The 144179-nt window shown below is 39.6% G+C and overlaps 4 protein-coding genes and 1 long non-coding RNA gene across 11 annotated transcripts in view; 4 read left to right on the plus strand and 1 right to left on the minus strand.

The window, feature by feature from the left end:
* cyp27c1 (cytochrome P450, family 27, subfamily C, polypeptide 1) overlaps window positions 1-5108 on the plus strand; it is an 8612-nt gene extending 3504 nt beyond the window's left edge. The window contains exons 5-9 of the mRNA XM_003445726.5: window positions 1-144; window positions 2286-2452; window positions 2567-2645; window positions 2870-3073; window positions 4040-5108. The exon at window positions 1-144 is cut by the window's left edge and continues 20 nt beyond it. Of these exons, the coding sequence (XP_003445774.2) occupies window positions 1-144; window positions 2286-2452; window positions 2567-2645; window positions 2870-3073; window positions 4040-4177 (732 nt within the window). The 3' untranslated portion in view covers window positions 4178-5108. The remainder of the gene's footprint in view (window positions 145-2285; window positions 2453-2566; window positions 2646-2869; window positions 3074-4039) is intronic.
* Window positions 5109-6955: 1847 nt separating this feature from the next.
* Window positions 6956-16946, plus strand: rbm26 (RNA binding motif protein 26). 3 transcript variants are annotated; one of them, XM_005466853.4, is made up of 22 exons: window positions 6956-7457; window positions 8384-8502; window positions 8615-8733; window positions 8862-8953; window positions 9058-9323; window positions 9643-9921; window positions 10037-10279; window positions 10531-10671; window positions 10782-10922; window positions 11075-11186; window positions 11300-11456; window positions 12238-12420; window positions 12913-13014; window positions 13135-13203; window positions 13286-13390; window positions 13477-13551; window positions 13737-13904; window positions 14192-14296; window positions 14456-14659; window positions 15025-15111; window positions 15268-15381; window positions 16156-16946. In XM_005466853.4, the coding sequence occupies exons 1-22, from the start codon at window positions 7399-7401 to the stop codon at window positions 16243-16245; spliced, it is 3030 nt and encodes a 1009-aa protein (XP_005466910.1). In that variant the 5' UTR covers window positions 6956-7398; the 3' UTR covers window positions 16246-16946. The 3 variants fall into 3 exon arrangements, with proteins under 3 accessions (XP_005466910.1, XP_005466912.1, XP_005466911.1); XM_005466855.4 differs by having other exon boundaries at window positions 12916-13014; XM_005466854.4 differs by having other exon boundaries at window positions 11078-11186.
* An 8546-nt stretch (window positions 16947-25492) lies between these two features.
* Window positions 25493-62964, minus strand: LOC102076516 (uncharacterized). 5 transcript variants are annotated; one of them, XR_003219027.1, is made up of 5 exons: window positions 62842-62964; window positions 56239-56394; window positions 55356-55560; window positions 41774-41890; window positions 25493-35466 (listed from the first exon to the last, which is right to left on the minus strand). It is a non-coding gene; the product is annotated as an uncharacterized LOC102076516 (long non-coding RNA). The 5 variants fall into 5 exon arrangements; XR_003219022.1 differs by having other exon boundaries at window positions 55356-55649; XR_003219015.1 differs by having other exon boundaries at window positions 56226-56394.
* On the plus strand, window positions 62734-70041 carry obi1 (ORC ubiquitin ligase 1). The gene is made up of 6 exons (XM_003445724.5): window positions 62734-63048; window positions 63208-63343; window positions 65618-65709; window positions 65889-66110; window positions 66850-66938; window positions 67962-70041. Exons 1-6 carry the CDS (start codon window positions 62977-62979, stop codon window positions 69295-69297), a joined length of 1947 nt encoding a protein of 648 aa, XP_003445772.2. The 5' UTR covers window positions 62734-62976; the 3' UTR covers window positions 69298-70041.
* Window positions 70042-70611: 570 nt separating this feature from the next.
* Window positions 70612-73835, plus strand: pou4f1 (POU class 4 homeobox 1). Its single transcript, XM_003445723.5, has 2 exons — window positions 70612-71079; window positions 71542-73835. Exons 1-2 carry the CDS (start codon window positions 70957-70959, stop codon window positions 72526-72528), a joined length of 1110 nt encoding a protein of 369 aa, XP_003445771.1. The 5' UTR covers window positions 70612-70956; the 3' UTR covers window positions 72529-73835.
* The last annotated feature ends 70344 nt before the right edge of the window (window positions 73836-144179 follow it).

A 144179-nucleotide genomic window follows, 5' to 3' on the forward strand; every position in this document is an offset into this window, starting at 1 on the left:
AGGTTCTCGGAGATCAAGGCCCAGCTGGAGCGGGGAGAGGAGGTGAAGGGAGGACTGCTCACACACATGCTCGTTACCAGGGAGATGAGCGTCGAGGAGATCTACGCTAACGTAACAGAGATGCTGCTGGCTGGGGTCGACACGGTGCGTGTGTGTCTGTGTTGTGATGAACACTGTGCAGAGAAGGGTTCGATGTATACGAAGATGCAGTGAGTGTGGCTTCAGGATGAGGCGGAGGGGTTGGGAGTTGTACGTGTGTGTGTGTGTGTGTGTGTGTGTTTGCATGTGTGTGTGAGTGTCAGAGTCAGTGTTGAGTTTCAAAGGTTGGGTTTCTGGCGCCGTGTCCATGCCTGTGAAGCTGTGCCAGCGTCAGGTCAGAGTAGTGTATCGGGGGGTTACACAGTTTCCCACTGACAAACTCGTTCTCACTCAGATTTAGTTTCTTGTCATTTGTCTGTGTCTGTTCAGTCAGCACAGGGGGTCTTTTGTCTTTTTCTTTTTTTTATAACTAAGGCAGACATCTGTGTTGTGTGTTCATGTTTCAACATTAGAACTTGTTGTATGCACTTGCAAATAATTAAGGCTGTGGGTTTAATGTCATCCATGGACCACTGTGGGGGGGTAACATTAATCTTTTATTGGCAGGCTAAAGAATACAGAAGTTGGGACACAGGAAGGAGGGATTTTCCACTGATTTTCCACCTCGCTGTAGTAGTGTTGGTGTACATGCATTTGCAACTGTATACGCGCCTCGTGCACATGTTCCTAGTTATTGCCTAATTTGTTTGGGGTCCTGTCATATTAATAAGAATAACGGGGTAGAGTGTTTTGTGTGGAACTTGGGGCCACGGGATAAAAGGGTGTGTGTGTGTTTTGGTGAACTTGTTGAATCAGGCATGTCCTGGTAGGGGGTGCACTAAGCTGAGCCATTACCTGACCCCATGGTGCATTTTGCCTTTAGTTGGTACACACAAGAGCTGTCAAGTCACATTAGCCACAGCCAGAGTTATAGCACAGAGTGGGCAGAGGTGAGACCAGGGGGGAGAATAAGGGGCTGGGTGGAAGTAAGGGGGGAGGATGGGGTGGATGGCATAATACTGAGGAAGACAAGGGAGCAGGGTGTGAGATGGATGTTGGAAAATAAGGGGAAGATGGAGGGAATGGATGGGGGAGAGGCCTCAGCCTTTTGAAAACTTTGCTTGGAGGAGCCTTTGTCATATGATTCCTCTCAGGCTGCAGCTGAGGAGTTGCCAGTGTCTGTGCCAGCTGGGGCTGATTAAGAGCATGTTGGTTGCATGGAAAGAGGGAGGGGAGAATGCAAGAGCAGTGGAAAGGAACAACAACAAAAAAGAATGGCAGGGTATATAAGGAGGGTATATTAGTTGGTCCACAGGGAGACACTAACCTTAGATTGGCCTTTAGAGTCATGACAAAACCAGGGCTGAGCACAGAAATGCACTGGGGGTGGATGGAGACGGAGTGGGCTGGATCAACAAGGAAGACCCTCATTAAACAAATGAGAAGATGTAAATTTAGGAAAAGTGACACATGACATTTTCATATCATTTGGTCAACTGCCCAGCTCACTAAAATAAAATGTCAGTAGATACAAGTCGGAAACAGGAAGTAGGGCCAAGTGATCAGATAACTCATGAGTAATTAGAGTGATTTGGCAATAAAGGATGACCTGGAGGAAAAAAAATTGCTAAAGTGAAAATGCAAGAAGTCTGGAAAGCGTTAGCAGAAGGAGCCCATTGTGATGTGAGATGAACAGAAGGATTGGCCAAGAACACAATGGAAATGTTAAAAATAGTGCAAGGCTAAACTTGTTTGGATTGGATTTCTGTTTGTGCAATCTGGTAATAATCTCAGTCACATTTTCATTTTTCTTGCTGCAATTGTTTGAAACGCCTTACTATAATGCCAATTGAGGTCATTTAATCAAGGTACAGTGGGATAAGAATGGATCAGATGGGTGAGTGGTGTAAGACACGGGAGAAAATTGTTGGGAGTGCAGCTGGTGGAGGGATCTTGAGCATTTGCCCAGCATTTGGAATTGGGCCGCTTCTCCCTCCGATTCCCTTGCTGCTTCTCTGCACTTACGCAACATTATAGAAACTCTTATATCAGCTTGCACTGCAGTCAACTCTGCTGCAGAGCATCAAGGAAAGAAACAATATAGCCAAAAATACAAAAACCCAAAATAAAAACACTAGTACAATATTCATGAAATGCTCAATGTGTAAGCATATTTTAAAAATTAAATTTACCTTTTTCCGTTCTAGACATCCTTTACCCTGTCATGGGCCTGTTACCTGTTAGCACGACACCCTCACGTACAGCAGCAAATCCATACAGAAATTAAAAAGACTCTGGAACCTGGAGCAGTCGCCACAGCCGAGGATGTCTCTAACCTGCCGCTCATCAGAGGGCTGGTCAAAGAGACTCTCAGGTCAGTATGTATTATGTTTATCCTAGATTAAGACTTTGAAAAGATTGCTATAATACCAATGTACACCAGTCTTTGTGTGAATAACAGTCTTTGTATGTCCCACCCTGTCATCAGGCTGTTTCCAGTTCTTCCAGGCAATGGACGGATTACCCAGGATGACTTGGTAGTTGGTGGATATTTCATCCCCAAAGGAGTAAGTGTGATGGTCACATTTCCACAGCTCACATGGGCACAAGAAAGTGTGACAATAAGAATTGGCTAAAACATTATAGTCAAACCAGATGTAACATGATACCCCATTACTCAGGCATTTCTCTGTTCCTCCCTCATGTATGGACCCATGTACAATAGCCCAGCTGTTTTCATTACACAACCAACATTCTTCCCCTTTCTCTCTCTCTCTCTCTTTTTTAATAGACTCAGTTGGCCCTGTGCCACTACTCCACATCTCTGGAAGAAGAGAACTTTTCTGAGCCTTTAGACTTTCAACCAGATCGCTGGATACGAAAAGATACCACAGATCGTGTCGACAACTTTGGCTCCATTCCCTTTGGCTATGGCATCAGGAGCTGCATTGGGAGGAGAATTGCAGAGTTGGAGATGCATTTAGCGCTCATAAGGGTAAGAGATTACTCTGCTTGTGGTGCTACACTTTCATTTAAAAAATGTCCAGGGTCCTCAAAAAGGTTTTAAAAAGTCTGGGATACAAAAAGATTTCAAAGACTATTTGTCGGGCCTTAATGCTTGCTTTTAATTTTTTTGAGTGGGAAAAGATGTGTACTGCAACCTATAACAAAACACAGATCCCATAACCACTAATGCAACCTCAACACCTTACCTGAGCACACTTAGCTAGCATGTCGCATGTGAGCTTGTGTATTGTCTTCTGTAATAATAAAAAAATATATTTTTGTAAAATAATGTTAATTTAATTGGTAAGTACAATATGGATGGATATGGAAAAACACTACATTAAATGCTTGGTTACGCTTGTTGAAAGTAATAAATATGTTGCACATTTTATTTATTTATTTTAGTTTTTTTGCTTTTAAAGCCATGGAAATATCTTAAATGCCATTTTATATATTTATTTAAACCTACAGAAACCCAGCTGTCTTTAGCATTTCTCTCTTGCTCTCAGGCTTGTGCTGTGACAACAGCACAGGGGGAAATGAAACCAAACTGCCAATATTTAATGTATCATACTGTTGCTCCATATTGTATTTTCCAAGTGTCTTGAGACAGTCTGAACACAAACAGTAATTTCTGATGCAAAATCAGAATAATGCAAAGCTTTGTCAAGACACTTGTGGAAAATTTGAATCATCATTGAGCACAAAAAAATGCAATATCATTTAGTCTGGCCTCCGCTTCCTCAGAACTACTGAGGAGTTTGTCGAAAGATGATTCATCCTTCACTTCTCTATATCACACACGTCATATTCCCTGTTTTTTTTTTAATTTATTTTTTAAAATGATTATCCTCTTATTTTCATGGTTCTACATAAAAGTGTACTCATGGATAATGTGACTAATAAAATAAGCTAACTTTGATGTCTGTTTTTTGTCTTTTTGCTTGCTGTGCAGCTCATGCAGAAGTTCCACATCTGCCTTTCTCCTCTCACTGCCGACGTCAAAGCCAAAACCCACGGCCTGCTTTGCCCTGGTGCCCCCATCCACCTGCAGTTCATCGACCGGGAAGTGGACGCACTCTCTTCTCCATGAGGTCCGCTGTACTGTTGGAAGTTTTTAAACACTTTGCTTTTAGACACACTCTCCACTCCTATATTTTATATTCTGAGCTGAGACTGAGGTTTTACTCAGGAATGAAATGTGTTCATTAGTGACTAGGACACAAATCCAAACAAATATGAACTGTAAGAATAACATTTAGACTTAGTGAAAATCCACATTTTATTGCTTTTTTAATTGTTACTACTTTCATGATTCAGTTAAATATGGAAAAATTTAAACTTAAATTAAATCTCTATAAAAATCTCTACATATTCTGACTCGAGCCTCTTACACTATTGTGCATGTATGCATGTGATGTGGGTACGAATATTAATGCATGTAGACATTCTGTTTCCTCTGAGTTTGAGCTAGGGCAGCTGTGAATGTACTGAAAATGAGCTTAGCTGTTTATAACAAGCTTTACTCAAAGATTGTTATATGAACCAAATTTTGTTAATTTTTTTTCCTTTAAACTAGCGTCCTTTTTTTTGCTTTCCTTTCTAGTGAATAAGTGCATTCATTTACCGAAAAGGCATTACATGACTTTAATCTGTGTACTGTATATCTCTGAAGTACAGACAAGAAATGGTTTAAAATACATTACGTTTTTTTAAAACATGGCAACTAGTTGAACCACTCATGAGCTACAAGCAATGAATGAAAGTACGCATTTTCCATTAATCAATCCACTGCATATGTTTTTTCAGTGTTTGGATCAAAGAATGTGGTTAGAATTTTTGGTTTGTTTGCTATTTGTGAGAAAGTACTCACTAGCATATGTTTTATTGTTGGTATTTGTTGTTTTTGCTTGTTTTAGAGATGGAAAAAGGTATGTTACAGTACAGTTTGTTGGAAAGGAGAGAGGCAAGTTGTTTGCGTGCGTCAGCGTGAAGAATCTCACTGGTTGGCAATGAAGAAAAAACACTTTAATTTTTATCTGCTTTTTTGCCTCTGTATTTTTGTTTGTTTTGTAGTTCCAGTGAAACTGGGAAACAATAAAATGATTTATTACAATAAACCGTGTTGTTGTTTTGGGCAATATTTTAATATACAAACACTTCAGGGTTTCATCTTTTATTTTATAGAAACAAAACAAGAAATGATTAAATGGAGCTTTTTCACTGCAGTTTTTAAAGAACATGTAAAAGCTGCTAGTTCGCATTGAATGACTGATATGACTAATAACTATGACTCTATATACTACAGCCATGTATTCATGTTTGCACACATTTAGTGTTTTACAATTTTTTTAGGCCACCACCCAACCAAACAGCTGCCCTAAATTAAAAGTACTGACCAAAATCATTTGTTTCTGTGACATCCACTAGTATTTGCAAGCTTTTTTTAATCAAAGTCTTTAATCAAATTACTATTGCATGCATGCATTTTAAAACTGACTGTTATAAAAAAAGTGGAAAACAGATTAGAATATCAGATTATTTGTTTACTTGCATTCTATCTCCATGTGAAAATCAGGTTTTCAAGTTGAATGTGGTGTAAATGGGTAATATAGTTATATAATGTAATTCCAGCGAAATAAACCTGAATCATTTCCGTCACACATGTAAACTGGCACAGCTTAGACTATAAAGCATGTTATTGAATCATTTAAGATTATTTCTTATAAATCTTTCAGCTGAGGTTTGCAGGTTTGTGAAACAGGCCCTGGCATGAGCTAGTAGATTTAGAAATACTGATTTTGAATAACAGATTAAAATGAATGCTTTGATTGAAATCTAGAATTTCTTATTGTTAGTATGACCTGGAAACAAAACATGTTAATCTTGAACAAGTAAGCAAGGTTTTTGATCCTGATTAATGTTTACCTCTTTGAATTGAACTGAAAATAAACTAATCAGCTTCCTGTCAATCTACCACTCAGCTCCATTAAACAACTTATTTGTGTCACGAGGGACAATTTGCTAAATATGTAGCACAGTATGTATGTCTTGGCTCTGATGCCTGTATACTGTGTGTTCCTGTCCATCTAAGATCTGGAAGATAACTTAGATCGGCGTATATTTACTGATGTGGATCAATTTCTATATGGCATCAAAGATGAAAAGCACAAAATCAGACGTGATGTCTTGCACAAGGCTAAACGCCATATGTCTTGGCCGTGGTTGTGCGACACAGGGAGCAATGTGGTGTGTCTCGATGCTCGGGGAAGGAGGGCATTCCGGTCCACCATTTTTATCCAAATTTCTCCCCTTGTTAGCAACTGTGTCACAGCCATCTTATAGCCAGTCTCCTCATTTTCAAACTGTCAGACTCTAATTAGAAAGTTTTAGCCTTCCTGTACTGAAGGGATAAATGTGTGTGGATATTGTAGCGGACAGGTGTAGGTGCTTGTAGTCTAACAATGTTGGGACCTTGTGTGGAAAAAGCAGGAGCAGAAGGACGAAGCGCAAACACACCCCCATCACTCCACACATAGTAGAGCATGGAGGAGGAGAAGAGAGTGAAGGGACACAGCACCTACCCACGAATCTAGTGGACCACATGTCCACTAGATATAGGGACCACTTAGAATATGCAGGGGGGGTGCAGAGTGAAGTAAGTGGAAATTTGTTATTGTCTATGTTCTAAAAATGAACCACAGGCAAGGAATCTGAGCTTGGAATAATAATACATTTCTTTCTTTTGGGAGACACTGAAAACAAAACACAAACGAGCAGAAATGTCGCACTTTTTACATCGATAACGCGGCAGTGATGGACACTGCTTTCAGAGTTGCACTCTCGCGATCTTTCGAGAATTTTTCCAACGAGAATTCAACCGGAAGTAAATAGTATTCATGGCATAGTAACCACTAGTGAGAGGAGACGGAGTAGCAATTTAAGCGCGGATGCTATTTAATTCATCGAATTGAAATCGCTTGTAAACTTCAGAGTTAGCAGCTTCAGCGTTGAGAGGCAACAGACCTCCCTCCACCACCGGCGTTTCGATAATAAACACAGCAGAAGGGTGGCGGGATTGTGCAGCACGCTCCGGGCCTGGAAAGACGTGTGCTAGTCTAGCTAACGTTACGCTGCTTTAACGCGGCAGCCAAGCTAACGTCACGTTTAGCATCACAGTCTGTCCACTGAAGACCACTGAAGCTGCTAGTTTCACCAGCTAATGTCAGCTGTCCTTTTACACAGATAAACAGCATCAGCCCCGACTAGCTTTAACTGTGGCGGTGGTTGAGAGAAAGCTCCTTTGGATCTAAGATGATCATTGAAAACCTCGATGCCTTGAAAACATGGCTGTCTGAAACCCTCGAGCCCATGTAAGTATGGTTAGCCATTAGCCAAACAGCTCTATTAAATTTAGTTTAATCGGAGTTACAGAAACTGCTGTAACTTAAATTAATCGGGGTTGGAAAGAGTAAATTTTGCTCCAGTAAAGGTCCCGTTGCTTTACTTAAATTTTACTGAAGTAAAAAATCATTTTGGTTGTGAAAAAAGTTGCCAAATTAAAATGTACTCCGTGTAAACATAATGTGTTGCGCTTTTAAAAGGGTAAGGAAGAGGAAAAGCTGTTACATGGTAATAATGTGGTGATAATATGGTGGTTAACCATGTCCTATAATATAACAGACGTATTTAGAACATTCTTAGTCTACAAAAAAAGGTGTCCTTAATATACGAAACAGCACTAAGTACCTTTTGCTTAAACTCTGCTGCATGTTTAAATAACCACTGGTCAGATATGAATATATACCTGCTTTCCTCGTACAGCCAGCCTAGAAATAACCAGATTAAATAACAAAACTGTCACACTGGGTGTCCCCAGACTTGATTCAGTAACATTAAAAATGCAGGTCACATAACCAAGCAGCTTTATAGAGAACGATAAGGAGATGTAATAAATCAAAGCAACACAGAGGTGCAAATAATATATTGTTAACTCTTAATTTCTGGTATCACTTATAAGAAAACCTAAACAAAGTGCAAAATGAGCCACTTATTTATTTATGTTATTTAAGCTTTAAATGAGCCAGAACCAATAACATTTCCTACCAACAACAGCAAAGCTACTGCCTGCTTTTGTGGTGTATTGTAAATTCAGTGGATACAGTTAGTTAACTCACCTGCATTTTGCAGCTTTCATAAACGACTGTCCACCCAACACGTATTGTCACACACAAACTTTCTGGTTTTAAAAGTAAATCTTGTTCATGTGTTATATGGATTTCTTTCTTAACAATTGCAGCTGTGATGCAGACCCTTCTGCGCTTGCCAAGTATGTTGTTGCGTTGGTGAAGAAGGACAAAAGTGAAAAGGAACTTAAAGCCCTTTGTATAGACCAGTTGGATGTATTTCTTCAGAAAGGTAATTATTAAAGCTTTATTTTCCAAGCCCCATTACTTTTATCATGTGATCCTGCATCTTATTTGACTGTGGTTTAAAATATTATTCTCTGACCTTTTTTCTTTCTTTCCAGAGACCCAGCCATTTGTGGATAAGCTGTTTGAAGCCGTTAACAACAAAAGCTACCTCCCACAGCTTGAGCAGGCACCCTCTGTGGTCAAAGTTGAGAAAGAAGAGCAGAAGAAAGATGAGGTTATGTTCTTTTAATGTCAAGAATTTCAAACAGCCTGAGTACACAAAGATTATTAAGACGAGTTAAATACACACTTGCTAAACAGTATGAGCAACCAGTTTAAATAAGCACCTTTTTTTTTGTTCAGGCAAATCGTGAAGACGAACGAGACAAGAAATTTTCGCGACGCGTGAATCACAGCCCCCCGCAATCAAGTTCTCGCTACAGCAGAGACAGCAGGTGTGTGCATTTGCCTGTTCCCATTTAGAAAAACAAAACAAAAACCATTTCAACATGTGTTTTTCTTTCACTCATTTTTGTGTTTTTGTTAAATATATTTTCAGGAGAGGAGATGACCGTAAGCGAGACGATCGCTCCAGGAAGAGGGATTATGATCGCAACCTGCCGAGAAGGGACTCCTACCGTGAACGCTACAATCGCAGAAGAGGCCGCAGCCGCAGTTACAGTCGTAGTCGTAGCCGAAGCAGGAGCTGGAGCAAAGACCGTATCCGAGACCGTGACAGAGACAGGGATAGAGACAGGGACAGGGATCGAGATCGCACCAGGAGCCGGTCCCTCAGCAGAACTCGGTCGAGAAGCAGGAGTCGAGGTAAGAACTTGATTAACCAGGTTGTAAAAATATCAGTATTTTTCTTTTTAATGTGCAAACATGCCGAATTGGTATTTTTTCCTGGAGATGTTTCTGTTTGGTATAGGTGTGTATTTCCTCTGGCATGAATTGACCTAATCTTAAGAATTCAACAGGATTTCCTGAATAGTTCACTGTATATGATGATCTATCAGTGCTGAGCAGCTAAAGAGAAAAAGGATCAAACTAAAAAACTATGTACCTGATGCACAGGTCTGATTTGTCACTTTTATATATGTCCTAGTGATTTAAAGCCACGTGGCTTTTCTTTTCTCTCTAGAACGAGACTCTGGAAAGTTGAAGTATGATCATGAACGAGGGGACAGGTCAGAGAGTGGTGATGGATATACCCCAGCTGTTCTTGTCTCCACTGCAACCACTTCACACTTCCCTGTGCCAACGCTGAGCAGCACTATTACAGTCATTGCTCCTACACATCATCATAGCAACAACACCACAGAGAGCTGGTCAGACTTCCATCCCGAGCACCCTATGGATCGGGTCCCTTTCAACAGGGGGCCTCCCCCTCAACAGAGAAATCGATGCCGTGACTATGATGGTAGGGACAGTTGATATTATTGCACAAAAACAAAAAAAAGATATTAAATGTGCTCTGTTTTGTTCTTGGACGTTGTATATTTGCTTGTTCTACATAGCTCTGTTTCCTTTTGCAGAAAAGGGATTCTGCATGCAGGGAGATATGTGTCCTTTTGATCACGGAAGTGATCCCGTTGTAGTGGAGGATGTCAATTTGCCCAGTATGTTGCCCTTCCAACCTCCACCAATTCCAGGTGTGGAGCCACCACCACCCCCAGGCCTCCCTCCACCACCGCCTCTCATGAACCCACCACCTGTGAACCTTCGGCCACCTGTGCCCCCTCCAGGTGCCCTTCCACCTAGCCTCCCACCTGTTGCAGGTAGAGATTCAGATAATAATTGCTGTATTTTCTCTTTTTTTTTCTGACACTTTGATTCAGGGTTTTAAAAAGTAGTAATAGGTTGAATAAGCATTAAAGCAATTTTAAAGTTTAGGGACTTTTTTTAAGTCATCAAATTCCCACAGGGATGCGAATAAATTAAATAATTTCTTTATGCTTAAGCTACAAAGTGATATATCACTACAGAAAAAGGCTATCTAAGATGTTAACTCTTGCTTTATCTGGCACAGGCCCCCCTCCTCCTCTTCCTCCACTGCAACCAGCAGGGATGGATGGTCCTCCCAATTCCATCACCAGCTCCGTTCCCACCATTGTCACCTCTGGGATGCGCTCCTCGCTTCCACCGCCCTCAGGACCACTCTTCAACTCTGGTAATGTCTCTAATCTCTTATGTAGTCTATATAATTTTATATTTATAAATTGGTTGCTGTACTTTACCCCAGTATTTTATGAGCTAAATGATCCTCTCTCTACTGATCAGATCACTATGACACAGATGTGTACAATCCTGAGGCCCCCAGCATCACCAATACTTCCAGGCAGATCTATCGTCACCGGGTCAATGCCCAGAGACCCAACCTGATTGGTCTCACTATGGGGGAGGTCGATCAGCCACACAGAGGTATTTTAAACCATTTGAACTTTGAAAAGATTGTCCTCAGTTATATATGCATTTCATCTACTGCAGTCAGAAGCATTTCTCTAGACTTGTATTCTCTTTTTATGAGACACATGTGTTGGTCTCAGAAATTAACCTATCAGTGTTTGTTCCAGCAGACAAGATTCCCAACAACAGTATGAGAATTGTCATGGAATCTGATTCGAGGAAGAGACCAGCTCCCTCTCATGATGGAGGGCTGCCCACCAAGAAACCTTGGTTTGAAAAGTAAGAAACCTTTTGTTTTGGTTTTTATTTTTTCTATAGTATGTAACAACAGCACATGTAAAGAGGGGTATAATTTGACATATGTAAATTGGTCTTTTCTCCTCTCTGCTCAGACTCAACTTTAACAAACCCAACCACCAGGGCATCCACAAAAGGGCTCAGTTCCCTCCTAATGCCAAGCTGCTTGTTCGGCAAATTCCCCCCGAGCTCAACAACATCAGCAAACTCAACGAGCATTTCAGCAAGTTTGGAACCATCGTCAACCTGCAGGTCAGTTCCCAGATATGGACGTCCCGGCTTTGATCATCGTTGGTTATTAACATGTGTAACCACAGTATAGCCATATATGCTGTACAGTTGGTGATTGATGTGTGAACAGTATGCATGCATGATTCTGGTATTAAAAGGTTAAAGAGTCACACATGGTTTGTCTAGTGGTTTAGATTAATCTTCTAGGTTGTCTTTTAGAAATTTTATGGCAGAATAAAATTATGCCATAAAGCTATTTGAGTAACATGATTTGCAACAGCTCTGGTCCAACATAAATCTGACCTGTGATATCAATAAAGATATCACATGTCAAAATAAGAGATTGACTGCTAAGGTATCTTCAGAAACAACCGCGTACTCTTTTACAAAATGCATTTATGTAGTTTTAGGTTTTGAAATTATTTTGTTTTATAAGGAGGCCTGAAGTATAACGGAAACCAGTCCTACTAGGGTTATAAGATGTAAAGAGTTTAAGTTTCAGAGTCCAATAAAGCCCCTCGTTGTGTTATCAGGTTTGTTTGCAGGAAAACTGACTTTCAGCATGTCTACATGCTACTGCTAAGGCAAATATCCAGATATTGGCTTTAAGCTGCTATATTTCTGTAAGTTCAGCTAAAGCTGAAGATAAATCTGTGTCATGAGTGAAGCTGATGTTTGCGAGTGACTTAGCTGACCACAGCTCATCACAAACACATTGCTATCCCCTTGAGTGACTGTGGTTTTCAGGTTGTAATGTGTTGTCCTCTGTCTGTTTTAAAAATGGTTTTAAATGTTTTTACAGGTGGCCTACCAGAGTGACCCTGAGGGGGCACTGATACAGTTTTCCTCTCCTGATGAGGCAAAGCGGGCCATGCAAAGCACAGAGGCGGTTCTCAACAACCGTTTCATCAGGGTACACTGGTTTCGTGAGGATGGAAACGATGCCCAGGGCCAGTCTCAGTTACAACAGCAGTCGCAGCCACAGGTAGCCACTGTTAAAGTCAGCCATCTGTCATAACACGCGTTTGCAAACTGTCATCTTTACACGAGCAACTGCTTTTCCTGTAATTTTCTTTAAAATGGGAGGCACTTACAAACAAGTGGATTCATTGTAATTACAGATTCACAGTAATACAAGTTCCTCTAACATTATCAGCTTACACAAGAACACACTGCCATAAATCCACAGCCAATGTTAGCCTTTTAAGGTGTAAAATGTAATTCCTGCTTTAAGGGTATGTTTTGATAATTTGCAAGAACTAAACACTGTGTCACATTGTCTTCTCTTGGCTCTCTTTTTGCCCTGTAGAAAACTCGGTGGCTGTAATACCAGTCCTTTCTGCACGTACAGCACAAAGAACTTGTTTTGCTGTCTAAAAAAATAAATGCAGCGGAGGCAAATCTGGAAGATGGACAGCCTATTTATCCGTTAAAATGCCTTCCATTTCACAATTGTAACACCGTCTTTGTTTTTCAGCAGCCTCCAGCCACTTCCCTGAAGCAGTCTGTCAAAGACCGTCTGGGACCCATGCTGCCCCAGAATTCAGAGCCCGGTCAAGAATACGGTGCAGCCTCACAGGTGTGTGTAGGTGATCTTGCTGAGGATGTGTTTTGTTGCGTATACTTGTCAAAATTTGCCCAAGGTCTGTATAAACATATCCCCCCTTTTTGACCCCCTCCCCACACCCCTTCTGTGCAGAATCCCACTAAGCTGTCAGTGAAGGATCGTCTAGGCTTCCTTACAAAACCAGCAGCTCCCATTGAAAAAGTAAGTCTCCACTCTGTGTTCAGAAGTCTTTGTGTGCCTTTTAAAATATCCAACTCTTGCAAATGTAATTGTTTTCTCTCAGTTTCAGGTGTGTTCAACATCCATGGGACTCACAAAGACTGTGTACAATCCTGCTGTCCTGAAGACAGCACAAAGAACCTCAGAGGAAGCTTTGAAGAAGAAACAGGTGAGAAATGGATGGAAATTTGGAGGGGCAGTGATTTATAAGTCAAGCAAAAAAACTGTATTCAATCCTCATTTTTGATTACACAGGAAGCTCTAAAACTGCAGCAAGATGTGAGGAAGAAGAAGCAGGAAATATTGGAGAAGCACATTGAGACACAAAAGGTAAGATGCAGAAGGAATAAAGGCTTCTGTTGCTCAGTGTTAATTTGCATAGATTTCTATGTTTTTGAGTAAGATTATTATGTTTTTTTAAAAATTTATTTTCACCTCAAGTGTTTAGTAATTATTCAAATATGGAGACATCGGCAAATGTTAAACTTGTATTTCTCTGCTCATGTCTGCTGCAGCTCCTGATATCCAAACTTGAGAAGAACAAATCAATGAAGGCAGAGGATAAAGGCAAGATCATGGAAACTTTGGACATGTTAACCAAGAGCATCACCAAACTGCAAGAGGAGATAAAATTAATCTCAAGCAACAGCAACCCACTGCGGATAGCAAAAAGCAAGGCCCAGGTAGTGTTACCTAAAAGAAGAAATACACCGATATGTTCAAACAAAAGCCAACTGATAAGAACCTGATGGATTATTATTGATTTGATCTTGATTTCAGTGATTGAGTTTTTTCTCTTCTTTTTCTTCTAGTATATCACAGAAAATGGTTGTAACTTGCTCTTGCTGTTAGATTGTCTCCTGACATTGCAAACCCTATACACTTGATATATTTGCTTGTTTTCTGTTTTAATTTAAAATTCTAGTAGATGGCCAGCATTTAGTTTTATTAAATCTGCTTTTGCTCACAGGCACAGAAAGAACTGCTGGATACAGAGCTGGATCTGTATAAGAAGACTCAGGCTGGAGAGGACACAGCTCTGTTGAAGATCAAATATACCCAGCTGCAAATTGAGGTATTGGAAAAAAAAAAAGAGGGAAAGCTTGAAACCATGTATAAAAATGCTGCTTGCACAGTAGCCACTTGAGGGCAGACTTGTTCTTGGAATTTCAAATGATGAAACGTAATCTCCACTCCAGCTGTGTTCTGATGTGCTCTGATTGTTTTCTTTCAGGCAGCTAAACGGGGGCTGCTGTCACCAGGGCGAGGCCGGGGTGTCCATCCTCGGGGCCGCGGTGCTGTCAGGGCTCGGGGAAGGGGCTCTAGGGGACGAGGAAGAGGTGTGCCGCTGCACGCAGTCGTGGATCATCGACCAAGAGCGCTGAAAATTTCTGGTTTCAACGACACAGACCGCATAGATTTGCTACCACACTTTGCTGTAAGTCAGCCTAAAACTGAAAAAACAGTGTAAAATGACAGGATGTTAAAGTTTTACATTTGGTGAGCATACAGTGCTCATCTAAAGATAATCATCTTATTTTCCTATACATTCAAGAGAAGATATTAAAAATATTGACACTCTGTTTAGTCTATAGCTGTGTTATATAAGGTGTAAAAAAAAAAAAATTCCATATTCATAATTTCCAGTGGGCTTAACACTGTCTACACTGGTTCCTCTGCATTTTAAACCAACTGTAGGTTAACAGCAGGCCACGTTACTGGTTTGTTAGGAACATTTTCCTCACTGTTGTGATGTATTAGTTTGTTCAATGACCAAAATGCTTTGCTTTCCCAATCCTGTAGCAATTTGGAGAAATTGAAGATTGCCAGATTGATGAGGGTAACCTGTCCGCGGTCATCACGTACAAGACGAGAGCGGAAGCAGAGCAGGTGATGCATTTTAACATTCAAACAGTGAAATGTCTTGTTCATTCTTTTCTGCATTATGGCTCGTCCTTGGATTAGCAAGGATAAGTCACAAAGACCGGCAGCTAAGCCTGATGTTGACACCCCCCCCCCCGTCTGCTTTATGTTGTCCACCTGCAGGCGGCTCTTCACGGAGTGAAATTTAATAACCACACTTTGCGCCTGGCTTGGCATAAGCCTGTCACCACTCTCACTACTGCGGATGCTGACGAAGCAGAACCAGAGGAAGATGAGGTTTGTGGATGTTTCTCACCTTGCCTTAGTGTTGCCACTGTTGATTCAGTGTGGGGGACTTTCTGGCACATGAGCCACGAGGAGAGCATTAGACTTATTTCTTCCTCATGCTGCTATTAAATCCACTTGGAAATAATTTCTTTAGTGAGGACTTTTTTAGATGTGCTCATCTCAGTAAAACTTACCAAATATGTTTCTTGTATTTAACATCCACAAGGGGGAGCTCTTACACATTAAAGCAGGAACTGTCCTAGAATTGTACTGATCAGCCAAAATATTAATACCAGCTGCTTAATATTACATCCCATCACCCCTTCTCTCCCCCATACTTAACCCATGGCACTGGGCTACTTTGGCAATAGATCCTTTTTGGATCGGAATTTCCTCCAGTCCATCCCACCGCTGCTCAGCCCAGCTGACATTATTTTGGACTCCATGTCGTGTTTCCGATGATGCTCCTGATTGTTTCTGGGGATGTAAAAATGTTTTTGTGGATGTCACGCTTCCGCCTATTCTCACATGACTGCCCAGGGTTTCCAATCAGAGTATTGCTTTTTCACTAGATGATCATTGTTGATTCACTTTATGTGTTTGTGGTTTTAATATAACAGTGCTGATCAGTGAATTTCGCACAGCCCCTCATACCTTGATTACTCTCAGATAGAGAACTTAGTTTGTCTTAGGACATTTAGAAAGAAACAGATGTCTTGTGGAGTTTTCTGCACTTTTTAAGCATGTGTAGTAATCTCAGTTTCTTTTCTTCTGTCCTATCAGTACCCAGAAGAGTCTCTAAGCGATGATGCGCTGCTGGCGGACGACGATGAGGAAGAAGACGACAACGAGCCTCGCCCCTGGCGCAGATGAGGCTCACTCAGATGTTTTTGTTTGTTTGTTTGTTTTCTTTCTTCCTCTGGTTACACTGGTGTGGAGGACAAGTGGAACTTTAGAGAAGATTTCAATGCTTGCTTATAAATCAGCAAGACACATTTCAACTTTGGCTAGATGTGTTTTTTTCCCCCTAGAATTGCTGTAACTGGCAGAAAAACCATGTACAAGTTTAATGAATTTCATTGTGTATACCAGATGCAACAGTGCTGTTTTTTTTTTTTATTGCTCTTAATGTAAACAGTTTTTTTTCTTTGTTATTTGGGTTCACAAAATACAATTAGTTTGTTGGGACATATGACAGCTGATCACTCAAAGACACATTTTTTTTGAGCTCCTAAAAATAAAAAAAGCTGTGTTATAATTTAAACGAATGACTGTAGCTTTTGCAGAATAGTTAGGTTGACTGGTTTAAACGCTTGTGTGTAAATATTTTATGAATGAGTTTAAGTGATTTGTATGAAAGCTTGGCTTCTAAGTTCTTTGCATTACTTTGGATTGTACAAAAAAATAAAGAATTGAAATGGTCTAAAAACATGCTGCCAAAAAAAAAAAAAAAAAAAATCCCTCCCCCGTTTCCCAAAAGAAAAAAAACAAAACAAAACAATTGGCAGTGGGGGAAAAAAAAGAAAGCAGCCAAAAAAGAGCTAAAAAAGACCATTTCAAAAAAACAAAAAAAAGCCCTTCATCTTCACCTAAGAGCAAACTTCCTAAAAAAAACAAACAAACTCAACAGCTTTAACTGGAACTGGTAAGTGCTATGTAGCACCAAGTGGCAATATAAAGGTAAGGCAGACATCATGCTGTATATCTATTTTTGCAAAAAAACCCAAAAGTCTTGCATAGCTTGACTGAAATGATAAAAGTGATTCGATAGTCTCTAAAAACTTTTTTTTTTTTTTTTTTTTTTTGCAGGAGCTGTCAGTGTGCTGCAGCGTCAACAGTTTTACACTAATCTTGTAATGTTGTATCGACTGTATCAGTCTTTATTTGGTGCCAAGCTCAATGTGATGCTGTATTAAAATACAGAAATATTTTATGAATTGGGGATTGATTATTGTGTGACATTAAGATAAATGCAAAAAGTTTGAGAGAACTTTGCTTACATGGCACACTGTGCTTAAAAACTGAATACAAAGTAACAGTTTTGTTTTCTGTAATGATGCATCAATTTGATGAAACAACTTTCAGAGAGGTTGTCTGTTCCAGTTTAGGTTTTTGTGCTTTTTGGCCTCTGTTAAAGGAAGAGCCTGTTACTGATAGTAGCAGCCAAGTGAAGGTATCCGTTTAAACCATGGCAGTGTTCATCGTGAGCCTCGATACCAAAAGTCTTTGAGCAACATGGGCCATGAGAGAGTGTCGTATAATTTGGTGGGTTGGTTTTTGGGCTGACACGTTTTTTGTAGTTCTGTCACTGTGCACCTCCACAGTGGGCTTTAAATCAAACAAAGTGAATAAAATTCAGACTTTCTGCCTTAATTTAGGGGTTGAGAAAAAGTATTACATTAACTTTTTAGGTAACAAAGCCATTTTTAGAGGCACAAAAAAATTAGACACTTGACTGACTAGCAGTTTAATGGTCAGGTGAGTCCTGTTTCCTTGTTATTTCATGATAAATGAAATGGATAAAAATGATACAAGTGATGCAAGAACCATGCCACATTATCTATCAAATAACTAAGGCAGTTTTTATTGCATAGGCATGTATGGCTGCTGGTGGAATCAGGTCACTAGTGTTTATTGAAGTTAGCGCTGATAGAAGTAGTGGGATGAACTGTGGTGTGCACAGGCCTTTACCCTCTGCTCAGATTTCCAAATGCTGCAAAACTGATCAAACAGTGCTTCACAGTGCAGATAATCACCTAAAACATACTGTAAAAGAAAAAGATCTCCAGTGTCTGTCACCTGATCCAAACTCAAAAGAACATGCTTTACAATTAGCGAAGACAAACCTGATGACAAAAACACTCACAAACAAGCAGCACCTGAAGGTAACTGTAACTGTGCAGGCCTAGCAGAACATCTCAGGTGAGACATTTGGTGATGCCCATGTGTTCTAGACTTCAGGCAGTTATTCACTGCAAAGGATTTTCATCCAAGTATTGATACAAATACTTATATTTGAGGATTATCATCTTTGTTCAGTTGCTTTTGAGCCTCTGAAAATGAAAGAAATGTATAAAAACTTCATAAAAGTTGATGTAAAGCTGAAAGGCTGCACTTTACCTTGATTTTTTGATTGGAAAATCTACTATGGTGGTGTACCAAACAGTTACAGACCTAACTGTATTCAGTGTAGGCCTTGCTTAATTGATCAAAATGACACAGACCTGTCACAAAACAAGACACATTATATGAAAGAAGGCCAGAAAATGTTGGGAAGCTAAAAACTACATCAAGGATGTGAAAATAACGGCTAATGTGTGCTTACTTAGACGCTTCATGTTAAACATCAATGAATGTGAGTGGTGGTGTTTGGCTAACAGGAATTTTGCTTACTGTACGGTGTTTGTAGCATCCACTACACCTGCAGAGAGGCACTCCACAATCCCTCAGCCATGAATGAGATGGGACAAATAACCCAATCAGCGTTCTCTAGTTCATTGTTCCTCTGCCACCCCCGGTGCCTGTCAGGCTTGCAGAGATAATTGTGAGAAATCAGATTTGCTCTCTTAGAATATCTGCTGTTCGTCATTTAAACCCTTTCCCCCTGTGCCACCACCAGAAATACATTCCCTCATCCCTCGATCTCTCAGTATGGGAGTGTTTCCGCCTCCTCCTGCCCTCATTTACCTATGGTGCCACCAAAACTCATGCAATCGTATTCTTTGATAACACAACCAGCTGTGCTTTGACCTGCACACTTGTGTTCTTGAGGCAAGGCCTGGTAGATCTAACTTGTGAAGTCACTGCTTTGATTGACATAGATTTTCCTGACAGTTATTTAATAGCACTTCATGGAACAGCTGTATGAATTAATGAAAATTTGGAGTTTGTGTCCCAGGCAGTCTGCAGCTGTGACCAGCATGCAGAAATGTCCAAACCTGCCTCCCTATTGTGTCTCAGTCGGAAGAGTCTATTTATACGCTCCATGTGAGCTCTGAAAATATGGGATAACAAGTTTACAGCCTCCATGTCATCCATTATATACAATTTTACTTTCTGATTTGTGTCAAAGAGACAAATGGCATCAAAACTTGGAATAAACTCCATCTTGTTTTTTTTCTTTCCCCTATATAGAAACGAAAAAAAATCCTTTTACTGTGATGTGCAAAATGCAAAACCAGTGGCAATGATTTGCAAAGCTTTCCAATTAATTACAATATTGTCAATTACATTATTGTTCATATTATTAATAATATTACTAATTGAAATAGAACAAAGAGAACATTTAAAATGTGGAAACAAATATTCAATGTTTTCATTTTTGACATTTTGGCTCCTTCGAGGAGCGATCGTGGCTCAAGAGTTGGGAGTTCGCCTTGTAATCGGAAGGTTGCCGGTTTGAGCCCCGGCTCGGACAGTCTCGGTCGTTGTGTCCTTGGGCAAGACACTTCACCCATTGCCTACTGGTGGTGGACAGAGGGCCTGGTGGCGCCAGTGTCCGGCAGCCTCGCCTCTGTCAGTGCGCCCCAGGGTGGCTGTGGCTACAACGTAGCTTGCCATCACCAGTGTGTGAATGTGTGTGTGAATGACTGGATATGTAAAGCGCTTTGGGGTCCTTAGGGACCATAAAAGCGCTATTTAAATACAGGCCATTTACCATTTTATAAATCCTCAAATGATTTTAACACGTGATGCCTACAGATTACAGACATGTCCATTTAGCACATCTCCTACTACCAAATACAAGCAGAACGTGAAGCATTTATGGTGCCTTCACATGTTTTCAACGCCTAATGCACTAATGCTCCTCCATATCATTGCAGATGCTCTCTTTTGAATTGTTCAGTGAAACCCAACTGCAAGATCATTCTTCTGCTTAGATAATAATAATAATAATAATAATAATAACAATAATAAATCTTGTAACATGACAAACTTTCTAAATGTAAGAATTTAACAGTAGTGTAGAAACTGTTAAAAATGTACTTGTTATTTTTTAGGCATATAACAATTGAATTCAGCAACAAACTTAAAAAACAGTTTTTATTGCCAAATTTGAGTGGCCACACTGGACTCCTCAGAGAAGTCAGAAATGAATCAAACATAACATGTAATCATATTTTTTCTGTTCAGGAATGCAAGTAGATAATTGTATTTTGGAACCTTAATTTAAAAAAAATCATCTTCAGCTTTTTGTGAAATAGGAGATTTGTTTAGTAGTAACAGATTTCTCTAACATTTATTACAGTAGTTATATATATACTTTGCTCATTTCCTCTTCTCAGATTAGCTGGTTGTTGTATTTGTGGAACAGTGTTGCCAGCAGGGATGCTGCTGACTGCCCTCTGGTGGACAAACTAAGCAATGTCAACACTCATAACGTTGTTGAAGGGTGTTTCTCTCATCTCTACTTTTTATCAAATTTTTTATTTATCAGCTTTTATAAATGGCCAATAATATTGGCTTGTTAACAAAACAAAACAAAACAACAACCACAATAATGGTATATCTCTAATTCTCAACACTTTTATTATCTTTGTACTATTTTCAGTGAAATAAGGAAATAATTTGCACATCATTCTGTTTTTTGTTTACATTTTACACAATGCCTTGACTTTTTTGTTAGAAATAGGGTTGAATGCGTAACTTAAAAAAAAGAGAAGATATGTGTGTTGAAAGCTTCACTTTTGTTTGCTTGGAGATAAGCTGCCTGTCAGTGAAAGTGATTGTAGTTTCTTTTTGAAGCCCTAAGGGCCTCAAGAAGTCGGTCACACAGATATGAATCATCTAGGAAAATGCATCACATTAGTGACTTGTAATGTATTCAGATTAATTTGAATAATATTCCTGCCTTTTTTACAACACAAAAACACTGCTGCATGACAGCTAATACCAATTACTACTATGCCAATTTGGTAGATGTACAAAAATGATCCTAATGGATGTGCTAATGCAATCTTTTGGTCACTTAATTGTGTGTTGCTTTATCAGTTTAAGGTGGCAATCTGTAGAAAGTGTTTCTGATCTTAAATCACTTGTGACCCCTCCCGACATTGCTGCTCTGAGCTTTCACATGCCTCGCTCCTATTGCTACAATGCCAGTTCTCTGTAACACTATTAATATTTTATGCGATCACGAGCTTCCATAAGCAAATTTCAGTCCCTAGCAAGTTGAGCCAAAGCATGATTAATTTAGTATTTATACCCCGACAACCCTTTAAACAACACAAGGCCCCCGGCCACAAAGCAAGGCACAGTTTGAAACAAAACTAGCAGCTTCTAAATCATAATCAGCACAGTCATTCAGGATTATTTGAGTTTGGGGACTCATTTTTTCTGTAACAGCAGCTGCAGTTTCGGTGTGGAATCAGTGGGTTTGTGAGGATGGAAGCCACGGACAAGACAAAACTTTTGTTTTTGTTAGAAATGGCTTTCCATCAGTGTCAGTTTTTTTCAGAAATATTGCTGTATTAGACTTAACAAAGCCCCTTTGACCTCGTCTGTTGACTGCATATTACAGGTACCACTCTCTTAGACAGCACTGAATCAAGACACAGCTGCCCCGAAACTGCAGATCAGAAAGAGCTGATCCTTTAGTCACTGTGCTGAGATCGCAGCGCTGCAGCTAATCTGGCAATCCAGGCAACACCTGGAGCTGAACTTTTGCTTTTTGGTTTCACTGGAACAGAACTGCTTTGTTTCCTTGTCTCTGTAAATTTAGACCTATTTATGTGTTTTTTCTTCCATACACTCTTTACGTTACATCATCCCAGCAAGCCTATTTAAGATCTGCTTATTAAGATCTCAACTCATTCATATAGGATAAACAAGGGTGATAATTACCTGTTATTCTTCAATTTCACAATATTTGTTATTGACAAATACACATAATCATCCACATATTAATAACTAATTAATAACATATAAATGAAATGTAATTATATGATAATTGATAAAATGTGATTTTTTTTAAAAAAAAAAAATATTGTTTGCATGTATGTATGTATTTCCCATTTTAACTTGACATAGAGAGATGTGAGTTTAACTAATAGTCCTGCTTTGTCCTTGTGAGCAAGCATGTGCAGCACTAGGACCCTGAAACTGACCTCCCCTGAAACTGTTGTAAGGCGCAGAAGTAAATCTATATTTCATTTTATATACGTCCATGTTTTCATGTTTACAGGGCTAATTATATACACATTCACATTTATATTTAATGTTTTGATATTTATATGCTTACAAATATAATTTCAAATCAGTAATAATAAATTGTGTTGAGTCTACATAGTTTATTTTTCCATACTTACTTAATTGTAGGACTTTGTGGCTTCTGATTGGTTAGTGAAGTTACATGGGGAGTCTAAATTCCCTGTGTAACAGAGGTTGTGTTGTTGACGTGTAGCAAGAGGAAAGGTCTTCATCTTGCTGTTTTCTAATAACTGAGAGAGATTTAGTACCATATAATGAACCCTCATGTTATACTGTCATCAATTTATTTAAACCTGTGCTTCTCCTACTGGGAAATTTCTTAATTCCTTCAATAGAAAAGGCGTCTCAGTCATAATAAAATCTCCTCATACTCATATTTCAAAACCTGTATGAAGTGCATGCTTTGAGGCCAAATCTGAGACACAAGGGTAAGTACATAAGAAGATGCATGACTAACAGCTAAAGTGAAAGCTAGTCATGTGCCCGGACACTACAAGTTGCTCTTTGATGCCTTATCTGCAGTCTTCTCATCCCTGCAAGGATAACTGTGTGTTTCAGTACGTCATTCAGAATCTAATAAGACTACACATTAACATGATCACTGCACAGTTCAACTTCATTAAAGATAATCTCTGCGCAGACTCCTCTGGACACGGCAGGCCACACCCCCTGCATTCTCTCCTGCTATTGATCAGTACAGTGATTTGCAGCATGTAATCCAATGCTCTGTGACAGGCTGTAACTGAAGTTAAAGATGGCAATTTAATTATGTGTCAGAGGTCATATTAAAGGCTGACCCCTTGACCCATTACCAAGAATGATAGTGATAACCTTTTGTTATTGTTTAAACTAAGCAACATAACAGGCGAGTAGCAGGACGCAGTAAATTGATGCAATAAATTGGATTTTCAGAGGAAATGGGAATTCAAATGTTACTATGATCAGCTTTTGTTGCCTGACTTTTTTTTTTACTAGCACTCTATAGTGGATGCATTGGAATAATACAGTTATACAAGCTTGTTGCATTATTTATAAAAAAAAGTATGTGTGAATATCTTGCATTTGCTTGGTTATTTGGACATCTGTTCTACATCTGTTTCTTTGTTTTTGTCATTTAGGAATCCATAAAAAGTATCTGAAAGAAATAAACATCACACAAAATGTTGAAATGAAAGACATCGCTCAATAATTTTAATCACAGCTTTAATTAAATGTACATTTATTGGTTACCATCACGGTTTTAAGCCACACAATATAATTGTGTGAACATAACTGTCTGGCTCTGATATCACAGTCAGGACTGGATAGCTTAATTTAGCAGTGAGACTAGCGAAAAAACACCCCAACCCAAACCAGAAATAGTTGGGCACATAACATCTGCTACCCTTTAGTTCCTAAATACATTACACACTCTGATCCCTGATAACCATCTGTGTGTGCTCCTCCTATCAGGCAAGCTTCAGGTCATCCCTCACAGCAGATCAAGAAACAGATTCTTTGCAAAAAGCTGTAACACTGCTGAACTCAGATATTTCCACAGTGAATGAGAGGCCTGTGTGTACCTGTCACTGGAGTGTGGACAATATTTACTCATATGCTGCTCTAAGCTGCTGGTTATATGCAGTGTCATCAATTCATGGCTGTCCACCAGAACATGAGGGCACTTCTGTTGCAGATACCTTTGACACCCGACCGTTATCAGTATTTGTACTTTTACACACAAAAAAGATTGATTCATTCCCAACATTCATTAATATTATAAAATTGAAATGCTCCGTTTGAGGATGACCCTTGCAGTGTCATTGTGTTTGCTCATTGGTAATGGATTTCAGCAGCTTACTGTTGAGGTGTTCACAGAATTGGTGGATTTTGTTGCCTTTAGATAGAGCCAGGCTGAGCTATGACTGTTAAGTCTTAATGAGAAGCTAACCAGCTGCTGGCTGCAACTTAATATCAGAGAGGTGTCAGTCTCCTCCTCTGACTCATGCTGCGTTCATTCACATCACAGATACTGTGTGACGCCCGTGGAAAAACGGTCTGTGAATGTTTAGGATGTGACAGTGTTTTGGTAACAAAACAGAAATGAAGTGGAAATTTTACAGTAAGTTACTGAGAGCCTCACAGGTTAGGTCTGCTTTTATCTGAGGGTAACCAACACTAGAGTTACACGAGTGGTAGATTAGATTTAACTGGTAGATTAAATGAAACATCACTCTATGAAGTAAGGCTTCACTGAAAGAATATCCACTCAGAGACCGACAAACACCGTGTCTTTGTATTTTGCAGCCGGGATGGTTTTAAATATCTCGATTAATGTCTCCTGTAAATCCCGTGTACTTTTTTTTTGGATAAAACAAATGAGTCTCTGACTTGTTTATGATGCTGTGAATGAGTACAAAGTTTTTATGTTGTGTCATTGGGCCCTTGGGTGCGAGCACTGTCTATAGCCAGCCACATATGCAAATGATTGGGCAATTGTAGATATACAAATATGTACCCATGGTCCGCGCGGCCTAATGGCCTCCCTCCCTCTGGCTGGCTCAATGGCTCATTTAGATATCTGCTTGGTTTATTATGTGAATAAGTCACGCCTGGCTTGTTACGACCCTCCAGGTTCCTGTTTCTGCTGTGTAGCTGAGATGTGTGGCGCTCAATTAGGCTGCCTGGCTGGCAGAGTTAACCCTTTGCGCCAGATAAGCTGTGTTTTTCCTCAGCCATATGGGGTTGGTACATTTTTTGGGGGGGTGGGTGGGTTCCAGGCTGGGATCAAAAGATCAATCCTAATACACTGCTACCAAGCTGACCTCTCAGATGTAATAAAGGCGCCATCTTTCACCCTTGGGGCCTATTCAGTGCCTCCCACCCCATGAACAAACCTGGTATCTTTAAATTAGCTGACTGGCTTGCCCTGCAGGTAATTGCATTAGTTTATCAATGTTCAACACAATTTATTACTTTACTCTAGCACCACTAGGATCCTGGTGTTAATGTCCTCTGTGAGGACACGGGGAAGAAGGCCTTTGTGTTCGAGAGTGCGCGTGAATGTGCGGGTGTCTTTGCAAATAAAGAAAAGTAAACACAATGACACCAAAGAATTCAAATTACTGCTTTATTGCCGGTCGTACGTTTTATCTGCGCTGGTATGCTCTTAACAGCGAGCAAGGTCTTAAATGTGCATATTTGGACCATATTATTACCTTACATTTCACTTTGCACGACTGCACATTCATATTGTATTACCCATGTTATTTATTGGTGACCTTGCTGTTGCCTTTGAGGTGTCGGCGCCTCCTTCTCCTTCAGTATCCATCCCAGCTCTTCTCCACCCTGTCAGTGATCGTTACAGCTCCGGCACTTAAACCTCATACGACAGCAGTCTTATTTGCCTTAATAGGTGCTTCAATCAGATTGTCTTTCATTACACTAAACACAATATTACTGTCTCTACTTTTCAATAGAGTTCTCTGGCCAGAGGCAGCTGTGTGCCTCCCTCACATCTGTATGCATTATGGATCTGTCTGAGGTAATAAACAGACCCTGCTCTTATTCCTGCTTCCTGGTATCATTATTCCTTGCCCCTCAGATGGATTATAGCCCACTGTGCAACATGTAGATGAGTGGCGCTCCTCTGATTGCCTTATGGCCATCAGGCTTTGCATATTTACTGCCCATGAATCACGGTTTGCAGGAAACGCGCAGCACCATATTCCGATCCTCCTCCCTCCTCTACTTTTTATGCTCCGCTTTGTTTTACACTTTCTCTGTCATTCGCTCTCTCATTTTCAGTTTTTTCTTCGTCCGTCTTTCTCTCACCGCTTCCCTCCTTTCGAGTTCTTCTTTCATTGTCTGTCTGTTCCCTTGATCCTGCTCCTTGCATTCCCAGCTGCTTAATTAAAACATGTATTATTAATACGGCTATATCTTTGTCCATCTTTCTTCCCCGTTCATACGACTGCTACATTAAGTGTAAATTGTTTCGCTGTAATTCCCCTTTAATGTCCCTGTTACAATCAGTGTTTCTGGTGTGCAGAGGCAAGGGAGGGCAGAAGAAAAAAAAAAGAGGGAGAGGGTATGTGACTGGGATCACAGGCTTCTACTGTAACTTAATGTTTGATGTGTGGCTTGCATACTGCAGGCCCTGTAATTAGGTCTGTTTTGCAAGTCAAATGTATATGGTGCCAAAATGCAAAATAAGAGTTAAGAAAAGAAAGTTGCCAGATGTAGCAGGGTATGGTGCGTGGGTTGTTCCTAATCAGCCTCAGACCCACCTTTAATTTGTTAACACTCATCCTACCGACATAGTTAACATATGTGGACTACTGACGGAGGTACCCTGGGACCCCAAGAATAATTTACTGTATGAAATGAAATATAACAGCAAAATAATAATAGCAAACCTTATTTCTACTCAAAGTCTTATTAGTTATGTCATTAATGTCATCTAAAGAAAAAAAAATGTAGCTTATTTATTATCTGCCAGTATTTTTGCAGTTTAATTAATATTACTTTCAGATTTACAAATACAAACCACATTCTTATTAATCAGCTTTTTTAGCTTTTGTCTATTGAAGTATCACAAATTTTTTAATAATTTCAATTAAAAACTATTTGTCTTGGATTCGTGGATTATATCAGTCAAATATAAAATAACTGAAATAAATACACAACTGGCCAGCTTGGGGATATAATCTCTCCAGCGTGTACTTGGGTCTGCCCCGGGACCTCCATTGCATGTCCAAAACACCTTTTGATGAGGAGAAGTAGTTTTCTCTACTCTGAGCGACTCCTAAATGACCAAATGCCTCTATTTCCAACACCCTTGAGAGGAAAATCACTTCTGCTGCTTGCATCCTTGATCTTTTTTTTTTTTCAGTTGATACCCAGAACCTGTGACCACAGGGGCTGGCAAGAATGCAGATCAGCTGTTAAATCGGCAGATTCACATTCCCGCTCAGCTCTCTCTTCACCACAACCGACCAGCGCAGTGTTGTCATTAGTAGGTGTAATACTTACTCAAACGACTCCATTTGTAGCAGCGATTCATTCCGAACCCTGAATGAGTGCTCCACTCTTTGCCAACGGAGAACCATAGCTTCAGACTTGGAGATGCTAATTCTCATCCCATCCACTTCACACTTGGTTGGAAAATGCCCCAGTGTAAAACCAACAAAACCACATCAATGAGAAAAACAGAGATCATATCCTAAAACCACCCTCCACCCTTCGGCTGCACCTAGAAATTATGATCTTAAAAGTTATAAACAGAATCAGAGACAAATGGCAGCCCTGGCAGAAATCACCAACCATGGTTGTACGGGGAATGGAAAAAACTAAACACAGCTAAAGGTAAACACACCCTACATGCAGTTATAACACACAGTTTGCCTCATGCTCTGCTCAGGGCATGCTGGCGTGCGACAGGAGGAGCAAACAGTTGCTTCCTCCCTGTCTGTGTTTCGGCAGCAAAGTAACACCTTTGTCGAGTGGATGTTCCAGCTGAGCGTTGGACAGTCATATCAGCAGGTGGAGTTTTCCATCATTCCCAGGAGGGTCATTGCTGCTCAGATTGGGGCTGGCAATGTAGCAGCATCAGCTCTTCTTGTCATGTGTGGCATGACCAGGGCATCTATCTGTCTCTGGAAGATCTAATGACATCTCCAATGTTCTCCAATCATTCAGTTTAATAAAACTGCATATGTGGAACTGGGGGATTTTGACTGGGGAACCCAGGGAGCCAAAAACATTTGTATTTCTAAAAAACAAAATATAAAACAATGATGTGGCATCATTATGAACAAACTGACTGACAAAAAAGAAAAGAAACCCTGTGAGTTTTTACATTCTTGATCTTTTTTTCCAGTTGAAACCAAGAACGTGTGACCGCAGGGGTGGGCAAGACCGCAGATCAGCCCATTCATTTCCACTGCTGAACTTAATAACAACTATCGGCACCCACAGGTTTAAAGTTTGGCAGCAAATATATTTGCTCTCTTTAGGACAAATCCTCATAACTTTGGTTATCTTCAGGTCCAAATTTTAATCTGTAACCTTTTACTCTTTGACATAATGTTTACATTGTATAACGTTTACAAGTTTAGCATACTTACAAAGAAAATAAATACATCAGCATGAAAGTGTTGTCATTGTCAGCAAGTACAGCTTGGGCCTAGTCAGATTTCCATTACAACTAACTGACATTAGTTGCACCAGCAACCACTGTTGTTTTCACCTACTGTACAACGGATGTTATGCAGTTCTGGATAATTTATACCAAATTCCCTTCCTGATGCGATGCTCCTATTTTTCTGGTCTTGGGACCAGCAATGGGAGTATACTGTTGGGTTTGTGTCTTCTCCTGGTCTTGAACCAGGGATCTTTTGTGTTCAAGGGGAATGTGTTCATCACTACACAGGAACATGGTTAAATCAAAACAATGGGGATAGGCTGGAGTCTTATTTAAACATAAATCACATTCTGTCAGCTCCAAAAATGATTAGCCTTTGACGACTCTGATATATTGGATTACTGGCCACAATCTTAGAGACTTTATGTTGAAACCAGAGTAAACCAAAGTGCTAGAATGGCTGAAGTTCAAGTAGGTGTAGGTGGAAATAGGTGTTTGAAGGTTCATCAAGCAGAGTTTGGTGCATGAAGAAGTAAGCAATATATATTATTAGTTCATGCACTTTCTGTCCTCTGTCAAAGGCACTTTCCTATATTTTCATCTACCCATTATGTCTAATAAGGTTGTGTTGATGCTTTACCATTTATCTGTCACAGAGTGCTTAGTCCACCATTATTGATTGGAACAGGCCAATTGACTGGGAGGGCGCTGTAAACCAGGCGATTTAAAACCTACATCCTTCATTGTCACATGATGGGCGCAGAATGAGATCCTAAGAGGCAGAATGAGTGCAGTGGCAATAAATAAAGTGAAGAAAATATAATCTGGCAGGGTGACATCGACTGTCAATAAGAGCGCCATCTCTAAAGCCATCAGCGTGATTATCAGGGCAGGGATGATGAGCTGTGGTGTGAGGTACTGCAAAAGCATGGGCCTTGTTTCTGGGCCTCTGGTGAGACAGATGTTGTGCGTGAGTAATGACACAACTATCATGTCACATGGAGGCTCGCCTGCTCCATATAGCGAGTGCGTAACAGGGAAAGAGTGTGAGGGCCTGATAATATCGTAAAACAGTGTTTAAATATTTTAATTTCATTTGTCAGAGGGGCCCCTCCCTTGTACTCCATTACCCTGACAACCATCCTTCATCAGCTGAATGAGTGCATTATTCATTAGCACTAATTATTTTCACATAATGTCTGCCCCGATATATTTAACCTCCACATTACACCCAGGATAATGGCCTTGTAAAATTGAATTGTGAGAAAGAAGTGGAGTTGGGAAGCTCATTTAAAGAACATCAGAGGGAGGGGAAAAAAAAGAGTGAAGGATGTGCAGGAGGGGCTTTTTGAAGCAGCTGGAGTGGGGTGGGGTGTGGGGGGTTGACAGGAAGAGTGTTAAGCACTTTGGGACATGGAGCCCCAGAAGTGATGGGACATTTGTTCTTGTCTCATTTGCATGCTAAGAGAAGAGCCCGGTGGTTCACTGTTGGGTTGACGAGATACCCAGATGCCCCGTGGGTTGAAGGTGCCCTCCAGCAAGAGAGTTAAGATTAGCTCTCCCTGACCTGACACAAGACCTCAACCATTAATATAAAAACCTGTGACCCAGGACAGTCGGAGCAGAGGCTTGCTTTCTTTCGCCTCCATCGCCATCTCTCCCGTCTTAGTCTTTGACTCCAGTCTTTTCCCATCTTCATCTCCACTTGCACCTCACTTTTCTTTTCTTCTTGCATTTCTTCTTCTTCTGCCCTTTTTCAAATCTTCATTCAGTTACTTACCTACACTGACTGAGAGTCAGTTCTTTTCTGATATTTTCCCACTGAGAAGTATCAGGAATGATGGTTTCCAACTTTTTGTAACTGATGACCAAAGAAAGATGTATTCAGGTATGAATTTCCCATTTGTACATTTAGCAATTTGTAAAATATAAACTCAAATAAGGCATGCTGCTCTGCTTGCTTTAGCTGTGATGCCCCCCCGCCCCACCACACACACAAAGAAAAGAAAAAAGAAACACAACATGGCTTTCATGCATCAGATTAAAAAAAGAAAATTCTGTACTGTGAAATATTTTAGCTGCAAACTTTGATGAATCAGTTAAGCCCAGAGATGTAAACCACTTTAAGCCAACACTATCTGTTTTGTATCAAAATGCAATATTTAATTTATAGTTTAAAACACACAGCAATGTTGCTGTAAGCAACTTCTCCTTGTGGGCACCCTTACAAGGAGAGTGGGATGTAAAAATAACCAAACCAAACCAAACCAAACAAAAATTACATAAAAAATCTTAAGAGAAGGCCTTGTGAAAATCTTTTGTTTCTGCTGATACATGAGAATCATCACAAACAGTTTAAATATCAAACAACATGCAATTCAAAAACTAGAACAACGATTTTCTTTTCTGAAATTACACAAAGTATTGTGGGATTAATTTTCTCTTTATCTTAAACTCATCCTCTATCCTGACAAATGTTGTGTTATGTTTGCAAAAGAGGTTGTTCCCTCCCCCTTTTTACTGCGACCTGCTCCCATTAAAAGTGCTCTGCTTGATTATGGATCAGATTATGAGTTTGCCTTTATGTTAGTGTCATCAGGTTTATATTGGACTGAGCTGCTGTTTCACTAATTATTTTTCCTGTTTTCCTTCTGGAGTTTAACTTTGTTGCTTGGAAATCAGCTGCCAATCATAAATATATGACTGTGTCCTGAGCAGGCACAGTGTGGGAGAACGGGGTAGGAGATGCTACAGCCACTGACATTGATCAAAATACGAATGCACAGTGTATGTTTCCATATTTATGGTGAATGGAAGAGGAAAAAAAATGTCACCTTTAGTCTTTTTGCAATTAATGTAAATATTCTTTGGTTACTTGAGTTTTTATCCCCACTTCCTAACCTGGGCAGGTGATAGAAAATGCATAACTACAAGGACTGATAGGTGGAGGTCAGTTATTAGAAGCTTGCCTGGAGCTTATTTTGTTTAACCTTTGTTAAACTTCCTCCAGCCTATGTTAACATCCTATTTAAAACTTTGCAGCGCCTAACACTACCTGCCTCTCATCCATTATATGAATTCAGTATATTCCATAACATCTCAGTGACATACTTCACATCACAACATAGTAAAGTCTATTTTTTTCGTGACAAAGCAAAACATATTTTCCTTTTGTTTTTTTCTCTGACTAATGTTGCAAACAGTGACCACTCTCCTCCCCAGGCTATGAGACTGTGAATGCGAGGGTACTGCTTTATATGCTTGATGATGGGTAATTGTAGTTCATTTCAACTGGGGGAAAAAAATATATTATTCTCAAGCCTTTCTGTGTACTACCCAGAAGGCAGTGCTCTCTTTGTGTAAAGGATCTATCTCTCTGACATTTAGATTTGCCTTTTAAAGATGACATTTTTCAAAACTGGCATTTCTTCATATGTTTTCTAGAGGCGACAAAATTATCCTTTTAGATCCCAGTCAGAGTGTTCACCTAAGTGAGTAGTTTATCCAACCTTAAATTGTTTGGTTTGTCCTTGGTGATGATGATATTTCATGTAATGTGATGCTGATATTGTGATAATTCTACTTGTCTGTGTATTAAAGGGATCCACACTTAAGAAAAAGAAATAAATAAAGACGTACAAAAAAATCATAGGTAAGATTACAAGAGTTCTTACCTCTGGGAGGGTGCCAGAGCTCATCTGCAGAGGGATAAAAAAAGGATAAAGTGCACATTTATCACATTTGTTGTATAACTGTGATTTATATGCGGCACAAATATGGTATATGCCAACAGCTTGATAGGTTTGGATGGTAGCTGATAGTTTTGGGTGTGTGACTGAAGATTAATGGAGTACTACACAGCTATCCAGGAGACATGCTCATCTCTGAATGATTCCTTTGAATCACAGGAGCTTTCCAATTACTGCACTCTGGTGACTCGCAATGAACCTTTATCCATTCTGCAAATGAGCATGCTATCCCTAAATAATTTCCTCTACAAAGATGGTGCTATGCATTATGAAATATTCAGAACTCAATTTTCCGGTTCTATCAGTCTTTGGAAAGATCCATAATTACACGATAATCCACAATGTAATTCATTTTGGGTACTTGGAGAAACGGAGTTTGCTCCATAGCAAAATCTTTAATATGTTGGTGAAATGGGATGACGCATGCTTTGTGGCTTTTTTTAAGAGGATTTTGTTTGATGATTCCATTTTACCATTACTTTTTAAATTTTTTTTAGAATCCCGATATCTTCAGGGTCAGCGAGAAAGTCCAGACTAAGGAGATATTGTAGTGAGACAGCTGGTACATTGATGGGTATTGCTGTTCATAATTACATTACATAAAGGAACACACAGACAAGATTGAGGGCGGGTATTATCAAAAAGTGTAGAACTGCCTAGACACATAAACCTTCTTCACAAGTGGCTATAATATTGCAAGAATGGTAGCTTTATGTTAAAAACTAACAGCCTACCATTACATTAGAGTAATTTCAGAAATGGAACTGTTATAGAACAGTATTAGAAACTGAAAAGAGTGGGATGGCGTTGGATTATTGCTTGTTGGCCAGAAATCTGAGGTTAAAGATCACTTAATGTGCACTGTAACTCTATGCTCAGGTAAGGCATGCTTAAGAAATATTGGCATTCAAAAGGTGAACAGAGCAGACTATCATTTAGCCAGCGTGGTCATACATGTGAGTGCGCAGTGATCCACAAATAAGAACAAGCACATTATCTGTACAGCCATTTCCATTGGACTGTGTACCATAAAGAGTAAATGTGTGCTCTACATTCCTGTGCAGCTGCTGCCACATACTTGTAGAAGTTTATAATGTATAATACAATTTAGACAGCACCATCTCACCGTAAGGTGTTCAATAAAGTGGGTAATAAAAACCTTTACCACTGGCTTTAAAACGAATAAAGTTAAATGGAGCCACTGACATTTTTAGTAATGCATTATTGTAAGTCAGCCCTGCAACTGCAAGAGGCAGGGTGTGTCAAAACAGCTGTCTGTCACTGCGACAGAAAGCTCGGCGAGACAACGTTAATGACGTGCTTGTTAAAATGTGATAACAGTGCTGAGCTTAAAGGCCAAAGCTGTCACAGCAGGAGAAGAGAAAAGAGTAGCGTAGTGGAGAGAAGTGTGGGAGGCTGCTGGAGTTCAAAGAACTCAATGCCAGCTGTACAGGTGAGTCAGGTGAGTCTCTCTTTCTCACTCCTTACTAAAAAAAAGAAAAAGAAAGTTAATCCCTTTTAAAGGTTTTCATGATTTACTGTAATATCACACATAATCATTTTTCAGTAGAAAATATAAAAGTAATATATTATAATGGCTCTTCTTTTTGGCAATGACTAATCAAAAACTGACCCTTAATGTCAGAGTGAACACATCTCCCCAAGGTGAAATACAAGTACAAGTATAAAATGTAAAATTCATATTTAGTCCCTTCAATATGTCAGTGGACAGAAGCTAAATCACTGCTGGTTCAGCCAGTTGGGTACAGCATTAAGTTCTCATTCAGTAGTCAAAGGATTTTACTTGACTGTGCTACACCTGTGTAAGACAAAAGAACACTCCACATAGCCTGGAGTATGGTTAAAGGTTAAGTGGCAGATTGATTTTGTCAAATGTAGCTGTAAATCTGCTAGGTGCAGCTTTACAACTGAATAAGTCTGCAAAGAGACTTTTGAAGGACTGTGTGACCTCAGTGAGGAGCTAAGACAGTCAGCGTACTTGTGACAGTATTTTTTATTTACAATTATTTGCCCCCCTCGTCCCGACAGCCACCTGTTCTTTTTTCCTCCAGGTGTTAGTGTCACTAAAATAGGGAGAGTGTAATTATTGAATTGCTTTCAGTTGCCCTGCCAGCCTCCCTGGCCCTCCAACCCACTGCACCACCCCTTCCCTGCAGCAGAGCCGCAGATTACACCCCTGCCGCACACCTCCACCTCTACTGATGCTGGGGACCCATCCGTCTAAACCTACTCACCCCCCACCTTGCGAGTGAAAATTGACCACAGCAATCTGTGCCCCTGGCCTATGGATTACCTTCAACTTAAAGGGCTGCAAAGCCAGATACCACAGGGTGATCCGGGGATTGGCAACCATACATAATGCGGTGGAGCCCCTACAACGGGGCGTGGTCTGAGTATGCGGTTATTGACTGTCCCAGGAGGTAATAACAAAGACAGTTGACATCGGCATCAAGTAGGCAGCAGCATATGCAGCCTACTTTGTCTTTGAGGAGGGTGAGGTGAAATATCTCTGTGGCTCCTTCCCTGTCCGACCGCACCACCTCATAGTGGACGTCACCCACTGAGCAACAGTAATTTTGAGCTGAAAGAAGGGAGCAATTGCCTAAGTCTAGTCTCTTTGTTGTACAGGAGCTCCTGATGTTGCTGGGCTGCAACCTTTACTCTATGTATTTTTTCCCTTAAATTTTATCTGGTAATACAGGATATTTGTGAATGTTCCCATGCACACACCTGACCACCCACTCTGACTCCAACAATGCCCATAATTAAACCAGGACCAGGATCTGCATGCACCCACCAAAGCTTGGCGTATACCCCCTTGGCACCTTTCTGGTACGCTATATTTCCCTCCTGGTCAGGAAGAGGGTGTTGGAGCCCTGGCGATGAAGAATACCTGCCCAACATCCATCAATGGATACTCCCCATCACGCTCCTGCCATGGCACTGGTGCGGCCCTCCATGGGTCAGGAAAAGCCCTGCTGCTGCCGGGACCTGTGGAAGCAGATCGGGGAGAAAGGAGTTAGTGGGCTGCAAAGGCAGTGGCCGCTCCACTGGGAGCCTGTTACTTGGAGCTGGGACTGGCCTCGTCCCACTGACCCTCAGCCTTAAAAAGAAAAGTCAAAAAGTCAACCTCTGACTATAGAAACAATGTGGAAAAGTTGAATTCAAATGAAATATATTTGTCTACATACTAAATGGCAAACCTGTAACCAGCATTCTTTCCATATGTTTACCTTTTTAGTTAGATATTACATTACTAATGTTTCCCACGTTGTCTTTGAAGTTTTGCTGGCTCTTGTCACCCCATGATGTGAGTGAGACTATGTAGGTTGTGGAGGATTTGGTGTAAAACTTTCTTCTGTTGGTAGCTCATGGCTGTTTGGCTGAAGAGGGAAACTGTGCCTGTCTACATGGGTTAATTTTACTGAACAGACTGTATTTTTTTAAATTTCTCCTTTAATGCAAATTTCAGGAAGACAGGGAAGAGGGACGAGGGATAGCCAGCTCAGGTGATGACCAGAAGCCAACCTAGAGGGATGCAAGGCTGGTTCAGCTGATGGGCTTGAGCCTGGAGGCAGACTGAGGCAGGCTGATCAGAGATGGGCTGATCTATTAGTACCTAATTTCCACCAATGTAGTGTCTAATGTACAGGAAGTTCCATATATTTCCAAAGAAAACTAAAAATGCAGATTTGTCTCACTGACATCAGTGGCCGCAGGAGGTGCTACAATAAAAAAGTCACCAACAATTTGAAGATGTAACCAATGGATTTGGTCTACTGTAATTTGTTTTTGCACGCAAAACACCCAGTTGGTTCTCAAATATAGTAAAATTAAGCCAGATCTCAAAAGCACCAAGTCAGAACCAGATCCACACTGGCATTAGCACCATATCAGTGAAAGGGTTAGGTATTAGGTATTAAAGTGGGAGGTGTTAGACAGGGAAGAAGTACTGGAAACATGACCCAGATCGGACCTGCATCAGGATCAGGTGAGTCAGGGAAGCAATTATGAGAATGACTAGAAATTGAGACTAGGAGGCAGTCGCACTGACTGATAACAGAGACCTGGCAGAGAGGTTTCAGCAGAAGCTAAGCACAAGTATAGGTCATCATTTAAATGGACCTCATAAGGCTCTGCCTTAAAAACAGCAGTCTCAAGTCCTGGCGTTAAGAGGAAAAATACCAACAGCACAGAGAGAGAGAGCCGTTCCAGGTGCAGGAAAAGACGGGCTGACCCATGATAGAATAAGAGGTTGCAGAAACTGATGTGACTGGTGTGGTGGTATGGTGTGCTCTAGAAATATAGCAGACGTGCTTGAAGTGATCCAGAGCTGCAGTTGGAGACAACACTGAAGGGAAGATCATCAAAATTTAATCAGGTGAGGCTTTTTATGGGCAATTTCACTAAACTTTTCTTTAATTTTTTTTTTTTTTTTTTTACACTTGTTAAAGGTGTTTAAATGAAATAGGGATGTAGAGGTAGCAAAGGGAACAAGTAGTTTGCATGTTACACTTATTTTGAGATCATGGGCCTATTCTCCTGCTTTGTGCCAGGAATGCCACATTCAATTTCCTTTCATTTATCATCTATAGATTTAATTCAACCAGTGTTTAGCGTGCAGTATCCCTCCGTCTGTCCTTAACAACATTAGTCATTTCCCTTTGGAAAAAAAGCCATTTTTGTCAGTGTAATCAAGAGTCGATGTCCCTTTTATTCTCAACACCGTTTGGTGATGAATTCCCATCTGCAAAGTATTTCCGAATACTTAGCCCAAGGAGGTGTAATTTAAATAATATCAGTCAATGTGCTGCTGCCAGAATAAGAATTATGTCCACACCAATATCTCATGTGACACAGCAGAGGAAAGACTTTCCCCCTGAATAACAAAAGTGCAATAATTCACTCAACATTATTATCAACCTAATTATAATAGGAAAGCTAGCTGAATCCCTTTTCCTGTTTGAATTTCGGAGCAAATAGGCAAAATGATCAGTTATTTTAATTTTGCTCAAAGGGGGTGACGATTAGTTACATCGAGACAACAAAGATATCGTGTTGTTTTTTTAATGACCACTGAAAGTTCGTAAAATTGAGGCCACAAACTAAAAACACACAGTTTGGCAATATTTTCTCCCTGGTTTAATTTAAAGGTCACATGGACCATATAAATATTAAACATTCATATCAAATTTACCATGGTACGCAAACTCACCACACACTAAGAGTCATCACATTTCCCAGGCATATTATCATAATTATATCACTATAACAAATTTAATGAGAGCAATCAGCTCTGAACATTTTTGCCTCCAAGGAAGCAGAGGTCCCAGTCAGTCACAGAGCTACTCCTTGGTCATTCTCTATTAATTTGCACAGTGTGTTCTCTGGGTGTCAGGGTCCTGGCACAGTCGCTCCCCAATGACTCCTACCTCCAAGTCAGCTGCACAAAGGGGGCCCTAATTAGACTCTCATGTGTATTTAATGGACCCGCTGCCTTTAGTTCTGTGAGATAGAAAGTGCCTGATGCTACAACCTCTGTATGAAGAACCCTTCACACGCAGGGGGGACTTTGGAGAGGGACATGTCAAGTAATATCTGTGTGTGTGTGCGTGTACGAGAGAGAGGGAGAAGGAGTGTGTGCTTAACAGGACCCAAACCTGAAGCCAAACTTTTAGAGTCCAGTGAGTCTGAAAGTATTATACATGCATCATGCATACCTTCTTGACCTTATGTTGATATTACTTTACATAAAAAGAAGAATATTTTTTTAAAACCGAATGATTTTTTTCTTTCCCCCCGACCTTACAGAACCTCAGTATTTAGAACATTTTTAAAGTCGTAACACATCCATTTCCTATAAAAATCGCTTTCATATTTAAATTTCATTTCAATAGCAAATAGTTTATACTTCTATGTCAGACTATGTCTTTCAGGATCTTTCCTTTACAGTGTGCAAATCACAAAACCCTGTCATTTTTTCATAAGCACTTCTGCAGGAAAAGTAGTTTGAGTGAAAACAGCTCAAAGTGAGGTATGTGGATCATCCAGACTAATACGGGCACTGTGAAACACAGATTTGAAATTGAAATTCTGTTCATCTGGAGGTATATATCTCAAAAGTTGAACAAATAAAACAGACAAAACTGGTACAATCCATTTTTGGCTAAGAGACATTTTTTTCTGTTCTTAAAGAGAGCTGAAATGCATAGAAAACAATCAACAATCACATTTTCAGCCTTGTGGATGGGAGTGGGACTGCTTAACTCTCACCCATTTGAATTTCCTCTCTTTCAGCGTGGCCTGTTCTAATGAGGACCGACATCTGGACCAATCTCACAATACAGGGGCTTTGACGAATGTGACCCCTGTGGTCAGTCCTTGCCCCTAAACCCACCAGGACACATAAAGCTGTAGCACAGCCCCTGTTAAAAGGCTGCACTGGAACATAAATCGGCCCTGGCGTTTCTTAACTGTCCAATTTGCATGGCCCCTACACAAAGAGGCTAACGATGTTTTACAAGACAAACATGCATAAGCGCAACTGCAGCAACACAAACATGCATGCAGGTAGATGACCTGGCTGAGCTTATTAAATGTCGTAGAGCTGCGTGTAATGTGGAGGCTGCACCGAATGCCTTTTGTGCGCACATGAAAAACATTTGAGCTTGTTTGATACGATTGCTTTGACGTGGCTTCAGCCTGAAATTGCAAGCAGAGCTCACGGAAAGCTGCATTGTCCGACAGAGCAATGCGAGTCTTTGAGATAGAAAGGAAAATGATTTAAAAGTTAGTGAGAAAGAAACCACAAAGCCAGAGAAAACAGAAAAAGAGCGAGACTGCCGATGGGAAAAGGCAAGATGAAGAGGGTGGTGAGATGGGAGTATGGGTAGTTTTATCTGGTGGGCAGGGAGACTGTGGCGGCAGGATCTATCTCTGTTAGAGAGAACATGGGCCTGTTATTAAAGCCATTTATCACTGGCTGAATATTCTCCCTTTAATAGGCTCTGTCGTTAATTACCCAACTTTGTCAAGATGGGGAGTCAAGGGCTCTCTCTTTTCTCGGTCTGTACACAGACAGGCTCACACGGACACACACACAGAAACACATGCTTGAACACATCAGATGATTTGAGACATTTTACAGATCTGGAGGCAGGACAAAGCATTTATATGACCACAGATTAGAAAAAATGTTTTCATTCCTACAGCAACACAACACGAAACAAAATAGCCCAGAAAGAAATACTATCTTTCTGACGCTTGTCCATAGCTCTGTGGACATTTTGCAAATAGAGAGGTTTTTATTACCAGCAGCGACAATGTATCTGCATTGTTTTTGCCACGAGACTCTGCCTTTGTGTCTCTTAATGGCTTAGCAGGATCTGGGAGGCACCTACAGTAGCTGGAACTACCACGAGGGCAGTTTTGAGCAGAATGCTTAGGCTCTTGTTTATTTCTCTTTGTCTGTGGACAGATGATGCTAACATGATCAGCACAGCTATGCGAGACATTCACTGAACTTTACTGACATGTGAGTCCCAACATCCTTTCTTCAATCTGTTCTTTAAAGCCAAAGTGAGTAGTGTTATTTTACTGGACTGCCTTCAATGCTCCTGCATATCATGTGCACAGCTGTATTTTGGGGGGCTTAAAAAAGCACATTAAGAGCCAACAAGATTGTCCAACAGTGCTTTGTAAATGCAAAATTTCTGATGCACTTATTTCTTTAATTGCTAATTCTTCAAACAAAACTTACCATCACTTCATAAAACCTGAAACAGGATAAAAGCAGATCCTACAACAAACAACAACAAATCACTGCTTACACATTAATGCATTAGTTAAAATTATCCATATATATATATTCATTTTATATAATGTAACACACTGTATATGTATGTAACACAGGACTTTTAGGGGCCATTTTTGTATCATGTGTACTTTTACTTGTTATGGAGTACATCTATATTTCAGCTTTTAGTATAATAAGATCTGCTTAATACATTATATATTTTTTTAATAGTTGCTGAAAAAGAGAATTTGAAGACATTTTATTGAGAATTTTTTTTATTCAACTGATGGAAAAATCATTAAAGAAAATCTAAGTTAAAATAATTTATTACACTGTGTTTGAAAAAAAAAATAAGGATCTGCTCTACCTATGTGTGTGTGTCTTATATTAACAGGTGGCACTACAACCTCTAAACAAACAATGTTCCAACAATAATAAAACGTTTATTATCTCCTCTTAAGTTTCTGTTTGGGCGGCTTCAAAAATGAGGTTTCATTTATGTTAAGCTAACAGTTTCAGGTGCCCCATTTACACTGGTGTGGGACCGCAGCCTCCTCCCCCTCTTCTGTATCCCTAATCACACTCTTTTGTGATCCTTTTATATTTAGCCAGTTTACTGGCAGGCAGAATGGAGCGGTGGATGTAAAGCATTTACAAGGGTCCTCAACAGGACACGCCAGCACCTTTTGTATAGCAATTAGTTTGTCTGTGAAAACAGATAAGACAAATAGGCTGGGACGGCATCTGGTATCCTCGTAGCTCTCAGTGCCTGACACAGAGAAAGAAATGGGAACACAGAGCGTGAAAAGGAGGGAAAAAAGAGGTTCAGAGCCAATCAGGAACAATAAGGATCGCACCTCAAGGATTTGCTATGAGGGCTGTAAAGTTTACAGTATGAGGAAACTGATCTGGAAATGAATAAAGCAGCTCTGACAAATATGATGATAAGAGACTCAGAGAGGGCTGTGTAATAGGGACCTATTTTTTGCACGCTACTGATTAAGAACTGGCTAAGTGTCTGCACAGATTCCCCTGTGCACAATGCAGCACAGGCAGAGTTTAGTATTCGTCCCAGTAGGGTTTCCTTTAGTACCCAGTCATTTACATTGTAGTTATCCAAAGACAGAAGGAATGAAAGACAGAGTGTCAAGTGCTCCATTGATCCCTTTGGCCTGATTAGCTCACCAGTGTACCGTCAAAGCAAACTAATCAGATACATTGATCATGGAATACTTTTTAATGCTTCCCCAGGCAATAATATGATTTTTCTCAAGTCAAATTACTAGTCGGTTATCTGTTGAGATGTGATGCCAGGCATCTGGGGTTTTAACATTTCCTATGAGATGTCAGTTAGAGTCAGTGGCTCCATTTCAAACTCTTAACTGTTTGCCAACAATGTGGCACTGACAATAAAATGCCACTTCATTTCCCGAGGCGTCATAATTTCTGCAAACCTAGTTTTGTCAAGTACCGCTGTCAACAGTGATAATAGGTGTTACCCACTTGTTATATGCTGGCTTCAGCACACACTCTCTGCTGCGTTCACTTTTGGCCAGAAGAGGTTGCTGTGTTCCCTGCATATAACATGAGGCCTGCACTGATTCCAGGGTGGGGGGGTTTCTATGAGATAAAGAGGAAATAACAATGAAGAGCTGATAATAGAAACACTACAACTGAAGAAAATTATCTCCTTCATTGCTCCTTGAAACAATGAAGCAGACATGCTGAAAATAAACCAGGAACAAAATATTGAAAGCAAATCCCAGTGTGTTGTAACATGTGACATAATTGGCGACTATGGACAACAAATCTTCCCCACCAAAAAGGAAAGTTTTTGTTAATAGCTGTTAGCCTGCAGCCCTCTAACATTGAGTCACCACTAATTGATTATAGATGCCATTTCCATCATTGACAGTAGGGGGCAGGATCCATACATTGATTGCACTTCCATTATATACAGGCCAAGTAATTGTACTGTGAAGCCTATTAACACACAGAGCTCTGGACAATATTTTTTCTGTTGAGTCATGCAAATTTATTTGCCTCAACCATTTATTTCATTAAAAAAAAAAGCAAAAAAAAAAAAAAAAAAGGCTCAGACTCACAGCGCGCAGCTTTTGAAAGAGATCAGAAGGGGGAAAAAAATTAATCTCATATCTTCAAAGTTAAATCTTCCTCATCCCATTTACACCAATATCTAAACAAGCCCCACGACAGAATCTGAACAGCTGTGAGAGATACGAGTCTCTCTCTGATACCTGTGTTCCCATGATGCCGGTGATCAAACGCTGTGATAGCATAACATCCCCTCCTGTCTGTCACAGCCTCAGGCTAAACATCAGCAGAGCGCCTTGCAGCTTGCAAATGTTCTCATGACAAAGTTAAAATGTCTCGATTAATATCTGAGCGCTCGGCTGTTTTGTCACTTATCCGTGTCTCTGCATTAGCTGCTTTTCCAGCTTTGTGCAGTGTTGCTGCATCAGCGGGGGAAACGATTCAACCAGTGGGAAGACCTAATTCATAAGAACTGAAGAACCCCTCTTTGCTCCTTTGCACCTGTGATGATTTGCTGCATGCTACACTATGATATGCATCTCATATGCATCTATAAAGCTGCTTCTGTAGATATGTGGGCACTGCTTTCTAAAAATTATGTTGTTGAATTAAATAAAAAATAAATAAATAAATGAGGGGTTTGCTTAATGGTTGCCTAGTACTGTGTCATTTAAATATATTTAACCACTAATACACGGAAAAATGTAAACCACTTGGCCTTTTGAGGCATTTAAAGGAACGTCGGTTTGTCATCCCTAGGTGTGACATTGCTTTAACAAAAGGATCAACTGCACTCTTTTGCAAAAAACAAACAATGAAATATTGTTTCAGAGTTTTCTCCCATCAGGACAAGCAGGGTGGAGTTCACTACTACCAAGAAGTGAAAGTCCCACCAGCAGTGTTCCTCCATGTTGACAGTTAATGTCCTGCCCATCTATCTTTTAACCATATCTCATGCGTGATGGCATGTGACTTAAAAGCTTGCCTAGTCAGACCTAATTAGGCAGCGCCTAATCAGACAAATCCTTGGACAAGCACACAAAGTGGATCGTAGGGAGATGTAGAAACCTTCCCCCTGATGGACTCAGTGAAAGTATACGAAAAAATATATTGGTGATCTGATGCAGAGTCCACTCGCTTAACTGCAAATAAGAATGAAATATAAATAAATGTGAAGGGAAGCTGTTCTCTTATTCTGTAATCTACTCTCAGAATCTCTGTTTCCACATCTGTTCAATAGCCCCTCCCCTGTTGATCATTTTTACAGTTCTGCATTTTTACTGGACCTCTGAGACACAAAATCTTGGTGTACCTGTAGGAAATTTGATTAACATGCTTCAAACTCAGTTGACTGGGCAAGAAAAAAAAAGGCTGTACACTGAAGCTTATGGTGCCTATGACATAGGGCAGATGGAGAGCAATGATAAATGAGGAAGAGGGATGAATGTGAGTCAATACTTGCTGTGCAAAAGTTAGTCTGACATGGAGAGGGGGTGCTGTAATCTTAGAGAAGAGGAGAGTACTTCAGAGGATGGGAGAGGACAGGACGCCAGATAGGAAAGGAAGAGACAGGCAGGAACAGCAGTACAATAATGTCTCTCTTCACTCTGTCAGTCCCTGTACACTAAAATATTGAAAAGCTTTTGTTTTGCCTAGTTGAACATGCACTGATGTGACACAAACTGTGAACAAAGCCATTTCACACGCATGGGGATCCTCTACTTTTATAATTTATGATGAGGTGAAGACTGCAGCCGCGCCCTAAAGTTTGTTCTCGACATCGTAACAGCCACTACATCCAAACTTAAAGAAGTTAATTCCGTCAGTTTCTTTGGAGCTTAGCTTTCACTTGTTTAGCTACTGATCACACAAACCAGATGGCGGAAAAACCTTGAAAGAAAGATCACACGTCTCTGAACATAACCCAAAGGTTCAATGTCGACAGTTACTTAGGTGTGTCTTCATTTCTGTGTAATCAAACTAATGTCCCCCTTTTAAATAAGAGAGTGACGTTTGTTCCTACCTTGAGCTGGAGGCTAACAGCAAGTCCTAATGTGCAAGTTACTTTATATTTACTCAAAGTAAATTTAAACAGGAATATTTAAAATCTGTGACATCAGTGTAAAATAACAGTACATAATAATAATAATACTGAGTTTAGCCAATAAAAGAAAAAAAAATGCATGCATGCTAATTAGAGAGTCCCAAAACTATTCATGCACGATGATTCACTATTATTGCTTCTCATAAATTTTCCAGGAAATTAAAAAAGAGATAGCTCTAACATACCTAATAAAAAAACAAATGAAATAAAACTGAAAAATGATGTGTGCGTAGAATCACTGCTAACACTGCCTGTTACAGTGAACATTGCATGCACACAGTGGAAGTCACAGTTTAAATCAAGATGCAGAAAGAGAGAAACCGTGACTTACTCAGGTCTCGGCCTGCGCTCAGTTCAGTGTGCTGGCTATCCAGACCCCAAAGACACGGGGACAGAGATTGAGCAAATACACAGTGATCACCCTACAGTATAAAACACTGTTCAGAACAGAAGGAACCACACACACACACACACACACACACACATACAAAATCTCTCCCACAGTCATGAGCATGAATTATACATCTCTCTAGAGGATTTGCTTTCTTCCCCCTGTCCCCCTTCTTTCTCTTTTCCTTAACCTCTGTTTTATTTTTTCGTCTTTCTTCCCTGGCTGTATTAATTAACAACAACACGAGGATTAAATTAGTTTAACTTTACAAGTCAGCAAAAAAGATTTTAAACGAGCTGCTTCCAAGACATATGAGCGGGAGTAACAACAGCGACTGATGAATGCAATTCTACCCTGTCATGGACACCTCTGTCGATATCTACATCATCTCTTCCTTTTCTGTGTCTGCATGTGTAAATGCAACTGAGACCTTTTATAATTTTTTTTTTTTTTTTTACAATGAACAAATGTATCCATACAACTCTACAGCTGAAAATATCCCACTTTGCTGTGGTTAAGAAGAACCAATACGTACTGTATCTGTAAAAGGTTCATGTTGAAACACTTTAAGTCACTGATGATGAATAAATTATTTCATCCTCACCACGGGGAACCTAATTTCTACTGACATTCAAGGAACACGTTTTCAGAAGATGTAGAGGTATGGGTCAGCAAATTAAACTGCAGCAGTACTTTTGTGTGTGTGTGTGTGTGTGTGTGTGTTTGTGTGAGGACAACTCAGTCTCAGATAAAACAAGCCCTACATACAACAGCCCAGGGACACTCCAACCATAATTGTGCGGGTGACATTTTAGAAATACTCACACAACAGGGGTCAATTTCACTTCAGGTCACTGAGAAAGACATCATCAAACTACTATTAACTCTGCAAACAATCCTAGCCCCGCTACATCTCTATTGACAATGGATTCCTTCAAAACAGTCCGGAGGCTGCAAAGCTTTGCCCTCAATCTAAAACCATAACCTCTGAGTGAATAACAGAAATGCCCATCTAGGCAGGACGGACTGACGGTAAAGAGCCTGTATGGCCATGGCAAACAAATCCGTGCAGCTGCCCCCCCCCTCACCATCAGCTTTCCTGCTCCTCTTAAACAGGCATTAGTTGTACACCTGTCTGGCTCACTCATACTTAGACATGCAAAAACACAGGTGAGCATCCTGCACAGAGGCATGCATATGTCTGTAGCGGTGGGGCACACATGCCACAAAGTGCTTCGCTCTTACAGTCTCATTCAGAAATACTGCACCTCATGTGATTAAACTGTTAACATAGCAGGCAGCGAGTTTTGCACCATGCCGTTGTTTTAAGATGCATGCTCCACAGCGGTTTGGTGTGCCCACAAGGGCAAGGTGTGTATTTGACATAGAAACGTCAGGAAAGGGTCCAGATGCAGTCCACTGTTTTTCTGTAATAATAGCTAGCAGCCTTGCTGTTAAATAATTAATGTGGTCTATCCAGTACAAAGTGGATGGCATGCAGGCAGCAGTTCACCATCTCATTCTCTATTTCCCCTGACGGACACAATGCGCATGACCGTGCTTATATTTGTTTGTCTTCTTAGCACTCTGCCTAGTGCTCCATGTTCATAAAAGACAACAAAAAACATTTCCTAAGAGTAATAAAGACTGATTTTAAAAACAAACACTAATGAAGCTAATAAGAAAGCTAATATACGTTACACTAACTGCAGCTCAAGCAGCTCGTGTGCACTAAAACTGTTACGTGCTCTAAGGTAATACACAAGCTCTCTGCCTTTATCTCAGATATTTGTGTCTCAAAATTATTAATGATTTTAAATCTAGATATTACTGAGCTGTTGAGTTGGTATACATGGATATATTCTGTGACATACCCTTTGTTTAGGCCAAAGTATTAATGGAAAAAAATAAAAATTGATCTTTTAATGAGTGATCCTCACATCAATGATCCACTGTCTTGCCTTGCCCTCCTCATTGAGCACATGTTGTTTTTCTGTCCTGTTTTTACAAGAAACAATCTCATTTGACATTACAGTGCAATAAAAAGCACACACGCATATTGGAGGTTATGGCAGGAGCAGTCACATGATCAATATCGTCCTAATCCTTGCCCCTTCAACTACTTTTCCTCCTCTCTCCCCTCACCACCTTTCCACCCAATCAATTAACTTCCCCAAGTAAACAGATCTGTCCCCATGCTCACTGCTCCCCGCTGTAACCGGATATTCCTCCTCTTCTTCCTCCTCCTCCTCCTCGTCCCAGCCAAGACAGTAGGAGAAACCAGATACCTGACAGACACAGACTCTGCTAGCCCTCTTCCAGTGTGTGCAGAGGGAAGCAGGCTAAATAAAGACCAATGACATCATTACATGTTCCTCATTGTGGTTATTACTAACACCATGACCTCTGAAAGAGTCATAGATCAAACATACAGCGATCTATGTCTCCTCAGGAGCTCTACTGTAGCACTATTATGAAGTCGATATGACAATTTAACTTTGAAAGTCAAGTGTACTTTATGGACCTCTGTGGTCTTGAAATCCTTTATACTTAGTAAAGTATGCTTTGGTATTGCTCCATGCCTCTAATTAAACAAGTGACTTCTTGCGCTGCTGTACCACAGCTCTCACACTGCAGCAGGTGTTTGTGAAAGGACAGAAGTATTTATCGTCGAAGCACAGATTCACACGCCAGACTTCTGCTCTTTTATTTAGGCCTCCAGCTGGAAAGCCAGTCTGTCCAGACAATGCTGGAAATATGCGCTGTTTGTTTATTAATCAAACACGTCTTCTCTCTTAGTCTTCTCTCTTAGTCTTCTCTCAGAAAGTACCAAGACGTGAACAAATATTTGCATTTTATTTCACAGTATCTGAGAGTTTAGAAAGACTGACAAACCTATTGAAAATGATTCACCGAAAACATACTACACTGCTCAAAATGACCCCCCCCCCCAAAGACCACCATTACACAATGGTGTCTACAACAGGAATCCCAAGAGCCCTTGAACATAAAATTGTTCATTCTTCCAACACACAAGCCAGTAAGATGCAGGCAGGACCAATCTATATCTCTTGTGACCCTCAGCAACATGTCGTTATACTTGCTAATCAGATTTAGAGACAACAAGTGAAAGCATGGCCTCTCTGGGCCGTTTGCTTTCACAAATGGATCTGCTTAATATGGGAGATTAATAGACTACTATCTAATCTTCCTTGTGATTGAAGCTATGATTTGGTTACACAGAACCATGATGGATGTTGAGGCGGCGGCACGTGCGAGTCATGTTAACCCTTTCAAGACAGATTGCAAGGTGGCTTTTCTATTATTATTGTTATTGTTCGTTAAAGTGCAATGCAGCGCAACCATGATAATAATGAAGACGTGCACGGGGCCATTCGATCATGAGAATCAGTCCAGAAAGGGTTTCTTGAAGCCTCCAGCTGTTACAAATTACAATAGGAACATATATCATAGGCTGTAAGAAAGTAATAACATCTATCTTGTGAAATTTTGTGTAGAATGCTTTTGCAAAGGCATAAAATATATATCAGATACAGTACTTTCATCAGAGAAAAGAGTCTTTTTTAAAATATTTTTTTATTTTATACAACATTCTTCTTATCTGGAACAGTGATGGCAAAAAGGAATATTGGTTTAGAACAAAATAGTAAAAAAAATTTATTCATATGGGCTTTTTAAATGTCAGGGGTGAGATGAAGGTTTTTAATTTAGTTTCCTTGATCTAAAGAAGAGTATTTCCTCTTGTAATATTGTGATTTCTACAATTGTTTCTAGTCTTTTATGTTAAACGGCCTAAAAATCTTTCTCTCCCAGACAGAAGATAACGATCGATTCTGTTGATATGAAATGATTTCCCTTTCACTATTATATGTGTTTCTATGCTTTAAATATTAGTGCACTACTTGCTACTAACGGCAAGTTAGCACGACCAAAGGCAGATGTCACTGTTAGCAGTTAAACTCTGGTGTGATCTGACATCACATCTAGTGCTCTTTACTTTTAGAGGCTTACTTATAAACTATGCTATCTGAACTGCTGACTCTTATCTGAACTGTGAGATCACAGATAATGACGCTCCACATGGATTGCTAGGCAACGTGGAGATTTGTGACATCGCCTATGAGGTCACAAAACTGCCTGGCGCCTAGCAACAGGGAAAACCGAAAAGATCACCGCTTATGTGAACAACTTCAAACTAAACACGGCACTTACTCTGGTCTTATCAAAGTCTGAAGCTGACAGTCAAAGAACAGCCAGACAGACATGAAACGATTCCCTGATTTATTAATGAGACGTGTTTGATGTCAACAGCATTACTGAGAATACCTATATCACGCTTGTCTCCTGTGTGCCACTCTAAACAAACTGTGACTAAGATACCTGTGGATTGGTCATTACAAAGACCTGAACTAGAATGATTCATTTCTAATCACTCCACTGACGAGTAGGAATAATACGGCATGTTCAGGTCTTCAAAATGTGTGCAAATGCGGTTTGAGCCACATTTTATAACCCACAGCTTTTGGAGTAAACTGCTGTTTCATAGGATCAATATTGACAGTTGAAGTGCAACGATATGCTGCCAGTCACTTAGAGTTCTTACACTAGAAGTTCTTACACTTTCAGGATCTTCGGATGCTGTTCGAAAAAAAAGGTCTGGGAGGGTGTAGGACCACTTTTCTCAGACCTTGTATAAATCACAGAGAAAAGCTGTCATCCCCTATAGGGCCTTGTTAGTTGCTACAGAACCGTAATGACTGATGCCTCACAGGCAAACCAATTATCAGGTACTTAACAGTCTGAACCTGTGATACATCTGTCACAGGCTGAGTAGGGATGGGAGGCACATGCAAGTCCTTCAGCTACTTTTTCTCATTTCCCCCGCATTTTCCATTCTTGCTCTTCTTATTTTTGTACATCTCCTTCTTTCCTTTTTCTTTCACTTGTCCTGTATTTTTGAGCCCTTGTTTCTCTCCCCCTCTTTTTTCTGTTCTCTCAGGGAGCCAGCTGGGAAACTGGCCTTGGGAAACAAGCTAGAAGCATACAACCATATGCTGAATATTTTCATGTAAGGTGTGTGTGTGTGTGTGTGTGTGTGTTGGGGTGGGCGTGGGGGGTGGGTTTTGTCTTCTTGTTCAAATGTTCTGTAATAGTTAAGTAGGACATTTATCTGGCAGTGGTTTGTCTTCCCCTGTTGTGCTTGTGTGTGTGTGTGTTCCCGAGTTCCTCCTCTATCCCACAGCTAAATGCCTTCAACATAGAGAATTTCACTTGTTTTTAAACACACACAGACACACAGACACACACACACACACACACACACACACTGCAAACTGTACAGGCAGACTGCTGAGAGGGAGCTGTAAGAGACACTGACACAGCTTGCTCATTAGGCAGTTTCTTACTGGATTGAGGCCAAATATCTGCAGGTCATAAACTCACTGATGTAACAGGCAATGCAACTCACATATCTAGGGAAGTGTTGAAAGGCAACACATCTCATTTTAGGGTCGGCCTCTTATCATTACTCACTACTTATCATACTCCTCTTGTCCATGAATATGAATAAATATAGCGTTTAAGTTAAGGTGTAAGCTGCCACAGACGGTGTTGTCATGAGACCCATAATTTTCCTTTCTCTGCAGGAGGCTTGTAATTACACCATAGATCACACTCTTGTCAGCACCAATATCTGCTGTTGAAACAACATATATAGTTATTACATTATATAGATATAGTTTGCATTAACTCTTTTCAGCATTTAAAGTGAGCAGGTACCATCATGGTTGTCAACACAAATATCATAGTTGACTTGTACACTTACCTATTCACTAAACTCCCCTTCAGACCATTCACACGAACAAATGAGCAAATGAACAAACAACTGGACCAATGAATGAACCAACAAACCAACCAATGACACAAAACCCCAACAAACCAACTAACCAATGAATGAACGAACAAACAAACCAGCCAACCAACTGTTAATACAAATGGTATATAAAAAAAACAAAACAAAAAGCAAACAAATAAACAAAACAACTGAATCGTTTATAGCATTTATTTTTCTCTTGATTTAGGCTTTTGTTAAATAAAAAAAGGGTTAAAAGTTTGGATCTTGGACTTGAACAAGCCCAAATGAATTAAATAACAGAATGCTCAGTGAGACTAAAGCAGTACAGGCTAACGGCAAAGAATAACTTATAAATATGGCAGAAATGAGATAGAGCTACAAGGAAAATACACATCTGAGTCACAGATTCTTGCAATTTACTTAATTTTTCAATGAGCATTTTAAGTGATACACAAGATGTTTGTCTTTGTGTGCTATTAAGATTAAAGTAAAACTAGTCTAATCTGAACAAAAGTTAAATTAGAAAACTAGCTATTTCCAAGCATTAACATACATTTTCTTTCCACTGTTCAATTGCTATTGGAAACTCTCTTACAATACATTATGTAGTGCCTTTCTTACTCTATCCTACCGGTCCACATGCACATGCCCCTCCACCACCCAGGGTAAGAGTAAAGGGCCAACCTCTATCTCTCATTAACCTACTGACTGGATAAATCAAAGTGCAGGGCAGAGAGGAGAACCCCAGCCTTGGCCATTCAGATAAGAAGAACACAACCTACACCAGCTCATACCCTACAGCTCAGTGATATATGGATCTGCAGAGGCTAATAGCAAAGTATTGACAGGAAAATGGTGTGCTTATCCTGCTCTCGCATGCTGGCGAGAGGTCCCCAAAGCAGATGGGATACACTTTAGGGAGAGGGAAAGAGGAGGAGGGGGGTGAAAGGATGAGATAGAACTGTACTGGGACAAATTAGAGTCTTTATTGCTTTACTTCAGCTAATTTGCCTCTGAGTTTGAGTCTACAAAATAGTTTAGCAATTTCCTTTCCACATAAAAAACTGTAATTAGTGGCTGGACATCACAATAAATGTATTTATTTGAATGTAAATGTTCTGACTTCTCTGACAACCAACTCTAGATATCTACATCTTATTAGCCATTATATAAGATAGTAAAATATTTTATTGTGCTGGACATTTATAAATATTTCAGTTCTCAAACACTGGAAAACATAAGAAAAAGCACACAGCACAGAGTTAGCAGGAAGTTCTAATGTTTCCAATAAATAATGTGGGATGAGGACGATGTGGAAGATGCCTAGTAGCTTAACCGCTCTCCTAATTTACTTATTTTGCATGTCAATCCATATTCTTCATGTCTATAAAATACAAAACACAATAGCTACAGGCAGCAATATAGTTCTCCAACAAGAACCAGTAGATAAAGATATTGGCTGTCCTCCCACTAGAGAGTGGAGTTTGTAATGATGGAGTCAGTAGGTTATCACTGTGGCCGCTGCACCTTGTTCTAAGTGACAGCTTTATCTAGCACAACCTATTCTTCCTCTGATGCGGCTGAAGAGGCAGGAGATGTGCTCTAATGGCAACACTTCATCAACCTCTGAGAGGATGTAGAGCGAAACTGCTGCCTCTGATGTTAGATAAAGACATTGACACAGCTTGATTACCAGACCAGCTGTAATTTGGTTAAAGCCTGCAGTGCACTACACCTGCAGTAGTTTAGAGCTTGTAAGTGTCAGTGGATTCTTGAAAATTGAATCGACAGCGCTAAGCCTGTCATGCCATACACAAACAGGATGTAGTGCATGCGCTGGGAGTGCTGCTGTAATTGAAACAAGGACACAGTATGTCCTAGATGATACAGCAACATTACAGAGGAGGTAAGTGAATGATTTTGGGTCGGTGTCGGCATCTGAAGACGTCACAGCACCTCTCTATGGCCACCAGGGGACACAGTGGATAACCGTAAATAAATGAATGAACAGGGAGGCTGAAGGAGATGTCACAGCTATTTGGTGGCTGAAAAGAAAATACACAAAACGATTCTTATTGTGCTCATGTTTTTGAGGGAAAAACAATTGGCTACTGTTGCTTCCACTGCGATCGAATACTGTTAAGAATCCGAGTCAGCGTTTTCCAGGTGCTTATATTCATGAGTGGATTTTTTAAAAAAAAGACTGACTAAAACTTATGCTGTTATCAACTCTGGAATATTATGAGCATGAATTTGCATCAATGAGCAATGAGGGCAAAAACAATGCACTATCAAACGTTGCCAAATGCCTCTGTTCCTCTAAAGGAGACCACTTATGACCAACCTTACATCTGGATGCCAAGCACTGTGTGGGGGCCTGTCTATGACTATTATTACCCACTTGACATCTTTATAGTTCCATGGCAGACATGCTCTTCGGCAGATCTAGAGACAGAGATGCAGAATGCCAAAGCGGCTCCACAGTGCCGGTGTGGGACAGTGGAGTTTTGTGTTGAAATAATTAGCCTGCTTAGCTGCCATCTGGGCTCTGGTTGCTGGTGTGTGGTGTGAGCCAGGTGCTTCATGGGTAATACCACAGAGAGACATACAGCAGATGCTCATGGGTAGTGCTGCCCACCTTGGCACAGATCTGGAATTGGCTATTCGCAATATAAGTCTCAAGGAAAACTACAACAGACAGGACTAGTCAGAGGACAAGCTTCTTGAAGCCCATTTGAGGGTTTTTCTTTTTTTTTTTTAAAGCAACTGAAATAATTACTAAAGACGATTAACGATGTCTGGATGAAACAAAGTAAACTTTCTGTTAAGTACATACAGTTCTGATATGGGTAACTCAGCAACTTTGCAAGTGAACCCAGTAAAAATCAGCAAAAGTGCATTCTGCTCAGATCTGAATCTGCGATAACCCCCATTTCATCCGACATAAAACCAAACCAAACAATCAACACCCTTATCTATGAAACGCAGGTACCTTTTGATTACTGCCCTTTCCCAACACAGCTCAAAAATCTAAGGAGGTTTAAACATTTTTTGAGCAGTTCACTAGGCCAGTAACTTGATAAGAGCCCTGGATTTACTCAATGAGGAAGAAAGTTCCTGAGCAAGCAGCAGGCATGTGGTTGTTGTTCCCAGAGGGCTGGGAAACTGTATCTGCCCTGAAGGAGCATCCTCTTTGGTAAGCACTTCTTATCCAGGCCATCACTGCAGGCCGATAGCGGGTAATATCCAGTAACTGCAGCTTTATGGGCGATCCAATACTTGGATCAATCGCTAGGACAGGAGGATTGCCATTAACCCCCTAAGATCTCTCTCCTTTTCTCTGTTGTTTTTGTTTCCTTCAAGTGAGTCTTTTTAAAAAAAATTCTGACGGAGAAGTCAAGAATAATAATAATTCTCGAGAAAGAAAAAAGGAATGCTCTACATATCTCACTTTAGCAATATTTTTTGAATTTCACACAAAGCTCTCGCTGTCAGTAAAAAGTATAAGCCTGAATATCTCTTGTATTTCACCTTAAATCGGTTATCACTTAATGGTTAACTTCAGAGTGTCATAAAATAACACGAATCATTGTGAGATGAATAAACTGTGAGCACATTAGTGTGAATATACTGTGGCGTTTCCATGTGTAGGTTTGTCTGATTTCTATTTGGACTGTGGTGTGAGTAAAAAAAAAAGGCTTAGGTTTATCATTCTATATCTACAGTATGGTTAAGTGTGTGTGTGTGTGTGTGTGTGTGTGCAGGGTTGTAGTTGAGAGTGTGTGAGAGTGTGCACATGTAGTGAAAGCTAGAAAGACAGTTAGAAAAGAGAGACTTTGTTTGAAACTCCCAATACTTTGGGGAGTATTGCCCCATATACTGTCCCCTGTGACAGAGCAAAAGAAAGCTCGAGCGAACCAAATATACGTAGCTCTCGCTGAGCATTTCTGTTGCTCTCACTGAATATAAATGGATAAATAGCTGCTGAAATGAGTTAAACATCATGAGAAATTACACTCATTGATACAAAGTGGGCATGCTCTACAAACGTAATCACAAATGCATCATTGCAAATACATTTGATTATTTAAAAGGTCAAAATTACATGTACTACATTTTGTTTTTGTCAGCAGGATCTCATATTTATTCGGGCTCATAGTTGTGTGATAGAGGTAGAGCAGTTCACTTCATATCAACCATAAACTGCACGGTGGAAATAGACAGCTCTTAAATTAAATCACTGCAGAAGGAGTTACACACTGCCACTGTAACACTGGTGTGACAAAATCAAACAGAATCAAATGAACGGACTGCATCAGAAAAAGATTCAATTCTTCATTTAACTTGTAATATCCAATATGCATTATTATGTCTATTTTACCATTGTGTTACAGAGGTCTGTTTTACCACAAATTCAGTTTTTGTATTCAAACATATTAATCAGTCTGCTGAAAGTAAAGCATAATGCATTTTCTTAGTTAGCAATATGGTTATGTTGTTCTAATTTTCCCTGTAAATTAAGATGAAGAAAGCACTCACTCTGACTGATATGATATAGTGAAAGTTATTTCTTGTAGCAGTTAATAGACACATAGACACGTGTGGAAAACACAGCTCAACTGATTAAACCGTTTAAGTTAATGATAAAAGTTTCACTTACCTCGAGACCCCACAGCGTGATCGCAGGTGTAGGAGAGGAAAGTTGAGCACATCCTCCTTTTTTTTTTTTTTTTTGTCCTCCACGCAAATGTCAGAGGCCACGAGGCAGCTAGCTGCGTCTGACTACCTCACAGTAACAAGCCTGGGTGCGAGAGAGCTGTCCAGGCGGGCCGGTGGCTAGTTTGTCGGAGGGTTGGTCAACTGGCCTGGCAAGCAGAGACAAGGGGACAGGCACACGGGGAGAAGAGCTGAGCCGGAGTGGGCTCTGCTGGAAGGCTTTTTCGCCTCTCCTTCCCTGAATGAAAGCAATCCCTAAGAGTGAATGGGTAATGAGAGACTGGCTCCTGAGATTTTAGCTTTCTTAATCATGTTCATAATTAATTCAAGAACATTGATAATTTCATTACATTCTTTTTGTCTTATCAATAAATGATGTGCCTGCACTTTTGGTCTTGTGTATACGGGGAGAGAGGGAGGAAGAGAGGGAGAGAGAGGGGGACAAGAGAAGTAATACTGCACTAAAAGCACAGGAGATGGAAAATGATACAAACAGGGAAGTGGTAATTATAATCTTTGACCAAGCCACTGGAAGCACAATATGAAGTCAAGTGGCTACAAATAATTAATAAGGCCTCCTGGTGTGTGTGTGTATGTGCACATGCGAGAGAGAGTATGTGAATGTGTGTGTGTGTGTGTGTGTGTGGTAAGAGTGAGGCGCAGGGGGAGGGTAAGTGCTGACAAATGTCTTTTCTGAACATTATTTCACCAGCCCTCTCAGTGGCTGCTTTTACAAAAGAAAATAACGTGACATCACCAATAAACAGCGCGTTCTCACCAACTGCTGCTGTGAGGAAGTCAGTAATACACTCACCTTTAATCCTCACCTTTAAACAGGGGTAGAGGGTGGAGGATGCCTTGTCTTATAATGCCCTTCAGATCCAATAAGAGCTCAGGTTTCAGGAACATTAGTGCAGTGAAGCAGTTTTTAAAAGACCATTCTGCTATTCTGCTCCCTCCCTTCTCTCCTCTTCATGCGCCCTCTGTCAGGTCAAGAAAAGAAGACGAGGAGAGCCATTTTCCATCTTCTGGCATATACAGTTTCGAGTTATTTGGCAGCAGGAATAATGAGATAATATGCATTTTTAATAGTTCGTCTTCAGAATATTCAATAACCCTTCACCTCTGTGCGTGCGCTTATAGATTCTGCGCTTTATCAATCGAACTTTCTGTTCAAAACTGAGCTGGAAATAGAACGAGAAGGAGGGCAAAGGGGGGGGGAGAGGATGTAATGGATATCTCTGTTTCCTAAAAATGCTGTGAGGATGATGGAGTCTGAGGAAGGCTCTGACTCACAGCCTGCTCTTTTTTGCTCCAAAACAAGACAAGTAGATGGATGGCTTTGAGCAGCCTAATCCGACAGTGAGTGACTGCTCTGTCAAAGGTCTAATCTTCTCCCAGAATAGTGGAGTAGGCTGTTTATTCTGATCAGACGTCCTTGATATATAATCATTAACCTATTGCTATTCAAACTGATACGGTGAGATATGCGATGTAAGGGGTTACCTTCACACAGGAATACCTCCTGTACTCAATTTGTGTCCTTAAATAATTGGTTAGTGAATTTGTACATGAAATCAGGGTAATTTGACCCTAACAGCAGTGCGGTTGCACCATTTCAGGGCTGTTTGATTTCAGACGTTTTCTAATGGATTTCCAGCTTGTGACACACTACAATATGGATTGGTAAAGCTATATGAGGCATTAGAGATTCAAGTACTTTATGTCCTATTTATTCCTTATGTGCCACAGGCCCCCTATCTTGAGATATGACCAGCTCAACACGAGAAACCTTTAATAAAATAAAAAAGTAAAAAAGGGGAAAATAGAGATTTACAGCTGGCCATTCTGACAGTAGACTTGATATAAGGTGTTCATAACAAGTTTTGCATTTTATTCCTGGTCCCCTCACACACATTTAAATCATATTTTATGTGATCTATGTATGCAGCACTCATCCTCTCTCTGTCACCCAATCTCTCCAATGTGTCCCTCTTAAACAGATTGCTACAATACTTGTAATGATGGTCTTTCCCAGCTGTGCTGCAGGAGAGGGGAAGGGAGCAGCAGGCCATAGTATTACCATAATACCCGCTCCCTCCCTCCACTGTCCCATGGGCCCATGTGGGGCTCTGCATGGGGATGCAGGGCAACTCTGCTGTGGAGGGGACTCAACTGGCTGCCGGTCCTGCAGGCTGTGTGTGCGTGTGTGTGTGTGAGTGTATGCTTGAATGTGTGTGACTGTGACAGGGCTGAACCTGCCTGTGGGCGATGTAATAAAGGCGCCACACACTGCTGGTAGTGATGGTGGCACTGCTGCTGTAGCTGCAGAGAAGGGGATAAATATAAACCGGGCCCGCATCAAGGAGACGGCCCTCCAGTCACAGCCTGACTTACATCCTAATAATTAGGCCCCTTTCCAATAAAACAGGGATTTGTAGCCATGCATCTCTTTTTCTTGTGTTTGCTCCTGCAGTGGAAAGGATGCATGTTCTTGTGGAGTCTCTGGGTGAAGCAGAGGCTGTGAGAGGATTTGATTTCAACAGTATTATAAACAGTTCAGCAACATTTGCCCAGTTTAATCTAGACAATCAAATTTCAGAAGACTCTGCATCGGCTTCTTCTTGTGCAATTGACATATTTACTTTCTACAAATATTACACAATTTCTCTATTAAATTATGACATCACTTAGGGGTACTTTCGAGTACTTTACGATTGTTGAAATCATAAACCATCTGGCATTTTCTTGAATTTGCACACATACACACACTCCTCGTCTCTGATAGAGCCTGATCGATAGATGAGGCATGCAGGTTGCTGTTGTGTGTTATCTTAAGCCTCCTAATGTGCCCTGGCTAATCTTTACTCCAACAAATCCTGACCTACCTCTTTCCCTGTGCTTTGTTCTGTGGACACACTTTCAAATTCAAGTCCTAGATATTCATTATGTGCACTTATTTGTATTATTGTGCTAAACAAACTAGAGTGTGCTGAATAATATCCTGGAAGACATCCTGAAATCCCATGATTACAATTATGTGTTGAAAAAAGACACTTAATTTTTTTTTCCAATAAAACAGCGATACTCAGCGGGCAGGTTTTTCAGCTTTTTTAAATGTATTATCTCATTTACCTCAGGCTCCATGGTTGTCAGTTGACTTTAATATAAATCACACCGATGAGAGTTTGAGGATTTCCAAAAGTCAAATTGAAAAGAGAGAGAGAAAAGCAGAACACTACATGCCGAGTGAGAGAGGGAGAGTGGGGAGGCAGTCTAGGCAGGGGGTATCAGGCTAATTAAAGCAAGCATTTGTCAGAGATTAAGCCTTAAACAGAAAAGGTCATCTGAGCACCAGAGCACACTGTTTCGCTGCTGTGCTCTTAGGGCAGTCTAAACCTTTCCCAGCTAAATGGTAAAGATGCTATTTGCCAGAGATGGGGGAGGGGATCGAGATCCCGACCAGTGACAAGAATGACACTTGGGTCATTGGTTCTTCACTGTCCATTACACATGCTGGTCAAATATGGCAATCGGTGTCATTTAGGGATGAAAAATAAGTGCTGGGACAAGATCAATAGATGCAGCCGTCTGTGCCGGCTGTGATTAATTGACTGTCACCAATTAATGACTGGCCTGTTGCAAAGCAAAGCAATCGCAGTGGGACAATGGGTATTTCTTTCATTTTGGCCTGATATTGGTTATTTTAGGACAAGTTGCCCTGAAGTAAATTCATTAACCACTTCTTTTACAGTTTTGCAGGTTTGCTGTGGCACACTGGAAAGTGCCTCTGACAGCATCTTGTGTGTAAAGCGTACTTTGAAGTTGTTTTCAATACTGGGATTAATATAGAATTATATGAAAGCTTCCACATAACATCCACACTGTTTTTTTTTTCAGTCCAATCGGATACAGTTACTAAAAATATTTGAATATGTTCCTGCTGCTTCTCTTTCAGAAGTCTGTATACATTAAAATATTCTCATTGTTTAGGGATAATGAAGAGTAACATTGAATAATGGCATTTAAATTGATTCTACACTGATGTCGCTCTCTAACTGATTTAACTTAAACATATTCATCACGTACATTTACTCCAAATGTTCTCTGGTGGTATGAAAAATGAGTGAGAACACATGGAAGCCTGTGATCCACTTAATAGACCACTAAAAACAATCAAACAAGTACTGGTGATGTTTTCAAACTGGGATCAGTGTACAAGGTTATTTTGAAGTCAGTCAATTCTAATCATATTAGATCTTGAGAAGATGTCCTGGCTTAAGATACAATGTGCACAGGACATGTTGGTTTAGATATGAGTAATGGCTTTGGGGGGCTAAGCTGTGGGGCAGATGTAATTTGAAATACTTGTAGTGGAAATTATGCTAATATTCGGTCACTCTGTATTGTTATTTATAAATTAGATCATTTAGGCTTCACAAAATATTGCAATGCAATTGTTTTCTAACTGAATGAATGAGCTATTTGTTGCATCTATTTAAGAGATTTTCAATTTGCCGTTAGTTTCTGTCATTCATTTTTTTCCTTTTTTGTACGTTACTGTGAATTATCATTTTATAAAAACTATAAAGATGGAAATCCGAAGCTAAATATCTTGTTGTTACTGGGAGTGTATTGACCTATAGTGACCGATTTTCTTAATAATTTCTACCTAGTAAGTCATTCTTTACTTCAAGTTTTGCCAGAAGTTCATTGTGTAGTGAGTTTACTAGAGAACAGCTATATTTGTTTACAGTGTAACCCAAATAGAAAGCGTTTGTGCTGCTGTGTATCTGAAAAGTTAATATTTTATTATTACATTGTTTTTTACTACACTGAACCACTGAAGCCTCTTTCAGGACTTTATTTTCGAGGTTCATTTTTAAAATAATTTACCAGTATAATCTGTGACATGCAAATTACACCCAAAATTTCAGCATTCCCCTGGATGAAAGGTAGCTTTATAGATTTTTATAGGGAATACAGCTGCCTTGCCCATCAAATCCAGCAGTGTATTCTGTGAAGGAAAATGTTGTAGTTTGCATCATATGTGCACGTGGTCATATTTGCATTGCAAAATGCAGTGATGTGCAACTTTCCCAAATACAACATAGTAAACTTGAAAATAGGAAATCATGTTTGCAAACTATATTTGGAAAAATATTGATATGTTAAATTGGTTTTGCTTTCCCAACAAATTATTAATGATAACCCCAATGTATTAATTCAGACAGAAGACCTATATTATGTGAAAAAAGTTAATTATTGTTGTTGTAATCATCAGTGGATCCTCAACACATACAAGCTTGCTTAAATGAGCTCTGTATTTGGAGCACCAATAATCAATGCATTTCTGTTAGGTCTAAAGCCATTAGGACTCATTGCTGGAGGTCTCCACAGTGAGTTCTTACAAACATTTGTAAAAACATGTTCTGTAATATGTTTAAAAAAATACATTTTGCATTTTTTTCATGGTTTCCATGATGTCAAACTAAAGAAGGAATTAATAAAGTACAACCTTAAAAAAATTCTTTAAACAAACTGTTATGTGAAGTAAAGATACTGTATCAAGGCACCAGCAGATTGCTCTCAACTTAGCAATAGGCCTCATGGCTCTAATGGGGAACATATTTTAAAAAGTGTAAATAATGCATTTAATAAGACCTGAAACTAGTGATCGAAAGTGTTTACTGGGGTCACAGACATGAGAACCCAAACTGTCATTTTCCCACAGACTTTAGTACAACTGGACTTCGTTTTAAAACCTGATGAGAGGTCTCCTTATTGCCACAACAAAGAACACTGGTTTAAGGCTATTAAACCATGGTTTCATCTTTCAGGCCAGGAAGGCACATCCATCTTGTATACACAGCTGTGAAAACGCATTTGCCACTTTCCTGATTTCTTTTTATTTCTTTTTGTTACTGAACAGATTTTAATATCAGACAAATATAACCTGAGTAAAAAATAAAAAATCATAGTTTTTAAACTATGACTTTATTTATTAAGGAAAAAAAAAATTATCCAAACTTATCTAGCTCTGTGTGAAAAAGTATTTCCCCCTGAAACCTAACAACTGATTGTGTCACCCTTGGCGGCTAGAACTGCAATTAAGCCTCTGCAATAGCTGTAAATGAGGCTTTCACATCACTGTGGAGGAATTTTGGCCCACTCTTCTTTGCAGAATTATTTTAATTCAAACACACTGGAGGGTTTTCAAGCATGAAAGACCTGTCAAAGCATCTCAATCTGATTTGGGTCCAGACTTTTATTAGCTCACTCCAAACCTTCTTTTAAAGCTATTCAGAGATCAATCTGCTGGTTGCCTTTTAGATCACTGTCCAAGTGAACTTGAGCTTCAGGGTGTGAACTGATGGACATTCTCTTTGTAGTTTTTTTGATAGAGAGCCGAATTCATGGTTCCATCAATGGAACTGGAAGCAGTCCCAGACCATGACACTACCACCACCATGTCAGGCAGACTGTTGATATGATGTTCTCTTTATGAAATGCTGTGTTAGTTTTATGCCACAATTAATGGCATAAGACCTTTCAAACTTCCAACTGTTGTCTTGTCAGTTCAAATATTATCCCAGATGTCTTGGGGATCATCAAGATGTTTTTGGATACTGTGAGATGAGCCTTTGTCTGAGCCTTTATGGTCAACTTTGTCAGACAGGTTTCATTTAAGTGATGTATTTAACAGGTCTGGCAGCATTCAGGCCTGGCAGTGGCTAGTGAAACTGAACTCAAACATGTTTCAAAAAAATGGTTAATCACAGTTACTTTATGATAGCGGGGAGTTAATTTTTCACACAGTGGCAAGTAGGTTTGGATAGCTTTTTTCCCTTAATAACTCATCAATTAAAACTGCATTTTGTATTAACTCAGTTTATGTTTGTCTGATATTAAAACCTCTCTGATAATCTAAACATGTAAGGATGACAAATATGCAAAATAAAGTCAGGAGAAGGAAAATACTTAAAAAAATGTTTACAGTATGTATATACAATACAGAATGAACCACAGACAGCTGTAATGTCTGGTTTTATCGCCATGACCAATTATTGGAATATTGTGCTACATTTAATAAAATTATTGTATGCAGCACAGCATCACAAGCAAAGAAGCAAAGTTAGTTACAAGCTACGTTGTGAACATTGTTACTACACAATCAACATGCCACTGTTTTACACAGCAGCTGGCAGGGAATAAACAAAGATATGAAAGTGGACAGTCCACATGACTTCTAACGCTTTTCTATTTCCGGTTTAAAATAACTGGCAAGTGATAAAGCTACTGTGCCCCGGTTTAGCCGTGACTAGAATACATTAAAGCAAGATACTTGTGTATGTCTTCTTCACTGTGAAACCCAGTGAAGAAGACATAATTTTAATATTATAAAATTACGGGTGAAGGTCAACTGTTACCTGTTTCGCGAAGAACCGCCTTTTGACCCCTGTGGCTTTCCGTAGCTGTGCGGCTCGGCGCGCGACGCAGCGGTTTGGTGGGAGATTTGTACCTCTTCAGGGAAGTGAGCTATATGACCTGTACGTTCATGAAAAATGGCTCTGAACTACCAGGCATCTACCCTCTCGCTCACTCTGCCAATTTCCTGCCAGATATGCCTCGGAAAGGTAAGTGTCGTTCGATTTTTTTAACCCCCTCGTTAGCGCCTTTCGTTTGTTAAACAAACTCAGCAAACTGTTTCCTACATGAGTTAATCGGAGGTGACCGTTGTTTGTTGTGTTTGGTTGTGCTAGTGGGTTAATTTGCTCGTGTTTTTCTCGGTGCAGGTTAGGCAGCCGGTTATTTGTTCCAACCACCACGTGTTCTGTTCATCCTGCATGGAAATGTGGTTAAAGAAAGCTAACCAGTGTCCCACCTGCAGAGTCCCCATCACAGCAGAGAACCCCTGCAGGGAAATCATCGGTGAGTAGTTGCGGGCAAACAAAGGAAAGCAGGCTTGAAGCAGAAGAGAAGAGGTGATCTGCCTGCCTGCAGCATCTCACAGCTGAGTCTTCTTTTCATTGTGCTCCCAACAAAGCACGGCTTCAAGTTTTGCAGGCAACTTTCTATGAGCCGTGACGTTTGTTTTGTTAGTAATATCCCCAAGTTGACGATTTCAGTTAATAAAGCAGGTTGGATCATATTTAGTGAGATTGCTTGTTGCAGCTTTAGAGTAAGTCAGCATAAAAATGACTGGTTTATGAACTCTTGTGTTGTTTGCAGTGTTTAAGCGTTTGACAGGGGCTGGGGGGGCCATCCTTTCCAAATGCTTATTGGAAAACTGTTGATTTTCTTACTGCAGGCTTGTCTTCAGTCTGTAAAACTGTATTCCCTTATCCACAAAACAAACTGGCTACAGTTTATGCGGGCAAAGGTAGCATGAGGTGATATATCTAAGACAGTTGTACTGAAAAATAAATGTTTTACGTTTCATTTGAACTTGTGTGATGCATATTTGAATATATGATTTTTATGTATTTAGTTTTAATCATGCAACCCTGTTGTTTTCGAGCATTTTCTCTCTATTTTTGTTGGCAGCAGATCAGTTTGGGTTTTGTTGTAACAATACCAGACAGTACTCACTGACATACAGACATATAGCTAAGCTTAGCCCCGAAAAATTGATTCAGACTTGATTGTTTCAGTCATTCACGGATCTGTTTCTTGCAAAACAACCTTTTTGTTGACTTTTTATTGCAGTTGTTTCACCTGTACTGCTGGAATTTTAATATCAGTCACTGGCCACTTGATTAGATTCACTTGTTGATGCATATATCCAATCAGTCAGTCACATGAGAGCAACACAATCCATTTAGACTCACAGATATGGTCAAGCGAACCTGGTGAAGTTCAAATAGAGCATCAGAATGGGGAAGAAATGTAATTTAAGTGACTTTAAATGTGACATGGTTGCTGGGAGTTTCCCACGCAAACATCTCTAGGGTTTATAGAGAATGGTCTGAAAAACAGAAAATATCCAGTGAGTGACAGTTCCCTGGGTGAAAATGCCATAATGATGCAAGAGATCAGATGAAAATTACCAGACTGCTTAGAGTTGACAAGAAAGCAATAGTAACTCAAATAACCACCTGCTACAACTAAGGTATGAAGAAGAGCATCTCTGAATGCACAAGTCCCACCTTGAAACGGATGAAACACCAGGTGCCGCTCCTATCAGCTGTGAACAAGAAACTGAAGCAACAATTGATATGGGCTCACCACAGCGGGACAGCAGAAGACTGGGAAATTGTTGGCCGAGTCTCGAGTCTTCTGCTTTGATATTTAGATGGTAGGGTCAGATTTTGGTGAAAACAACATGAATAGATCCATCCTGCCTTGAATAAACTGTTTTCAGGCTGTTGTTGGTGTAAATGCACAGAGGATATTTTCGTGGCACACTTTGACTCCCCTAGTATCAGCTGAGAATTGTTTAAGCATCACAGCCTTACCTGAGTGTTTTTGCTGATAAGTGCACCACTTTGAGTACTCACAGAGTACTCATCTTCTGGTGGCTGCTTTCAGCAGGATAACACACCATATCATAAAGCTCAGACTGATTTCTCAAACATGACAATGAGTTCACTGTACTTAAATGGCCTTCACAGTCTCCAGATCTTAATCCAGTAGAGCACCTTTGGGAAGTGGTGGAATGGGAGATTAACATTATGGATGTTCAGTTAACAAACCTGCAGCAACTGTGTAATGCTATCATGTCAACATGGACCAAAATCTCAGAGGAATATTTCCAGCACCTTGTTGAAACTATACCATAAAGACGTGAGACAGGAACGTGTGACAAGATTAAAATAAAGAGGGAAATCATTCCCTAACTTTAACCCCATTTGGTCTTGTTTTGTTGTTTGTTTGGTAAATACATTTTAAAAACAAACAATGTTTGTGCTAAAAAGAGAAAATGTGACCAAATTACTAAAAGGAATGTTACAAATGATGGTCTTCTCTTGTGAAAATCAGTCACAATTTCCCCATGCACTTTAAATTTGCCTGCATTTTAAATGGCAGCACCTCAAGCCTTGAATGTTATTCAGTTTTACGCTTGCCTCTTTATTACTGTAATGTTGTGCTAAGGTAACAACGAAGCCACATAAAAGCCAGCTGATGTTACTTGGAACATTACTTAAATGTGTTTTGTGGTCTATTGTGTTAATCATTTACTGTACTTGTGTGCTTGTGTTACAGGAGGAACAAATGAGGGTGATCACAGTGATAGTCCTTCTGTGAGAAAATGTCTCAGAAAAACCAGAGGGGAATTACTTTTACGCGAGTATGAGGTATTGGTTTTACATGCTCTGTTATGTTTAGTATGCTTTCCTATGTTTATTATTTACAGCCGTTTAGAAAAAAAGAGTTAATAAAAGTATAATCACAGCTGTATTAGTATCTCACTTGATATGATTATTTCCAAATGATGTTTTCAGTTATTTATTTGTTTTTTAATTCTCTCTAACAGGAGGAAATTGAAGGGCTCATGAGAGAAAACGAGGAGCTGAAAACCAAAAATCAAAGCCTGGAGGAGCAACTGAAGACTGCTTTGGATCCCTGCAGCATTGATACAGTGCAACTGGATGAACAAAGGGTCGCTCCATTTGTCCTGGAGGAGTGGACAAACAAGCTGCGAGCAGCCACAGATGTCTGTGATAAAGTAAAGAAAGACATGGATAAGCTTAAAGAGGTATGCAGCCTGTAACATTTAGGACATTACAGGTTTCAGTAAATTTACCCTTAAAGCAGGGATTCACTGTTTTCTGATAGATGCAGTTAGTTCACTGTTCCGTATTCTAGTTGTCTAAAGAGTGCTTTAATGAAACAGTTGAAAGTAGACATGTTAATTGCATGTAATTATTCCGATTTATTACTTTATATAAGGAAATGCATTCTGGCAGTATTTTTTTTTTACCTGCTTGATTCTTGTATTCCAAGAAAAGCTAAATGGATGTCGCTTCAAAGTATATTGCGCTCGATTACTTGTTTTACCACACAATATATGGACAAAAATTCTGTACCACCTACATATTACACCTGTGGGAGCTGCTCAGCCATTGAAATCGACATCAAACAAATTTTGTGCCAATTGTATATGTAGGAAATAAGAAATTTCACAAACTGATTTCCTGCAGTGGTGGCATCCTATTACGGTATCACGCTCAAATTCAATTTTTTAAGATTTATTTTTATTTTTTTGCTCTCCCCACAAATGTTTGTAAAGGCAGACTGAATGGACAGGTGCTTTATTGTTTTATGTATTTTTAAAAATATACCTCTGGCAATGGGACTGAAAATACTTGAATTAGATTAGATGGAGATTAACAGGTGTGGCCCAGTACTTTTGTCCATATAATGTAACTTGCTGCTTTTTTTTTTTTTTTTGAATAATGGAAATATTTTGATAATGTTTACTTTACCATCTTCAGGCAAATAAGACATTGCGGTCTCAAAATGTCGACCTTGTGCAAGAAAACATGAGACTGAAAGCAGAGGTTGCGAGCAGATCTCCTCAGAAGTAAGTATCATCTATAACCTTTGCCCTCATTATCTAAGAATCTCCTTAGGTTTATACTTGAGCATAGTCTTAAAATCACACACAAAAAAATCACACTTGCATAAGCAGGTTTAAATAACTCAATTTGGAATCCAGCTCAGATCAACTCGAACTGTGATGGCAGCTCTGTTTGTGTAAGAAGGAGTAGCTATGACACAAATGAGATGAGGAAACGTTTTGGAAGGCAAGACCAGATCAGAGGAGACTGAAGACGGGCAACACACATTGCTCCATTGACTAAATAGTAGGTTGAGAAACGGAGCCCAGCATGCAGCTTGGGTGTGAGTTGCTGCTGCAGTATAAAGGTGGTGCAGTCAGACAGAAGTGCTTGAGCACATATGCATCCTAAACTGTAGTACTTCTCTATAACCACCAAGGAGCTCACATCTGCCAAGCCTGGAGTTTGATTAAAGATACGATCACTTTCAAATCAATGCAAAGTTTTGTAAATAACTACCTTTGTGGGTTTCTTAAGTCACAATTAAGATAAGAATATTATTCTATGTCAATTTTGTAATTGAGGCACCTTGGTTTTCTCTCATTGTAATACTCAACTGCTGCCATTAGTCGATGCCGTAAGACTAAGCCACTCTTGCTGCTGAGCCTCTTCTAGTTAATGATGTGTTCTTGGCTTACTGGGTTGTTATTATAGATTTTAAAATGATTACTTCTGTTTTAATAATGAGGATTTGCATGTTGAATAGTGAGTTTTTGACTCGTGTTGTAGCCAGAGCCAGGCTGACATTAGTCACTCCTATGTCACATAGATGCCCTTTTTTCTGTGAAATCGCCATTTACAATCTTTTTCTCCCCAAAAGAAAAATGTAAGGTTGTTTTTATTTATATCTCAGTTTTTGTTGACTTTCTACATTTGATTTAAAAAAAAAAAAAATAGACTACATTCAACATTTCAAAGATTAAAAAAAAAAAAAAGGTGTGTTGAATTTTCTGTTCTAGATTAAATACTAAATGATCTGTCCCCAGGTTTGGCCGATACACAGTCGCAGCACTGGAAGCTAAAATTCAGCAGTATCAGCGCGATGTGGACCACTTGAAAAGGGCCCTTGAGCGCAGTGACCAGTACATTGATGAGCTGGAGAGTCGGATCAGGGTGTCTGAGAAGAAATCTCTTGAAGTGCAGGAAGCGTGTGGGAGTTGCAAGGCTGTGAAGGAAACTCTCACACAGCAGCAGAAAGTCAACATGATGATGAGAAGCTTGAGTGACAATGAGAGGAAGTTGATCTGCAGCAATCCAGAGGCAGAATGTGGGACATTTTCTAGAAATCACAGTTTGATGTTGATGCCATCCGCAGATGACAAAGATTTCAGTAAAAATCTGACAGGAAAGCAGAAAAACGAGGCCTCGGAAGGCACCTCCTCTGACTTTTTGCCCAGTACTCCATCATCTGCTTTCCGCTCCCTGACTCTGAGAAGCCCAGGCATCCGTGAGAAGAAAGTTGCATTTAAACCTGGGTCTTATCTAAGGAGGCTTGATTTTGAAGAGGTTCCCAGTCCTGATAAGAGCAGTACCACACTGGAGAACCAATTCAACGATGTTGAGAAATTCCCCAAAGGCTTGCCTCCAAATGACTTGGAGCCCTCAAAGTCTGTCTTCTGGGCAGGCTGGGACAAATCCAACTCTGACCAGTCATGTACAGGTTCAAGTAAAGGAAGCTCTATCAAGGGATCCACTAATTTTGTGGCTGATGAGTCAGATAGTTTCCAAATGTCCAGTGAGGCCTGTATGGATGTAGCCTACATGAACAAAATCTCAGAGTTGGACTCCATGATGCTGGAGGGTGAGAGTTCCTGTAGTCCAGGGCTCTCTGTTGATTCCTGTCTTTCCACAGATATGGACAACACCCTAGTTCCAGAGCCTCAAACATGCCCTGATACCTTGTCAAGCCTTGCTGGTAAACCAGTGACGCACAACAAGCATAACAACCACCAACCTTGTGACAATAAGGAGAGCATCTTGAACGACAAAGAAGCTCCAAAAGGTTCAGCAGAAGAAGGTTGTGCTGCATTAGTCTCTGGTAGGAAGAGTGGCGTCTGTGGAGGGGCCTCTCACACCGAAGAGCTATCTTTTGATTTGCTGTTTGATCCTTCGGATGAGAATAAGGCCGGTCCCTCTGGCTTTCCAGCAAGCCAAGATCATGATCTTGTAAACCCCTCCTCTTCCTCCTCTGGCCACACTGCTGGTCAGCCTGTGAACACAACAAGAGACAGACACACGCTGAACAGCAGTCAGCCAATAAAGAGAAAGTCCCACAGTCCCTTTACCATAAGCAGTCCCACGAAACATTCAAAACTCATGTGAAAAATGGCAAAACAAACGTGTGTTCCTGGTGCACTTCTCTTGGTACAGTGTTATGGTCATTGTGTGATGCTAGGATGTAACTTATTGTTATTTGTCTGTTGTAATATTACAAGAATTAAGCTAAAACGAGATAGGAATGTCATAGTTTTTGTGCAGTGTGCTTGTAGGCCTCATTTGTGATGTGCAGCCTGGTGATCAGTGTGCATTGTAGTCCTAACCCATGCTGTTTTGTTCTACTGTAGTTGGGGCTGAGACATTTTCCAAGTATACCTTCAGCCTTGTTTTCTGTATTCTACTACTATGGCTTGTAATACTGAAGACAGGTGAATATGACTGTCATTAAAAGTTGCTGAATTAGAAATTGTAATGTATATTAGGAAATGAAACGGGAATGCATTAAATGATCAAAAAAATATGAAAATTAATTTTGCCTTTCTGTATTTATGGTTTGCATTGCCTGGTCCAATAACTCATCACTGGCATTGGGGATTAATATGTTGTGTACCAGTTACATTTGTTTTTTTCTCACATTGTCCATATTTTTTCTATTTTTGCTGGTAATTTTGCAACACATTAAACCAGTAATTGTCGCCACTGAAAGTGGAACCAACACTGCAAAGCGTGCTGCCTGTAATGACGCACATTAGAGACCCCACGCACACTAAATCCATTGGCGCAGAAAGCGCCTTATTTATTATGCAAATTTAACGATATCGTGTATATTTCACATACCTCTAATCGCTGCATGAAATTTTAATTGGGGAGCCGTTGTGGTTTGAATAAATGAAGTGTTAATTCATTGGGATTAATTAATTTAGGTAAAGACTGTGTACAAGGTTACACTGGTGTATTAAATCAATTTGTTTAGTGCTCATCTGGCGATGATGGGCTCTAATGATAAAGGGGGCGGTGTCAGTGTTTCCAAGGGTTAATATGAGAAATGGGACTGTGGGCCAAGAACTACTGGAAAACCATACAACTTGTACAATAAAAAAATACATTATTAAAATTGTTTAATATGTCTATACCGATGCCTACAAGCTTAAAATTGCTTATTTATTAATTTCATATTAAATATAGACCTCGTGTTTTTGTGTGTACATTTTCCCTAATACTCGATTGGAAACAACTTTCTGAAATCAGACGTCCAGCCTAAAATAGACAGATGCTCAATTCAGCGGCATCAAGTCAATGTTATTCGGCCTCCAGTTAAAAGATAAGGCCTACAGGCACTGGGAACGGCGAGGTTCTGTGGCTGGAAGGAGAGGAGTGAGCCCTTAAAAAACGCAGGCATCCAGTCTCCAGATGTTATTGCCTGCCCTGTGAGCAGTTTTTATCTGTCAGCCTGTTCACTGTTCTGGCAGTTTATGTCTCGCGAGAGCAGCCGAGCACGGGCTTGACGAGATCTGAGGCGCTCAGGTGTAAGAGCCTCTCTCATCCCCAGCAGTGGGAAACAGTAGACAGATAAGTGCGTCTGAGAGACTGCAGGCATCTCTGTGATCTCCGGGCTCAAGGCTGCACTCGGCGCACTATACAGCGAACTACACTGCGTCATTACTGGATAGGCAAAGGATCACTGTGTGTCTGTGATTGTTTTCTAGCTCTTGTAGCCGTTATCCCCCTTCTTTCCGTGCACTTTAATTGGAGAAGCTCGCCAAGATGATGTCCATGAACAGCAAACAGCCGCACTTCGCCATGCATCCCTCTTTACCCGAACACAAGTATACCACCCTGCATTCCAGCTCGGAAGCTATAAGGAGAGCCTGTCTGCAAACTCCACAGGTAAACCATCCCCGAAAACTTTCGCTTTGTCCTTGTTTTTTCTTCTTCTTTTTTTTTGTTTCTTGCCTAAGCTGCTTGCAGCACTGAGCGCTGTCTGTGCCTAATAACAAGGGCTGCTCCAAGGCACATTCAGCCAAGACGCGCACTTAATGTTTTTTTCATGTATTCCACAGCAATCACTGGAAGAGTCTGTGATCTTTTTGAAAGCATGCTCACGCAAAGCCGGGCTTTACTGTTTTTGTATTAATTTTTATGACTTGCCGCTTCTGAAGGAATACTCCGACTTTGTTATGTGTCGCCAAAGGTCCCGACTGACAGATTCATTTATGCCTTTTTCTTTTTTTTCTGTCGCCTTCCTTTCTTCTTCACGTCCTTTCCCATTTCTTACTCATTTTGAAACCCTTCATTCTCCCCCTCTCTTTCTTTCTGTCTTTCTTTCTTTTTTATTCCCCCCTCTCGCAGTTACAGAGTAACATATTTGCGAGCCTGGATGAGACACTGCTGGCTCGGGCTGAGGCTTTGGCGGCCGTGGACATCGCCGTGTCCCAGGGCAAGACGCACCCGTTCAAGCCCGACGCCACCTACCACACGATGAGCACGGTGCCATGCTCGTCGACATCCACCGTGCCACTAGCCCATCACCATCATCACCATCACCACCACCACCACCAGAACCTGGAGCCACCGGACATCATGGACCACATCAGCTCGCCGTCTCTCAGCTTAATGTCCAGTGCGCACGACGTGGCGGGCGGCGGAGGTGGAGGTGGCGGCGGAGGTGGCGGTGGTGGGCTCATCTCCACCTCCTCTGCTCACCCGCACTCTCACATGCACGGTTTGAGTCACCTCTCCCACCAAGCTATGAGCATGAACTCACCTCTCACCCACCACGGGCTCTTACCGGGCCATCACGGGGGAGGTCAAGGCGGCCCTGGGCTCACAAACAACGGACTTCCCTCCATTAATGACTCGGACACAGACCCAAGGGAGCTGGAGGCTTTCGCGGAGCGCTTCAAACAGCGGAGGATCAAGCTGGGGGTGACCCAGGCGGACGTGGGCAGCGCTTTGGCTAATCTCAAAATCCCCGGCGTTGGATCACTGAGCCAAAGTACAATTTGTCGATTCGAGTCTTTAACTCTCTCCCACAACAACATGATTGCGCTCAAACCCATCCTCCAGGCCTGGCTAGAAGAGGCCGAGGGGGCCCAAAGGGAAAAAATGAGCAAACCTGACATTTTCAACGGAGGAGAAAAGAAACGCAAGAGGACCTCGATAGCAGCCCCAGAAAAGAGGTCTTTGGAGGCTTACTTCGCCGTACAGCCTCGACCGTCGTCCGAGAAAATAGCAGCTATAGCTGAAAAGTTGGACCTGAAAAAAAATGTGGTACGAGTGTGGTTTTGTAACCAAAGACAGAAGCAGAAGCGGTTGAAATTTTCCGCGGCTCACTGATGGGCGAAGAAGAGAAATTGAAAAAAAAAAATTAAAAAAACAAAAAAGTTGTGTGACTGAATTTGGGGACCAAGGGACACCGAGACACCATTTTCAGTCTTTTGTCTCCAGCGATTTTACACGCTGGTGCACAATGGACTTTAGATACCCATTTTATGAGGCTTCATATATCTTGTTTATTTTCACGTTATCGGTGAATGTGAAGTATGCAAATAACAGATTACACAAACTTCGCTCAGATGTTACCAGGGAAAAGTTTAGCGACATCGACATTGCCTTTTAAATAAAAGAAAAGAAAAGAAAAAAACTTGTGGAAAGAGGTAATTTGCTCGATACTATAGCGAGTTATTTTCTCCGAATAGGCCTGTTATTTTGAAGTATAGCCATTTACGAATTACCTCACTGATTGTTAAATGTGGTTTGGGTTTGATCTTTTCTGTCGTTGATATAGACTAAGTCATGACTGTTCATTTATTCATCCGTTCATTTATTCTTATTTGGAGGCTGCTACGAACTGAAATTTAGTTGCAAACTTTTTATGGCTATCGGAAAAAGAATTATTTTTCAGGCCTGCATGAAATCCTAATTCACGGGAAGTAATTTAGCCTGTGTGGGCTGTCACATCTGCAGATATATTTATTTTGAATTTGCACAAAGGACCCTTTAGGTTTCTAGATCGGCTATGTCGAAATGCGTTTGTATATACAGACATCACTTTATCACTTAACAGAGGTGAGCTCCTGTGTTCTGGAAACAAAATTAATAAGGGGGAGGGGGTCTATCTGCACCATTGGCATCACTAGGAAAAGTTTCAGACAGATCAGAGCATGAGAGCTCTGTCTGCATCATTAAGGAGAGATCGCAATCAATAACAGGGGGTTTTCGTTCTTTCATGTGTTTCAGTTTGCAGTGCAAACACTCTATGCATTGGAAGAAGAATCACTGCATAGCCTACAGCAGAGTTGTCTACTGCTAGACCTTATTTTGTGGATGGTGTAAGTCACTGTTTAATGCCTGTTTTCACATTGAGATCACCACGTTGTTTGTCGTGTTAACTGTTACGGAAACGTTGTGTAAGTAATATTTTACTTTGTGCACAAAAGTATGTTTACAAAAACTGCGGCGACATGTGCATCATGGAGAAAATGTCCCAATGTCTCCTTCCCTCTTTCACAACTTCTCCACTCTCCTCTGTTGTCCTCTTACTTTCATTGGTACTATTCATCCTGTAAGCCAAATCCAACAGGGAGGTGTGTTCCAGCAATCTTCTAATAAATCAAAGAAAGAAAACTGCTTTTCCTGGTTGTGATTCGGCCTGCACGGCACACGATTATCAAGGTTACTGCTGGTGCAATAGTTCAACGCATTATTGTGGCCATGTGATGCAGCGTTTGGTGTGGTTTATATGGCGTAGCTTTATTCTAATCATCGATATAAAACTCTTATAATGGTTGTATATACATTTGCCTAATTTTAGAGGATAACATTAAAGTTTAAAGTTTAACTTTTGAAAGTAGATGCTTATAATTTTACATTTTTGTGCCGTTAGTTTCGCTATTATTATTATTATTATTATTATTATTATTATTATTATTATTATTATTATATTAACTAATTTAAGTTTTACTTAAAGTGTTTGTTAATTTTTTTCTATATTATACTATATTTATTTGGTACCTTTTATTTAAACATCTGAACATAAAATAGGATGAATTAATAAGTAATAGGCTGTTAAAGGAAAAAGTTTTCTTCCTATATTGACACAGGCCCAACAATCAACATTTAATGAAGTTTCAATGTAGAATAACTGAGTACTGACACCAGAGAGAGAGAGTGAGAGAGAGATAGAGAGAGAAAAGATAGAGAGAGAGAAAGAGGGTGAGAGAGAGAGGGGGAGAGAGAATGAGAGAGAGGGAAAAAAGAAAAAAGAAAAGTTGATTTGCTTTTTAAAAATGACCACCGTGTGACCTCTACCCCCCTCCAAATATTTCTGTTCTCTCTTAACTTGCAGAAAGGCTATACCAATTTTTTTTTTTTTTTTTGGTGGGGCTTCACGTTCGGCTGCATTCATAAAGAGGAATTTTTAAGAGCATGTAGGCTAATGCAATATTAATCGCGATTTGCTGATATAAAATGCAATATTTTCAGACAGCTTTCGGGGGTTTCAGGGGAAGCAGGCGGATGAAGGAAGTCGCTGTTAAATAGCAGAGAAAGCTGCTCCTTATTGCTTTTCTTTAGCTTTTGGCTACACGGACAGAAGACAGCGAATCCTTAACGTAAGTAAAATAATTTTTTGTTGAATTTTTAAGAAATTTTCTTGGTCATTTGTAACTTTTTTTTTCTTTTTTAAAGATTAGCATAGACGTATGTCATTTTGAATAAAAATATGTATTTTTTTCTTCCGAGATTGCATTTCCATTTAAATTGTAATAGGCCTGCTTCGTGGCGTTCCCCACTGCTTCCACTACTTCATTCGTTCAATTCTGTAACACATAATTTTGTAAATTAAATTTAAAAATTTAGGAAAATTGTGAAAAAATATTAAGAAATTTGTTTTCGTTGTCAGAATATTTTTCCAAACGCTATTCTTTTCGCGACAGAGACTTTCTAGGAAAAAAGAAAAGAATGAATGAAATGTAAAAAAAAAAAAATCTATTTAGTGATATTGCAAATTTCCCGACAGAGGTTGCCGCTATTACCGAGTCCTTTTTTTGCATTGTTACGAAATAGTACAGCTATACATAGTGTATAAGTATAAGTAATATCTATCTATATATATATATATATATATATATATATATATATGTACAATGACTTAAAAGTTTCACCACCTCATGCTATCTACTGAGAGTAACGCAACACCGCTGGCAGTGAACACACTCCACGCGCAGCACCACACACGCCACATGGCAATCATTTCAGCACCACGAACAGCTCCGTTGGCGGATTGAAGAGTAATACATTATTGAAAGCCTATATCAAACAGCTCTGGGGTGCTGTCTCTCTGCACAGGGGCTCTGGATGAAGTCGGACTGTCTGCCTGCACAATAGCCTCTAATATGTTAATGGCCGTAGGGGATGCCTGAGGTACCATCCCCAGCTGCCTCGCCTACCATATGTCAGCCCGTTACGACAGAGTCCTCTATTAATCAAGGGGATGTTTCATCAGCAACCTCACCGATATCATAACCCTTAAAGTTCTATCAATAGTGGACCGCGCCGGCGCCCGATCATAGGTATCCTTAGTGCCTGGGCCTAAAAGGGCAGTCCTCCTATAATCGTGTCTAGATCGTTTGAGTTACCCCACCCCGTCCCATTTTACTTCAGGTGTCCCGTTTGAGCCTATTACAATGAAAAACTAGTTTATTATTATTATTATTATTATTATTATTATTATGTAACAGTGTTAATCACCGCCTTTCTTTCCTCCTTTGTATTCTTGCATAGGCAGCGATGGATTAATCACGGAGCCTACCAAAGGATCTCATAACTTAATTCCTTCAGGCTACTAGTCAGGGGAGTAATTAATCTATACCGTGGATGTAAATAAGAGGAAATTGGATTCCTGACAGACGAAATGAGAGAGTCTCTGACACCACGTTGGCAAATAATGATTTCACCACACGTTATGGTAACGCAGGCGCTTAGATTTATGAGAGCACGACTTTTTAGTATAGCTCTGAGCGGAGGGGAGTGGGCCTACCCTAATCGTAGCTGTTAGACGCCCAGGTTAAGATGGATTAGATCATTAGAATTACAACACTTCAAGCTGAAAGTTAAAGGAAATGGAAAGCTCTAACATACTGCGTTGGTTAAGCTTTTTTTTTTTTCCTTCTTCTTTTTTTCTTCCCCAATTGGCTTATGCTTTGTTCTTGCTTTGACATTGTTACACCCAATTTATAGAGTTTCTTAAAACAACATCAGTAAAACACATCTAAGATAAGAGCTCCCAAGGAGGGACCCCGCTGATCTAACAATAAGCAAGAAGGAGGCCCTTTTGGACGGAAATGTCAAACCGGGGATGTGGATGCGTAGATCCCCCAGATCTGCACTCATTTCCCACTTATATTTGCTCAGTAATCCGCTGTGGCAGCCCTCCATCGCCCGGGACCTGGTTTGAGAGGCGATGCTGTTGACACAAGGGTATATTTCAATCACAGAGGGTTCAGAGACAGACGCACAACTTATTTGTCTAATAAATCCGTCATTTAGTAAGAAAAATATTTGATCTTGAGGGGCTGACCTCTTGTCATGTAGCTACTGACAGATAAAAATGGGCAGCCTATGTATGCTTCACGGATATGCAAGTAGTCTGCATAGCATAAAGCGCAATTTCGATTCATATTTGTATGGCGCACAGTCAAATCAAAGCCTACACACACACACACACACACACACACACACACACACACACACACACACACACACACACATTGTGGCATTTGCTGCCAGAAACTAGAGTTGGAAAACAGAAAAGGGTTTTTTTCAGTGTTGAGGAGAAACGAAAGGTGAACCAGTTCAAAAGTCCAGACACGGACTAATTTTTATTTATTTTTAACATATATTTGTTAAAGTTTTCATATTTTCATAGTATTATAGTTTCTTATGAATCACGTGCTTGTAGCTCTGAAATAAAACATTTAACAGACTGAACGTTTGTTTTGATATAACAAACTATAAAAATAATGGAAGCGCGCGCGCACGCACACACACACACACACACACACACACAAGCTAGATGATGTTCGCAGTTATAAAGCAGCTTGGACACTGCCAACAATTTGAATTTGGAAGCAATAAAAGTATGATGGCTTCAATTATAGGGGGCATTATAATCAGAACAGCTGGCCTGTGTGGAGTGCCAAATTGTCATCTTGGTAGTCCAGAGCGTCATTAAAAAAAGTTTTTGTATTGTTGGACTCAAAGTTGCGAAATAAAAACTCTCAGTAGGGTTTTTCATTGTATTCATACACTGTCCAAGTTCACCATGTGTTGGGTTTTTCAAATCAGTCTGCTTGTTTTTTTTTTGTAACCTAAAATTTTAAAACCCCTTAATTAAACTCCCTGAACAAGCAAACAGGAATCTCAGGCTTTTAAACGGCTTAAAAGAGTCCACACTGCCACTCCTTTCATCATCATGGCTCGAACATTTACTGCTTCTCCCTCTCACTGATCTTAATGGGCACATTTCCACCAGTTAGACGGTGTAACAGATGAAACGCCCTGCTGTTATGGTTGACCGGAACAAAAAAAAACAAAAAACCAAAAACCAAAAACCAAATACTAAAACCAAAACAAACAAAACATAACAAAAAAAATGTACATGTGAACTTAAAATTAATACCTGAAATCACTTAGACAAATGTCAACCCAAACCTTTTGGCACATAACCAAGACAAGCTCAAGTTAAACTGAGTACCTAGGCACCTATTATAATTTAGAGATTAGCGACTGTAGCCTGTATTCCTTACAGTAAAAATGATCCTTCTGTCATATTTGTGAGCTTTGGTACAACTCCAAATGTTACAAATTACCTGCAGTGTTGACTGTGAAACCCAGAGGCATATCCAACACAAATCTAGCTGACTATATGGTTTAGCCTCGTAGTTTCTTGGCCCAAGCGTTTGACAGCTATTCTGACAAAGTGCATCACTAAAACATCAAAACACTTGTCAGTGTCTGCATGGTTCGTTCCGGGATTCTTCACCTCGTTCAGAAAGTATTACCACCTAAATGTCACTTTATGCAAAATCTGCCTCACCTAAATGCCATTTATTTCCCAATCCCTGCCTCCCGAGCCGCCATGGCCCCGGGCGGAGTGCTCTTTGAACCCAAGTATTGAACCTATTTTCCCTCTCGTCATTACCCGCACGTGCAGCAGATAGAAAGTGCGCGGTAAAGAGAGGGGCGCGCACCGGAAACGAAAGGAGAGCCTGCACGAGCACGGTTGACGTCCTATCACCTGGGATGCCTCTAAGTGGCCAATATTTTAAGCTTTTCGACAGTCATGAATAACAAGCGAGAGGGTTAGGGTTCGCGCTAAGGTCAGGGTTGTGTTATCCTCTTATAGCATTGAATGACTCTAGAAAAAAAAGTGCTTTGACGGCGCAAAAATCGACTTGTCGTGTTTTGAATATTTCACAATAGACTGCTCGAGTCACGAAAACGTTTTACAAGTTGTCATAACCTGTCATACGGTAAAAATGATAAAATAAAATATAATTTTGCCATTAAAAAAATGTTTACCCGTTCCTTTAGCCTATTTGTTTATCGCCAGTAACTTTTGATAAGGTTCTCATGCCCCTGTTGTCTTTAGTCACTAAAAAAAACAGGCTAATCGTTAAAGTGAAACACAGTTAAATATTCCCGGAATGCAAACATATGTTGCTTTTTTTTGACTGACCCAACATCAATCCAACTAAGAGACAAACAGCGTATCGCATTTTTTTTTACGTCGTCACAAGACATTTCGACTGCTACAAAAATCCTAAAAGGTTTTTGAATTCGTTTATTTGTATTTACTTCTTTTCTAGAAACATTGTCTTCAGTTTACTCCGAACTTGTAGCCTAAATAGGTTTGAGAAGTGCAACACTTCTTATCGTACTAATGAAATACACAGAAATGATCCTACTCATTTGTCGCTGGCCTTGGTGCTGAACACCACAATGACAACATGCGTTCTGGAGGAAAATAGCATGTTTTTCTTTTTAGGAATGATGCTGAGCTTGAAAAATAAATTGGACACTGATGTCTTTAGAGTAGTCAATTGGCTTACTTCAAACGCCTTCGGGAGATCGTATGATGTGCATCTTCATAAATGTGAGACTATTTGAAGACAAAATTGCTGCGCAGCAGGTTAAAGCTACAAGTTGTTAAAACAGGCTGTCTTTCGAGGAACTAACTCCTCTTCTCAGGATTCAGCTAAAACATTTAAACGCTATAGCTATGTCATGCATTTACCCTTTACGTTTCCAGTTTGCAATTTAAAACAATATTGGTACACTGCTTCAATTTTAACTGAAGTCTACTTCTACTACGGTGCTCCACAATTTTAACGGACGTAGAATTTTTTTTGCTTTGTTTTGTTAGCTGAGTTAACTTTGTCCTACATGGATTAAAAAAATTTACAGATCTACTTTTTCGAGCATGAGCTGTGAGGGTATTTCATGTTCTTGTGAGTGGCCAGTTCCCCATTGGTAGATATTGAATATCTTCCTCTGTACACATAGACTTCGATAATGAGGAGTGTCGGCCACCGTTTGCCCGCCGCCACGCCATCAAATATTCATCACTGTTGATTAAACAGCCGGCAGCTGCCGATCGGCCGGGTGTCAAATTTGTATCCAGCTACCTCGCTACTCAGCCAGGCTGAATACAATGGATTGGCACTCTGAAATATTCCACGAAATAATAGTTCACAAAGTGTGTATGTACGCCAAAGTGTGCATGGGGGAATATCAGTGGCACTCTTAAAATATAGCAGGGCATAAGCATTTTTATCCTGACCATCAGCCAGAGCAGAGAAAAAAAATGTGTGTGTGTGTGTGTGTGTGTGCGTGAGAGAGAGAGAGAGAGAGAGAGAGAGAGAGAGAGGTTATTGTGAGGGACGTTAAATATTTCATGAGTTGTTAGAGGTTGGAGTAGAGAGGAAAGACTGCCCAGGAAGGCTGGTTCAACTCATTTGCTGAACTCGAACTGGGAAGCATGGAGGGGGAGCAAATGTTGATGCAGACACACACACACACACACACACACACACACACACACACACACACACACACACACACACACACATACAGACAGTCTTTATTGGTTGAATAGGCATCCTTTTGAAAGCCAGTGACAATGTAAATAGGACAATTGCAGTAGTACTAGTAGCACATTTTCAGACAGTCCTTGCTCACGCTTGTCTTTCCCCTGTTTCCTCTGCCTCTAAAGGTGAAAACTCCACTCAGCTGTGCCACTTCAAAGTCCCACGGCTCATTTAGCATCTAACTGACATCTAATTGGATGACTGATGGCAATTTGATTCTCACTTCTCCCATAACAGGAAGAAAAAGCATGATTTTCTTACATAGATAGATAGATAGATAGATAGATAGATAGATAGATAGATTTAATGTGCACAGATGCTTGCTCAGGCCACTAATAGGTATCTGTATTTTTCTGTTTAACACATGTGTGTCATGTGCTGTAGAAGACATTTAATAGAACCATGCAAAAACAGTCAGCATTTGACAGCAAAAGGGAGCGTCTCAGAGAAAGACTGAAAAGACAAAAAGAGAGCTCAGCTTACTGGCCATTGATCGCCTTTCTCTGATCTTATTAGCCTCTTGTTACCCAGACTGGAATATCATCCTCTGGATCCCCTTACTGGAATATCCAACTCATGACACAGTTGTTAGATCAGCACCTCAACCTGAATGTCGCCGATCGACCAGCCGGCACTGAATAAAAATGACAAAGGCTGCACCACTGAGTAGTGGTCATGTCGCTCAAATGAGAAATCAAGACAGATCTTCTTTAGCAGAGTTTAAAAGAATCAAAAGCCTGCAAGTAAAGGTGTTTTTTTTCTCAATGAAGCATTTCACCAGGAACTGATAACTTTTTAGCACAAAGTTGCTCCTACAGTCAATAGACTCATCGCTACTACCTTACATCCCCATCACACAATACATTGTGTTGTAATCCTCATCAGGCCCAAGAGACAGTCACTGGATGCCGCGAGGATCACATGTAAGTTCCAGCCATTTCTGACACCTTTCATCAATACCACATGTTCTAATATTGATTGTTATGTCCTCAGTGTCCCGACTTCGCACCTTGCAGGTCACACAGTGTGAAATCAGCTCTCCAGTTTGTTACTCTGGAGACCTCATTGGCTCCTCAAAAGACTGACAGCTTTGACAGGTGGAGCTGGAGTCGACTTTGACAAAGTACTGATTAGCCTGTCACTCTGAATGGAGGAAAGCTGCGAACTATGTAAAATTCATTCACTCACTTCCTGCAAGCAGACTGACTGCATTATCTCACTGAGCTAGATAAATTGAGATGACTAATTATGCTTGAGTTATAAGCACTGATCACACTGATGCATCTGTGCAAGAGTTTCACTGCATAGTTTTGCTGCCATTTTAGTAATTATAAGCCAGCTTGTTAATTAATGGGGTGTAATTATATAGTGAATTAACAATGTGGACTATCAGTTTGGCCTACAGTTCTCCATAAAAGCAGAAAATAAATTCTGTTCTTGACTGTTTAAGTTTGTTTTGTTTTACCCGTCAGATTTTTGTGGGGGTGTATACTTTCATTCACGCAAAATAGCAAAACACAGAAATCTGCATGGCTCATTTATTCATGCCTGCCTGTGTCATACCTTCACATCTTTTAGGTGCTTTTTAAACATCTGTCTACTGTGGAATGGAAAATTAGCAACACTGGATAACTGTAAATGTATTTTTTTCCCACATGTGGTATGGAATGTGAAATTATGTCACTGATATTTTTATATTTATGTTTTGTAATTAATCTTAAATTCTTTCTAAATGCCAGCAGGGGGCGACACTTCTGTAGAAGCCTACGAGAAAATAACTTTACGTCTTACTTACAGTCAATTCAGTGAATACTTTTGCAGTAAGGTTAGGGTCTTACCTGTTAGGTTTAAGTCTCATTAATACAACTCAATTATCATTTTGTAAATTAAGTCTTATTAAGACTAAAATAAAAAAAATGCCTATGGCCCTCAGTTTCAAAGTCACAGATCATGCCACTAAAAACCAAGATGGTGATTTGACAAATATTACACTTGAGACATTAAATTAGGATACCACAAACCAACTGGCACCTTTTCCATCTTTTGTATACAGTCTATGACATATAGGAGTCAGTTACACCATCGTGGGGCTTACAACTGACAACTGACAAGTGATAATTGAAAATTGTTCACCTCGTCAAATTGTAATTTAATATAATTAGACATGCGCAAATGAACATTTTAAAATGTCTAAATTAATTAATCCAAAAAAACAGATGAACAGATCCTAAGATTAGCACGGACCTTAACACATCCTTTACCTCAAACCTGAGCAAACCAGACTACTGTTGATACCACCTCTAATTACCATGATTGACTGTTGTGCAATATTATCCGTCTGGGTACCCCCCCCATCGAGAATCTGGAAGGAACCCTGGCCCACAAAGTCAGGATCCAAATATCAGCCACTTATTGACCAATGTGACAAATAGCGAGGGGGGTGGGGAGAGGTTCAGCAGTCTGGGGAGAGGGAAAGGTGAGGAGATAAAGTGTACCACTGAATAATTCAGAATGAAAACACAGAGGAAATCGATCACAAGACCAAAATCTGATATTAATAGCAGATTACACTATAATGTTGGGTGGGAGGTGCATGTGTGTGACAGACATGAGGAGAGTTATGGAGGTGACTAATTTACTGCGTGCCATGTGGATCACACTCACTTTGTGAACTCACTTGGCTTTCACTTTATGACTTTTAAAATAACCATCTGCACTGAAGTGTAATGTTCTCTGTGTTAGTTAGACACTTAAGAGTTGCTAAGTAATTAGCAGTACATTGGATTTATAATTGCCTATCATGGGCCTTTATTGGTCAATTACACCCTCAAATCAAGTGACTCAGCCAAATGTAGCAGCCTTATTATTACTCAATTAAAACAAATGCTCTCTGTGGTAGGGGGTTTGAGAGCGCAGGAGAGACAGGGTTGGGTGGGGCGCTCCAGATCCCCAATATATCATCAGGTAATTAATATTTTCATTAACTCCCTCTCTGTTGAGCTGCGACCTGACTCTGATCGTTTCATTTCCCCTCCATGGGTTCGATACTGTAGTGGCGCCATAATTAGTTTGATTTATATCTAGCTCCTGTAATGAAGGAGATCGCTCGTTCCTTCCTCTTCCTTCCTCTTCCTTCTGCTGCAGCTCTGCCTGGACTCTTCTAATGTCCAATAAGTAAGCCAGGCTGGACATGGAAGCTATAGGCCTCTGTGTATTGAGACAGCTCATGAACAAGACGCATAGACATGGTTTATGAAAAATTCACACCGGGATCTTAGAGGACTGAGGACGGGCCTGTGTGTAACACAGCAAGGAAACATGGCTTATTAAAGATTGAAGCACACATGATGTACACACATGATTTTTTTTTTTGGTCTCAAAGCTGAAATTCTTGATACTAGTACCCCCAAAACCATAGGGATTAATAGAAAAGATGATACTGGAAGCTATCAATGGCCTCATGAGGATCACATCTTTGTTGGTAATCTGAAATTGGTGCAAACTGTAAGATTTGGTTAAGTGAAAAAAAAATCTTTAGGTTTCGCCTATCATATCATTTGTAGATAAATATAGATCTCAGGTCAATATCTGCAGCCATGATGTTTTTTGTGTTTGTAATGCATACAATGCAATCCATATGAGCTACAGGACTTCAGTGGCTTTACACTCAGCAGGGTACCACAGGAGAGCACATGAATGATTTCAGCATTAATAATGCTCCATTGATTATTGTTCTGCTGTTTAAAGGTGAATGGCAAAGCTTTCCGAGCAGCAGGGGAGAAAGAGACCCGTGTGTCTCAGGGAAGGCCTAATTTACATTTTGGAAAGTGCACCTTATTCCCGGGGGATCAGCCTATCATTTTCAGCCAATACTAACTCTGAACTTTCTTTGTTGTGAAAGACTCACTGGTCCTTTACACACAGGCTGCATTGTGGATGCTTCGCTATTTTTTTCATGCAGCTAGTGTGTTGTTAGAAACGCATGTCCAAATCCAGATTGTGAATTTGGGCGAATCAGTTGCATGGTTGGTAGTAAAATGCTAAGAATTAGTAGAATATTAAGAAATATTAATGCATTTTAATTATAATAGCCAGTTTGTTCCATTTTTTCTATAAACTGCAGCAAAGCATGTTTGTTAGGAGGCCTGAGTTCAATAAGGTGCTAAGTTTCAAGGTTGGTTTTCCCTCTGTAGTCTGACTCCAGTTTTTTTTTTTTTTGCTGAACACATAATTCATGGGCATGATTGGACTGCAACCGATCTATGGCCTATTTCAGAGGCAAGCTTCCTCTTTTAAAGAAAGGAGCAGAAAGCTCTTGCCAACAACTGCCCTCCAGCTAGCTCTGCATTAAGGTTATCTCAGTCTCAAGATTTTTAGAAAGGTAATCGTCAGCATAATATGCAGAGCTCAACACGGGACAAGTGAAAATGAAGCAACTTTTTCTTGATCCTACAGCGTTTGGTTCAGGAGACACGGCCTGCAACATGGGTGTAAGTGTCAGTGGGATTTTTTTGACTGACTGACTGACTGACTGAATGAATGAATAAATATTAATTATTATATATGCATTTCTCTGCCAAAATATCTAAACAACCTACATAATATTTGTGAGTCCCCCTTGTAACGACCTGTGGCAAGTTATCTATGGTATCAACCAAATATTATCAAGGACACTTTATTTGTGCTGTTGCTCTCCGGGATCAATATGTACCACCAAACAACTGATAAACGGCAATGACAGGAAACACTACATGTTCTCTTCCCAGGTTTCATAAGAGCCAGAGCTAAGCGGGTGGAAACATAAAGATAATCTTCAGTGCCACATAAAAAGGAGCCAAATTAGCTAGCTAGCCAGACTGTCCATCTCAGCATCTCTCAGGCACATTTAGCGAGCACTGAATGCAGCTCTTTCTACCATTTCCCCTTACTCAATTATTGATGATAATTATCATGGCGTGCTTAGTCTGCACCATAACAATATATTCTTAACAAGAAACAAGTTTGTGGGCATTTTCTCAAATAATCTTTTTTTCCTTCTGAGCCACTCTTGTTGTTTTTTTTTTCTTGTTTCCTTTTTTGCATGTGATCATTTTTAGTGGCTACAAAGTCACATGATCAAATGAGGGGACACTTTTAATAAGCAAAGGTTGATAACATCAGGAAATTTGCATAAGGATTGCTCCGAGAAGCCTGCAGTATGTTGATTAATGTAGTCAGTAAAAAACTATGTAAGTATTAATTTGTCATAAATATCTACTTATTTATTTCCTTTGAAACAAGAAATGCATTTTTTTTTAGTAAATAAACAGAAAAAGAATTAGAAATTAGGGATATCTGACAATAAAAGTAAGAATTAAAAAAAGACGTATCTTATTATGTCTTACAGGTTAATAGTTTTTTAAAGACAAGCTTACCCAACCAATAGATTCACTGAAATCCCACCACAGGTTTGATACCTGTATATGCCACTGTAATGCTGAATATCGCTGGCCTTGACAAGAAGACAAGGAAAGCCAGATGAAACTGCAAAAATGTAAAATATGTCACCCAACAAGCAGCATGCTCCATGTATGTAACCCTGTGCTACATAAGAACACAGACAAAAGTAGCACAAACTAAACAGCTTTCTCTCTCCTGATTATGATCTCGGCCTTTTCTGTCCTCTATTTCCCCTTCCATTTCAGTGGAAGGCCCTAGCTTGCTTCTTCCAGCGCCGCAGGGCATGGAGCTAGCCGGCGGTGAGTTTCCATCAATTAGTGCACCCCCGCGGCCTCATGGCAGAACCCACCTTTGACTGCAGAGAGATATTGATTAGTTCAGCTGCACTGTCAGGTCTGGAGTGAGCAGGGCCGGGTGATCCAAGGCCTTCACCGGAGACAAGATCATGTCGAGTTTCTGACACATGTAAGCACACACATATACACACAACCACATGCATGGCAAGGCAAGCATGTACACACACACACACATACACACAAAACTATACACCCATACAAATGCAATGAAATGTGCTCTCTCAGATGACTGCAAGGTGAGAGAGAGGGAAGATAAGAGGAGAAGTCCACAACAGTTGCTTGTCAGACAGTGTGATGGCTGAGAACTGACAAGTGCTTGTTAGTTTTTTTCTCATCCTGCTAGAGTTCCTATGAAAACAACAAGCTGGAGAGCCTCCAGACTCACAAAAAGATGAAATATCACCAGTAAAAACTATATGCTGTATATATCTATAAAAAAAGCTCTTGAATACGGTTCTCACCCAAACAACAGTGCATTTATTTCATGTAAACTAGAGCTGGTGATGAAAAACACAACGTTGAGAGAGCAAGAGCAACCGAAGGACAGAAAGAAGAAACGTTTGTCTCTAATGCAATACAACATGCTGTGCTTCTATAAACAAATAGCGGTTTTACTTTTATAGTTATAATGGTAACAATATACATATGAAAAACATCACATAAACACAAATGGTAAAATCATTAGCAAAAGAAAGCTTCTTGACAGCTGGAGGGCCAATAAAAATAGATCTGGATTTGCTTGTTATTATATATATATATTAGTTCTTTTAAAAAAATTGAACTTGCTCTTCAAATGTTGACAAAACCTTTGTATTCTTTAGATTTTTTTGCAATGATGCAATCAACTGCAAATCCACAGGTACTGACCTGTGGAAAGAATTCTTTTTGTATTTTACTTCTTGGCAGATAAACTTTAAAAAACCTCTACTGAAGTAATCTCAAGGCCACAACATTGAAGATTTATTTGTACAACTGGCACTTAATTCCAGCAGTAGCTTATTGTTCCAGCTTATCACTTTGGCAGAACCAAGCACACTCCAGACTCAAATATGCATATACATGATGTTCTGCATTAAATGTACAGACCAGACATGCATCCAGAAACAGTGACGGATATAATATTTTGTCCAAGAGAACTGTAAGAGAACGCTGAAGTCATGCTGCTTTATACACAAAATACGCACGATTTATGATAATAAACTTGCTAAAGTCATCTTGTTTTCACAGATTTAGTTACTAAACTGAACTAAACAATCCTTTTGTGCAGCAGTAACAAACTATAGGATCGGATAAGTGAGGAATTTCTGAATTGCTGTTGAACTTTAAGGTTCCCTTTTACCAAAATGACTTTTATTAACCTTTTCAACTAAATCTCCAACACTGGGTAACACTGGATTGAAAAATGACAAAAGAAATTCAAAAACTGCACTTCCCTGAGCATCCACTTGAAGCTGGCTCTAGTAGTGAGGTCATTTTCAGAATTCTTTTGTTAAAATCATAGACAGCTAAAAAGACGGATGTACCTACAGTGATGCCACCCAGTGGTTTGTGAAGTCCTGAATTTGCGCTGTCGACATCTGACTGTGGAACTGTCAAACACCAGTCGGTAGCAGCTGAGAGCACAAGTTCAGCAGCAAAGTGTTACGGAGATACAGGCAGACATCTTTTTGCAACCACAGCTATTACCTCCCTGGTGGCCTCAAAACAGAATGCAGTTTTAAAGCACGTCTGCATTAGTTTCACTTATAAAACTAGAAGCTACACCAATCTAAGGTTGAAATGGACTGAATTTAGCTAAAAATTGCTTCACTTTAAATTGCTTCACTTTACTTCAACATACAAATATAATGCCTAAAGATTTCACATAATATTTCAGTGAAGTGGTGACCACTAAATCACCAAATTATACAGTCATACAAAGAAAATATCACTTATGCATTCCCCTTTTACTAAACTGAAAGAGAACTAAAGAGCTGAACTAAGAGCTGCTAAAGGAACAGCTATAACCACTGTGACTAAATAAAACCTCCCACCTCGTCACAGAGAAAAACCACATGCTCTGAGGACATTCACCAGTTGCCCAGTGTAAATCTGCCCAGGACTGTTATTTGCTGTCTCAGAACCCAGTCCTTCCAAACCTGAATGCGGTGTAAAGCCTTTATCTGCAGCCTGCTTTCTGTGTTCCTTGTACACACACAACAGTGTTTAGAGCAAAGGGGTGATCACATAACTTCCTGTCTCCTTTCTGCTTTTTGGAAGCATGAAGTTACTGAACTGAACCCCCCTGCAGTTTCTTGCTCTCTGTTGGTTAAATAAGCCATTTCACCTTCTTTTCATCCCCCTCGATCTGCTCACACGAGCTGTCATTCCATTATGCTGAGATGTCGAGCATTTCTGGGGGTTTTTCTGAGGAGAATTCTCATCCTTTACGTCAGTCAAGTATTGCACAACAGATATTAAAACACTGTGCTTGTTATGAACTCTTGAATTACGCTAGAATCCCTTTGAATATAATATATTCTACCGTTTAAAATGCAACAATGTTTGCCACTAATATAGTCTTGGGAAATCCTGGAGTCACTGAATTATCTGACAATCTGCTGATTATGTTGCTGCACATTTTTTTGGTCTATGAAACGTGGAAAAATAATGAAAGTTCAAGTCCTTCCAATTCAATTTATGCTCACATGAAACAAAAGATGGCTCGAAATGCTGCAGAGCAACATGTGACATAGATGTATGTCGCATTCCCATTAGATTAATATCAAATGAAAGCAAGTCAATCAGTTAACAAACAAATAAAGAATTAGTGTCAAAAAATACTGAACATTTGAAGTAAGTTATTATTTATATCTGATTGAAGTGGTGCTGTAAATGAATTTTGGAACAGTTAACAAAAGATTTGCATTTTCTCAGTGATTTTTAAGTGATTACTTATATTTATAATCCAGCCAGCTATACATTTTCCTACCTGCTTATCCAATGCAGTATTGCAGGGATGTGTATAATTATAGAAATTAAATCCTTAAATATTTTTGTCCTGTTCCTTCATAACTCACCATTCCTTTTTATTTATTATTGATCTGTCAGAGGAATAGCAAGTCATGAGTCCAAGTCAGCAGTAGGGATCATCTGGGCTGTCTGCCTGTAATTTGCACAATCTGGACGGTGTCATTTCTCTGCCAAAAATGTATATCCCTGCTCAAATTGAATGTGTCGCCTCATTGCTTCGTGGGCCAGCAGGGCAGAGGAATGGTCATAATTGAAGGGAGAATTAGCAAAACCTTAAATATATGGCAGGTGATATATCATTACCCATAGACTTGACCCTGCCTGACCCCTCCCTACTCCCATGTGGTTTCCTGCTCAGGCTGGTGTGCGGTAGGCAAAGGGGGCCTCTGCTGCCTCTCAAGCAGCTAAATCAACAGCGTCTCGCCACAGCTTGTGTTGGAGTGTTTTGCTTGAACGGTTTCATCAAAAACTAATCATCTGTTCATCATGGAGATCAAACACACGCCGAATGCAATGATCAGGAAAAGCAATCTGATAATGCTTGAAGAGTCAGTAGTCCAGATATAATAATTTCCAGATTAAAAACGTCCCTCCCCTCCTCCTTATGGCTCATCCCTGGACCTCCTCTCAGCTTTTATGCCCTCATCGAAGTTCAAGCAAGAAAGGAAAATTGTTATCGTGTTTGTAATTGCTGCTCAATAGGCTGATGTGCAGCCACAGCCTATCTCCATTTCCTGAACATTTGTCAAAGAGCGATAACCAAACCATATCAGATTCATTTGTATTCTGTGTTCCTCTGAAAACACGCAACTAAAAACCTCCAATTTGATTTCATAATAATAATTTATTCCCAGAGTGCAAGTTAAATTTACTCTAACCCTAATAAAAGATGTTATAAGTTATATAGAAAAAAAGCAAACACTGTCTTTCAAGGAGCCCTATTAAAATTTCTAATATCGATATGTCGTCTTTGATCTCGTATCGTACCATTTTCAAGCTTCACATAAAGAATGCAGTAATTACAAAAGACCTTATTGACAATCAGACCACCCAGCCATACACAGGTATCTATTTCCACTTTTAAAGCAGACATTTGAACGAATGAAGGGTCAAAGCAATCTTCCTCCTTCTCTAATAGCCTGCTAAAAAAATGGGATGAGAAAGTTTTACACTGACTGCAGAAAAGTTGTTTCAAGGAAACCATTTAAAGTTGGCCAGTATCAAGGTTCCCCAGAGATCAGAGGAGAAAAAAGATGATTTATTATGTACAGAGATTCTCTCAAGCTTAAAACAATTACCTGCAGATGCCCCATAAGCAAATAAAGTGAAAATAAATAGTAGCTGTGTAATGTTTGATTCACCCGCTGAACATAATAACATTTTGTCATTTCCACAAAGTGGACTGGAATGAAATTAGAGGTCCCTGTAGCCTGTAATGAAATGTGGTGTCTTGTGACGCTAATGCAGTTTGTCATCATTTGGATATATTAATGCTCTTCTTCAACTTTCTTTTGATTGATGAAGGCTCCAGAAATAAAGACAAGCAAAAACATTAACATCACAGGACTCTGGCTGCACACTGCTGTCCAGTCTGCATTATGAATTTTAAGAGACAAAGTATGAGTTGAACAGCTAAAATTAAATTTATAAATAAACCTGACATTTTCTGTAACTTGCAGGTGAAATTAACTTTCAATAAGAGCGATAACAGAATAGCTTTTGAGTTTGATTTTTTGATTTGTCATCGATTGGAGAAGGGTTGTGGAAAAAAAAAAGACAGAATGTGAAGTCAGTTATTGAATTATTATAGTTTGGAATTATATTAAGTGAGACAGGACAACATTTACATTAAGATTTGTTATTATATGTACAATTTTATTGTATGAGATGCAAACATTTAATTATGCTTTTCCTTTTTAAAAAAACAAACAAAACAAAACATGTTTTTCATTATAATTTGTAACCAAAGAGAGTAGTTGAATCTTGAGTTGAGTTTTTCGCTCTAGAGTAAAAATAGGATGACAAACTCTTTGTTGCTAGGAAAAAATACCTTTTGAATGTTTTGCTGTTGGAGACCAAACGCAAGCAGTTGCTGTGACCGACGCTCTGGACAGCCATTTTCAATCACAAGGCGACAGGCACAGGTGGACATGTCCTGTCTCTAAACAATCATGGTTCAACTTGGGCTGGTGAAGCTTTGCAAATAATTGCTGTCTAATTTTTAAATGCAAACAAATTGCCAGCACTTTGCAATCAATCTGAGTCAGTCTGCACCAAGAAGCTCAACTTGTCTCTGGTGCATCTTGTTGCAATAGGGGACCTGATCCAGTTTTATTTTTGGTTACATTCCTACAATAAAAGTAAGGGTTGTTACTTTATTTGTGGTGGGATGTCCAAATTTGTGTTAAAAATCTGTGGTGGTTTGATGGAAACAGATTTGCTGCAGACAACAACAGATTTGTGGTATGTTTTTAAGTCTCCATATTATCACAGATTGCATGTAATTGCAACTTGATCCCATTTCATTCAAACTTATTGCAGACTGTCTCTTTGCACATCACTGTCTTGTTGCTTTGAAGACAGCAACTTAGTTGTCTGTGAAGCAACCATTTCAAAGGTGAGATTGCAAATTTATGGCACATAAATTTGAAGTAATGTTGGACATCCCACAGTTTTCAACTGCTGTTTTCCTTAGTGTAAATGTAGATAAGCTAACAAATAAAAGGATCCCGATAAACAACACTGAACTTGTGATTTCATCAGCACTGATGTGACACAGGAATTGTGGGTATAAAAACTCAAAATTGATAAAAACAAGGAGAAACTCAGGAACTCAGAACGAGCATCCAGCGTAAAAATCTTCCAAAACAAACATGTGGTGGGACCTGCGTTGGTGACCTCTGTTGAATAAGGGAGCACCAGAAAATAGCGTCTATATTTTAAGCTTTGGATGAATGCAAAACACAAACAAAAACAAAGCAAAATATAATTACTGATGTGATTGCTAGTAAATTCAACAATTCCCTTCTCAGTTGTCACAGTTTTAATTTACCACAGAACTATATGGCCTTTATCTTCCGAGGAAGCAGCTGGCAGGAACACTCTCTCCACTAGAGATGGGGTTCAAATGGACCGCTGGACAGCCCACTGGGACCAAGAAAGATAAAATACAGTTGAGCCACAATGGAGTACACAGCTACAAATCCCCAAGGCTGCAGTATCACTCGCATTTCTATTGCATTACCCCTCATTACAAAAACACCACCTCAGGGCAAAACTAGAAGATACACATTGTAAACTTTATCTGTGCCCACATCTTATATAATAGTTTGCATTAAGTAGCCCTCTGGTGGCAATAGGTTGATTTATTTCCATGGTGAGGCTTAAAAAAAATCACAAATAAAGCTCGGTGTGTCTAATTTTACTGTCGCCCTTCAAAGCTGCGAGCAGAAAGGGAGGTCATTACTGGGTGACGGGGGAGGCGTTGGTTAATCTGTGAATAATGTCAAGGGTGAGGGTGGAGTGATGTGTGAGGGTGGGGTATTTAGGTGGAGAGATGCTTAGATTGTGTTGTCTGGCAGCTCATCTATATTTTATGCTGCCACTCAGACAAATGAAACAGGAGCCACCCGGAACAAGGGGGGACCCTCTGACACTTCAAAGAGAAGTCCTATGGGTGGTTTCTTATTGAAGCTAGGCCTGTACCAACCCAGACCCACATACATAACCCCCTCATCACATGCTGGGAAGCTGCTGGGGCCTCATTAACCCTTAAACAGGCTTGTGAGGGGTGTGACGTTCAGAGGACTAATTACCCATCCAACTGACTGAGAGAAGTGCGCCTGCCCCGTCACACAAACACAAACACACACCACTAAGTGCTGGTGGAGTTTATGATAACAGAGATAGCGGTGGTAGATGCTCCAGATGTATGCCCTAAATGAAAACCCTGATCCACTGTTTTTTTTTTTGCGATGATTAGCAGTTTCAGAGCCTTGCTCCCCCTCCCCCTTCATACCCCATCTTTGCTGTCATACAATAGCAGTATTTCATGATTAGTGAAATCTGACAGTGATAATGAGGAGAACGGAAAGATGAAAGGGGAGGAAAGAGAAGGGACACAGGATGAGAGAAAAAGAGGCACATATCAAAGAAGGGACTAATTGAGGTAACACAGCAAGCCAAATCCACATCCCGATTTGCATAAAACAGTGCAGCTTCATTTGGCCATCTCTAACGACGCTAATGTCTTAACAAATTAATTTTGCTAATTAGGCACGCCCAGTGGAGCTCACCAGCAGATTAAGCAGATTAAACAAACAGATGCTGATTACCCATGGGCGGGCTGAGAGGTGCTTTTCTCTGGGTATTGTCGCCATGTTTCCTTGTGACTTCTGCGGCACCTCACTCAATAATACAGGTTTATACACCATGACATGTATGATACAGCAGCTCTCTACAGGAATGAGGAGTATGTTCAGACCGAGTATTCGGTACCAGCTGTCATGTACCGCACACATCTCGAGTCATAAAATCTTCAGGCGTCACAGTGCAGCTAAAATATACACAAAATAACTGAATCCAATAAGATTCCTCCTGTAGGGAGATATAAGCGTGGATGTTGGACCATTTTTTTGACATAAATATTTAATTTAATGTAAGGCAAAAGTACTTGGAGGAGAGAGAGTGTGTGTGAGAGCAAGCAAGGCAGAGGAATTTTGAAAACAATGGTGGCACAGTCATTTCTGCTCGCTGTTTAACTGGATATTATTGGACAATAAACTAAAACACAAGTCCTGTTGAACAGATTATGCAAATCTCACTTTGCTCTGTTCTCTTTGAAATGTGTTCAGTTTCTTCCCATTGACACAAATTTAAATTTGACATCTTCACTGCACTTCTTTTGTGATTTAGTTTATTTTTGGTGCTCGTTTGCTGAACAAATGTATCTTCTAATCATTTCCAATGTCTCCCAGATTGCCTGCTGCTAAGAGGTGGGAATTTGTTACATACTATGTTCATGAAGAGATGCGACAAACAGGAATGCCATAAAGTTAATGGGAGAAATATCTAATAAGGGTCAGATGCTGTGCTTCTACTTGAAGATACAGCAAACCTGAACAACTTGCATCCTCCACTAAAGACAATGTGTTATTTGGAAATTTTAAGGGAAGTGATCCAGATCTGCACCAGAGATTAATGGGCTCTTCCACTGCACATGCTCACCTTGGTACTTTTGCAAGTTTTCTGACAAACAAATGGACAAAAGGGTGCAAACCCACAGTTTTATAAGGTCTGCTTAGCTTAACAATGTGTCTACTGCCCATGTGAAGAAAAAATAAATAAATAGATGTTGCAACTGACGATGAATACTGGGTGTATCCTGTCTTTTATCCTATAACAGCTGGTATAGACTCCATTCCCCACCAACTTTAAGCTGGATAAGAAAACTGGTGCATGGATGGATAAATGTTTCAGGATATTTACATTATGTAGAAATCTACTTTTCACATTTCTGCATTTCTGCTTCACTTCCACTTTCTGGTAGGCTTTTAATAAGAACAAACTAGAATAATCAAATCAATTTTGAGTTCACCTCAATTCACTTCTGTGTGCTGTCCAAATAACACAATGTAAGGAATATGGAAAGTAGATAAAACGCTGAATAAATCTGAATCAGTCTGGACTGTTGAGTTTTCATATTTTATATTCCCATATAAAAGCTGCCTGAATAAAAGAGTGGCTGCATACTGAGTGCTGAGAATAATTTTGTTTAAAAATCTCTAAATTTCTCAGAATTTCTGTTTAAAATCTAAGATTTTCTAGCTGGACTGAAAGGAAGTAGTGAAATATGAATTTTTGTGCACTTAGATGGAAACAGATTTGCATTTTTTCCCCACATTTATCACAGTTAATTGCTGCAGTATCACAAACTGTACATGTAATTGCCAACAGCCTCATTCAGGCAAATTGATTGCAGACTGATAGAAAGTTGCTTTGAAGACCTCAACTGATTGCGAGGGGTTGCAGACTTGTTTCTGAAGCAGTGATATCAAAGGCAATGAGACTGCAATTGTGTCTATATGTCTGTGTAACTAGCTTCTTGTACTAGAATTCCAAAGGAATAACTATAGTATATTCCATCCATCCATCCATCCATCCATCCATCCATTCATTCATTTGGTGGAGCCTATCACAGCTGTCACAAGGTTGTCTGTCTATCACAGAGCTATAATACATTAAAGCTGGAAATTGTCCTCTCTGACTTAGACTTTCATATTTGCGATGATACAAATCATCATACAAATGTTATCAGGGTTTCACCTCACCAATATATGCTGATCTCTATGTGCCTCGAACTCTTGTACAATACACATAAGATGGAAAGACATGGTCAGGTGCTTGAAAAAAAAAGTTGTAAATAACAGGCAGAGCACGTCTGGTTCCAATCCATAGAGTTATTAATTCTCAACAGTCTCCATGCAACAAACACATTCAACAAAACTGAACTCTGAGTGTTTGCCCCTTTGCCTCTAACTGTCAAAACAACAGACTTTACCTTCACCAGCATATTTTTGCTCAGTGGCAGCCTGAGAGGAATGAAGTGCAGCTCACAGGTGAAAAAAAAGAAACTAAAAAGAAAAAAAAAATCTCCATCACACATCAAAACTTATATCATTTTTCTGAGAATTTGAGTATAACATGTTCAGCATGATGATTTCTGAGCAATTGAGGGATTGTTATCTCTGCTGTCTTTTCTCCAAATTTTTATCCTCACCCTCACTGCTAGGTCCCAGCTCAAGTATCCCTGCACCAGTCCCCTGGTGGTGTGTTGTGTGACAGCTGCTGCCCTCTTTGGCAATGGTGAAATGAATAGATTATGAGCAGTAATTAGGTATACAGCAAAATCAATGTGCTCTGGGGCAAGACCTGGGGGTGGGGTAGGAGGTAGGGGTGTAGGGCAGAAGGCTGTGTGAGGGAGAGAGAGGGAGAGGAAGGAGGTAGCAGGGGGTGTCAGTTAGAAGCAATAGATGGGTAGAGAAAGGAGGGGTGAAGCATGCAAGCCAATGGGTTTGTCTGCTGTTCACAGAAGGCTTGTCAAAGAATATATGTTACCAATATTGGGCATACTGGCAACATTGTAGTCACTATGTGGATTTGCAAGGTTTTTGCAAAGAGTAAAAAAACAAACAATTCAAATGTAAACAACAGGAGCAATTTGTTATTAAAGTGAGTAAACAAAGATGATAAAGATAAAATTAATTTACAGACATAAATAGGATTCTACTAAACCACACAGAGAAAAAGTCATTTAACTGAAGGAGACTACACAGTTTTTTTTCAAATGTTAAAACAAGAGCAAGACTGAAATTTGTGATATTGTCTTGAGAACATAAAAATAGTGTCCCCCAATTTTCCCCATTTCAATTTGATACGCATTTCTGAAGACATGACCAGTTTATCAATTTTTGACATATGTGACAGTGGGAAATCCTCCCCCAAAGATTCCTGACTCATGACTTGGATCAATACTGACTCAAATATTCATCACTTGGTAAGCAGGGGCTAGTAAAATCTCGACAACTTTCATGCATATCTGCCCATCAGTCTTCCAATAACAAGAACACAGTGGTATGTGGTTAGCACCATTACCTCGCAACAATAAGGTCATACGTGTTAGATTAACTGGTCTAAATTGGCTATTAGTGTGAAATGTTATCTGCGTCTCTCTGTCAATCCTTCAGTAGATGGGTGGCCTGTCCCAACCTCTAATCCTTTGACTGACTGCTGTTTGGCTTCACCCTACTTGTTGGATAAGTGGAAGAAAGAGGATGGATGGGCTATTAATAGCTGAGGTAACAGTAATATCAAGTACCCTCCAAAGAAATAGTAAATCAGTTTCAACACTAAAAAATATTTTTGTGTAGCCCAATTAAGAAAACTCAGCTCTATGCTACCATTAAAACAGAACCATTATCTTTAGTCATACTGAACTGTGCTCATTGCAAAAATGTTTAAACTCACACTACAACACTGTCAAATTGGAAGTCATTTTGGTCTACTGGTTAAAGACCCTCCCCTTCAAACAACCTGCACAGCCAACAGTTTTTAAGAAGTGCAACTGCCAGCCCAGCTAAGGGCTTAAACACAGCCTGCCAGTCTGTTCAGACTGACTAAAATCCACTTCCAGCTAAATCCACTTTCATTACTAAACCTGACTTAGCTGACTTAGATATAATAATATTGCCTATAAAATCCAAACTTCTTCTGTATATCAAGGGTGGAGTGCTGTAAAATGTCAAAAATGTCTTTGTTTAGCAGACTACAGTACCATCACTAACAGAAACCATGGCCAAAACTACAAATATGCAAATTAGAATAAATTGGAAATACTTAAATGATTTTTTGATAGAAACTTTAAAAACCTGAGGTGTGGAATATAACAGTTCTTCTTGTGCATGTCTGCTTACATCTTGTCATAAAGAGCGAAATAAAAACTTTAAAGCTGGGTGTTTTTAAAGGAACAACAAAAGAAAAGGAACATGTTGCATAAAGAAGGAGGCTGGGATAAGAAAGAGGTGGTGGTGTAGGGTGGTGTTATACTCTCCAAACCCTAAATATGTCCTCCAGTAATGTATCTTACTCCTTTTTAGTGGCAGAGGGCTGAATGACCTGCCTGTGATCTTCTCCATAATTAACATATGCTTGTTAGTCAAGGTTGGTTGGAAGCTCTGCGACCCATACAATCACACACACACACACACACACACACACACACACACACACACACACACACACACACACACACACACCAGAATAAAGCTCTGCTTCTCACTTAGAGGCAAATGAGGCAGGCACTGTGAGTTGTAAAACACCAAGCAAAAGAATAACAGCCATAAAGGCTCGGTTTACAAAGTAATCACTGTGTGTCAATCACTTTTAACGACATTATCTTACGTGTTAATTTCTGCAATCTCTTTCATTTTCTTTGAGTTCAAATAACACTTATCAGCATCAGTGCCAAGGGTAAGTCTGATCAAATTTACTCTGAAAATGACTCCAGACCACTTTAATAGGGTCATGAATATGAAGTGCTGATAGCGCATGTGTGGTATTTGTCCAATCTCTCCCAACCTCATTTGGACATAATGAAGACATGCCCCTACTTCTGATTATCCCCTCAATTTCCCAGGGCTCTTGACCTCTCAGTAAGAAGATAAATAGAATCTCTTTAACCTATCAGGATAACTGATGAGAATCACTGTGTATATAAGCTGAGTTATGCCAATTTATTCACCAATAGAAAATCCAAGACTTTTTTTTTTTTACATGATTATCACATTATCAAGTGTCTCTGTAGTGAGAGGCCTTTCTGTTAAATGTGAATTGAATGATTATTGACTTTGCTCAAGATCAAATCCAATATTTTGCAATATCTATCAATCTATCTATCTATCTTGGAACAAGAAGGTATCATATTAAGATGACAGAAAGGCTGAGTGCTAAGTTATTGGTTGATGCTAGCAACCCTAGTCCATAGACTATATAGATGCTCTACATGCTCTACATGGAGCGACATACCTGCTAATTAGTGCTAAGCAAGTGGCAGACTCCAGGGGAAAATGAAAGCCAAATGAAAAATTAAGCCACTGCCTTCCTTTTAGTGCCTTATAGTGGCAAGCTCCAAAAGTGAGTCAATTCTCATAGTCTGTCATGTTAAAATGCCCAATGTTACATCTTTAAAAAGCATGTTTACAATCTAGTTGGGGGTGGAGGTTTATAACCAATCTATCTGTGTGCTGGGGTTATGGGGATAGCTGTTTTTATTGACATGAGCCCAGACACAGGCAGCTTAAATATCTGCTAGGCCTCACTTCTGCTAACTGGAGTCACTAAGCTACATGTGTGGTCCTTTAATAACCATCCGAGACGTTTTTGCTTCGGTTTTGGTGAGTGAAAATTTACTGTTTTATTACCCTATTATTATCACTGATTACAGATTATCTGTATACTTGCACTCATACACTTTATGGATGCAGCTTTCTAATCTACCTGACTAGCATTAGCTAGCTAGGTTTATAAATCTAAAAAAAGAGATATAAGGACATAATATTACAACTAGTGGTGCAGTTGCAAAAACCAATAGAGAAGCAATCACTATATCTATAAAGTCATATGAAAAAAGTTTTCACGGGACTCTACACACTCCTGTGAAAAACACAGTATACAGCCTCCTTTGGAATTAATGCACATTGCAAATTTGATGTACATCTAACACAGATTACCAAGACTCCACCAACCGTCTAGCACAGGGGTGGGGAACTCCAGGGCTCAAGGGCCGGTGTCCTGCAAGTTTCAGATGTGTCCATGAATTACCTTCTCAGCATGTCATGAAGTTCTCCAGAGGCCTGGTAAGGAATTAATCATTTGATTCAGGTGTGTTGACCCAGGGTGATATCTAAAACCTATCTAAAACCTACTGTATGATGAGTGATTATTCATGTTGCAATATGATAAATAAAGGCCTTTTATATATGACTAATCTGGTATCTGCCCTGAACCAATTGGTTGACCTCTACTTTCAAACCCTAGCTTACTTCAAATGCTACACCTTACTCATGAAAAAGCGCAGATGAAAGAGTAAATGTTGCCATGGGTCAGAAAGAGGAAAACAAGAGGGAATAAACAGAGAAAAAGGAAGGAAAATGTTAACATCCATGTGTGGTTCTGCAGCCACAAGCGCAATTGTACTGTATGCATGTTTATATGCGTGTGCATGGGGTGGGGTGGGGGGTGTTGAGTGCTGTCTGGTTATGTAGAGGTGTCTCGTCTCTATGTATGTGTGTGTGTGTGTGTGTGTGTGTGTGCATTTGCTCTCAGAGCATCTCAGTGACATCAAAGCACTGTGCAAACTGAGCCCCTGGCAGCTCTTTAGAATCCCATCTCCCCTCTCTGTTTAAAGCAGGCTAGAGAGAAAAGACCCAAACTAATAAAAGAGGTGTTATTCAAAAGAGGAATAGACTGCTCAAATGTGTGTCATGTATGTGTGTGCGCATGGCTCAGAGAGGCAGAGAGGAGGAAGAAATATATGGAAAAGAGAGGAAAAGGGGTGTAAAAAGACAGAGGGATAACAGAGATAGATAGCAAAGTGAGGGTTATAGAGAGGAAAGCATAGAGGGCACAGGGAGTAAATAGAGGAAAAAACACAAAAGAAAAGAAGTCAGTGTTTTCTCAAAGCCTTGCTCTTTTTGCACTGCTCTTCATAGCTCATTTCTCCTTGTGATACTGACACAAAAGGTGAAGTGACTGTTTGTATAATCAAACAAAGCACATGCCCAAAACTGTACATTTTACAGGCTTTGTTCATGCCAAAGGTTGTACTGTGAGCTGAAAGCAATGGTTTTGTGCTTATAGAGAGAATAAAGAGAAGAAAGACAAAAAAAGAAAAAGAATTTCTTCTGATTTTTAGGATTAATATCCAAAATATCTCAGGGAAATCAAGTGCATTCCTTCACTGAGTGCAGTATCACCAGTTCCTGTTGGTTGGTGTCTTCATCATTTAACCTTTCTTTTAATGGCTGCCAATCATTTGCATAACCTTGCACGAGTTTCCTGAAAAAAAAAGAGCTGAGCATGTTCTCTTTTCTTCTTTTAGCAGCTCTCTGACTCAAGAGGCGGTGAGCGAGAAATCGAAAGCTTGAGACAGAGGATGGAGTGCAGAGGGAGGAAAGCCCACTTCAATTGATGTTGTAAAATAAAATACTTTGTAAAAGGCGAATAAATGCTGCAGTGAGTGGAAGATTCATGCGCTCAAATAAACTGGGGCTTTTGAATTTTTAATTAGAGCAGCCCTAATTATGGCCATCAGACGGCACTTCTAAACACACTCACTGCACTTTCTCCCCATTGCTCTTTTCCCCCAGCCTCTCCAGTTTGGCTTTGGACGAGGCCTCAGTCCGGGTGTATTTTTCCATGCCATTAATATTTGATGAAAATGGGCCAGGCTGCATCAGCTGCTCATCGCCACTAAGAACATGGCCTCCATTATGAGCCCTGTGCTTCCTCTCAGCCGTGTACATTAGCAAGATGACAGAACGCAACAGCACGCACAGACGGATGTGAGGCGCGAATGCGTGTATGCACTCGTGTTAGAATATCGGTTGTGTGTGTGAGTGTGTGCATGCGTGCGAGTGCGAGCTCGTCAGCCATCCCTGTCGATTGATGCTATTAGATGTTGAGAAACAGTTGGGTGTGAGCTATAATTGAGCTGACACTAATAATGAAAGCAGATACTGTCTGGAAGCCCTTGGCAATATGCTAAAGATATTGATGCCCCTAATAATTCAGGGGCTCGACAGAGTGAAGGAGAAATCTTTTTTTCTCTTTCAGATCTTGCCCAGGAAGCAGGGAAATAAGATTTAAAATGGCCCTAAAATGCATTGAAGATCCATCTTTTCCAAGCTTTTTTCTGCTCTCGTATTTAGTCGTTATGAATCACTGACAAATGCACAAGGAAGTTCAGACCGTATAGATTACAGCATGATGGAGTTTGTGGGAAAATTTTATTGATGCCATATTGTATTGTAGTTAGCTGGATATGGTGATTTTTGGATTTTAAAGGGCTGGTAGTTGGCCTTGTTGCACACACACATACACGCGCGCGCAGGCACACATGTGTGCACACATGCATGCACACTTGTTTCCATGTATCACTCACTGGGGAATGTAGGAAGCCAATGTTAGGGATCGTAAGTTTGTGTTGAGCTTTAGTCAAGGACCTCCATAATGACCAACTCAACCTTGTGACTCGTGTCTGAGAGCCAGGTCCCTGGGGGAGATATGAGCATATGTGTGTTTTTGTGGTGTGTGTATGTGTGTGTGCTACAGGCATAACCTAAAACACAGTCATGTTAAAAAAAAGGGTAAGAAGTGCAGTGGATGAAAAGACCAAAGCAAGCGGTGATAGATTTATGAGTCTGACATGTCATATTGATGCATTAATGTTAGTGTCATATCTTTAAAAATAATGGATAGGAAACAAACTGCTTTTTGATGGTTCTATAGTTTAATTCATAACCTTATATATAAATGACTAAAACAAATTACATTTCTTTCCTTATCAGAAACACACAAAATCCTCATCTTGCCTTTTCTTCTTATGACTTTTATGGACTTTTCATTTAAATTATTCATGGGGCCAGAATAAGCCACAGTCGTGCACTTTGGTCAAACCACGAATGCTCCTGAAACATGAAGTGAATGATTGGCAAGTTCCATTTGATGGGACTGAAATGGGCAACTTTGAGTTGAAACTCAGTGGTGATGCCAAATGGAAAGAGACTGGGGTAAGTAGAGTAGAAAACACCTGTCATCTCCAGCTCCCAGTCGCCTTGATTAACATCAAATTTTAATTTTTCTCTCCGAGCTGCGGCTGAAAGGGTGTTACCCTCCTGCTGCACAAGGGCTCGTCTCCCAGAGTTTGTAGGTTATAAGGCTAATGCAAACAAGGAAAAGAAATATGACGTGAGGTGAACGTGTGCCTGCGTAAAACACAGAGAAAGAGAGGGGGAAAAAAATCTTTACCCTGTATTCTGTTTTCTTGATGACTACACGTGCTATTCAAATCAACTGTACATTTGTGAATACCGTATCCATCTGTTACATACTAATAGACCCAACATTATTAAAATAAATTCCCACTCTTCCCTGAATTATCGTCTATTGAGCTAAACTTTATCTCACCATGTAAAAATAAAAATCCTATCTGGGGAAATACACAACACAATTACTTCAAAGGCTTCCCCCAAAAGCACAACACAAGGCTGCATAAAAGCAGGACCCCAAACAACTCTAAACGGTTTCAGTCCCAACATGGTGGCTGTAATATTTCTTAATTGGATGATGGAAATCACACGGGCCTTTTGTTTAGCTCCGTGCACCGGGAACACACCACACGCCATCATCTATGACTCTCCCTTGCTCCTTCTTTCTCATTTGCATATTCAGTGAGATATCAATTATTTATCCCTCGCCACAATGACTTGCTGCATTAGTATGTGTCTCCACACTGTATAACATAGCAGTATATGCATTATTCTGAATAATGTGATGAGTGGAATAAATCAGTATGTAAAAATGCCAAATAACAGCAGGATACTGTGAAAATACAGACTTATATACAATTATTATTATTATATAAACACATTATAATTTATTAAATTATGTTAGGAATTATATATAAAGAGAATTTGTGTTGATTCATAGTTACTGCATAATTACTTGATAAAAACACATAAACAATATAATCACAATTTAATTACATAAATATAGTAATTGTATAAATGTATAAATTCATTGTTTTCCACTATGTTTAAGCCAAAATAAATAAATGTAACAGTGACAGAGAACGATAAAAACATATTCAAAGATTTTATTTTACTAATCACTTTTTGCCTTTGTGCACACACACACACACAAACTTACCCAAACACACACATGCATTCCTTTACAAGTGAATTGCTCTCCCTTAGCATGTGTTATATGCATGTTTATATTAGGTGAGAATAGGACACAATATTTGAAAAGCTTTTAAACAATAACTCCGTTACCCCACGAGACACATTTCCATTTACACGCCGTTGCCCCTGTGAGATGTTTTTCCCATCTCATTGCTGTTATTACTGCAGGAAAACAATGTGATCGCTAATCAGAATATTATTTCATCAGTGAGAAGCAGCTCACTATTACAGCTGCACCTCAACCAACAATGACCTGAGGAAAAAAAAAAAATCATGGCCTCGCCAGCCAATACTCTTTCTCCTTCAAGCCAGCTCCAACACAGACACACGCACGTATACCCACGCAACAAACACACACACGCATACACACATACAGACCCGCACACACACACACACACACACACACACACACACAGACGCTCTCACAAACAGAGCAACACACCATCGCCCGTTGCACAGAATAGATGACCACACTTACTTTAAATGTCCCGTGAAGGAAAGTTTTCAGATTTTTTTCTTCTCTCCTCCACCTCCCTCAGACCAACTCCGCTCTTAGTGCTTCGACAAAGATGCGAGAGGGGCTCAGAGAAAGTGTACCCGCCATCGGCACCCATCTGTTAGCCTCTCTTATCAGATATCTATAGCTAAAAAAGCAGGTGGCTCCCTATCATTTTATGCATTTTCCCCCTGTATGGTCTTCTACCTTGCACGGATGCAGACTGTGCTCTCTGCATCTGGTTGCACAAGCACAATCAATATGGAAGGGGAGAGCTATTTTATGATTGGAGAAGTTGTTGTGTTTTTGGTGGTGAAATTCATTATTTAGTATCTGAACCTTCAGCAATTCAGTATCATTTATTCATAAAGTCCCTTTTTGCCAGGAGGAAATGGATACAGCTGCAGCAACCGAGAGAGAGAGTGAGAGAGAGCGAGAGAGAGAGGGAGAGAGAGAGAGAGAGAGAGAGAGAGAGAGGGAGGAAGGGAGGGAGGGAGAGAAGTAAAAGAAGAGAACGATGGGGAGAGATGAAGAGAAGGAACATGTGGGGGGTGTGAGCAGGGGAGGTGGATGGATTGATGATATTGATCAGGCACCTCTTGAAATAAAGGCATAGGGGCTTTATTTTTTCAAGCTCTGATGATTGACAGATAAAGAAAGGAGAAGGCTGGGAGGAGGAGTGGGCCTTGAACATCACATGCCGGCACTGAGCGATTAAAGGAGCTCTTCTGACAAGCACAGCGAGGCAGGCTCAAGCACACTACAGAGGCAGAAGGATGGATTGTGAGGAATCACTCGAAATGATGTTTGTTTACTTTGCAAAAACACAGGAGAAAGAAGGCAGAGGGGGAGAGTTGTTAAGTGGTGAGGTTCTGTGGATGTGTGTGTGCGTGCAAAACAGCTTGCTTTGTAAATTTGTTTCTCAGAAGCTGCAGCTATGGACCGTACAAATGCTGACTAATGTCGAGGCTGCTGCACCGTTCTTTGAAAAAGAAAAGAAGAGAAAAAAATACAACAGCTGCAATAAAGGCGCCATTTTAAAAAAATAGCACTGCACTCTGTGAAAGTCTGAATCTACAGTGTGTAGTATATATAACGGCACGGAGAAGAGATGTATGAAATCATTTAGCACATGGTGTTTTCCGTGGCTTTTTCTGACAGGGAAATCTTTCTACACCCGCAGCAAAGGGGGGAAAAAGGTTTTTTTTTCATTGTCTGTTTTGTATTCTGTTCAAAATAAAAGCAATTTGAGAATCATTCCAGGTCTTGAATTATTTAGATTCAACTTAGCACAATGCTCGCACCAGAAATTGCTGAGATCCATCTCAGTCAGGCAGTAAAGAATGAGATGCACCTGTAGCTGCCATGGCCTTTGGCTTCAGAGCTGCCATTGGCTGCCCTGACTTCCTGTTTTGTAGGCTGTTTGTGTCTCTTTGGATGTTAAAATAATGTTAAACTTCTGTTTTTTCTAAAGGCATTTTTAAGGCTCTTAAACTGAAAAAGGTGTGGCATTTTGCTGATAAGAAATAAATCTCACACAACATAGTTGAAGTACTGAATTGATAGAATAAAAAACTGCTAATAAAATTAAAAAGATCAAATCTTTTCCTCCATTCTTGTTTTAATATGGGCCTTTGTTTCTGTTGAGCTGTGTAGCTAATGCTGCAGCAGGCTACAACCAGCTAAGAAGAGACTTAAATTGCTTTCAATCCTATTTTATAATTTGATGATTTAAGAAAAAAAAGTTATTTATGAATAAATTCACTGAGAGTCATAAATCCTTTTAGCCAAGGTGCCTGTCTGTGTCCTGCCCGCCACTGTGACTCCATTGTGAGTTATGATGCACAAAGTGGTTAAGGCTGCAGGCTACAAAAGAAATGCTGAAACCCTTATCAATATGCGTTTTATACTCAGATTAGAAAATGACTGGAATTCCCACATGTATTGACACCATACTGTCATCAAAATGAACAAATTGATGACTTTTTTCTTCAGAATTTGTTGGGAAAGGAGGACATTTATAATGCCTGTTCCACCCTCCCCCAAACCCCCAGCTTACACTTTGTTCATATTTTTTATGAAAAAGGAAAACATAATTGAGTAGTCGGTTTTATAACTATTGAGAGTTATTTACAAAAAGCATTTCTATCGTCGGCTAGGTCTGCAAATGTGTGAAATGCTGCCACGTTTGTGAATATTCCTTCTGGGTGCTATAAAACCCTGAAAATTGTATTGAATTTATATACTGTAAGCCACAGCCTAAGAGCCAGAAAGTGTGTAAGAATCTGAGACTGTATTGCTTTTATTTTTCTATAATGACTTCCAATTTTCATCTCTTTGAAGGACCCAAACAGATGCATGGTGCCAGATGCATTTAAAGAAAAAGATGGACAAGAAGTAGTTTTATAGTAAAAAAAAAAGTTCAAAATATTTAGATAAACACTTGAATAAAGAAATGGCAAAAATAGTGAAATGTAAGATAACAGTCAACACAGTCATTTTTTTGCTTTTGTTTCTGGGTTTCGATTTACAAGGTTCACATGTTCACCACAACTTGATTCTGATAGGATAGCTTGAAAACAGTTTTGCGAAGTCAAAAAGATTTCTTTCAAATTATGTGAACAGAATTGATTTTTGCATTTAGGAATGGATTCTAACACAAATACATCATTTTAAGATTCCTTTCTTTTTCTTTATGGCTAAATTTTAGAAGTGAAAACGCATCAGCAGCAACAAAATATACAGTAACAACATAAAGCATGAAACTTTTATTGGATCCAAACTGTTTAGACCTTTTGGGAGAACTATTTCTGAAATGGCTTTAGTGTGTAACAATGTATCTATTTGTATTGACAAAATATGTAATGAGAAAATGTAATGTAGGCAAACCTATTTTCAGAAAACTAGAAAAGATGAATTATATATCCTTAAATTATACACTTAGTCCACAAGTCTCTCTAGAGTAATGATGTATTGTGACTAATGTTGTCTTACATATTGTTCACAGATCTTCGTGCACTCTTTGTTCCCCTTTATCTGCTTATATGAACTGCATGTTAAACAGAATTCCCTTTTCCTCTTGACATCTTAAAAGGTTAGCCTTTGCAGAATGAGGTTGACTTGATGAATGGTTATTGTTGAACAAGAGCAAAATATATATTGATCAAGAGCCATAATAGAGTAGATTAATAGAGCAGTCATGATTATTTTTTTAGTCTGTCTGTGTTTTGATGCTCAGGGGAGTCTGCTGCCTTCTCTCTGATGTCACGGATGCTGGACAGGACTAAGTTTAGACAATGCTTTAAGAAAGAGGGCGTATTACACCGAAGCGTCTGCTTCCTTGTGAGGCTAAGATGATTTATTGCGTCCCTTTTAATGTAAGAGCACTCTGAGTGTCACATAATTCATAATTTAAGTTGTCCAATATTATATCGCAGCAAAACAGCGACACAATTTTTCTTCCGGTAAACTTTGTAAAGAATAGTTCCACACTGCAAACTTCCACGGTCCAGTGGATACTGTTGCAACATGGTGTTGATCACTCTGACAGAACACAGCAATACTATATATTGAAAAAAAAAATCTTTTGAAGTTTTTTCTGAGCAGAAGACACTTGCACTGGGGCTACTTTCAGTATCATTGTATTGACTGGCAACTCCAGAGCCAGTCATGTCAGCTGTCGATCAAACTGTCAAAGCACAAAAATCTGGATCCCGAGTCTCCAGCACAGGACTACCAGGGGCCAAGCACATAAAAGCACTGGCTTCTCCTTCATTACCAGAGCTCTGCCTGCAAAAGCCCTTGTGAATTCATGTTCTGTTCTAAATTACATGTACCTGCAGACCAATGTGATACAATTAGGAGCTGATTATGTGTGAATCAAATGATGACAGCCTGACCGTGAGGCTGTCTGGCATGTTGTCATTCCCCAGTAGCCAATCCCCTGCCTCAGGAGAATTGTAATTGATTCCCAGGCTGCCTGTGGGAATCGTGCTTTGCTCTTCCTGCATGAGATACATAGGTACAGCTAGTAGTGCGAATTTCTGGAGTATATACATCCACAGTGTAATTTAATCTCAAAGTCTGAATGAGGATGCTTTGGAGGTGAAAGAACTCCTGTTGCACAATAAGAATAGATATAGAGAAAATGATAAATATACATATGAACATAAAATGTATGCATGCATACATATTGACCTGATACTGAAAGTGTGTCGTTAAAAGCTATTTGTGTTCACAACTGTGTGTTTTCTGTGTGCATCTGTGGCTTGTGCCAAATCACTGACTTCTTTCTGAAGCCTCTTTGAAAGATTTATGAGATGTTGAACCATTGTGTTTGTGTGTGCAGAGCCTGATGTGTGTGTTTGCGTACTTCAAAGCGTAACTGTGCATGTTAACCTTTACTTTTCTGCTTTTTACCTGAAGCCCCAACACTCAGTGTATTGTGACACGCAGCATCTTATTAGTTGTTTTATTTGCTCATCGTATAGACCTAAACTATCAAATATTCATTGTTGATTTTGTTAAAAAAAAAAAATAGATAGAGCATTGGGTTGCTGGGATGTGAAATGTCATTTGCTCTAATTGAAAATACATTCTAAACATCAATATCAGTTAACTTTTGTTCTCCAAAAGAGCTAGAGCTATAATTGGGTTGGAGCCAGAGGCACATTAGGGCTGTTTTTGCTCATAGCTGCATGCATCAGCTAAACAGAGAAGTTACTTTGGGAAAATGGTATTTAAACCTTTTGCAAAGCAACAAAAAAAATTATTTTAAAATTTGGAGGAATATAGCACAACCTTTGGCCCCAGCTCGTGTCTTGTATAACCAAAAAAACTCAGTGAAATCCTACATAACATGATCTAAACAGAGACAGAAGAAAATAAGAGAGGATTACACACACTGACCCGTGAGTGTGTCAAAAAGGCATCTTGTGAGAGCACTCCAGTTGCCAGTGTGAGAGCTATGAGTACGCTTCATTGAGGATTAGGTTTTTCAGAATCACTCATCCACGGGGTATGCCAGTATTCCCAGTGAGACTGATTATCTGGGCCTGTCATAGACACGGAGGATAATTACAGGGTATCCCTTAGGTCACTGCTCTCTCCATGCCCCTCGAATGGAAATACACTGCTGAGTGAAATGCCAACGATGACTGGAAAGGAACACAGGTTACTCTCTGAGGCATGCAAACACAAAAACAACAAACAATTTTTTCTGTCTTGTATTGCTGCCCCCCCCCCCACACACACACTGTATTTTCTACAATAATTCACAAATTTCTCTTTTGAATTCCTTTTCTGCCACTTCAAATCTTCCTCTGTCTCCAACTTTCAGTCTCAGTTGGGCCTTCTCACCTTTCCTCCTTTTCAGGTGTTCATATTTCCAGTTTTCACCCTTCACTTTGTTTCATGTCTCCTGTGTCAGCTCTACCTCTCCCCCTAGTGGCCTTTACATAAATCACACAGTGGACTCGGTGCAAACTCATTTTCATTGCAGTCCCTGAAGTTACTGCCATTCCTGTTTCTGGGCAATTGAGATGTACAAAAGATAGGAGAAAAAAATGAGCTAGAGATGGATACTCCACAAGGACAAAGTGACACTGGAAGAAATCCTAGACCTCTACTCGCCTCAGAGCCCTCACAGGAACATGACACCAAAAGCCCCTTTTCCTTCCAAAATAAAACTGCCTGCAGACTGAATCCTCATATAGAACTCACCACACTAACACCCCTTGTGTGTTGGAAAGAAATGACTAAACAAATAAACTTTCCAACCTTTGCAGAACAGAAACAAATATAGATTTTTTTAGTCATTGTTTCTGACAAGTTTTTAAAACTTTTAAAAGGTTTTAGTTTCAGCTTTGCAGGCGATTGCTGCCGGTGGCCAAAAGAATCGTATCAGTCAGTCAACGCACTGAAAGAAATAAAAGCAATGACATCACTGTTGTTGTGTTCAGCGTCGCTCTGATAGTGGCTCTCATAAATAAATGATAAGGCGCGAGCTGAGCCAGGCTGGGTCACGGGGTGTACTTGTTCATAGGATAGGTTTGACCTAATACGTCTCGTCGTCTGAGGGAACTCTAAGAAAACCAACAGCACATGGAAATGAAACAACAACAAAGGGCAGAGAGGAAAAATAATGAGACGGAGCATTAAGGTGCATTATAGCCCTGTCATTTAGGGAAAAGAAAAAAAAATGGACCTTTCTCCATCCTGTCCTCTATGACAAGCTTTGCAGATGTTTAAAAGCATTTAGGTTAAACCCTGAGCACCATCCAGGACCCCACCCAGCCTTCAGTGTCTCACTCTGTGTGTGGCTGCTTAATTATTGATGCTTATGTATTGCTGATTTTGGTCTTTGTGTTGTCCCCGGTGAATGCCCTCGTAAGGCAGATGGAGGTATTTATCTAACTCAGAAAGTAAGGCTCTATTCCTCATCCTGTCCGCACACGGCCGGGCCATCCCAGTGGATATGACCTCAGCACTGCCGCACCGAGAGGACGTTCTCACACATGCAGGAGTGTATGTTTTGTTTTCATTTACCACTGAAATTGCATACAGGACAGAGCAAACGGCTTCACGGTTAATAACCAGCTCCAACAAACTAGACCATGATGTAGAAAGTCCCCAATTTTTACAAGCTTTTCCTTCCATCCTGACAGCCTGAGACTGAGAAAACAAAAAGCATTGATGGAATTGTTTTCTATTCCCTCATTCTTGGTTCAGCCCTTCATTAACAGTACACACAATACAGTAATTCTATTAAATGACATTTTGGTAATGCTGATCTTGTTGTGTGACAGATTTTTCTATCCTCCAATGTCAACAAAACACCAGAGTGAGGGCACACACCTGCTGTAGTGCCGTTGTTCTGTTATAAGAAAGCACAATGGTGCACTCTTGTGGTGTAAAAGCATCATTGCTAGTTTTTGTTGTTCATTTCTGCTACTTTAACCCCATTACAATACATTCAGATGTGTGCTCTCATTCACATAAAGTTATGTTGTAGCCTTTTGTTAATTAGACCAGAAATCTATGCATAATATCCACTGTGATCACACAATATAGACTGAATTATAGAAATGTTTCCAAATGATTTAATAAGAAAAGAAACCCAAATTGAAATATCACATTAGCATATTAAAATATTAAAGGTTTCTAAGAGCAAAGCAGCCTACACACGTTTGGCTAAAAATGAAATTCTTCCTAGAGAATGATCACCAAGCAAAACTGAACAATTACTGCCTGAGACACAGAGATCCTGTGTGGACATGGAGGAAACTTTAGAAGGACTAACATCACTGTGGGGATTTATAGCAAAGGGACCAGATGGAAGCCTCTTCTAGGTGAAAAGCAGATGAAATCCCGCTTGGAGTTTGCAAATAAAGCAACCAAAGTACTTGCAGACTGTGAGGAAACAAGATTCTTTGCTAAGATGAAACCAATATTGAATTGTTTGAGCATAATATCTGGAGAAAACCGGGCTCTGCTCATCATCTGCCCCGGTGCTGGTAGGTGCATCGTGAGATGGGGATGATTTTTTAGCAGCACAGAAAAAGTGAAAGGTCTGGTTTGGAGGACAGCTGAACAAAGAATGTGGAATATTTCCTTAATTAAAACCTGCTCCAAATTGCAAAACCTCAGACTGGAGTAGCCCAGGGACAGCTCTGTGATTGTTCTTAAAGAGCCCAGGGAGGATCTTAAACTGAATGTAATCAAACATCTCTGGATAGACTTAAAAGCAATGGCAGTCCATGCAACCCCAAGAAGTCTCAAGGCTATAGTAAGTAAATAAGTGCAGAGTTAAATGGCATATCAATGTGATTTCAGGTTTTTTCCTTTTGAATGCATTTATAAAACCTGCAAAAATAAACTTTTATGCTTTGTTATTATGGAGTAATAAATGCATAATAATGAGGGTGAAAGTGAATTTGGATGATGTAAGAGTTATATTGCAACATGAAAAATGTAAAAGTTGTCTGAATGATTTCTGCACATACTGCACATCTTATAGTGATTGGCCCAAATAATTTAAACTTATAACAAGTGATGTAAATAACACAATGCCCTTGCATTCATGTGGATGTTACTTTGACACATACATCCCACCTAAACGCTTTTGCACACTGAGAGTACCTTTCTGCGGCAACTGCACTCCTTCACAGCAATGGGCTCCCTGGCAGGATATTGTGCCCTGCAGCACAATGAAAATGGCTCAAGAGTGGCTCAACAAACACAACAAAGATTCCCAAGTAACAGCCCAGCCTTCAAATTCCCAAGATCAGAATCTGATTAGACATCTTTGATATTTACCGGAACAAGCTAATCCATCGAGGCCCTATACCCAACAACCAACTGGGTGTCTGTGCCAAATACCACAGGGCACTTTAGGACATCCATGCCCTGATGGACTAAACAAATTTGGCAGCATGGCAGTTTTAGTTTTGGCAGACCTACAAATTATTAGGCAGGTGCTTTTTTACACCTTTGTTTAGAACAATCTGTCATCTGTCTTACTGTACTAATTTTGCTGTTATTTTACAAAAAGATACACAGTTAAAAAAAACTAACTTGGTCAGTGTCTGTTGGGGTTAATTGTGCTACATGAAGTGTGCTGAATGGCTTATTCAAACTGCACAAAAACACACAACGACAAAACTCTTTACATGAACATTCTCATGGTGTATTTGCAGCAAATATGAGGAATTCAAGCTATCGTCACGCAATATTTTTTATTTCTTTTTTATTGAATTGCATTTTGACAACAGTTTGCATCAAGACTCTGCAATCTCCCGAGGTCTGAGGAGAACTACTTCGAAGAAAAATACTCTTTGGCCATTTTATCCCTCCGTCTTCCGTTCTCTAATAGATAAGACCTATAGGTCTCCTGCTGCCACTCTCACGGTTGTTCGATAGATCTTATCAAAGAGATCTGGTTACACAAGCTGTAGCTCTAAGAAGGTGGAGGACTTCCAAAAACAATATTAGCAGTATTGACAACTTTAATGTGTTGCAAAGGTCTAATCCCAGTGGCCACCGCACTAATGGGAAAATATTGAGTGTTGCCAGAACAGAGGTTTTCTCCTAATCTGTCCATTATGTGCTTTGAACAACCACTTTAAGCGGAGACAAATATACAGAGATGGATGGGAGATAATGTGATCAATTTTGATACAATAAAAGGGGTGATAACTCAAAGTCATTCACACTTTCTGAGAGAATACTATTAAACTGGGATCTCTCAGCCATTTCCTCTCTCAGACTCTTTCTATGGTTTGCTGAGTGATCCAATCAATGCACTTTTCATCTTTCCCTTTTCCATTTTTGACTTATTGCGACCTTTAAAAATCTTTTCTGCATCACTCACTTTTAAATTTCTTTCACTTGAACCAGACCAGCAATCAACCCCCCCCCCCCCCCCCCCCCCCCACCCCACCCCACCCCCTCACCCCCCTCACTCCTACATTCCTCCAGAAGTCAGTCCTTTGGGACCTTTCCTCATAAGGACACCTCAAATAAAGCAAGACCAGCCATTAGGATGTGAGACAGCAACCACCTCCACTATTTAAGCCCGTACGCACAGACATGTCTGTTTTACTAAATAAGGCAACTGGCAGGAAGAGAGAAGACAGTGAGGGAATCGGGGAGCTGAAATTGGACGATTTGCGAAGACGCATCCAGTTCTGTGAAGCATAACTAAGACAACACTGTAACGCATAATGCTCTTTTTTAGCCCTGGGCTCTATCAGAGCGCCCTATCTCTCCTCCACATCCAGCCATCCCGGTCCCACACATCAGTCCAGACAGCCAGCGGATGGCACTGTAGCTAGCGATAACACACTGCATTGTCTGAGTTTGAAACATGCTTGGCTGCAGACTCATGCTGCGACTCCAACTACAGCTCTTGTTGAGTGGAAAGAGGTGCGTGTGTGCGGAAAGAGACAACAGCAAAGCTAAGAATCCCATTCATCATTAAGCTTTTTGTGTGACTATAAAGACATTTTATAAAGTGTAAGCCTGCAGCTGGGGATTATTTTCATAGTCTTTTAATCAGTTGCTCATTTTGTCATGAAATGTGAAATAAAATTAAAACACTGTACATCTCAAGTTCTTTAGATTGATTAGTCCAATGAAGTTAATAAAAAAAAGTCAAATGTTCAATACAATCATTTAAAACGTACAAAAATGTGATAATCAAAAAGCTGGGACTGAAACAGATACATTTCCTACATTATTAATCATTAAGAAAGCACCACAAAAAGAAAAAAAATTGCAGCATTATTTCTTTCTGCATTAAGTTGCTTTCCTTCTTCCACCTAGATCACATCTCCAACCCAATGCCTTCAGATTTGAAGAGTCAAATGATAACAGTAAGAATTAAGACACTAATACTCAGCCCCAAATCTTAGCTTAGTTTTCTAAAGTTTCCACCATGTAATTCAAAGCTGATTTCAAAGCCCGCCTCACTGGCTGAGACCAGACATTGTGATAACCTTAATCTTAAGTGGAAAGACTGGCCTGTTTTCACTCCCCTTTTAAGTCACACTAGTGATTCTGTTTGCTTACCAGCATGGTTTTCAACTTGTTACTGATGAAGTAGAAAGACCCACCTTCTCACCTGTGCGAAGACAAATTCCTACAAATACTGTGGAAGAATGAGACAGAAATTATGCCTTTTTTTCTAATTAGACTGATATCTGTGTTATTTATTAATCTAAATATAGCCCACTTATATAGTGAATTTAATTAACTGCAGCTGAAAGGTATGCAGCGACCTGTTCACTCAGCTGCACTGTGTACAGCCAGGTGGTGCTCTCACTCTCTGTCAGCTGCTAAACTGCATGGCTTGACAGCAACCTCCGTGCTTGAACGCTGATTCATTTGTGGTTTACATCTGGACCTGGATGCAAGGCACATTTCCACTTTGGGAATTTTTGAAGTGAAAAGTGAAGCTTGAAGATGGATGTTTTGAATGTATTTAGTTTGAGAGGTCTGAGCAGCTTAAATGAGAATTCTAGCTCACCTTTTTCATGTTAAAACATATGAAGGTTTAACCACCATGATGTTATGAGGATCCGATCAAAGGCTGCTGGTCTTGGCGTTACACCACTGTAATGTATCCTCTTTAGCCTCTTTAGGGACTCCCCACCTATGCTCGTGTAGTCAAATTTACTGTCATCTCTGGTGGCCAGCAACAGACCTCAAGTCATTACTAATATGCTGCCACGTAAGTGTTGAGCCTGTTGAAAGATGGCAAAATGTTCCTTACTGGATGCTGCCATGTCATCCATCTCATGATCCCTGAGAGTTCACTCTTCTGATTGATTTGAACTTGTTCAAATACGTTGCCTGAATTTCCACCCGAGCTCCTATTTGTAATTGCCAATGCAGCTTTCAACAGTGTTGTGTGGGGAGCAGGAAGTTACACTGAGATCACAGATCTACTCTGCCAGTGTTACAGGTATGCAAAAAGAGCTTTTGCTGTATGTTTTTGTTGTGGTACCATTCAAACTTTTAAGCAGCATTATTTCTCTCTCGTCGAATTTATACACTCGGAGTGTTTCTCAAAGCTTCACCAAATTATGGATTATGCAAATATGCGCAATACATATGCATGAATGAAATTGATAAAATGCTTAATTTATTTGAGCAATAGACAGATGATTTTGATCTCAAAGCAATTTCTGAGGAAGGAAAGAAAAGGCACAAATGAATGAATGCATTTGTGTTCTTTTCCACCTTTATTAATCGCTGCCTTAATATTCTGCCTTTTTCTCCAACTGAGCTGCATGCTGAGACCACTCTACCCCTGCCTGCGACCTTTACAAATTTTGCCCTTTGTTACTGCTTTGTGTAATCTGACCTTATTAAACTTTATTATAAAGCACATGGCTGGAAGTGAGGCACATCACTACACTTTTTTAAAAATGGAAACCAGTACAATTTTGGGCATTCATTAAAATCTAATTTAAGTTTAATAAATTATAAACACAGTACAAGGAGAAAACATAAGATGAGATGGACAGAGGAGAAGGTGGTTGAGAATGAGACGAAGAACATGAGAGGAAAAGAGAGAAGCAGGCTTTTGACAAAATTCCAGTACACAATGACTCATTACTCTACATCTGTGTGTCTGGCAGTGTGGCACATCTTTATGCCACAGCAGCTGCCCAGTGCAGTCTAGCCAACCTTTGATATGCTTTACTACCCTGCAGGGTGGAGACACCATGCATAATGTTTGTCTCACTCTGTTTGTCTCTCAGTCTCGCTTTAGTGATTTTTTTCCCCCTCACACACCATAAAAAAGCACAAAAACTGAAGTATGTAATTAGGAGCGTGTGGCGGGCCAGGTGAATAGTTATCATGGGGAAATGTATGCGCATGGCTGTGGGGATGGCAACATCACTTAGTCAGTTTATCACCACTTTCGCCCACACTAAAATATCTTGCCAGTGATGGGACAAATTACTGTTATATTTTCTATAAAGATTCATGATTGTGAATGAAATATTGTGAATGTCACGAAGACTTGGTGACCCCTCTTCTTTCAGCTGTAGTTTTTCATCACTGTTACTGATCCTGTTCATTTGCTGTTTGTTTGTCTTTTAACTTTTTTTGGTTAGGGTTAGGTAATTACATACTATTAGTATCCAGCGCCACCTATTGTGGTGTAAGGGCTCCTTTACACCCTACTTGTTAGGAAGGATGGATCATTGGTTCTGATCCATCCCCTGTACACTGCTTCAGCTGGTGGGCTAAACCATGTGAGGGGGTTGGTATTTATACTGTATCACTGGGTAGCTGTGGTGCATTAGGCAGCCAAAGGCCAGGGCTCCAATGACTTGTGGACATTTTTTGGCACAAGGAAAGGCTTTTGGGGTAAACCTGAATAGAAAATAGACTCCCTAAGGTAGCTGGATGCCTTCACTAGCTTGCTGTCTCCAGCTCCTGCAGACAAGCTGATGCCAAATGTCTCGCTTTGCTTTTTGGATCACATCAGTGCAGCAGAGAGAGATACACTGATGACCGGGCATCCCAGTACCTCCAGATGGTTTTCCACCTCGGAGAGGGCACTCACTGTAGAACACTTCTTTGGAGAGGGTACATGGCAGGGGATCTCTGACATTGAGGCAAAGAGTGTGGTTAGGATCTGAGCATAGGGAGAGCGGTAACTAGTGAGAAGTTGGTTTCTGAATTTGCAGCATACTTGCAGGTGGAGAGCGTTTGGGTCTGGAGGGAAGTGGTGGGTGAAGACGTCCGAGTGGTGGGTGAATGAATGAAGTTCCGACCTTGTTTTTCCTGTAATCCTGAGAAGACCTGTGGACAGGCAGGTGAGAGTTGTGAGTTCTTCAAGTTCCATAGTATTCTGCCCCTCTGTTGTTGCTTTATTGGGTTTCTTTGGCTGGGGCATTTCTCAGTTTTCCCACCAGTAGGCAGTATTACCCCTTGAGTTTTGTGGCTTCTTCTTTAGTTATTTTGTGTGCACTACACTGCCCCCTTTTGGTGATGTGTTATAAACAGCAGGAGAAGTTCACGCAGGCAGTGTGAGAAAATGCCTGGAGCAGATAACAAGCTGCACAACTTTAAGCCCAGTTTACATCGTTGGGGAGTTTGTTGAACCATAATCTGTAAGTAAGCACTGTCTAGCTTTATTTTCTGTAAGATTTGTTACTTTCATGTTGCTTAAAAGCTTATTTGAATGTATAAGGAAAGATGTTTATGGTGAATGTAAAGCATAAGAAAAGCTATGTTGCTAACTTGTTTTTGGTTACAAAATATGTAAATACTGATGCTTACATATTATTTTACTGTATGTTCACAGTCTTACAAATTAAAAGAGGAAAAAATGGTCTTCAGTTAAAGACATAAAGACAAAGCGATGTGTCCTGTCCTTCCTGGAACCATCTCCTCTTATGTTAAGCTCGCTGCATAGGGTGAATAGCCATACATTCACCTGAGGGCAGCAGACGTAGCATAAACGTAGCATAAACATGGAAAATAGAGGCAATGAGGATCTAAGGACCTCAGTAGGTCACATGATAGGGTGAGCAGGATGGCTGAGAATCTACACAGACATCCCAAAGGATTTGGTATATAGACAGCTAACAACTGGCTCCAGACCTGCAGGAAGGCCTCTTTTATTGTAAAGTCATTTCCCATTGCCCATTGTGATTGTGGCAAATGTTTAGGTGTGCTTTACAGGTGAGTGTAAGGTAGTGTAAGACACAGTGGTGCCATAATAGAACTATTTAAAGAATTAATAAAAGCTCAGACAAATAATGAAGACTCAAGAACCTATACCACTGGTTACAAAGATAGAATGCAAAGATGATATAATTACAAAAAACGATAGACCACTCACTGGGTAAAGATATAACACTATGTAATTAGAGATATTAATTTGTCGGCTGTTAAAAACATTGATATTATGGCAACTGTTGTGCTTTCTGTGTTTAGTTTTTGTATGTTATGAAGGATTTCTGTGTAGTAAAATAGGGGCAATTTGTTGATTCCCTATTATGACTGTTAAAGTAACAGAAAAAAAAAGCAATTTTATGTTATCTTCGAAGTGAGCAGCGTTTAAAACCAATGAATTTCAGCAGTTTTATTCAGTGGACTCAACAAAACAGCATCAGAACACAAGCAAGCCTACTCCCTTAAGCACATAAAAATAAGAGTTCAAGCTTTGAAAAGAATGACAGGATAATATCCATACTTGTTCAACAGTACATTTTTTTAAAGGTCTCACTGAGATATTTAAACTTCACATTAAAGAAACCATTAGACGCCCTGCTTCCTGTTTAAACAGGCTGAAACCCCTGCTAGGCTTTCAAGAAGGTTCAAGGCAGTATTAACCAACTTCCTTCCTCATTACTTGAAGTAAAAATAGATCTGCCAGTGTTGGATTGGTAATGACAACAGGGCAGGGAACATTTTTTCCTCTTTTATCCAATCATGGTCTTGATGTCCTAGAGGATGGCTGACAGAAAGATGGATGAATCTTTTAAGAGTTTGATGGCTAATCCTATCAGGGATGTAGTCACCATCTTCAAAATGCGATTAAAAATTCCAGCTAAAATGACTTATTGCATCTTTAAAAATGTTATGGACCCTTAGTGATGTCAACGAGCTTTAATTAATTTCTGGCCTACCTTTTAAATCAATTGAACCTTAGCTCCGGCTTTGGAAGTTATTTTGTTCAAAGGACAGTTTCTTCCGTTACAGGCTCTTTATTTTGTAGTGCCATTGTTAACTTATCTGTCACAACTTTATGAAACACAGACTCCTCAAATGACTGCAATGAAAATTCCACAAAAATACATAACCAGTAACCATGTAAACAAAATGACACTCGGATCTAAAGATGTATAAATGTATATCCCATAGTGTTTGCACAGGTATTGTTCAAAATTATTATTAAAGTACAAGAATAATTGCGTCCATTCTGAAGTTAATCTCCTGTGAAATTAAATGGAGTTTCAGTGAAGCATTTCAAACCAAATTTAGAGCTGTGTGTCTGGTAGTCCATACAGACTTCAGGCGGAGGACACATTACTTTTAATTCTGGTAAATTTTCACTCACTCTAACTCGTCATTCATTTGAAACAAAAACTAAAGTTGGGAGCCAGCAGAAAAAAACCTCAACTCTTAACTCAGATCAGGATCACATCTTTGGATTAAGTGACACTAACTTCACAGAAACACTGAACAGCTTTTCAGTTTCAGCTGCACAGCGTTGACAAACAGGAGTTGTACAACTCAATCTCCTCACAGGATCACTGCAGTTTTGATCTTTCTGAATGACAGTTGTTTGAAGAAATCTCTCGACTGCTGTTTAGTTCATTTCCCAATTTGCCATTCCTAGATCTAACATCTGATATTGTGGAAAACACAGTAAAATCTAGTGTTTGCCACTGCTGGCAGCTGCTGGATGATGCCTTTTGTCTTGACAGTGGTGAAAATGGCTAAACTTGTTACTGTGGAGGGGATTTTATTTATAAGTGCCCTTTATTTAAAGTGAAACCTTACTGATATATAGAAATACAAACCTATCTACTGAGTACAGACAATATTCTTACTTTAAGGGCCTTCATTCAGAGGTTTGTACATGAGAAAATAATATAACCACATATACTCACTAACCACTTTATTAGGAGTGCCCATTCAACTTAATGGAAATCTCTATTCAGCCAATTACATGGCCGCAACTCAAGTCATTTAGGCATGTAGACATGGTCACAACACCCTGCTGAAGTTCAAATCGAGCATCAGAATGAGAAAAAACAATGGTCTAAGTAACTTTGAATGTATCATGGCTGTTGATCAGAGTCAGAAACTGATGAATTGCGGGATTTCCCACGTATCCATTTTTAGGGTTTACAGAGAATAGTCTGAAATAGAGAAAATATCCAGTGAGCAGCAGTTCTTTAGTCAAAAAGAGGTTAAAATAGAATGGCCAGACTTCTTCAACCTGATAGGAAATCAACAGAGACTCAAACAACAACCAGAGTATGCAGACAAGCATTTCTGAATGGACAACACATTGAACCCTCTGGGCTACAGCAGAAGAACTCAAACACATTTGGTGCATGCATTAAGACATCAGAATTTGGTGTAAACAACATGAAAGGGCAGATCAATCTTGTCTTGTGTCTGACAATAGTGGCATAATTTTGGGGGGATATTTTCTTTGCACACTTTGCGCCCCTCAGTACCAACTAAGCATTGCTTCAGTATGATAGCCTGCCTTTGTATTGTTGCTGACCATCCCTGTATGACCAAAGGATGCCCATCTGGTGTAGGCTTCTTCCGGTAAGATGATGACCAACATTAAAAAAAGAAAAAAAAAGTACTTAAAACTTTAATACTGTTATTTCCTGCATTTGGAGGTTTTATGAATTTTATGTTTAAGTGTAAAAATGTGTGTTTTCTATCTAGATAAGAATAAATGTGTGTATTTTTTAGAGCAGAAATCCAGTTTTTAGACAAAGCTGGGTTCAAATTTATTTTTTTCATTTTGATGACTTTACAGAGGGGATTAAGGATATCGCTTTTTATCACTTCATGCATGAGACAACACAAAAAAACCTAATGTGTTCATATTTTGTTACTGAAGTGAAGAGGAAAAAAAAACTATTTAAAAGATACGCATTGTGAAATTCCATACAGGTATTGTAATGCAGTGGCACCCCTTTATTTTTCGTCGTACAGGGCAGTCTGATTCAGTAGATTCACTAGCAGACCACAGGTAAAAGTGCTTTGCTGTCATCAGTATTATGGGATAAGTAACCATGGCAACCAATAAAATGTCACAGAAGCTTGCTGCAAATGGAAGAAGTTTGCCTTTTAACATGTCTTTTACATTGAGACAGGGTGTATTTTAACCCAAGCCATGATTGTCCTCCTAAATGTAACCATCCAGTAGTTTTACCAACTGAGCTATCCCTGCCCCTGAGCTATCCCTGCCCCTGTATTTCCACAATACATTCATCTTCACATTCAAATTGATTCATTGCTCAGAAGAAAATATTATAAGATGCTACAGACACTCCGAGATCCTGAGGACTAGTTCACAACTAAACTCAATATCCCGTTCCAAAGATGCCGGCAGAAACTTCACAGACTGTCCTGTTTGCATTTGGATTTTTGCTTAGATTTGAGGATTGCCAACTGTCACCTTCACAAAAACTCTTAGTTATGATATCCAGTGTTGGTCAAGTTACTTGAAAAAAGTAATCAGTAACTAATTACTGATTACTTCCCCCAAAAAGTAATCCCGTTACTTTACTGATTACTTATTTTCAAAAGTAATTAATTACTTAGTTACTTAGTTACTTTTTAAAAACACAATTTACAACCTGAATAGATAAAGAAATAGATCTTTCAGCCCAATTCTACTTTTTCTGCATAATCCACCATACAAAATGTAATCAGATGGAAACGTCTCTTTTTAAAACTTTAAACTTTAAATCTTTTCACTTTATGCATCAAGCAAAAATTTAATTATATGCAACATTCTCTGACTGGAAGAAATTTGTTTAACATTTAAACCTATTTTCTGCACATTCCAGCATATAAAATAAAATAAAATATTTTTTTGTGTTTACACTCACTCTTTCAAATAGATGCAAGTAAAACACAGCAGAAAATAAATAAAATCAAAGAGTAGCGGTCCTGTTGCTCTATTTTCACCTGTAAAGCAGGAGTGGGTTAGGCGGAGGTTTACCCTGGTGCAGGTGTGCCGCAGCGGTCAGTGGAAGAATCCGCGAGTTTCTCTGTCGTAGCGCACTCGGTGCTTGCTTGGAAGTTTATGTTTTTTTTTCGCTGTAAAAAGAAGTTTTCTTCCCACGCACAACGACACTAATGTTTTTGTCACTTTTTATGGAATCAAACTCAAAATAAGGTCAGTACTTCCACGCTTTAAACACTGCACCCTCATACTCTCTCCCGCACTCGATATATTATCCATTGTTGATCTGCAGACAGCTGTTGTCATGAACGTCGCACTCGCTTACGTCACTGTCATGGGACATTCTCGCAAAAAATCACGGTTTTAGTAACGCAGTAACGCAGCGTTCCTACGTGAAAGTAACGGTAATCTAATTACCGTTTTTGCAATAGTAATCCCTTACATTACTCGTTACTTGAAAAAAGTAATCAGATTACATCTCTGATGATATCATAGAATGTAAAAACATGGAATTATGCAAAATCTGCATTGGTAAATGTTTAAAGTAAAAATATGATCACAATATGGATGATGATATCCTATATGTAGAAAAAAATCCAAAGGAAAATTGCAGCAGTTTACGGTTGTACAGCCATTGTTTCAACCACGTTCCTGTGAATATCCAGGATATTTGGTAATTTTAGATCAGTACAGATTGCCTGTTTCAACACCTTTGCAGTTTGTGGAGATTAAAGAGAAAGGAAGTAGTCTGTTGGTGGGTGGAGAAAATGATCACCATGAGACCTTGATGTTGCACCTTGGGGTGCTGAAGCAAACACAAAATATCACTGTAGAGGGGGTGTAAAATGTTATTGAGGATGCAATTTAGTTTATTCTTTTTCCAGTCTCTTCTTGCAGTCTTCAGATTGACCATGTCCAAAAAAACCCCCAGAAACGTTATAGAGAAGTGTTCTGTAGTCTTGTATTTGGAAGAGAAGAAAAAAGGGAAACAGAGACAGAGAGGAAAGAGGAAATTACTGCTGACCTGTCCATGGACCTCACAAAGAATGCAATATGAACTGTGTATCCTTTAGCGTCATTTTTGTTGTCTGTTGAGTAACATGTTTTTCTATAGTCTTTTGGTTGGAAAGTCCAAGATTCATCACTGATTGTCATTAACTATTACGTTTGTTATTGTCCAGTGCCCCAGTTTTGGTGAACACATCCTACATCCTCATCAATATTGGGATATTTCTCTGCTGAAATCATGTAGTCACAACCCAGCATAAAGTAGAGCATCAGCATGCTTCTTTGTGTAGTCTGTGACCCCATTCACAGACCTCAGCCCACTATTTTTGGCTGGTTGCACTGAATTACTGGAAGTATTAAGTTATAACAGTAATACAGTTTTATCTCCATCTACCTAAAGCTCAACACATAGTGTCATAGTATACATTTAGTATACGTTTAGTAAACACTGTGATGTTTTTCTGTTTTACATTGTTCTGATTTCCAATATTTCATTGCTTAATATTTCATATTTCAGCATTTATGAGATATACAATACAGTACTCTTTATCTCAGCTAAATAATATACACAGGGATAACTGAAAATACTACATTTACACACACACACACACACACACACACACACACACACACACACACACACACACATATATATATGAGCATATGAATATTCAAACTTTTAAAAATCATTTACAACTTATACAAAAATGCTCTTACAGATATAACAATTCCAGCACAGCTTCCATTGAAAATATGCTTTGCCACGGAGACATGCTTTCTTTTTCTAGAAATCCTACCTCCTTCCTTCACCATACTGTTGTCTGCCTCATACACCCTTGCAAAGAAAAGTATGCTGGCCACCGCTGATAGAAGTGATAGTTTTGAAGAACAATATCCTGCCACCTCTTGTACAATTTTTTATTAGTCCTGTCCAGCCTGTTGTTGTAGCATCCCAAGGTACTTGTAGAATTGCACCATGTCCACCTCCTCACCCTGTATTTTGACAGGTGTCACTGACTTCCCACTCAGTAATAAGCTGGAAAGTCAGTGTAAATGACAACCTTCCCTCCATGAAGACACATACACTCTTGATGAGCAGCCACTTCAAAGGTGACAGCTGCCTGGGAGAATGAGTTGTCACTTGATTGTTTGAAGAACATGAGTGATAGCGTATATATGGTACCTGTTTTAGTTGGCATCTCGGCCCACATGAACACATGGAGCACATACTTAGCCGTGGATTTCTAAATTGTTGTCCACCACCACAGAACAAAACACCAGTATAATAATAGGTTGTGAAAACCTGGTGTTATGTCTTTTTGCATAGTGCGCAAGACCCACAATGTATCAAAATTTTGTAAAAGCTTGGCGGTGATGTTATTTTCACTGTTAATATAGTGTAGCTTCTGTATTTGAACTCATAAAATACATAAAACAATCATTAACAACAAATGGTTTAGTAATAATTAGCAAAAAAGAACAAGAAATTAAAATCAAAACTCTAAACTAAACCTTTATCAAGATGTAAAATGCTTTCTACACTTTGTCTGCTTTTAAGTAGGTGGTTGTAAGGGTGCTGGGGTGCTGTCAGATGGTTGTACAGTTTGGTAAATGAAGTTGCCAAAGACTTCTGGGTGTGTTCACACTTTCTTGTTTGGATTGAATTAAACACATTCTGGTGTGGTTTGTTGAATTCTGTGGTTTTAACAGTAACGCCTTCCAGGACTGTGAAGCAGCCCACAGTTTGCTTTACTTAAACCTGCAATAATTGATTTTGTCACTCCAGCAGCCATGTGGAGAGGTGCTTCAGGCAACAAATGTAGATTAAAGATATATATACATGTGATGAGAAACAGATAAGACCCAGTAAAGCAGAAAATGTAGGTGTCTGCATCATCATTCCCAAAAGTGTATTTTTTTTTTCCTCTTTTAGGATGACATTAACCTTTTTGTAAAAAATCAAAAATCAAAGCACCACTATTGTTTGAAAAAAAACTATTAATAATTACATTTTGCAACAGCTGATCTGATTGTTGCAAACATCTGTTCCAGGTTTGTGTTGTTCTATCATTCAGCTGCTCATTGGTGACAGGACTGATTTCAAAATGAATTGTGTGTGTGTGTGTGTGTGTGTGTGTGTGTGTGTGTGTGTGTGTGTGTGCTTGTGCGTAAATCTTACAATTAACCATTATACAGCACTGTATGGTAGACAATATCAAAAGACTTCAAACAGGTGTTACTACAAACATAATGTTTCCATATTGTACAGCTGACAGGATTTACTGGTTGGCCAATTAACTATCTGTGTTAACATACTGACAAATCCTGTAGGGGAAACATAATTTATTCATTTAATTTAACATACAGAAATCAAACAGAGACAAAAAAAACCCATAGCTTTGCTTTGAATAAAATGTCATAGCTGACTGTTATTTACATAATGAATTCTCATTCATCAAGAGCTGTGATTTATATTATACATATGCATAGTAAAGCAGAGTTATATGCATTTCAAGGTGGAATGAAATGGTAAGATAACAAAAAGCAGGGAGTAGCTTTAAGGGATTCTTATAATGAACTCTGCGACGTTACAAAACCTGTTATATGAGTTTTGACATGTCACTGACATAATTCAACTTTAAGTAAATCATGAATATGTTATGAGGGATTCCAAAACACGAGTCCACTTTTCTGTTGGTATAATAAACAGTCCTCAATTAGTTAAAAGGTAGGCAAAATCACTCTGGTCTCACTATGCAAAGTGATTAGCTTCAGGCTTTAAATACTGATGGGAAAACATGTTTTAGCATCAGATTTAGTTGGAATATGACATACACATGGGACGAAACTAATGATTTCTCTTTTGGCTCATTCTGAAAGTAAACAATCTGTTGTTTGCCAGTCTACTGAGATCAGTTAACTTTCCCCATCAACACTATACTACACATTTGCTGTCCATTTATATTAGTGTCATTTCAACATGCTGAAACTAAATTAGCCACTTTCCTGTTGGACTTCTCTTGATGCACTGACGATGCTTTAGCATTAACTAGATGGTGAAAAGCTCCAGGTATTTAAATTCCTGCATGTCGTACATACTAAATTGCATGACAGGTCAGTGAGGTCACAGGGTTAATTGATTTAAGGTTAATTTATTTAGTTTAGGTCATTAGTTCATTCATTTAATGCATATGACTCACACTCCTCTCCCTTGCAGGTTATGCGACATTAAGAGCCACAACCACCAAGTAGTGGAAGAAGCAGAATTCAGATCCTTACTCCATTGAAAGTATCAGTCAAGCAGTTCAAAGTGTGATATTAAACACTTTTAAATTATAGCAGAAATGCAATAAAATGCATTCATAGCAATGTGGCTAAGTTTGGACATAAAAACTACTGGATGGTTACATTTAGGAGGACAATCATGGCTTGGGTTAAAATACACCCTGTCTCAATGTAAAAGACATGTTAAAAGGCAAACTTCTTCCATTTGCAGCAAGCTTCTGTGACATTTTCTTGGTTGCCATGGTTACTTATCCCATAACACTGATGACAGCAAAGCACTTTTACCTGTGGTCTGCTAGTGAATCTACTGAATCAGACTGCCCTGTACGACGAAAAATAAAGGGGTGCCACTGCATTACAATACCTGTATGGAATTTCACAATGCGTATCTTTTAAATAGTTTTTTTCCCCTCTTCACTTCAGTAAGAAAATATGAACACATTAGGTTTTTTTGTGTTGTCTCATGCATGAAGTGACAAAAAGCAATATCCTTAATCCCCTCTGTAAAGTCATCAAAATGAAAAAAATAAATTTGAACCCAGCTTTGTCTAAAAACTGGATTTCTGCTCTAAAAAATACACACATTTATTCTTATCTAGATAGAAAACACACATTTTTACACTTAAACATAAAATTCATAAAACCTCCAAATGGAGGAAATAACAGTATTATGTACGCAATCAGTTGATGAAGGTGAAACCTGTTTTATATTGCTCACCTGCGGCAGCTTCCCTGCACAGGACCGCACGTCCACATCGTCATGTTTCATTATAGTGTAAATGACCTGGAGCAATTCAGATCCTGGGATTTGAATGAGCACTGTATTCCAATCTATCGGAGGAAAGTTAATGATGCACGTAACTCTTTTTGGATTAAATAATGACTCCCAGTAAATGCATACCACAAATACATTTTATCCACAAGCAAACTTTTTTTTTTAGCTTTGGTGTTTCTGTGTTTTTCTACAGCCCTAATCCTTGAGTACACACTAATGAGATATACTAATCATGTGAACTAGGGCTTAGAAGGAATACAAAGTTCCAGTCACCCCCTTTTTAAAACCAAGTCACAGTGCAAACACTGCCCTCGTCTCTTTGTTGAAAATCTACAGCAACATCCTTTTTATTCAATAACTAAGATGATTGACAGTCCTTTCCATAGCTACTGACAACATAAAAGCCTGCCTGCCAGTAAATCGGCCAACACTGTTAATTCCTTGAAAAAACACAACAAACATCCCTCCACATTGCCCTTCTAAATGCCCGCTGTCCATCCCCCAGGATTTAAGCGGCCCTAATAACAAGCAAACCAAGGCCATGAGCCCTGCGATTATTCCATCCCTTAATTAGAATTCTCATTATTTACAGAGTGAAGGGAAAGACTCTGCAGTCACATTCACATCAAAGGCGTCATCTGAAGGCAAAGATGATAATTAGATAGTCTAATCTGTTCTCTGAAGTGTCTGTTCCAAATCAACATTTCTGGAGTGTTTGTTTTCTTTCCCCCCTCTCCCTTTGCTTTGCTAAGAGACTGATCAATTAAAAAAGAATTCACTGGTGACTCATTTTCATTCTGCCATATGCAGCTCTTTTCCTTTGCTTCATTATAGCTGATGAATGTGATTTCTGTGCATTTCTCTCGCATTTGTTTTCAGAGAAGAGGCCTGAAAATAAATGAGCTTCTTTTGTGATTTTGTAAAAATTGATAAGTGTGTTTCAGGTGCATGCATAAAAGTTGTCCTTTAATTTGTTTCTTTGGTGCATTGCATCTTTTTTTTTTTCCACGAGTATCAACAGATGGCACTGTTTCCCTGCTAAGTGACTTCAGCACTCTCACCACCGTCTCTCTTCTTTTTTCTCTCTCTGTGTCTCTGCCTCTTTGTCTGTCTCATTCCCCTTTTCCCATTTACTTAAGCAGAATGAGGGCACCGGAGAATCATTAAGTGTAACCGCTACCTGAGATTAGTCAGAAGGGCTCAAATGAAGTGTCACTAATATGAGGATTACAACAGCAAAGCCACCTGAAGTCCTCCTGGATCCGCTTCTAAACATAGGGAAGAGAATGTGGTGCTAAGAGATGTGGGCAAAACAACATTTACAACACTTTTACAACACTGAGTAGGAGAGATAACACTTGGGAGTGTTTGTTTCTGCAGATTCTTGTAATACAGTATCTGCACCTAGTGTCAGAACTCATAATGGGAAGGAAAAAAATGGAAGAAAAGGTCTACGTGATCACAGTTGTGTAATATAATGAGAATTCAGAGTGTATAATATAAAGATACAATGCCTCTAACTGAACAGGTTTCACTGTTGTCAAGGTTGACAAAAACTAGATGCGTATCTTAGCTATCTGAAACCTTTCTATAACAAGCATGCAAAGCAAAGGCACAATATTAGGTTTATAGAGCTATTACTTTTTCAGAGAAAAGTGTTTCATCACTTAAGACCAGTGTTTGCTGGTAGGAGGCCACTTGAAGAAGGCTGTTTCTCCCTTTTTGTCCAGTGCTTGTATTTTTCACAGATTTTGGGGGGGTCTAAGTGATTCAGAAATACAAAGTGTTAGACACAAAGTCCACAGTTCAAATCTGCAATGCAAAACTAGGACAGAGGGTTTAAATAAACAACATGCTGACATGTGCTACTGTGAAAAATTGCACCAGTTTTTTAAAACATGCATCTTTTTGAGTAGCTTTGCCATTATTCCTTTTGCTAAATATAACAATTCACATACAGAGGTCCGTGCTAAGATTTGGGAATTCAATGAATACGAATTGATATCCTCTACCTTTCTTTCTTATTTCCATCCATCCATCCATCCATCCATCCATCCATCCATCCATCCATCCATCCATCAATTTTCTACCAATTATTTGGGCCGCAGGCAACAAACTAAAAAGAGCTGCCCATACCTCCCTCTCTCCAATTGCTGCCTCCAGCTCTTTTGTGAGGGTTACCAATGTGTTCACAAGCCAGCTGCTGAGGGTCAGACTGCCAAAGCCTCTGCCTTCCACTGCCACATCATACACAATGCGCCAGACCCCTATGACTTCGTCTGCAATGGTGGGCCTACAGAAGGGCAGATACATGTGGCTCCCACAGACCTGGCTCCAGGGCTGGGCCCTGGCATTCCTGTTTTCTCCTTACTAAATTGGTTCTGTGGAGAAAAGAGATGTTATTTTTCCTGCCATTTTTTATCAGTTCATTTTACTATTTTCAGTTTTATTATTTGGATATTGTTATCGCATCATAATCATATAACAAGCATTTGCATTGATGCATTTATTGATATTACCTTAAAGTTTGCATTCATTTTAAGTTCACTTTTATTTACTTTATTTACTTTATGTACAGGTGCCAGTATAATCATATGATAATTTGTCATTGCAGGAGCACCTATGATTATTTTACACATTGCATTTGTGCCTTAAAGGAGTTGTGACTCAAGAAGTCGTCTCTTGAGGGTTATAAACTTTTGGTTAACGTTAGGATTAGCCAATCTACTGTGAGGATGACCTGAGTTATTGAAGGATTGCACATGCTTACAATACATTTGTATTCTGTTCTTTTATTATTTTTATTCATGTATACCTTTTTATTAAGTTTTAAGTAGTGGTATCAGATTGAGACATTTGTTTAATACCTTTTTTATACATTTTACATATAAGCCAAGATCATCACACATAGGATGGCCTCAGCCTGGTTGCATAAGCAGAGAGGTCACATAGGGTGCAAGGCAAGGGTAACATATGCACAGACATACACACACACCCACACGTACACAGACATACAAGTGAGTTTATTTAGGTGAAAGGTAAGCATGCTTGCTAAGGTTGCAGTTTTTTGTGGGTGTAGGTGATGGTTTGATAAGAGTACAGGATGTCTAACTGTCTTGTGGGGACTGCGGGTGCGGGGACTGCACCGAGAGAAGGATGGAAGCCGATGTTCTTTTAAAAAGGGGTCAAAAGTTAACTGGGGTTTTGTGGGTTTGATTTGACGTATGCAAATATTGTATCTGTTTAAGACATGAAGGGGCGTTGTATTAATCTGCCCATATAAAACCTTTATGTTGTTTATTGTTTGAGAGATCCACCTTTGATGTTCTGCAGGGTGTGTCTCCCACACGTGTGATTTTCATTAAAGTCATCGCTTGAATTCATCTTTTGGACCATTGTGGTTACTTGCATTCCTCCTGTGTTTTCTTCCCAATATTTTGAACCCAACAGTTCCTTGTTCATTTTCTCAAATGTGTCTTTTGAAGCCCACTTAGTCTGCCCCTGGCCCGGGAAAAATTTGCCTTGAGAGATCTTGACAGAGGCATGTTCTTCCAGAAACATTGCTACCAGGATGAGTCAGGCACTCAAGGTCCTACTGCCACAGTAACATGGTGATTCATAGAAAGGTACTTAATGGCGTGTATGCAAAGTTTCCTTTGCTGTGAGAAATAATGAACATTTTGAACACACTCTCAGTTTTACATTGAAGTAAAGGGATAAAGATAAGCTTTTTCTGCAATTTTGATTTTTATAGGCTTGCAACTGTCCCCACATTTGTAGATCTATATGCATTAGCTTTGCATTTAATGGCTCATTGCAGCAGGATTTTCAAAAACCCATAAAATTCAAGACTGCCTAATTATCTGCAATCTTTATTTTAAGAGTAAAGTCACTCAAAGGCGGTGCACTGTCAGTAACAAAAGACTCTGTACTGTATATTAGATCAAATGATTTATTTATTTTTTTTGTAAATCAATCAAAGGCTTCAACAAATGCACAAATAATTGAAATTTATTCAAATGAACAATTAAAGCCAGCAGTGCAATTTCAGTTTTAGAACAGCACAAAGTAATGCCTTTCTCTGTTTCTGTCAACATTGGACACAGCTGTCTTGTTTGAATAACCTTATTGGAATTGTCAAAGTGCCCATGGGCTTGGTGTTTTAGTTTGAGCTCCACATGGTTTCCAGATGATTGACCCGTACAGTGTGAGCAGAAAAGTTAAAGGTTCTGGCTGTGCAGAAAAGTCGAGGAGGGACAACACACCATACATGTTCAATAAAATTCTTTCAGACAACAACTGGTGCACTGACAAAAATTTCCAAGCGAAATTTCCATGAGTACTTTCAGTTTCATTGCAGCAGTATTTAGAGGTAAACCTCTTAGAGTAATTGGATTACAGGTGGAATGAAGGAAGACAGGCTCCTATCAAAGCCATTGTTAAGTAAAGGTTGGGGATGTTGGGGATGAATGCATGTACCATTAAACCATTATTTGTTTAGTTAATGGGCAGCCTTCACCCTGAAATCTCTTTGAATCAATCAGTAAAAGTACTTTGGTCAGCCCCAGGAACATAAAATAAGCCTAAAACTAAATTCTTTTTCTTAAATCATGAGATCTAGTCCTTGCTGTGCTACAAGAGGGAATGCTTTAGTGAGATGATCAATAAGGGTAGGCTGTATCAGTTCGAGTACATTGAAAAGAAAGAAACACAGAGGCTTGGGAATCAAAACTAACCGAACACAATGTTTTATTTGCAAACGACATTAAAAGAGAATTTTTGATATCTGTACTCACACAACTGGCTATAGAGAGTCTGAATCCTCAGTTACTATAGTCCACATAACAGAATATTGAGAGCTGAGAATTGCTTTCAAGTAACTAAAACTTTTCAGACCCAAGATTTTATCAAAACAGGCAAGGAGTTCTGAATCATCATAGAGACAGGGTATTGTCGTGGTTTTATTTTTTTATAGATCGTTATTGCCGTATGTATAAATGGGACAAAAGGAAAAAAGCCATTTAAAAATGCATAGTTTGTGTGGATCCAGATTTAGTCGAGCATTACAGCGAAACACTGCTGGATACTCCTGCTGTAAGTGAAATCTTTTAACATTACCTCACAGTGAGAACATGCAGGCTGCAAGAACGTCAGCGTGGATCAAAGTCAGCAGATCTATGTCTCACAGTGCAGGGAGACTTCATCCCCTTAGTTTGTGCAGGTATCTTCACACAAACAGAATTTAGGATTGCCTATTCTTTTGCTCTTTCAATACTGTCTTTTCCATCAATCTGAGTGTAGAAAGTGTTCAAAGTGCTCATTGATTGGTTCTATCAAAGGGAATTCCTCACATAAGGGAACATAAATAATAGAAAGGTGTGCAATGCATGGGCGGAAGAAATGGGAACTTTCCTCTGTGTCCAATTATTGTTTTAGCTGACTTCAGCTAAGGCCAGGTTCACACAATCAAGATAACAAGGTGTTCAGTGGAAAAAAAGGGACAGCTATGGCGCACAAAGGGAAACAGTCGCAGTAACAATAGACTGTAGACAACAATAAACTTTAGTTACAGCATATATGGATTCCCCCCCCCGCATATGGCTAAGGAGCTGAACAATTAATAAAATGATAGATTTCTGAGAATAAGCATTTATCACAGTTGTTACAGTAAATTAAATTGTGAGAAGCATCAAAGAAATAATAAATAAGATGTAATTGATATTCTGCACATGTCTCACCTCCAAAAATAGACAGATTATCATCTACTCTGGTCCCATGTAGTAAACCACAGCCATGAACACGAACAGCAATAAGGCAAATTTGCATAAAGTACATAATTTACATAAGCTATTGTACTGGCTTTTTAGTTGAAGTCACATTTTGTGCAATCTAAATAGGACCTTCTTTTGCTTACTTTGGGTTGTTGTGTTTATTTTAAATTGCAGGGACATTAGAAAGACTATCACAACATAAAACTCCAGAGCCATTATACAAACTCTAATTGGGCACTATAAGGCTTTCATAGCAGTTGTGCTATAATAAAGATAAACCTTACTTATAAAATGGGAATTAGCTATAAAGTAGGTAAAGTAAAAAGAAATCAAAAACTTTTCACCAGCATATTCTTTTACATTCAAGTCCACATATTCGAGTAGACCCTGGCCTTGAACAGTTATGATCCACATATGTGATTGAGGTAAAGAAGACCTCTTGCCAGGCAATCAATTTTCAATAAAGTGACAGAGTATCTCTAGTTCTTATACTGCGCACACAAACAAAACACGTGAACATTATAACCTTGATTATATATTTGCTGCTCTGGTTTTAGTGATGATGCTTCAATCCAGAATTGACGAACTCTAACTGTCACTCAGCAGCCACTTAGGTAAGTACACCTATTGAATAGCACACTTATTGCTTAATTCTACAAATATCTAATTAGCGAAACACATGACAGCAACCCAGAGCTCCTGAAATTCAAACTGAGCATTAAAATTGGGAAAGAAAGGTGATTTAAGTGACATTTCAGAAACTGCTGATCTACTGGGATTTTCCCACACAGCCATGTCTAGGCTTTCCAGAGAATGGCCTGAAAAAGATAAAGTATCCAGTGAACAGCAGTTCTCTTGTTGATGGCAGAGGTCAAAGGAGACTGGCCAGACTGCTCTGAGCTGCTAAGAAGCAGTAACTTAAATAACCACTTTTTACAACCAAGGTATGCAGAATAGTGTCTCTGAATGCACAAAAGGTCAAACCTCAGTCAGTCAGTCTTTCAGAGTTTCTGGTGTCCTGCAGCACCGGAAGACCAAACTGAGGCTACAATTAGCAGGAGGCTCACTAAAAAACAGAACACCAGAAGACTGCCTGGTATGAAGACTTTAAATTTTTGAAGGCAGAAGTGAGAAATTGAGAGTAAATAGTAGGGTGAGAATTTGGTGTAAACAACAGGAAAGCATAGATTCATCCTGCTTTACATCAGGCTGCTGCTGCTGGAGTAATAGTGTGGGGGACATTTTATTGGCACACTTTGGGTACAATTAATTTAAACTCCACAGCCTACCTTAGTGTTGGCGCAGACCATTTTCATCTCTTTATGACCCAGGGGTGTAATTTCCAGGGGGTTAGGGGTTATGACCCCCCCCCCCCCAATAATCAGACCCAACCAATATAATCCCCCCAATAAAATTATGAATTATCTATAGGCTCTTGATTTTCTTTACTCATTTCTGTTATTACCAGCAAAATAGTTGCATGTTTAATCATCTATTTACCTATACCTATCTATATTTATTTTATTTAGACAGAGATCTTGACCTCCCCAATGTTAAACACAAAGTTACGCCGATGTTATGACCACAATGTACACATCTTCTGATGGATGCTTCAAGCAGGATAACAGACAATGTTACTGGTTTCCTGAATATTACAATGAGTTCACTGCACTGAAATAGCCTCCACAGTCAACAGATCCAGCAGAGCACCTTTGGGATGTGGTGGAAAGGGAGATTTGCATGGATGGGCAGCCAACAAATCTGCAGCAACCGTATGATATTATGTCAACATGGACCAAAATCTCAGAGGAATGTTTCCAGCACCTTGTTGAATCTGTGCCCTGGCAAATTCTGAAGCTCTGAAGGCAAAAGGGATTGCACATACTAGCAAGATATACTGTACCTAATAAAGTGTCTCATGAATGTAAGTAATATTTATATGTAAAGATATACTTTATATGTCAGTTATAATTATTATAATTATGTTAACATATGTGTAAATGTTTTTTACTGTATTTTTTCCAAATGTTGTTTTAAGAAGCAATTATTGAGCACTGGTGATTATTGCACACAGAGAAATCAAATCAAATGCATGTTATATGCAATCAATGCATGCAATAAAATGCATGTTAGAATTGTGTAATTAATGGAAGACCAAATCAATTTCATGTTTGTATTTCATGTATTGGTTTACTTTCTTTACTGTACTTTCTCGTTTACATTATGCTGCCTTTTACTTTACCACAAACCGAAAAGAACATTGATCTCATACATATTCCTGCCCTAATGTGGTTCACACACAAATGTGTTCATGTTCTCAAATCCACTTCCACTTTGTGAATAAGACACATTACAATGTCAAGTCCCGTAAATTTTACAAGCCATAACTTATGCATAGAAATAGCCATCTGGATTTTTATTTTTATTTATTTATTTTTTGCAAACCCATGCTTTATAAATTAGGTCTCATGAGATGCCAACATTGCTTGGATGAGGAAAGACATGCATACACATGCAAATGTAAACATGCAGATGGATTGCACATGTGAAAGGATTAATCATTAATGATGCGATCAGGGTGTAGTTTCCTTTTTATTTGTGCATACCTGCTTTTTGACAGACTCACAACCTTGAGAAATTCTTTTTATAATTGCTTATTGCTGCTTACAGGAACAACACAGTCAGTCCTCAGATGAATAGATGAAAGTTAATGTTGACACTGTGCTTGGGTGTAATGGTGTGTCTGTCATGTTTTCTCATATGCGGCACATGCAACTTCACCCTTAGTTTGAGGATTAAAAGTTTGCAGAAGTAAACAAGTCAATGAGCTGAATAAACTGGTGTTCTAGAACGCAAAAATCAAATTCCTCATACTTTAAAGGAAAGCAAAACAAAAGAAAAAGCAAAAAAAAAAAAAAAGTTTGACTCATTCCAGTTGAAGAAATTCTGGTGCCAACACTGTCACCACATTTGCTAAAATTCTACATTGTTGTCAAGGAAACCAAATGACTTCAGCTCATAATCCTCAAGCTAGTGTGCCCCATTGTGTCATATCATGTCACTCTCCAGCAGCACACATCCACATAGAGCAACGTTTCTATTTAAAATGTAAGAGTGAGCAAACAACTGTTTATTTATCACATTCATTTATCTTTAAGGAGCAAGTCTGCACTATCAAAGTCCATCTTGATACAACTTTTTCCACTTGGTGAAATCTTAATAACATCTGGAAAATTATTTTCAGCTTACAGTTTCGAGACCCTATCTAATGCTCACTTGGACTGCACATTTTTGTGAATTTGCTCCAACATAAGGTTTAAATAACTTTTATGGTAAAATGGCAAATAGCCTGTATTTGTATAGCGCTTTACACAACCAGTCATCCACACACAGGTGATGGCAAGCTACATTGTAACCACAGCCACCCTGGGGCACACTGACAGAGGCGAGGCAGCCGGACACTGGCGCCACCGGGCCCTCTGACCACCACCAGTAGGCAACGGGTGAAGTGTCTTGCCCAAGGACACAACAACTGAGACTGTCTAAGCTGGGGCTCGAACCAGCAACCTTCACAATTACAAGGCGAACTCCCAACTCTTGAGCCACGATCACCCCAGCTCACAGCTTATCCTTGCACTATGCACTTGCAACACTACTGCTTCATTTATGGCTCATTGGCTCGTTACTAAGTGCCCAAACAATCAGCATCTCTGGCTCATCCCACAAGAACACTTGAACAAATGTCATGTTGATTCATGTAATGGATACACTGCTAACGCTGCAGGATCGTGCTACTAATATACAAGACAGATACAAGCTGAAACTTTTCAGGAGACATTAAATGCTTTTCATTTATCTTCAACCTTACATTCTGCTCATATTTCATGCCTTCACAGTAAAGTCTGGGGAAATTCTGATCTGGGACAAGAATTCCCTTATAATAAAAGTCTATATGAAATTTTGAAATGCAGATTAAAAATGTATAAATAGCCTATGTGCAATCAATAAATGGATGATTAACTATTAATTAATTTTTCAGAGAGCAAGGGGAGTATTTATTTTGTATTTTGTTTACTAGTATAACCCCATCCCCCAGCTTATCTTAGAATAAATTTGGTTAAATTTTGTATTATTTAGTCATATTGCAGGTGACTAAATAATATAAGGTGGAAAACTTCTATTTCAGGGCCACCTCTCACCTCTGCATGACCTCTGCTCCGTTTGTGCTCCATGTACGGTCAGTCTTATGGCCGCGTTCACATAGAATTTGGTATGTACTGCGCTGCATGCTAGGCTGAGCAAATGACCAAATTTTGCATTGTGCTAGTGTTCTCTCGGTCCTATATCATCTACAGGTATTATGTCACCCGCTTGTGGTCTTTATGTGTACTATATCTGTCCAGTCTCGGTCATTCTTCATGTCTGTTGGTTGCAAAAACATATATCACGGTGTGCATGTGCTTGCTCAGTGCAGTGACAAACTTTTTATATCTGACGCAAGCCACAGGAAATAATGGGTTTCAAAGTGCAGTGATGCCCTTGTTACACTGTATGTGAAGGGCCCTTGTGCTGACTTACTTTTTCACAGTTCTGAGTTTCCCCCATGGTCCCTTAAGGAGCAGCAGGTGCCTGTCTCTGCACAAACCTGGGCAAATGCAGTGAGAACTCTATCTACTATCCCATTAAAAAATAGACACAGGCATGGTAGTGTCACAGTTTCAAAATTCCCCCTAAATCACAATTTGCCTTGATTTAAGGCACACAAAGTATTTAAAGTTTTGCTTAGTTTGGGTTTTTACGAACATTATTAAACTTAAAATAAATAATAATAAAATTTGACCTGAAAAGTATGTAAGGATTAAATAAGAAATAAACCTAAAAATGTAACAGTAATCCATCAGCAGAACTTTTTGTGCAAGGAGGAACAGGATGAGTGCTGCCAGAGCCATACAAAATGACCTCCAGCAGGCCACTGCTGTGAATGTCTCTGACCAAATAATCAGAAACACACTTCATGTGGGTGGCCTGAGGGCCTGATGTCTTCTAATGGGACCTTTGCTCATTGCCTGATTGGTGTTTGCCATAGAACACCAGAATTGGCATGTCCACCCCTGGCGTCGTGTGCTTTTTACAGATGAGATGAGTTTCACCCTGAACATGTGACAGACGTGAACGTGTCTGGAGAAGCTGTAGAGATCATTATGTTGCCTGTACCATCATTCAGCATGACCGGTTTGGGTCAGTGACGGTCTGGGAAGGCATATCCCTGGAGGGATGCACAGACCTCTACAGGCTAGGCAACAGCACCCTGACTGCCTTGGGCTCTGCAGACCCTGGGTTTCTCCTGGTGCACAACAATGCCTCATGTGGCAAAAGTATGCAGGAAGTTCCCGGAGTTTGAAGAAACAGAAAGCATTGACTGTTCCACATGCTTGCCTGCACTAAATCCAACAGAAGACCTCTGGGACACTATGTTTCGATCCATCTGATGACCCCAGGTTGCACCTCAGACTGTCCAGTGATGCCCTGATCCAGACCTGCGAGGAGATCACTAGGACACCATCTGCCCTCTCAATAGGAACATATCGCGACAATGTCAAGCATGCATATAAACATATGGGGGCCATACAAACTACTGAGTTGCTGCAATTCAATTTTAGTGAAATGGACTAGCCTGCCGCATCATTTTTCACTTTGTCCTTTTTGCAGGAGAACTGAAAAAATCTTTGGAGGTTCTTTACGGGATTCTTTTGGTCCCATGATTTTGGCCTTTTAATGTCCCTAGTAGTAGATTATTAAGATTTTGATTCCGGATTCTCCCCCTGCTGTAAACTAAGTGTGTGGATTTTATGTTTCAACTTTGATTTTGACATTGCCTCAAGATGTTGTTATCATTATTTTTTAAGACTAAATTTATAGTTGCAGTTGCTATGACAAAGTAATTCCTTGTTGATCTCATAACTCCATAGCAATCATGCAAGGTCTGAAGGGGCCTTCAGAGAGGAACATGAAAACAATTTCTCTATGAGTAATGTTCTTCCATCTACAGTATCAATTTTTAATGAAACAAGTAGAAGATGTTAAGCTTAGACGCCAGTATTTGACACGTTTATCCCACGACAAAGTGGAACAAAGTGCGATCTAATCAGATTGTATCTCACTCACTTACTGCCCCTACATCATATTACATTCTTCAGATGTTCTTCCACATTTTATGGATATTGCCAGTGGATAGCTAACCTAATGCGTACTGCCTCTAAAGCTATGATGGTTTACAAAGCTACACTGAGAATTTATGTTTGAATAGTCGGCAGAAGTGTAACAAATCTTTGCTTTTCCATGTGTGACAGCTTAAGGGGCACAATCATTATCTGCAACGTTCCCTTTAACTGACAAAGAATCTGTAGCTGCCCTGAGTATAATGGAAATCAGTTTTAGGAACAGGGATAATGGTGGGGTGCTGCCTGATGGAAAATAAATAAATAAATTCCAAGTTCATCATGCAAATTCATCCTCCCAACCGTGGCACATTCTTCAAACAGACACCTCCTCTGGAGAGAGGGAGACACAGTCTGATAAAGAGACAAATGAGCTAGTGATCTCCATACCAACCTCCTTCCTAGTGTGCTCTTTCCTCCTTGTGTGTATAAGTGAGTGTGCGTGTACGTGTGAGTGAGCGAGTGACAGAGGGGAGGTGTGGGAGATGGCGGCTTCAATGACCTTTGCGGTAATGACAAGCATGTCCAGGAACAAGACTGTGCATGTGGGTTTTATTTACTCTAAGTGATTACTGATTGCTGCTGTATAGGAAGGCAGGCTCATAAAAACTCACACCTCTTCAAGAATCCCTCTGCCTCTATCTCGTGTCACTGCAGCAGGAACCCTAATTATATAATTGCACAATAATTATACATAATTATATGATGGTATACAGCACAATAGAACAGATTCTGTTATTGTGAACCAAATCTTTTGCGTCAGTAACAAGAAGATATTTATCTTGGGCTGCAATTAGCAATTATTTTTCATTATCAATCTAAAGATTGATTATTTCTTCAATTAAATTATTATTCATTTAGTCTATAAAATAATCTAAAGGTAATCAAGATCAAGAAAAACGATACTCTTATTTTGCCACCCATCCATCCATCCATCCATTAATCCATCCATCCATCCTACTGAATAGATGGATGGTTGGATTTCTGTCTAACATGTTTCCTCCTTTCCTTTCCTCGTCTTTCCTTCCCTCTCTTCTCCTCAGATAATGTATTCAGATATTCCAACAAGGTGATAACAAAATTGCCTGACATTTCCAGATTTATTGCTGTATTTTCTTATTATCGCCAAAGAAATACACAGAGATTCTGTCCCATAAATCATATTGAGAGAGCACTGCAGACACTATTGTGTTTAGCCCATTGCTACCATTTTTGGATTAGAAATAAATTGCTGGCTCATTTTCGCAAATGGAAACGAAAACCCACTGCTAGAGCCACAGCGTGACTTTCTCAACAAAGTGTTTATCAATGGATGGATTTCTTGAGTGTTGCTGCTACGTGAGGATCAATTACTATTAGCCCTTACTGGTTTTGACAATGGACTTAGATGCTCCTGCTTCTCGTAATATTTGTTTCCTCTCTTCTCTGTCCCTGGAATTTCTCAAGTGGCTTGTGCTAGTGTTAGATTAGAATAAGATCAATTCTTGAAAGAAAACTGCACTAATGAAATTTAAAAGAATTTATGCACATTTGCCTTGACAAGTGGTGACAGACATTCATGATTTATGGTCCAAGTCTTGCAATTTTCAAAGCCATATAGCTGATGTTTTATATAGGAGCCTCTTTCCCTTTACCCATTGAGGATGCATAATAATACACTGTGCACAATAAAAAACATGAATAAGTCTTTAAGGTAATTCTAGATTTTTAATTATCATTATTTCACTGACACTACTTTGTTTGCTAACATAGTTGTGCGGATTCAGTTCTTGTTGTAGTTATTTTGTACAGTATGATAATGATAACATTGCTCTAGCAGAGACCTTACATGCTATACACAAGGTGTCATTCTTGGTGTTAGAAAACAGATTTAGACTCGATTGGGCTGTGACCTTTCCCAGCACTGTTGAGGGCAAAGGATCTGACACAGTCTTTTTTAATATTTATGGGCTTTTTGATGCCACACAAGGTCGAAGCAGATGTTCTTCCTACACTTCCTAGATAGTTCAAACCTTTGAATCTGCGAAGATGTTTTTCTGTTTAGAAATCACTTTTTCATGCTCAAAGTCAGCACATCAATGGGAAGGGTACTGAAGGGTACTGGGTTTTAGGCAGTCTACTTTCAACTCAGGGGACAAGAATGCTGGCTCTAAGTTTAGGATCTGCCTGTCTGGTTGCTTTGCTATCAGCAGCTTACATTTTTATATTACCATTTCTGTAAGGTTAAAAGCTTTTGTGCTTTTTCGACCATGGGCTTAGTGATAGACCGATGATACTTCCTCAGTTTTATCTTTGTTGGAAGTGCTACTGAAACTAATCCTCAAAGTGAGGCATTTTAGTGACATAGCCCTCTGCTAAGAGATGAAATTACCCTTGTTTTTGTTACAATTTATGGACAGCTGTTAAACAGTTATTTTAGCAATTAATATACCTGTTTACCAACTGCACACGCTCACATCACAACAGTTGCTGGATGAGAGATTTATAACCACAGTGACAACTCTGTAAGGAAGAACAGTGCAGGATGACTGTACACTCACTATATGTGTGAATTATTTTTCACACTGCAGACAGTCATAAATTTAGCATATAAAATTATAAGGTATTTCACAATTGCTTGAGTTGTTGCAGTGAGTCAACAAATGGTTCTAATAGAAATATCAAATGAAACATTCTTATCATTTGTAAAGCCATACCAGGGGTTTGATGTGTCCACATATAACAACATTTCATAGAAATAAACATATAAACATACATTTTCTAGGCTGTATAAAGCAGTGCTTCTTATGCAGCTACAGTAGCTATCAAGCCATGATATTACCTCAAGGAGCACTTGAATGAGTCCCACAGTAAACATAACTAGCTTAAGTTTTAAATGTATTCTGTCAAACAAGGCTACGGTTCAGGGACTCGAGTACATACCCTGCCTTTACTGAACAGCATCAAGGTAACATTGCCGAAGGGAATGGTTTTTAAAATTTCCCAGGTAATTTATTTCAGATTCTTTTTTACAGGATTAGTGTCCAGAAATTTGACACTTTTATTTAATTTCACTTCAAACTATGTGGTATGGTGGCACTTTTCCCATGGTGCTCTTTCTGATTGATTTGATAGATTTAGCCAGTGGTGGGTGAGTTTCATGTAATGCTACATTATATGGACAAATGCAGATCTTTTCAGGCCCACTGCCACAGATATATTAAGTCAGGCAACTGGATGCAGTTTGCCTTTACAGTACAAACACTTGTGAAAGAAGGAGTCATTGTAATGAGCGCACTGAATTTGAGAGTGGTACTGTAATAGGATGCCACAGTTACAATAAGTAAGTTTGTGATATTTCTTCCCTTATAGATATTCCATAAGATATTATTGCAAAGCGGAAGCTTTTAGGAGCCACAGCAACTCAGCCACAAAACGGTGACGTGATGAGGCACACAGTGCATTAAAGTCGCCAACACTCTGCTGACTCAATAACTGCAAAGTTTCATACATCCTCTGGCAGTAACATCAACACGAAAACTATGTTACGGGAGCTTCAATGCATGGGTTTCCATGGCCGAGGAGCTTCTGTAGATGACCCAGTATTTTAGTCAACAAACTGCATAACACACACTTAACATAAAACTTAAATTCTTCTCTATAAAGTTTTTTTTATATCAAGGTTTCAAACTGAAAACAAGTACTCCATTATTTATTATAATTTCAATAAATAATTGCATATTTTTAGGTTTTGGCTTTGTCTTTTCTTCAGTCATTTAAAAAAACATGTTGTGAATTAATAAAAAAGTTTTTTATGACATAAAAAAAAACCAAAAAGTAATTCTCAGTTGATGCTCTACTAAATACAGTGTAGTGTTTTACACAACCACATAATCCAGAAAATAAGGTAAGGGGTCTGTAAGAAACTTAGTGTCTGCATTCATTTACTATACATGGTTTGTTTGTAGTAATTTCACAGCAAACACCACTCTCATTAAGTGTTTTTTTTCTATTAAGCTTGCAGCTGGGTTTCATATGCCTGAACAAACACAACCGTATCACAACCATCCATCTACACAAAACACTGTGGTCTAAATGTTTTTTTCTTTTTGCTGAAAGATAAAATGTAACATCTGTTTCAGCAGCTAAGGGAATCCATTGTGTCCACATCCATATCAGACTCTGACATAGTTTAGTTGCCACAGGTTGCAACCTAATGGCAAGGTGCCACAGCAAATTAATTCAAACTAGTTTATTTTTCCTTTTTTAGAAGATAGACCATGTGGTAGCAAAGCTGGTTAGTCAATATTTCATTCTCATGTTGCTGCAGTAGTTTAAATCCAGCAGTCTAGTAACTATTGAATATAGTGGAATGGACTTTTCTAATCTCCTCCAGTTCTATGAAAAGATGGTAAATGGTAAATGGCCTGTATTTATATAGCGCTTTACTAGTCCCTAAGGACCCCAAAGCGCTTTACATATCCAGACATCCACCCATTCATACACACATTCACACAGAAAACAAAGGAGATTACTATTCTTTAACTTTGGAATAATGAGTGATAACACTACAAACAAATATGCTTACAGGGGAAAAGGCTAGCCTAGCTTTCAAACATTTCCATGTTTAAGGGGTACCTGTTTTAGTATTTTTTTGGCATTTGATGAAAGACAATCAGATAAGACTTTCAATCCAAAAACAATAACATCTTGTAAAACGTCCATTACCCATCTGTCTTCTTAGGCTTAACCAATTCAGGGTTATGGAGATGGAGGGTGGTGGTAT

The sequence above is a fragment of the Oreochromis niloticus genome, linkage group LG1 (genome assembly GCF_001858045.2).
Source record: "Oreochromis niloticus isolate F11D_XX linkage group LG1, O_niloticus_UMD_NMBU, whole genome shotgun sequence".
In the NCBI taxonomy this organism is placed as follows: Eukaryota; Metazoa; Chordata; class Actinopteri; order Cichliformes; family Cichlidae; genus Oreochromis; species Oreochromis niloticus.

Bases quoted from the DNA above. Each gene is read 5' to 3' on its own strand.
- rbm26 (XM_005466853.4), top strand. From the start codon at position 7,399: ATGATCATTGAAAACCTCGATGCCTTGAAAACATGGCTGTCTGAAACC. The intron at 8,954-9,057 runs GTGTGTGCATTT...ATATATTTTCAG, and splicing joins CGCTACAGCAGAGACAGCAG to GAGAGGAGATGACCGTAAGC. The intron at 15,382-16,155 runs GTTTGTGGATGT...CTGTCCTATCAG, and splicing joins CAGAACCAGAGGAAGATGAG to TACCCAGAAGAGTCTCTAAG.
- obi1 (XM_003445724.5), top strand. From the start codon at position 62,977: ATGGCTCTGAACTACCAGGCATCTACCCTCTCGCTCACTCTGCCAATT. The intron at 66,111-66,849 runs GTATGCAGCCTG...TACCATCTTCAG, and splicing joins ACATGGATAAGCTTAAAGAG to GCAAATAAGACATTGCGGTC. The intron at 66,939-67,961 runs GTAAGTATCATC...ATCTGTCCCCAG, and splicing joins GCGAGCAGATCTCCTCAGAA to GTTTGGCCGATACACAGTCG.
- pou4f1 (XM_003445723.5), top strand. From the start codon at position 70,957: ATGATGTCCATGAACAGCAAACAGCCGCACTTCGCCATGCATCCCTCT. The intron at 71,080-71,541 runs GTAAACCATCCC...CCCCTCTCGCAG, and splicing joins CCTGTCTGCAAACTCCACAG to TTACAGAGTAACATATTTGC.